Source organism: Melanostigma gelatinosum (genome assembly GCF_949748355.1).
Source record: "Melanostigma gelatinosum genome assembly, chromosome: 18".
NCBI lineage: Eukaryota > Metazoa > Chordata > Actinopteri > Perciformes > Zoarcidae > Melanostigma > Melanostigma gelatinosum.
The window spans coordinates 5,894,864-6,037,625 of record NC_136651.1 but is presented as its reverse complement, the minus strand read 5'-3'; the positions used below and the strand labels follow the sequence as shown (position 1 = coordinate 6,037,625).

Sequence of the window (142,762 nt, the reverse complement as noted above, 5' to 3'; positions counted from 1 at the left end):
TGTAGTGCGTTTTGAGGTCGCCCAAGCCGTTGAACCGCTTCCCGCACTGAGCGCAGCAGTACGGCTTCTCCCCGGTGTGGATCCTCTCGTGTATGCGCAGGTTGCCCGCGTTGCTGAAAGTTTTGCCGCACCCCTGGCAGCTGTAAGGCCTCTCCCCCGTGTGAGTCCGCAAGTGGACTTTCAGCTGGTTGTGCTCGTTGAAGCGCTTCCCACAGTGCGAGCAGGAGTACGGCTTCTCTCCGGTGTGGACGCGTTTGTGTATCCTGAGCTGACTGGGATGGGCGTACGTTTTGCTGCAGAGGTTGCAGCAGTAGGGTCGCTCTCCCGTGTGGGTGCGCTTGTGGGTTTTGAGGAGATCGGCCCGGCCGAAGCGTTTGCTGCAGTAGCTGCAGCCGTGGGCCTTTTCGCTGCTGTGCGTCTTGATGTGGATGTTGAGCGAGGCGGCTCGACTAAAGGTTTTGGGACAGGTGGGACAGCGCAAGAAGTTGCCGCGAATCTCCAAAAACGCTTGTGCGGGAACAGCAGCGTTTTCCTCACGCGCCACTACTTCTGCCACCACAACCTGTCTGCTTGCTGCCGTCTCCGGTTCTGAGTCAGGATAACAATTCAACGCATGAGTCAACTCTTGCTTAGAGTCGTCGTCGCCGCACTGCAACACCCCATTCTGCTCCTCTTCCTCCGTCTTAATGAACTGTCCATCCTGCATGTAAGTGTCAGAGACAACGGTGACTTTGACTTCATCGTCGCTGCCTCTGGATTCCTGCTCGAGGCCTTCGGATGGCAGCAGAGGTTCATATGCATCATGACTGACCTCCGTGCTCTCATTCTTCACCGGCCTCATTGTCAGATTGAGAAGGGATGAAGGCTGGGAGAGGTCAATAGCACCGCTTTCATCCAGGTCTGGCTCTGCTTTTACCGATATCAAGTTCTGGGTGGACGCACACACCTCGCCTGTGTTCACACATGGCCTTTCTACCATTTGATCAGTCTGCAGTAGAAACGAGGAAGAGGATATACTGTCCCTCGTCTTGTCTTTCTGCCTCCCCCTGAAGCTCTTCTTGTCACTGCTGCATATGGACATCTTGAACGTGCTCTGAGTGGAGCTGATGGGACAATTCTTCCATTCTGAAGTCGAAAGATTTTCAGTGGCATCTTGTTCACAAACATCTGTGAAAAGGAAAAGCCATATTAATGAACAAACTAGTACTTTAGCGGACAGTAGTACAATAAACTGGGGAAAGAACCGAATGACATTGTGGAAGCAACAAAACAACCTGAAATAACTCAACTGACTTACAATGTAAAGTGACATCAACTGATTTTTCCAGCTTTTGGTTAAATGACAAAATCACACTGTTTTTGTCTCGACTGAGGGAATTATTTGATTCTTTAGCTGCTAAATGCTCCACTATGTCCACATCGTAGTAATTAGGTACACAGATCGTATACAGCGGGTTGCAGTAGCTGTTATTTAAGCTCAGACTCTTAAGCTATTTGGTTCACACAGTTTCCTCTCAGCTATCTATGAATCTTAGTTCTAGATAACGCAGTCAATAAAAACGTGTAATTCCTATTTACATCTTCCGGTACACAAATATTCTGGTTGACTGTAGGATCGGCCTGTGTTGTGGTGCCATCATTAGTATAGGCAGGATGCTGTGACAGTAATGCACTACAGTGATGTACAGTGTAGTTAAATACTGCACTACACACGGATCCCCAGGCCTATGTACTACCTCATGCACGTTTGCACAGCCATTGTTCCTGCATTGTTTACGTCTGCTAGCCTTTTCTGATCTCATACTGTCGCACACATCTCTCTCTCTCACACACATACAGACACACACGCACAATTCGCTGACAATGCAGGGGATACTGGAACAACAGGCACGAAGCTACACTGTACCGAGTGTAGACGACCCCTACCTCGTGCAGCAGACTCGGTGGTCTTCTGTGCAAACAGCAGCCGCTTCAGGCCCTCGTTTTCAGACTCGACCCTCTGTATTGTGCCCTGGTACTCGGACAGGGTCCGGTCCACCGAGTCCAGGATGTCACTCACTGTGGCCTTAAAGATCTCATTCAGCGACGACTCCAGGAAGACTTTCAGATCACTAGACGTGGCCATGTTGGACCGAGCGGTTGCGGACAACTCGCCAGATGGTTTGTACACGGTTGAACGTATCTGCGAGGGAGGGAGGGGTGGGGGTAAGTGGGTGTGTGCGACTCTGCTGCCGTGTGCGGAACAAACAAAGCAGAGACAGTCGCACGAAAGTGACGATGAGGAGAAGCTAATTGTTGCTAACTAGCCTGTAGCGCCCCTGCTGGTGTGGAGGGGAACCATCGGCTTAGCCGGGGCCCTAGCTAACGTCATTGTGATACTGTGCACACAAATAACCACGGTGATAAATGGTGTTTCAATAACAAGAAGAAGAACTGAAAAACCATAGCAGCACTACTGGGTCATCACTAATACTACTAGTGCCACTACTACTCCTAAATCAGCTACTGCAACCACTAAGCTAGCCACTAACTCACTACAACTGCAAGGATGCTCACATAGATGCTAGGTAATGCTAATATTTTAATACCAACGGTCAACTGCATGCTAATGATGCTAACGACACTGCTTGCAATGTTTCCTTAGATTAGCTAGCGGCTACATCAAGAGTAAAGCTAAAAGTGACAATGCTAATCATGTAACTCTCACTCAAAACGAATATCAATTATGTGACGTAATCATATTAATAACTCGGGTTATCTGGGCTTCTCTTAGCTAATGTGTTTGTTAGTATGATAGACGTTTACTGCAACAAAGTTAGTAACAAGAGTGCGAACAAATAAATGCTTCTTTTAATCAAGCTGGTAATGATTTTTTGACTTATGACGTTAATCATGCGAGTGATGAGTGCTCATTATGCAAATAGCAACGCTTATGCAAACTAACTAAAACAATGTCTGCTATTATTGTGAAGTGGTTACATCAATCAAATGAAGGCAAATGTGTTTATCAGTTAAAGCTGCTAACATAAAAATAAAGAGTCCCTTAAAATATCTATTTAGTCTTGTTTTTGTTGGTAAGCCTAAAAACTATAACTCATGTCTGTGTTGAACAGGCTTGTCTGCTCACAGCCAGACACCAGAAACCAGAGGCACAGCTAATGACTTGAGTATATTGAATATGGATACCTTCTGGTTTTACCACATCATTCCTAGGGGTCATATGCAGGAATGAAGCTGAGCCACTCCACTCCACTCACCTGGCCTGTGTGTGTGTGTGTGTGCTTGCATGCCTCCAGGGTGGTGGGCGTGGAACAAGGCCTCTCAGGTGTCTCCGAGCTCTTGACTCATCTGCCAATCACAATGTGCCTTTTTTCTTCTTCCTCCTTTTCCTCTCCCTTTCTCTGCCACTCAAAATTCCCCCAATTTACCCCCACAGCCATACCTGCTGGGAGAGGAACAGGGCAGAGGGAGGCTGAAGTCTGATCTTGATCTATACCAAAATGGACAGGAAGAATGAAGAAGAAGAAGGGGGAGGACCTGGTTCAGACTAGGACTTGTGACTTGCATGCATCGTTATGCGACACCACAGACTGAAAGGCTGCTCGGCTTCAACAGAGCGGATGTGAGGCTTGTTTGTTGTGCGTAGCAGTTTCAGGCATAATCAACTGAGTGTTCGGTGTATGCTGGGTGAGCATGTCTGTGAAGGTGCAGCACTTTGACAGCGATATTATCCCAGTATAACACAGCAGCGTGCCTTTCCATCCCACAAGACTTCAAACCTCACAAAGCCGGCCGATCATATGATGTTGCTGTAAAGACCCTGGAGGGGGTAAGTCATGTTTCACAGTTGAAAAGATTCCTGCTAATGAGAGTTTCATTTGTAGCTCTTTACGGTCTGAACGTGTTCCTGTCTGTGCCATGTTTACACTGATGGTAGTGAGTGTTTCTCCTCTTGAGAGCGATTCTATTATTATACGTACATTTCTCAGCTTTCGCTTTACCCAGTGTGTCTGTGTTCCTCTTTTTATTTCATTCTCCCCCCGGGAAGTTTTTTTTAACACTTCTCCTTTAACATTTTGTCAATCACCCTCTCAAGCCTGTGACATGCTGTATAAACTTCCCCTGGCGCTCTCCACTCCGCATACTGCAATTTGTTTGCTTAAAGTAGCCTGATTTGTTTTCTTCTTCTTCTATTTAATGAAGGAATCCAGAAATCTCTGCAGCCATCTGAGCATTTCTTCAACCATTTGTTATCATCAACAGTGCTGCCAAAGATAACATCACACATGTAACTGTGTTATCATGTAATACACAAGACTCTCAGTATTGGTCCACATGTAGTGGTCCACATTATTTCAGATTCTCCCTATTAAAACTCACAGAGGATCATCTGTGTTAATCTTCATGTGCTGCAGCACTTGTTGCACCCTGACAGGAACTGAGAAGTGAGCACCCACACAGGAAATGTGGTCACGGTCTGTCCCGGATGTTGGTAGCGTGACGTGAATACAAGAATAATGAAGATAGGCAGAAAAGTAAAGACACGAAAATAAAACGGTTTGACAGAGAGGGGGAAAGATTCAATCATGCAGAAGAGAATAAGATATTAGGTGGGACATTTTAACTGTTCGTCACCGGAATAATCATTTTCTTCTGTAGGCCTTTGCTTGTGTTGACCCTTTCACGGTTTTATCCTCAGCTCAGACTCACCGTGCAGCGTGGCGATAAACTGATAAACACAGGACCGCAGGCAGTTAAACTGCTCACCCGAAATATCTCCTCATACCCCACCCTCTCCACTTGCTCGGCTGATTCACTGTGTCTGCGGTCAGGAAGTACAAACTTGCTTTTGTGACATTTCACTAAAAGTCTGTTGCACTGTACACACCTGCAGAGCCACGCCAAGAAGTTAAAAAGAGTTGACAAATGAGCAGACAAAAAAACCTTCTCCAGGCTGGGTTGTGTTGACGCACAAGTGGTGAGTGTTTGGAGTATGTTTGTGCTATCGGGGCCGTACATGATTTAATCTCACTTTTGTTTTTGCTAGGAGGGTCGTGTGCAATTTGAAATGCTGTCCTCGGTAGTTTTAAATGTACTATTTCTCACAGATGAATAGAAAAAAAAGAAAGTAGAGCCAAAAGTCAACCCATGAATCATCGCTATTACTCCACAACCAAATATAGAGTCTTATGAATGGACTTTTTGTCTCTCAGCAAATCAGATGTTCCTCGTAAAGGCAGCAAGTTTTTTCTGCTTCAGATGGGAGTGTAGTGAAATATCTTTGAACATTAACACGTTTTTTTTTTCTCTCTCTCTCTCGTTACAGATCTGTGAATGGCGCCGTTGGATTTCGTAACATGCTTCAGGATTTCACATTCGTGGGATCCGACAGAATGATCGTTCTTCGTACGGCAGAGCAGGACATTTTGTAGCGAGGCAACATTTGCAGCTGCAGCATCTCTCACCAAAACCCACAGGCACCCCCAACAACGGAACTGACTGAGACGCATGCTAATGGAGGAGGAAAACGTGTGCTCCCCTCTACCAGATGTCACAGATTCAGTCCTACAGCGGCCTCAACAGGACTCGTGGACGTCCATCGACCACCAGTACATGAACGGAGAGGAGGAGGCCGTTGCGTGGAGCGACACGGAGGTCCAGATAAACCAGGCGCATGGGACGGATCCACTCAGTGTCTCCCTAGAGGCGGGACGAGAGACCCCTGAGGAGGTAGAACAGTGGGAGCAGGTGGTATGGCCTGTGAACTGTACCAGTCCTCCGCTTTCCTTCGCCACAGTGCAGTGGGACATGCCCGATCCCTCTGCGGCGACACCTTCGCTCGTGACCGACGGCAGCTCGGCCAATGAGCCGAGCTCAGGCGGCGTGACGACTTTAGACTCCACTTCCCCGTCGCTTCACCCATCTCGAGGCGTTCATCTTTTCACACGGGAGGGCAGAGGGGAAGAAGACAAGTTTGAGCGTCTGCCTCTCAACTCAAATCTAGAGTGGACAGGAAATGGCTCGGAGGTACGTACTGTATGTGAGGTGATACAAAAACATGTTGTCATGCTGCCAGAGACAGAGTTTAGTCTATTTGTGTGCGGTCTCGGTGCATATAGGTCTTCAGATTTCCTGTGTCATGAACCCGTTCTTCACTTGACTCTGGCCTCACGCCTCAGTCTGTCTCTGTAGAGACACGTGTTTGGGTCACTGTAGTGGGTTGAGCAGCGGCGGGAGGAACAGGGTGGAGACAATGTTCGTCAGATTAGAATCAAGAGTGCAGCTTCTTACTCGTGAGCCCCGCTGGCAGTCACACGCTTTCTCGCACAACTCATGCTCATGATCAATGGCCTGTGTTGCAATTTCCAGCCATGTGATGCTGCAGATGTGCAAGAGCCGCCGACACAGGAAAGGGAAGACCCAACACATGAGCTGTTAGAAAGCAATAACGGTACGTATCACTCGGAGGGAGACGGATTGATGTTTTTCCATTCGTTGCTCAGTTTGAGTCTTGGTTTCTTGTGGGTTTCTTGTTTTTTTAAATTCGAAAATAGTTCTGGTTTGAAGCTGCACATCTGTGATGTGTACCTTCTTCTTCAAAAATCATCCAGATATCGCACTGAGGGCAGACTTAGAAGAAGAAGAAGAGGAAGAGGAGGGACACTCGGTAACCTCGTATCCTGTTGAAACTGTGGACTTAATCAACATCCTTGAAGGGATTGATGCCTCAGAAGATGAAGCGGACAGTTTTGTAGATTTAAAACTAGAAGAGGAACAAGAGGAGCCCGACGTTCTGCTGACTGGACAGGGAGACTCGGAGGAAGAGCAAACTTCAGCGAACGGTGTTGAGGACGAGGGAGAAGAGGAGGACGAGCAGATAAACGTGTCCTGTACTGATGAAAGTGAAGAGGCAAACGTTGTCAGTTGTCTGATTGATGTGTGAGTATCAAGGACTTAACTTAAGAAAGGGGAACAGGAAGCATGTAACAGTGAACGCGTTCGGTATGTTAATCATGTCACAGTATTATGTGCTAATAACATGAACTAAAATCCAAATGTCATCCGCACCTTGTAGGGAGTTTCCTGCAGAGCCACTCCAAACTGACGATGCCGGACCAACTGTGAACCCAGATGAGCTGATTGATCTGCAGCAGTCAGAGCTGTTGGAGGAAAGGCAACACTCAGGGACTGAAGAGGACATAGAGGTACTAGAACGGTCACATGAAGATCCCACTGGTCAACCTGCGGAGCCAGAAATATGCGAAGATGTAGATCAGTGCATTGACCCCGAACAGTCGGAGGACGACGTCGAAGAACTGTCGACCCGGGCGGCAGGTGACACAGAGAGGATAGAAAACTCACCGGAGATAATGGAGCTGACGGAAGAACCGGAGGAGACGAGTTGTTCGGAGGAACGAGGTTGCGAACAGCACGTAGAGCTTTCACCGCTGCTCGAACGAGCCGAGTCCGAGCAGCTCGAGACGACCGACGAGTTAAAGGAGATCCTAACAGAGGCGTCGCAAGACCAGTTAGGACAGTCGCAGCATCGGAAACAGCCACCAGAGATGGAGCCGACGGAGGAGTCGACCCGGCGTGAAACTGCGGACCCGCCACGGGACTCCACTCAATCACAGCAGACGGTTTCTGTCGTCGCGGCAGAGCGGCGAGAACAGACGGAGCCGTCAGAGCAGAATGAGCAGACGCCGCCAACGAGCGACTCGTCTCTCGCTGGGCAGCTTGTGCAGCCGGAGACAGATGAGTCGGAAATAACGGAGCATCTGTCTCCCGGGCCCGAGGTCACGCGGCAGACAGCGGAGGCCGAGTTCAACCGGGTGGACGAGCAGGCGGAGGCGTCACATCGCGGGGAGGAAGTGGGAGGCGTCGAGGACGGCTCCGTGCGAACAATCGCCGCAAATGACGAGCAACCCAAAGCCCCCGAGACAGCAGCGCCTCACATGAACGGAGACGTGGTGAACAGGGAGATGGCCCGCCGCCTCGCCGAGCGGCTGTATAAGTTGGATGGGATCCAACGTGTGGACGTGGTCAAGCACTTAGACAAAGAGTAAGCACATTATTTATGTTTTTATATCTTAAGGATGATGGTGTTATGAGCTCCGCAGCCAAAACCCACAAACTGGCCAGTGGAGCTGCAGCCGCTGAAGCTTTTCTACCTTTTTAAACAGTAACTCATCACCAAGTCTCTGGGTGCTCATGGCATCTGGTTGTTGCTGTCGTTGCGGTTTAGATAATCATCCCTGAAATATCGTATCGATGTGAAGTTAAAGATACTTTATTTGTTTTCTATTCTCACCCAGAAGAAAACGTCTTTGGACTAAAATAAATCAGGTTCATTTTTAAGAAGTAAAGTGGTCACAACACTGACACAGAATGTGTTTTGTTTCTGTTTAGCAATGACTTCAGTCGAGCTGTCGGGGAGGAATACCTGAAACTGTTTGACTTCACCGGGCAAACTCTGGATCACGCCCTGAGGTGAGAGTTACAGAGGTGGAGCTTGGATTCTCGTGCACTGACGTCTCTCACGAAACACGCTCACATATCGTCTTGTATATGTTGTTTTCTCTCTCTCTCCCTCTCCCTCTCTCTCTCCCAGGTCTTTTCTGAAGGTGGTGGTGCTGATAGGAGAGACCCAGGAGAGAGAGCGCGTGCTGCAGCATTTCGCCTGCCGCTTCCATCGGTGCAACCCCGACTCCTTCACCTCTTCAGGTGAGCTCCAGAAACGCTCGACTCTTTTGGTTTCTGCTCAAAGATACGGCAGCGAGCGCTCACGTGTGACAGATGAATGTGTAATTTTCCTTCGTATTTATTTTGACATCCTCAGAGTCTGTGTTGGCGCTCACATGTGCTCTGATGCTTCTCAACACTGACTTGCATGGACAGGTGGGAAACATTTATGAGTTGCACCTGAAGCTTTGTTGTGACGTGGCTCCGTGTAACCAGGCGATCTCTGTGAGGCATTCGGTCAGTCACACGTTTTGTGTGTTCTTAACAGAATGTGGGGAAATCAATGTCCTCGGCTAAGTTTGTGTCCAACCTCGATGGGATGAACGAAGGAGAAAACTTCAGCAAGGATCTCTTGAAGGTAATACTGTCACTGATTTTCTTTTTCAAAAAGCTAAGTCACATCCTTGTTGGGGAACAATATTTAACCTCTTCATCTCCATTTCAGAGTCTTTACAATTCCATAAAGAGCGAGCCGCTGCAGTGGGCCGTGTAAGTCATGAAACATCATCCGTTCTTTGCGTATTAATAATCTTACACATACATTAAGAGTCTGTCTTTGCATGTCACAGTGACGAGGAGGAGCTGAAGAGCTCCGTGTTGGTGGACGAGGACGCGAGGGAAGATGCGCCGCTGCGTTCGAAGGCGAACCCCTTCCAGGACGTCCCTCACGACAAAACGGCTTCCGTGGCCAAGCAGGGATTCCTCCAGAGAAAGCTGCACGCCGACATCGACGGCAAACGCAGTGAGTGAGACGCGGACTTAAAGGCGCAAAAGTCATTTAGCTCATGTATAATCTGTCTGACGGGGTTTGGTGTGGGGTGTTGAGGATTTCTGATGTTTGGCTCTGCTACGGTGAAATGTGCTACTTCTGGGACATGTTGGCGATGCAGTAGGCAGCTTCAGCTCTTCATTACTGATCATTTCTGGTCTCATTCGCATTAAGTGGCGCTCATCATTGAGGCCTTTTGATATCAATACTTCCCAAATCTTCACACACCTGCTGCGTGTTTCTGTGTGGCAGCTCCGTGGGGAAAGAGAGGCTGGAAGACGTTCTACGGAGTGGTGAGGGGAATGGTCCTTTACCTGCAGAAGGTCAGTAACTCATCCAACAGGATTCTCAGTAGCACTCCGTGTCGTTATTACCTCTCCCTACAGTGTCGATAATTGAGTGTATTCATGTGCGTCAGGATGATTATAGGCGGGATCAGCCGATTGACGAGGAGGTGGTGAGCTTGCACCACTCTCTGGCCGAGCAGGCGGCCGACTACACCAAGAAGCCACACGTCTTCCGTCTGCAGACGGCTGACTGGAGGGTTTTACTCTTTCAGGCCTCGTAAGTCACAGCGGTGTGTGTGTGTGTGTGTGTGTGTTTGTGTCAAAGAGTCGGACAGTCAGTGCCACACTGTTTGTCTTCCTCTCAGATCCAGAGTGGAGATGTATTCGTGGATCAGCCGCATCAACCTGGCCTCGGCTCTTCACTCGTCGCCCCCGTTTCCCGCCGCCGTCGGCTCTCAGAGGAGATTCTGCAGACCCATCCTCCCCTCATCGCAGTCTGCTCACACTCTGGTACTTTGTTTGTTCCTCAGCAGGATTTGCTTAAAAAGGATTTGCCTGCAGCCTCTTATCTGTCGTGCTGCTCTTCTCCCTGTGCAGGAACGTCAGCTGCAGTCGTATGCAGGAACGCTGGAGTCCTTCAAAGAGGACTTGTCGTACCTGCAGCAAAACCTGCCAGAGGGCAAAAGAGCCAAAGCCAAGGAGCTGGAGGAGCATCGCGTCAGAGCGGAGTACCTGCAGCACGAGGTAATGAATGCGCTGCGAGTGAACGTGTGTGTGCGTACAAGTGTAAAAATCCCCATAAGTGACCCCGTGCATGTTGAAACCTTTGCAGATGTGTCGCTACGAGATCTACATCCAGGGGTTGGAGGCGTGGAAGAGCGTGAAGAAGACAGGCGGCAGCGTGTCGAGCGTCGCGGACCTGAAACGGTTTGATAAAGCAGTGTGGGCAGACGCTTTGACGGAGGAAGACGAGGTTGAAGGCATGCTGAAAAAGTCCTACTCCAGCCCCTCTCTGGAACTGGAGCTGGCCCCTCCGACGGTGATCAAAGTCAGACGCAACATCTCAGAAAGACGGACTTATCGCAGGACCATCATTCCCCGGTGGAATAAGGAGGTCTGAGCGTTTAGTGGACGCACTGAGCAGAGAAGGAAAGAAGCACCAGAGTCGTATATTTGAGGCTTCAGCGAGTTCGTGTTTTGTTTCTGCATTTTTATCTTGTGCACTTTTACAAAATTACACCTCAGGGAATCCCAAACCCTCAATTTCTCTCAGGAAAGAAGGCGGGAACCTGATTAATTTCCTGAGTGACTCAAAGTGTCTGGAGTGGATTTATTTTTGTTTAGTTGTGTTGACTTTGGTCTGTAGTGCTCAACATTGTACAAATTTGCTTTCATTTGTTCTTTTTACTTTGGGCAAAACTGTCCCTTTTTAAAACGTCGACCACTAGAGGGTGCTGTAGCACAGCACATCTGTGAGTGAAGGGAGGGGAACAGGATGTGTGTTTAAAAGAAAAGAAGAAAAAAAATCCGAATTGCACTTTCATTGTTTTTAATATTGTCTATAATATGTTGATGACATCGTTACATATTGTTTCCAAATGAAGGATTTGTTTTTTAAAATGCCATGTATTATTTTCTCTTTGGGGAAAAATAAAATGTTACTTCTGTTCTTCATTGAGACTCTTCATGAGTGTCAACACTTCAGGTTTGAGGGCCTGGAATTCAGTTTGAATTTAGACACGACGAACATTCAAACATTCGCTCCACAGCGACAGGTGTTGTGAGATGTAAAGTCAGATGCAAACATTTTTCCTTTCACCACGAGGTGAGTTGTAAAACGAACAGATGAGCAACACTTTTTCACGAGTGTCACTTTTGTAACATTTTTAACGTTTCCGTAATCAGTTTCTGTTTGATCTTTCATAAAAGAAATCCGCTTTATTATTGACATTCAAACACAGTAAAATGCTTGTGTGTGTGTGTGTGTGTGTGTGTGTGTGAGAGAGAGTGTGTGTGTGTGTGTGTGTGTGTAATCGCTCTCAGTGGCACGGGCCCCATTTTGTTCTCTTTCAGCCTGACATGTTGAGCAGCAGTCGACCTGGGGCGGTCAACAATAAGAGCAGGATGTCTGGAATTAAGCCCCCCACCCACCCCACCTCCCCTCCCCTCCCGCTCCACACACACGCACACACACACACACACACACACTCACAGGAATGTGATGTGACAATAGGAAACGCAATGAAGAACACAGACAATACAGACGGGGACTGTTTGGGTGCCTGAATCGGATCAAGGCACCGGACAAGCGGACGTTTCATTGAAGCCGAAGCTCCTTGTTCAGATTTATTTAAGGCTTCTCCGCCCCGGACAGACAGGTGAAACTCTGACGGATCATCGGTGGTGCTTAGTTAACGTGATAAAGCTCAACCTCTTGTCCCATGAAAGGAAGCGGCCTCCATTCATTCGCAGGAACAACAACAGCTCATTAAGATAAAGTCAGATTCGGCAGATGAGGGTGACTGATGGCCCACGTGAGTGACGGGGGCTCGGGGCCATCATAGCACCTTGAGAAGGGCGGGGCGGCGACGCCATCTTGGCTAACCTAAATGCTCTCGGGCCCGTGACGAAATGTTACGACAAGAGGCGGCCATTAGCGCCCGCTGTTCTCCGGATCAAATTGAAATGTTTAATAATGTGTTATGTTCCGACTGGGGCACGAGTCTGCGCTGGGAGGTTTTCTCGTTGTGCGCTGGCGTCACACAGGAGCTCTCGAACCAAAAGCTTCTTCTCACATGGCCCGTGGACCATGACTTCAGCGGCGGTGGTGGCGGCCTTGTTTTGGAGTGCCATCTCTCTTCTCCTCTCCAACAACAATAATGACCTGCTGCAGCAGCAGGGGCTGCATTAGCCGCTGGGTTCAGAGGGCACCCTTCCCAAGGAATTGGCCTGTTTTTGTTCCATCTGCGCCACTCCATTCTCAAGCTTTGTGCGACTCAGTCAGGCCTGGGTGGGTAATTAAAAAGGCAAGAGCTCAAGTTGTGATCATTAGGGGCTTGTCCAGCATGGGCTCCAAAAAAAGACCCCGACACGTAAGGTCACCCTCTTTTTCTGCTTTTCCTCCCCCCCCCCCCCTCACACACACGTCGTTGCTTTGAACATTGCTCTACATCCTCAATGGCTCTGAGATGCTCTGTAAATATTAACACCTGCAAACACTGCCAGCGAACATAAACGGTGCCGTAAACACTCACATCCATCCCTGGGATTCTCTTTTTTCTGTCCCGCCCTCAATGCTCCTCCTGACGCACATTCTCCATCTGCTGCCGACGCGTCGCACGCTCCACTTGTTACTTTTGATCTCTTATCTGCACCAAACACTTGATTTCTCCCACTCTGGCTATTGAAACAAAACATGTTTTTGTCCTCTCCCCCCTTCATCCTTGGCTCTTCACTACTGTTTCCTCGTCTAGAGCCCTCGAAGCCTCTCTGCGGTCCTTTCAGGGGTTTTGTTTTTCCACTCGGAGTCTACTCGCCTCTTTCACTGAGACATTAACTCATAACGCTCTTCTTATTCTCTCCGAGCTTTCGCTTGTACCAGACATCTCCTGTACCTTTCTTGCAAACGCAGTCAATATATTTGGCTTGCGTGTGAGTGTGATTTCCAGCGGGAAGTGATGTTCTTTTATCGCTGTAACTTGATTTGAAAGAAATGGGAGGCACTGAAGAAAAACATCTCCCCTGCCTTCTTTCCCCCCCACAGACTGCACTCATTAGTATTGCTTCTCCCATGGCCAGACATTTTCATTTTATTTGCCTATCGGACCCAAACATGAATCACTCTTTAGATTTCATCAGAGTCGACCCTCCGTACCTCTCATACAAATGCCGGCTTTTTGTCGCAAAGGAGCCTCTCATTGAGAGAGTTAAGGCAAGTGCCTTGCTTAAGGGCATTGAAACGCATGACCTCTTTTTGCCCTCTCCTCTTCCACACACACACACACACACACACACACACACACGCACACGCACACTCGCCTGCCTCTGACAACACTCCTCGGGCACAGACTCTTTTAAGATGCAGGACAAACACACCGGTCGTCGCTCCATAGGTCAACGCAACGTACAGCAGAGCAAGAATGTTCGTGAAGTTATCTCCTCCATCTTATCTCATTTCGTCGTTCAACTGGAAGCAGGAATCAGTTTGAACTTTAATCCAAAGCCATGTGAATATTTGCATGAATTCATGATCTTCAACCTGCAGTTTAATTCAAGGATAAAGCAGCATTATCGGGACGTGTGCGTGACGTTGAGTGAGCTGTGTGTTTGACTCCCCCGGCCTCCACAGGTCAACCCTCTCCCTCAGGGCAGTACCTGATACCTGGCAGATTTTATCCACCTCCATGTGTGTGTGTATATTGTTGAATGTGTGTGTGTGTGTGTGCTTTGAAAGGTGCGTTTTTCTTGATGTCTTCCAGTCAATAGCAGCTTCCTGCCTTCAGGGCCTGTGTGTTGTTTAATAGGCTGGTCGGACACAGGGCACCTGTGTTTCCTCTCTCAGCCTGCTCCCAAACAGAAACACCCTCTGTTTCACCACTTTGCTCTGTTTGACTGGCACATTTGTTCCAGGTGCATTATGGTTAAAGGTGGAGGAGATTAGATAGCTTCTTGAAATCTGAGGAAGGTGTTGTCTTCTGAAGTCCGCTCAGGTGTTCGGAGGCCCTTTGGCTCTTGTGCCAACGTTCCGTCGGTCCCGAACCTTTGATGGATTGTCACGACATCTTGCACAGACATTCGTGGTCCCCAGAGGATGAATCTTAATGAATTTCTTGCATCTTTTTCTTTCCATCGAGCACCACCATGAAGTTAAATGTTTCAGTGAAATATCCCCACACTTACTGGATGGATTGGCAGAAACTGTTGACTTCAGTGATCTCACGTCTCCTTTATGAGGAAGACACTTTTGGTTGTAGTGACAGCGATTCATTGTTTAGTTTGGAGGTTCATTTTAGTCCTCGAAAACAGGAACAAGGATGAGTGTTAATGATGCTTTCAACCACAAGGATTTTCCGCTGAGGAAGGTCAATTTAGCAGGTGTTCATATCTGCCTGACCATGAATTGTAACATCTTTGGTGATCCTTAACCTTTCCTCTAGTGCCATTATCAGGTAAAATATTGGGTTCAATGCGTTGCTGTTTCTTTTATCACCAATACCTGCATCACGAAGACATTCCCTTCAGCCCCAACATTACTTTTACTTTACTTATTTTTGTACATGCATGTCTCTACGTAAGAATAGTAACAGAGAGTAGTTTCAAGTTTAAAAATGAACAAAGAGAGCCTGAGAGAGAAGTTAAAATTCTGCCTCCATTCCCCTGGCTGCACAGCGGCTCATCGTTGCGTAAAGTCGGCGAGATTGTCAGATGGTTGGTTTCAGACTGTTGAAAAAACTGCCGCACACAGCTCCCACAATTCCAGCAGTCAGAAAGGTGAAGTATTGATTGTTAGTCCTGTTAAGTAACCAAAGGAGAATCTCACACTCTGGAAGGGGCTGCTGAATATTCAAAGACAAAGAGATGACAAAGGGTTCAAAACAATCAGCCAGGCTTCGGCTAAACAATTAACAGACAAGGTGATGGGTTCACTCACACGATGTGGCTTTTCTGGAGGGCCACAAAGACGCCTGAACCGGGGCGGGGGCCCACAGTGCGGCGCTGCCATTCAAAGTTTGAAACAACAGCGTGTTCCGCAGCTCATTTGGACGGACAAATGATGTCAGCCTATAATGCTTATTTGCCAGGCGGAGTCGGTTGGCCCACTGTCTCGAGCCCAGAGATAAGTGGAGAACTTTCCAGATGACTGGCGCAGGACAACCCCGACCCGTCAGCCCACTGATTGCCACACACTCCTCTGCTGCCTTTTTGCCAGCAATTTCTCCAGGGGCCCCCATTCTGTCTTTGAGTTTGTCCCCATAATGGTGATGGGACACATGCCTTCTCCTCCATCCTACACTCACACACACAGACACAGTGTTAGTATGGCTCTGTGTTAAATGCAGTAAGTCCTCGTCCTGCCAGCTTTGTCTGCCCTCAGCTGTTCCGGCCCGGTGCCTGTATTGTGCTGCCGGGCTCATTACCAGAAGCACTGTGGCCCGAAACCTCCATCGCTAATAGGCCCAGAGAGAGACAGAGAAGAGTTATTTCTGCTGTGGCTCGTGCGTAGCAGTGTGATGTTTTTGTTTTTTTTACTCCTCTGGCAGTGAGACTGTTAATGTTTAACGTGAACTGCTGTTATTTCTCTGGCCGGCCATCAGCTGGATGAGGAATTTGAAATTGGGTTCGGTGAAAAGGTTTACCTTCGCCCCTGTGAGGCGCATCAACTTGAAAAGCTCCTCTGTACGAGTGTATATGGATTCGTGTGTGTGTTTCTGCATGCCTGAGCAGGGAACTGCAAAGAATGAAAGAGTGTCCAGTCAGTTGATGGGCTGGAGTGGAGTGGGGCAGGCCACTTGGACAACAATGGGATGAAGTGCAGCTGTTGTTTAAAGTTTACAGGGTGTGTACAGTAGTGCGGCTGCAGGAGAGGGATACAAAGAGAGCGGTGTGAAGAGGTGAGTCAGGAAAATGGTGAAATGTGAGGAGAGGGGAGGCTTGGAGGAGCAGAGAGAAAGAGAAGTACATACTAGAAGGACGTCAGGCCGATCTTCATCAGCAGACAGATAGCGCTCCGGCTGAACTGATATGAGGACTTTAAGTGATTGTTTCAGAAGTCAGACAAAAAGCGTCATTCAAGAGTTATGTAATTAGGCTTGAGGGTTTCTTTACTGATGAATTAGGCCATGAACCACACAGAAGTTCTTGAACTGAGAATTACGGTGGAGGTTGCAGTGGTCTAATGAGACCGAACAGAATAAAACCCAGCACTGAAACTGGAGCAAGTTCAAGCGCACGTTTCCCCACTGATGGGAATCTTAAAGTTACTGGATATGGTTTCATTTTTAAATATATTCAAAAAATAAACCCATAAAAACAAAAATGAGTTTTTTTAGCAGGTCATAAAAGGCTACTCGATAAGAAAACATAACTATAAACAAAGACATCGTAAAGTAAATAAATACTTGACTTTACATTGGTCAATATTATATTTGTTATATTGGTACACTTTTGGTCAACTGTGCTAAAACATCTGTATATTTTCTTGTATAAAAATATATTTTATAGAATTCAAACTTTGGCTACATTTAGTTTTACATTTACATCACATTTGTTATTCATGCATCATATGACATATTTACAATGCCATGAAAACTGTAGGAAGACTGCGTGCTGTGATGAAAGCTCCAGAATGGTCTTTGTGGAGAGATAGTTTGTCCACTATTCATATGAAACCAGCTGCTTACGAATAAACTAATTCATAGTCAAATATAGACTGGTCTGAATGATGTTGTATATTATTTAAGTGGAGTAAACAAACGGTTTTAGGTTTGTTTTATCGCACATTAATCATCGTTGTTTTCATAAAGGCTAACCCATTGGATTTTAACAATAAAAACAATATATCAACTCTAAACTCACACTCACTCACTGATACAATATCTGCAATGTATAAGGCTTACTGTCTGAGCGCGCGCCTAAAAAACAACCAGTTTCACCAGTTTCACGTGCTGCAGGTCTCAGAGATGGAGCGCGCGCACGGCCTCTCCATCATCCTAGCGCCGTCCCACGCGGCGGCACCAGGTGGGCCGCGGCACCGCCGAACCGTGGCGTCGTTAACGCGCCGCAATTATGAGGCCGCAAAGAGGGACGAAATAATTGCAAATAAAACTACATGATGCAGAAAATAAAAAAAGAAATTAAACAGATGCGCGTGTTTTCGGGATCGTTGCTTTCGTCCTTATAAAATGCTGAGAGGTGCAACAAAAAAAGAAGAAGAAATACAACATTTTTAGGCAGCTTTTAGCGTGTAAGTATAAGAGTCTATTGCTACAAATACACATAATATAATAACAATAATTATAATGATAATAATATAATAATAGTAAGACATTTAGAATCAAATGCTCTTAAAGTAAACTTCAGCACACTAAACAACCTCAGTTGACTAAAACTAACATATTAGACTGTCAGCACTGTTAGCTCTACACCAAAGTAATGATTTCAGAACATATAATCCGTTTATTATTATTGTATAGTTTGTCAAATCAAAGCCATTCTTTAAAAAAAGACCACAGCAAAAAACACAGTCAATTTGTCATGCTTTAATTAAAATAATTCTTTAGAAATTCATTATTTACATCTGCAATAATATTAATAACAGTATAAGAAAAAATAGTCACAGTTCTTACCAAACATCAGAACATCAGCATGACAACAAACTCAATTTATTCGAAGCAAAACAAATGTATTTCAAGCCTTGTTGGTTTTTGTAGCCAAATCACCATCATCCTCCCACCTCATCAGTCATTCTCTGAGTAAAATTGCATCACTTCCCCGTGAGTAATTCATCATTTACAATATGTACATATTGCTAGACAAATATATTAATTGTCTTGGAGGGGCATATGTGGGCATTCTGTTGTAATTGTGATTGAATGTGTCACCCTTTAGTCTATTTTCACGACAGGAAAAGCTCTTGAGATCTGAATTGATGGTGAAAACAAGTCATAAAAATTAATTTGCAAGCAGACGCAGATCAAGAAAAGGAATCAATTTGTGAAAATAGGACAGAAAGCATTGTAAACAAAAGCAGGCATAGTTCAGTATCAAGACGTTGCATATCCGTATTCACTGGATCAGTGGTGTCAGGTTGCAGATGTGCGAGGAAAGAAAGTCTTTGGCCAAAACAGCATTGAAGAGCTCTAAACTGAAAGTATGTGAGACGACAGGCTGAGTCTCTGGAAACAGGCCCCGGCATGGGAGGAGTTTGGGCAATGTGTAAACGTGCATGGGTCAGAGTCACCCTGGGCGACGGCATCAGTAGTGACAAATAAATAACATACGAGTAGGTGTGGTAAAATAACATGTGTTCCTGGTTCATCAGCAGAGTCTCAAGTTCACATCCTGCTGTGACTCTCATGCCTCGGTCCGTAATCAGAAGTGTCAGCTGATGTTGAGCTCTCCGGTCTTGGTCCTGGTGGAGTCGGGGTCCTGGTGGAGTCGGGGTCCTGGTGGAGTCGGGGTCCCCTGCAGGGAGGGACTAGAGGTGGTCGTAGGCGGCCGAAGACGGTGGAGCGGTGCGGGAGGCGGTGCTGTAGTAATAGGGTGAACCTGCGGGGGGGGGGGGGGGGCAGATGGAGGCCTTCAGAACTGGGAGGCGCTGGTGTTGGTCGATCAGACCTTCTTTATCCATCTTATCTGAGCTTTTACAGCAGATGGTTGAGCTGAAAGTCTGAGCTGCTTGGACTGTTTGTCCTGCAAGACTGGATTGAGTCTTAAACCCTCTCAAGACTCGAGAGGAATAATCAAAGAGATAAAAGAGAGGCAGGACTTTCCCTTTTACCAGGTTGATCGGTAACGCAGTGATGCAGTGGAGGAGATTTTCCCCCCAAAAACCCAGCTGACATATACTTCTGAAAAAGAGCTTCTGGCTCATTTACACCAGTCTGATGCCATGTCATCATATACATTATCAGAGCAAAAACAGGGTGATCTCTTTTTTTTAAACTTGCCTTGCTTTTTTGTTTGTATAATTTTGAAACTCAGCGTTTAATGTTATCATTACATCTCTGCTTATGACCTAAAATGGTGCAAGTTGATCTTGTAATCATTATCTTCGACCTACAAGACACAATATCCGCTGTGTGTCCCCAACGTCAGGTGGAAGAGCTGATCGTTGTGACACTTTTCCTTGTAGGAGTCTCATTTGGATTGCACCTCATTGGTATGTTGTTTTGGACAAAAGCGTCGAATGAATACACGTCAATGTAGTGACGTACGATGGTGTGAAATGGGAAACAACACCTTCATAATATCTGGAACATAAAAGGAATGTAAATGGGGAACCTGATTGTAAATTTGGTAAACGACTCCTGTGACTGTTTATTTGAGCCTTTTGTGTTTTGTTTTATCTTTTGCCTGATTTCTGCCTGCAGGCTGTAAATGAGCTTTCCAACCTTAAAGGAGCCGATTAAATATGGGTTGAATAAGTGAAAATAACACAAACATTGAAGTAATAAGTCTTTAGTGGCAGTTTGAACACCACTTCCTGTTGAGTCTCTCCTCTTTCCTGCAGCCGTTTTTTTTAAATTACAGTTATGAGGAAATGTTTGTGAATCACAGTAGAAGTGAGTTTTTTTATTCTTAATTCTGAGGGGATGTTAATTAATGAGCAGTTTGTCTTTTTATTGTGGAGGTCAACATGATTACTTTATCGTGACACTAAATACATTTAGAGGTGATGTGCCGGGTGCACGAGGTTGTCAGCAGTAGACATACCCAGTATGCTGGAGTTGGTGAACCTCCAGGCTTCACCGTAGGTGTAGGGCGAATGGCTGTAGGTCTGACCCGAATAGTCTGTGCCGGCTGCGAGACAAACAAAACTTCATCAAACACCAGATAAAACACATCAATACAACAAAGAGCGTTATGAAACGGGCAAAGCTAAGATGTCGCCGAGGGCTCATACAGGGTTGGGTTGTTTGTCTGTGTGTGCCAGAGTCTGCTCAGGCTTAGCTCATAATTCACCAACAGTTAGTGCAGCCTGTAAACCATTAATCTGTGGTGCAGGTGGATGGCTGAGGGTGAAATCCCTCGACCCAGTGGTGCATGCAGCCAGCCTCTACGCCCTCGCTGCTCACTCGGCCCCTCGCGTCGCTCCTCCTCCTCTCCTGCACTTCCTGCTTTAGCCTCTCTGGCACTCCTCTTTCTTTCTTTTCTCTTTTTTAATATCTAATTGGTAATTATGTTGGCTGGAATGAATCCCTGCACCCCCCCCCCTCTCTCTCCACCTCCTCCTGCCCTAACCCCCCCCCCCCCCCTCCTTTCACTCAGTAATTGTGTATCAACGCTTCCTCACAGCGAGCCCACCAGAAAAATAATAAATCAGACCCTCTCATTTCGCGCTTCGGAGGGCAGACTTCAAATAAAAAAGGCACATCACACACACACACACACACTCTCTGGTCGTATGCAGGCATCCTGACGTAGACACACACAAACGCACACACACACCCACACACCACAAAGACCTCCTCCTCTTCGCTCATGCCCAGACTTTACACCCCCTCCGCCCACCCTGCATCTCCCTCCTGGGCCTCCTGGTTCCCATGGCGATGTGTGGTCAGAGGTGTCTGGGTGGGGGGTGTGGGCAGCAGGGTGGAACCCCCAGCCTGTTCCTTGTATACCCCCTGGGCCCATGTGCACACACACACACACACACACACACACACACACACACACACACACACACACACACACACACACACACACACACACACACAACACAGTTCACCTCACTGGCAAGACTACTCATTGACTCAGCCTGTCTTCCTGTTAATCTGCAAGACTCCATTCACTCCTTCTTTTCCTGCCTTCATCACCTTTCATTTCCTTTCTTTCTACCTCTTTGACTCCTTTTATGCTTTTTATTTCTCCCCTTAATTCTCAATTTGACTTTCTAAATCTAGGAAAAGGGAAAAACAAGCTTCATTGTTGTTTTTTTTCCATTACCTGCTACCATGCCCGTGATGGCAGAGGATGAGTATCCTGACTGGGCAGGGGAGGGGATGTGTGGAGGGTAGCCCGGCAGGGTGGAGCTCACCATGTCACGCCCTAAAAACACACACCAAAACACACACCTTTAACATACAGTTCAGTTATTATTTTACTATTCGTTAGAGCTACAAGATGGTAAAAAAACGGTTGATCGTGTAAGTTATTTCTGTAAAAAATGCCCAAAATGAACTGGTTTCAGCGACTTTGACGTGAGTATTTGCTAAATTTCTTTGTCTTATGATAGTAAATTTAGTGTTTTAGAGTTCTAGGCAAAACTAGATACTTGAAGAGGAAGGGTTTAGCAAACTGTTCAGCGTTTTTCACTATTTTCTGCAGCTCATAGACCAAATTATTAATCGCATCCAATAATTGGCAGATGAATGAACAATGAAAATATACTAATTGCCCTTTTGTTGTGCAGCCCGGATGAGTGTGAACATGAACGAGATGGATGCTGTCATTACCTGAGATGATAGACTGACTGCTGAACTGCCCGTACACTGGTGCATGATGGGAGAATGAGTTGAAGGCGTTGGGGTAATGGTTGGAGTTGCTGCAGCTGCTGCTGACAGATACGGGTTTCTGCAGCGCCTGCAGCTCCACGAACGCCAGGTTGGACAATGCCATGTTTGGGGAGGGGCTCGTGCTCGTCACTTCTGGGGACATTTCCTGTTTTAGACAGAGCTGCAGGGGCTGTAGGGATTCTGAGGTGGTGACGGCCAGCGTGCAGGCGGGTGAGAAAATGACAACGAACGGTGAACATGAGTGGAACGAAAAACTTAAGAGTGGAATGTCAAAAACAAACAAAGAGTGAGCGGTTTCAGCCCGAACAGATGCCGATGGTAAGAGTCAGCGTGTTGAGGGCTTCAACTTGGTGCTTGACGCGGGTCAAGGGTCATCATCGAACGTTAAGAGTCTCACCGGTCACCATGGCGTAGCTCTGGTGTGCCGTCAGATTCCGTCCAATGGCAGAGCCGGATGTTGAGAGGCTGGTCTTGGCCTCGTCTAGGCTGCCATTGATGAGGGACAGCGGGTACAAAGTCTGAGGATGATGACCAGGGATTAGCTATTGGTGTAAAGTGTGCTTATGTATGAGTATAGGAGCAAAGATGCATGTGAGCAAGTCAAAAGAATTTCAAATTACAGTTCCAAATGACTCTGAATTGCTCTTCACCATGAATTCCTTATAAACATGTGTGCATAGCGGATGTAACACTTGCTTTTTTTACCTGCTCCGTCTTGCTGCTGGAGGCGGAGCCGAATGAGTCCGGGGGGTAGTGGTGACGATCGAACCCGCAGTCCAGATGTTGCGAGGCTGCAGAGAAGTGATCCACTCTCATTTGTTTCCTCGGGACGCCTCCGCTGCCCTGAGAGTCCACGCTGTGCCGACAACTCTCCTGATCACCTGAGAAGACGGAGGAGAAGAGGGCGGGAAAAAGATGTTTACGTGTGATGCGTGTGGTTTCCTTTAAAGGTTTTCAGTCACACATTTGTGAATGGCAAGATAAAAAAAAAATACAAAGAATTCTTTGTTGAAATTTAACAATTCTTTCATTTTTCAAAAATGACTCTGAACCATTTTACTGTAAGAAGACAATATAGAAGATGAGGTTCTTCTTTTAAATGTGTGAATACATTTTTTTTGAATGCTTGCAACACGAGCCCGCCTCAAATTGCCCTTTAAGGGACGAATGGAGTATTTTGAATGCAATCTAAAAGAATTTGTATGAAACACTTCATCGCTCTTTGTTCTGTGCCTCTTGGACCGTTCTCCCATGTGACAGAAAAACTTGTTCTTAATGAGTTTCAGGTAAACTAAAGGTCAAATGAGTTATTAAATAAAGCAATCTGAAGAGTGAAGGGTGTTTCTCAGCTTTTTGAGACATGATATTTCAGAGTGAATGACTTCCGGCTGAATGCTAATACACGGTATGCAACGAATCCAGTTGAGAAAGTTTGGTGAATCTAAGTGTATTTGGAAATGACTCCAAAACTATCTGTTCTTTTCATGAAAAAAAAGAAAAGAAGCAAAACCCCCTTCCGTCTTTCACACTGATACACATCTCATGATGCCAATGGTGTGGTGTCTCCTTCATTTGATCTCTTACTGTCATCGTGGCTTCTCTTGCCCTCGGCGCTGGGTTGGGGGATACCCAACAAGCCGCTGATGGAGTAAGTGGAGCCCAAAGAGTCCGAATGTGGAGACTCGGGAGGGGTGACTGCTGAACTCGGGACTGACGGAGAGAAAAACAAACACAGACAGATTTGAGACGGAGAGCGGGAATGATACTGTACGTCTCACTAGTAGCCACAAAGGTCACGCGCTTAATCCTACACAACAATAAGCGCTCTCTTTAACCTTAATCCTTCAACATCACATGCTGGGTGATATGGATGGTGACACCAGCTCCATTGTGCATCCCTGTGTGTGTTTGCAAATGATAAAGACTTACTTAAGGTGTGTGGACTCAGGCCTTTTCCATCCAGAGGAAGATTGAACGGCTGTTGGACCTTTGTGCGGATTATTCTGAAACAAAAAGAAGAAACGCAACTAAGTCAGTGATAATTTCACATTTAACTCTGTGTGCGAATGTTGTTTGGTGGGTGTAAGCATTGGCATAATGATAGCATATAAAGGTTGAAAGAAGATCTTCAGTAGATGTTGATTTCATAACTTTACTAATGCACTACAGTTCTTCTAGATATCTACAAGCCGCCCGAGATGCAGCGGCATATCTGTAAACCTCTAACACGATTTCATTCATAATTCAGTATGTCACCTGTTAATGGAGCTCACGCTGGGCACCGTGTCGCCGTCACACACTCCCTCCGCCAGCAGTCTGTCCCGGATTTCCCAGGCGAACATGGTGGGATTCTGCCTCTTGTAGTCTGCGATTTTATCCACAACCTTCGGGGTGGCCACCTTGGGCTTGGAGCCGCCGATCACACCGGGTTTGATGCTGCCTGTCTCGTAGTAACTGGAAGAAGGTTGAGGATTTCAGTCATTGCTTTATTGCTCCCGATCAGTAAACAGACTCCGACAGGTTCAAAGAACACGACCGGGCGGATCGACATGTAACAGGAGGTTGAGCAAGGCGCTCGCTTACCGTCCCAGGATCTTGCTGACGCAGCCGTGGCTGACTCGGAGCTGCCGGGAGATGTCACAGGGCCGGACCCCTTGGTGGGCCATGTCCACGATGCGTTGCCGGATCACCTCCGGAAGTGGACGTCCATTAACAAACATTCCACCTAGTTGGTTAAAACCCCCATGACCTGGGGGAGGAGGGGGGATGAACACTTATAAATGTCATGGAACCCGAGGTCTGGGACACGCCAATGTTACCGCACTACAAAGTCACACACAAACACACACACACACACTTGGACACGCACACAAACAGAGTGCTGACCAAAGACTAACCTAAGAAAATATTTTAGCAATTCATTTATTACAATTATACAACAGAGCACTGCTCAAACACACAAAAGCACAGCATTTCTGTCTATTTGAAATGCAAGTTTAATTCATCAAATAATTGAATGCTGCGAGTGATAATGTAAGAGAAGCTGTCAAACAAAAGCATAAAAACGAGAGAAAAAAGCTTCGGAAAACTTAGTGTTATAGCTTGAAGGGCTTGATCTAAAACAGCAAAGTAATTAAAATATACAGACATTTCTTTTTCGTTTTCTCAAACTGAATATGATGTTGTCCCTCGTTTGCAACGACCTGCAAAATTGATCAATCATTCTTGAACAAGCTGAAGATTAGACGTGTCGTAAATAACTGTATCAGTGCCGGCGTTGTCAGGTGTGAAGTTTTGCATTAAAGAAGTGGAGGACACAGGAGGAGCTGAAGGCAGTGAAGAGAAACAAACCTTCACTGCAGCGAGCAAACAAGGCGGCTCTGAGTGATGGTGCACGTTCATGGGTTGATTTATTCACTCTTATTTTAAAAGAAGAGATTTAAGGTGAATTATCAATGAAGTTGGATTAAGTTTTGAGATGTCTACTTTCAACGCATTGAGACTTTTTTATTTCGGTCTAAAAAACCTGTTGTGTCAAATATGAATTATGTGAATATTATTAGTGCTTCAGATTATTATATTATGCTCCTATTTCATTTCACCCAGCAGCAAAGCTCATACTTTTAAATGGACTATTGTTTGGTTAATTGCAGGCTAATCACCTCCTTATAAATAATAATACCTGCAGGCTTATTCTCCCAATTCTCATTTATATGGCCACTAATTTGTTTTGAGGGCGACAGTGAAGGTGACTGCATTGTGTGGCTGTAGATTAGTAGGAAACATGAGATTTAGTAAAGAATTCAGTCTATAATTATAAAGAATAATAATGATTATTATACATGATCATTCCTCAGGAATAAGACAATTGTGGTATATGACTTATTCTTTTTATTTCACATAAGCTTTTTCCAAAAATAAGATATTTTGTTTTTCATTTTCCATATCAATTACATGCATGTGAAGCTGGTACTTTCTTATTTTGCGTGTTGTTTTGATACCAGTGTATCAAATGCTTAATATGTTGTTAGATCAGTGAATTAACTGACACTGTGTTGAAGCCTATATTTGACTGTCATACATATCAAATATATAGCAGGTGCATTAGTCGAAATAAACCCAAAAGATCTGTCAAATGTGGCTCCTGCAAAAGAACGCGCAACACTAAACTGGTTCTCCCGGTAAACAGCAGCAGACAAAGCGCGCGCTGCGTTCAGCAGCAGCCTCCACTATCTTCTCTATAGACTGCACGGTGGTGACTCTGCAAGAACACCATTGCTTTTAATTTAACCCATTCAAACGCTCCTTTTTTTCTCTCTCAGCCTTTTCCCAGCTTGCATTTCCACATCAAACGGCGTCCGGACGAGGCCGAGGGAGGGGAGGGAGAGAGGGAGAGAGGGGAGGGAGGGAGGGAGAGAGGGGAGGGAGGGAGGGAAGGGAGGGGAGGGAGGGAGGGAAGGGAGGGGAGCCTCTATTAACGCTGCCAGCGGAGTGTGGAAAAAAATCTCCCCGCCAAGCTTCATCAACCTGCAGGATATTAAAGCCGAGCAGACCCGGGGGGGTGGGGTGGGGGGGGGGCGGCGAGCACGCACGCGTGCACGCGCACGGTGCACAGACACCGCGAGCACGCCAAAAAACAAAGCGTGTATTCATTACGAGAAAACTTAGATAGATAGATAGATAGATAGATAGATAGATAGATAGATGGATAGATGGATGGATGGATGGATGGATGGATATATAGATAAATAGATAAATAGATAGATGGATGGATATATAGATAAATAGATAGATGGATGGATATATAGATAAATAGATAGATGGATGGATAGATACAGTAGATGGAGGGGAGGCTTGTTCTAAATTGACATCTGCAGCTTTTAGTGCCAACCAAAAGGACCTCAATATCCTGCACAACAACCAGAGAAGAAGACAAGAATTACAGCGAGCAGACAGGACACCTATCTGAATCCCATTCTAGGCTTACATGCTCCAAAAGAAACGTTTCATATTGGTCTGAGTGTGACTGTTACAGTCATGCTACACAGCCAAACATGGCTCAAACCCATGTGACTCTATTTTAAACTCCAGTGGAGATCCCAAGGATACGAACTGTCAGGCCGGATATCGGATAATAAAATGGTGCACAACCTTCATGTTAACATCAGGTTCAGTAGAGGGCTGGAACAAGCTGATATGGTAACTTTAAATCACCCTATTCAGTATTGACGTAAACATTTAACAAATGGTTTATCTAACACACTGTAATGGTTGTAAGCAGATGTAAGGACGTTATGTGACAGTGCCTTTTAATGCTCAGTCAACATGAAGCCTTTTGACTGTTGTTCTGTATTATCTGTAGCAGCCTCAACTTATGGAAACTCACAGAGGGAGTTCTAGTTGTTGACAAATGCATGAATAAACACTTATATCTGCTTACAACTATGTGCGAGTGGGTGTGATATGAACCATTTACGATGTGTTTGTATGTGAAAAGGGGATTTAGGAGATTTGTATTTCTTTCCAAACTTCAAGTTACATAAGGGGAAATAAAAAGGGGAAAGTCATGCGAGCAAATGCCAAATGTGTTCAGCTAAACTGTTCACAGGAGTCCGAGAGGCCAACTTGTGTTGTGTATTTACCTCTTCCAGCGTTGTTGGACATATCCCTGAGTTTTTGGTCCTTGCTCCACCAGCTGAACGTGACGGTCGGCTCCACGCTGTCCCAGTTAAAGTGTTTTTACTCCCCGTCCTGCCTCGTCTGGCATGAGTGTGCTCCTGAGCGCACTGTCGACCACACGCTGCAGGAGGACAGTGGTTTATCAAACTGGCTGTTTGTCATGTGTGACGCCTCTGAGCTCAAATACTCAGCTGGTTGCACTCTGTGTGTCTCTAAAAAGATATACAGCTAAGATTCTTGTGTTCAAACCATCTGCATGTGTGTCTCACTGTATGTTTCACTTTAAGGCTACATATAGAACAGGCCTGTGTATCTGAATTTGTGTGAAAAATACTACAATTTAACAGTATTTGTCACCCTCTCCCCCTTTGGCCAACCCAGACGGCTGCCCCTGTCATACATAAAATGTCCCTTCATTAACAGCTTTGTAATCAGGAATGACTGGTTGCATTAATCGGCTTATTAACCAGAGTGTGTTCTATTTTGGGTAATATATTTATCATGATGTGGAGGGGTAAGTGAAAAAAACTGAAGTTTGAAGAGAAAGACTCGCTGCGGTACTGCGTTCAAATCGCTGATTATTTGACCTTTTGAAAAAGAAAAGACTATTAAAAGGAAATGAAGCTCGATCCAATCACTACGATGACGTGAACATGAGTAAAGGGCTTTTCTGAAAGATATCAAGTGGCCGCTTCGTCTCTGATTTGTTCATAAAAAACAACTAGGAAACAACACAGACGGACTTCAGAGATGTGACAAATGATCATAAACTCAACTCTTAACTAGAAGATGCTAAATCTGCTGTAAATGTGGTAGCTGGCAGTAGTTTCTGCCCATATGTGAGCCTCGCTTACAGGCTCCATCTGCTCAGCTGCTGCACACCTTTCCACTCTGCTGAAGGAACTTCCAGCTCCACAGTCAAAAAACAACAACAAAAGAAGGGTGATATATCACCCTTTCTTTAATACACAGACTCAGACTGCTGTTAATTTGCATCAACTGCAATTATTGGAATAACATGATTAAAAAAGTGGAAAATAATCATGTGAAAATGATTGTTAATGTTGCTGTGAGGAACTGTTTTAATGCCATTTAAGCGTGTCAGGTGTTGTCATGTCCTGCTGGGTGGACACTTTAAAATGAACCAAATAATTAGCAGCCTGTCACACACTGTTAGATTCGATGTGATGATTGACACCGTGAGTAAGTTAAGTCAAACTTATTTTGATTTACTGCCTGTGCATTGCCATGTTTAATTAGCTTCTGTCTTTTGTTAATAATGCATTTATTAGAACGTTTTTCAAAATTAATTTTAACTTTTTGTTTGGGTTTTTATATTCATCATGAGCATTTGCAGGTTGTGAGTTAATAAATCTCGTAAAATCGAAAAATTATTCCAAACTTAAAATACAAAAATTAAAGCAGCTGGTCGGTATATTTAAAAATTGCCCATTATTTAAAATGTGGGGTATGTAATGATTTTACTTCTTGATTGTCTGACATGAAAATGCAGCTAAATCATCTCAGTAATTAATCAATCACCAATTCATGAGATCAGTTTTTGGGATATGAAAAACAAGGAAAAATGAAAACAACTAAATGTAATTGTGGCTCTTGAAGTTATAACTCGCCTTTAAACTGTTAATACTACATAACAGCTGTTATTAATTGTTCCCTTTAATCGTCATAATTCATCATTTTTAGCCTGCAAGTTAACATGGAAATTTGAACAATGACGTCCTTTATTTCTCAACAGTTAAACATCTCATGTCATTTTATCTTATTACATGACTTTTTGCATTTTAACGTAGCTCGCTTTTTGTGTTTTCTATTCGAGAGTTTCTGTGAATTACCAACACTTGCATTCGTTCATTAATTGATAAATGAACAGTTTCTGTTGAGGAATCTTTTCTTATTTTCACTTTTTTAATTTAAAAAATGTTCACAGTGTTATTACAGAGTTTAACTTGCCTGCAACAGATGGCAGACATGAGATTAGTACTGTGGCCCGTAGCTTGTAACTTGGGGGCCCTGCGGTTATTTTGTGAGGATCATGCATGGAGCTAGCGGAGAAAATGCAAACACAAACTGCGATTCACTCCGGAAAATTCACCACAATTGTTCTGCTCTTTTGTGCAATAACGAAGCGTGCATGAGGTGAATCTGAATGTTTTTGCTCTTTAAAAACTTTCCGCTCATCAAATAAACTGGTCTTAATGCCTCGTTTTTTTTCCTACGAATCCCCAAAAGCAGCGCGACAGTAAGTCTACAGTGTTTTTTGGGGGGGGGGGGATAATTGAAGCATCCTCTGTTCCGTTTTACATCTCGCTGTGTTGCGGGGACTGCAGACGGATACAGCCGTTCACACATCACGCCACGCAACTAGATAGAGAAGCATTGAAGTGAGAGCTTACCTTTCAACGACGCCGCTCAAAGTAAAAATGTCCCCCTGCAGATATTCTGAAATTATCCAAAATGACGAGGACTCCGGTGGTGTAATAGAGATGACGGTGTGTGTCCGGGCTGTGCTGGAGGAGGCAGGGCTGCTGTGCTGTGTTGTGTGTGTGTGTGTGTGTGTGCGCGCAGCCAACACTCAGCCAGGTTTTATCCAACCGGGGCTGCGCACCGGATGGAGCCCTGCAGCCATTGGAGGAGGAGGAGGAGGGGAGAGGAAGAAGGAGGCGTGGCCTTATGGAAAAGTGAGGAGCTACCCACCCTAAAAAAAGAAGAAGAAAAAAAGACAGGATGACTGCCCCTGTGTTTTGATGGCATTACACCCAGTGAGTGACTGTACGGGAACGCTTGTCAGGGAGACGGCTTGTTTTCCATTCACCTCCAGCGACAGCCCCGCTTTAATTAGACTGTGTACGGCCCTCTTTCACGCACTGTTTAGTACCTGCTTTTCTGCAATCAGTCACAGATTGTCCCTGACAGGTAAACTGAGGATCAGACCGGCACTTTGACCCCGAATAGATTTCATAACGTCTACTCGAACAATATGGACGAGTTCGTATACAAGAAAGTGGAAGCAGAAATATTTTTGAAAAGATGTCGGTCCAAACCATTGACCTCCAGTTAATTATATCTGATTTTTATCGCAAGTTGCTCCTTTTCAAGCTCTGACAGTGAAGCAGGTCTTTTAAATAAATGACAAAATGTCCCTGATACATCTCTTTGTATCATATGTTATACCAGTATATTCACTTGTCCTGTAAAAACACCTGCGATTATGAAACAACTCACTCTCAAGTCAGGCGATTGTCCTTCCACAGAGGCGTCTTTTATATTCGTCCAATGTGTGTTTAATTATATCCTAATCAAAATCAGTTTGGAATCGAATGACACTGATAGTGAAGCGAAACACGAACTTTAAAGTCCGTGGATCACGTTTGATTGGGCATTCTCATCTTGCTCTTCTCCTGAAATGCATCTTGAAATAAACGAGATCAAAGCACAACAGAGAGCCAGCCTCTCTGCATCTATTGGCCAGATAACATTCGTAATAAAACACATATAACATCGTTGAGAGCGTGCATGCAACAGTGGTGCTGTGTAGATTTCGGTGCTATATGCAGAGTTCTCGCGTGCATGGAAACGACTCGGAGCTCCAGGGAAGTGGGTTGATTTTACTTTCTGCACGCCGCGTGAAACAGGGCTCGTATACACGCGTGATGTCACACCAGGGTGTCAGGGTCCCCCTGAGTTAAAACGCTGTTAATGTTGTCTCTCACCAGTCCGTAAAAACAAACACGACACCTCTAATGACAGCCGTGGATGGCACCGCGTCGTCTGACGGAAAAGCAGGTTTATTCAGCCATATGGAGCGATTATTAGGAGGAGTTGTCACGTGAGGAAAATGAGACACATTTAAGTAAATTATTTATATTGGAGTAAGTTGATCTGCGAGAGGTAAACACTAGTTTTAAACATATGTATTCAGTTTAACGACAGGTTTACAAGAAGAAAAGGGAACCAAAAAGCAACTTCAGTCCTTATCGCGTCAGCCATGTGATTGAAGTCCGTCATTGCTTGTCTTCAAAAAGCCCAGTGCCTCTGCAGGACAATGGGGCGAGTGTTTTTAAATGAATAAAACCGTCAGGAGACGAAAGGGAATCATAACCGGAGATGGAAACAGAGACTCTGTAAAGTGACCAGAGAGAAATGACAAGTGCCCGGAGGGGCAGAAGTGGCAGAAGAAAGAGACAGAGAGAGGTTAACGAGAGTTTAACAAGGGATTAAAACTCACAGATTGGTATCTAGCGTGATGATACTGTGAATTAAAATAGCGCTTAATTATATGGGTCCACTTGCCAACGGGCAGGAGTCACACACGCCCTAAATCCGGACTTTCATAACGCATATTTAGAAAAGCTCCAAATGAAGCATCTTCGTGTTTCCCTCAAGCTTCACGTGAATCCGTTTTCACATCATTTGGGCTTATTTAGGATAGCTGTCGTTAAGTGAGAGACATTCTGCATGTTAAATGCCACTGACAGCAGTGAAAGGAGAGGAATAAAGAGTTGATCACAATGTGAGAAATAGACTCAGAGAAATCCAAGAAGACAAATACATTTTCGTTACAATTATTGCAAATATTGTCGATGAATATTGAAATAGTTCATTTCGAACGAAACAAATGTGCAAACATATACCGTGTCTCAATTTAAAAGTAAAGCCATTGTACAGTTCATTAAAGAAACTGCATTTATTTGAGTGCAAATATCAACTTTCCCATATTTGTCCTAATAAACATATATTTAAAAAATAGTTTACCCACGTGAGAGATGTGAAGAGCTCAATAAATGCTGACAAGGTGCAACTTGGGAAAGCAATTCAGAATATAACTTTAAAAGGTACAACAGTGCTGTGCTAAAATATTTTAATTTGTTTAAATTGTATAATTCCCTGATACATTCATACCTCGTCAGACGTGATTGTGCAAGTTATTTGATGTTTTCCGCAACGCCCCATCGTGTCAGTGCAATCCCACTATTACAATTATGTGTCAGAAAGATTCAAGGCCAGACTTCATAAAACCTTGAACACACTCACCGATTCAAATCTGCAGTCAGTATCATTTCTCCTCTTGATATGCTGCTGATTTTCTGTCGAACTGTTATTAAAAGTGCCTGATCGTGGCATGGAACACATTCTCACTTTAAGGAGAACAACTGAGTTTGCGTCCTCGTGAGGATGTTCCTCCCGGAAGTTACAGGAAGAAGGCGACCTTATACACGCTGTCAGATGAAAAGAGGAAAATATGCAATGTTTGTTCCGTTGTTCGTGCTCGTCTCCGGGTGTGTCTTGTTGACGGGTGTATCTCCGGATTTACTTCCCCGAGCAAAGTTTGTGTGTCCGCTGAAGAAAAAAACAAAACAAAAAAAAAGCAGCGTGACCTGCGGCGACAGGTGGCAACAAGAGGTGAGGGTAAAAGGTCAGGGCGAACACTTCCGACTGCAGAGATGAGACATGCATAACTATGTTTTCTGTTTGTTGTACTTTGCTGAAGGTAACTGCTCGGATGCCACACAACACAAAATAAATTGGACACGATTAAAAAATGCCTTGAATTTTATTTGGACTTCCGCAAAAAAACAGCTTATAGATAATTCTACACGTCTATATTTTAGGACATGTATTTTATAGCAGAAACTATTTTCAACTTTACAGGCCAAAATAAATAAATAATATAATATAAGATGGAAAGTAATACTCCAAAGCCCTTATGAACAAGTTAAGGGCAGAGTGCACCTGGAGGATATTAAAGCGAAACCTGTTGAAGATAAACTATGATTGACACACACATAAAAACCCTCCGAGAGTTTTATAAAAGTCAAATTTGTCCTTCTCCGTTCACCAGCAGCGCCTCCTCTCTCATCCATCCCTCACTCAAACTAAGAGAGGTGTGACTGTCGGACTCGCGGTGCGCGCTCCCGCACTGATGCGTCGCCTCCTGCTCCCCTGCGCGCTCCCGTAAAGATGAATGCTTTTTCGGGGGGGGTGAAAAGCACCCACTTAATGACAACTTTAATAAATCTAGCCCAGCGAGCGCGCGTCTCCTCTGTGGCCAGCGAGTCGAGATGAGCCCGTAATTAGGTCATAATAGCTGCAGAAACACCTCACTATTGATGATCCCATTATAGGCGACGGTCTTGCAGCTCACAAGTGGTGAAATGTGTTCTGCTCTGTTCCTGGTTAATTTAGACATTCACAATAATAATATGTTTTTTTTTTGCAAATATAAGGGAGAATGCCAATCATACTTTGTATTTACTCAAATGTCTTTGGATTTCATTTGTGGGTTAAATTAAATATTCTTTTAAGGGCTTTTTGAGGACCTTAAGTGTCCGTATGTCACCATGAGAACAGGGACACAACACATAATCCTTAAGTTAAGTCCATACTACTATTAACTTAATAGTAAGGATAAGGATAAGATGATGATTCTTGTTTCTCTTCTGCATAGATGGTGGTCTATGTGTTGCCTATTTGTTACCATATGGTATTCAGTCATAGGTGTGTACTGTGATGCATGTGTTGCCAATAGCTTTTCAGCTTGTTCCACCTTCGTCCTTTCAGTGCCGCCCTCTTTCTCTGCGACCAGCCTTTACCATCTGTTTGGGCTCCTCTCCATTCTGAGCCCTCATCTTTTTCTCCTCATCTTCCTGTGTTTTGTGCATCCCTCCAGCTTTGTCTGTCTTAGTCCAGCCCCGTCCATTGTTCCCCCTGTGCCTCCCATTTCCGCTTTGGTGTTGCCCTCTGACCCCACAGCCTGCCCCCTCCACACTGTCCCTCCTGCTGACGTTCCCCCCCTGTGCAGGACCCCAAATCTTCTTGTTCTTCTCTTGACTGCTCCCCCTTTAACTTTTTTTTTTTTTTGGAGGGGTGTGGGGCTAATAACTGTTGCCAGCAAGCTCCACACAAAATCCCAGCGTGATTGCTATTGTGAGGCCTACAATGGCATACAAGCAGTAATGGCCATTAGCAACAGCGGGGCTCGGCCTGTGAGCTGTGTTTAGTTGTGTTTAGTCCACATGCAATGTGGACTGGTGGTCAGATGTGAACTCTTCAGTCGAAGTTTTAATCTGCTCAGTCTCCGTTCCTGACCCTCTCCCTTCCTTAACGTCTCCTAAAATAGTGTAACAGTAAAAGAGGTCACCAACCTTTGTGATTTATATGAATGAATTCAATGTGGGTGATAAAGGTCACAAACACTCACACACACACACACACACACACACACACACGCACACACACACACCCATCGACACACACTGGTGATTGCAGTAGACTTTGATGATCAGAGCGGTCCATCAGAGTGGACCTCGTCCTCATGCCTGTCAGTCAGAGTCGGTCTCCAGGGAGATGGGCATCACATACGTGCCAGTTGGCCGTGGTGTTATTGAGGCGTGTGGAGATGAAAGTCCTCATGAGAACTCAGGTGCCGTCTTACAAGTAGAGAGCACCGAGTTAATCAAGTGGATGGCAGAAGAGCCTCTTTATCCAAACAGCAGAATGCAGCTGGAGTGCAGAAAATATCAAAGCACATAAGCAGGCTGAGTGAATGTCAGCAAGGAAACCAAAACACATTGTGTCATCTTGTCAGCTTTCTAATTAACTTGCTGAAGAGACCCAGAATTGTAAGAACTTTGATTTTTCATCCAGCTCCATCATCATGTCAAAATTGTAATTTGTCCAATACCTTTAAGACCATATACCTTTGAAACATCTGGTGTCCCCATCTGCCTCAGATGCACTTTGTGCTTTAGTGCTAACTGGCACATGCGAACCAAGATAACACGATTAAAACTATATCAGCATGTTAGCATTGGCATTGCTAGTCTGCATTGCTCTCTGTCTAAATAAAGCACACATATAGCCGCTACGGGGTGAAACTTTTTTATTGTCACGCTAGGGAGGTGTGTAGAATAGAAGCGGGTAGTTATGCACCTATTGTCACATATTTCATTTCATATTTATTAGACTGATATAATGTAAGTGTGACATGGCTTCAGTATATTTGGCTGTCTCTGCTGTCAACAGACGATAAAGTGGAAAGAAATGTTAACACTGTATTTGGTAACAGGCATTAAGAGAGACAGACAGAGAGAGAGAGAGAGAGAGAGAGAGAGAGAGAGAGAGAGAGACAGAGAGAGAGACAGAGAGAGAGAGAGAGAGCGAGAGAGAGAGAGAGAAGAGAGAGAGAGAGAGAGACAGAGAGAGAGAGACAGAGAGAGACAGAGAGAGAGAGAGAGAGAGAGAGAGAGAGAGAGAGAGACAGAGAGAGAGAGAGAGAGAGAGAGAGAGAGACAGAGAGAGGGCGCCTGCAGATTTACTGCTGCGATGTCCCACTGATGCGCCGTGTTGACGATTATGGACAGCCCTGGGTAATAGCAATGTAATTAGGCCTTTACTGTCGTGTAATTCTCCGTCAAGCACATTGTCAATAGCTTGGTTGATGAGGTTGAAAGTGAGATTGGAATCCAGTGACCCGGGTCAGCCGCCGTAATACCGGCACACACACACACACACACACACACACACACACACACACACGCACACACACACACACGCACGCACGCACACACTCACAGGCAGAGTGCTTGTAATGCAGTGTTGATGCTGTGGTATTTGCTTTTGTCCCAGTGTTGATCTAAGCTGACATTATGCTGTATGGCCCTGATCGCTGTTTGTCTGAGTGTTACATTTGTCATCTGTGGGAGGGCAACAGAGGGATCAGGAGGACCGGGGAGCAAAGTGAGAGAGAGAGCGGGAGAGAGGGCTTGGCAGGTAAAGGAGGGAGGAATAGAGGGGGTGTGTGTGTGTGGGGGGGGGGTGTATGTGCTCATCTCTTGTGTGTCAGTTGCAGATCTGCTGGTGCGGAAGCAGATCCTTTCCCTCAGTAACTCTATTAATTTACCTCATTTATCTTAACCACCTCCCCCTCCCCCCAATAAATACTGGAGACCTCAATCCATGTGTGTGTGGGTGTGTTAGTGTGTGTGTGTGTGTGCGCCCGCGCACGAGTGCACGAGAACAACCATATATCTGTATGTGTGTGTGCGTGTGTGTGTGTGTGTGGGGGAATAAAAACACAGCAGCTCCCCTTTCTATTCCCAGAGGACAAATCCGTGGCGGAAAAACTCATTTTCCTGCAAATAGTTTGTCAGCCAAGCTAGGAGGAGTGATAAATTATCACAGACGTTAGGTGAAGGAGGGTGACTGGAGGAAGAGGGAAGCCCTATCTCTCTCTCTCTCTCTCTCTCTCTCTCTCACACACACACACACACACACACACACACACACACACACACACGCGCACACACTCCTTTCTCTCATCCTCACTCACTTTCCCAAACTACTGCTTCCTCCCATCACTTCTATTTACCTCTGATTTGTCTCATCCTGCATCTCACATGTAGAGAAAGCTGCCATCTCAACATGATACATGCATTTCGCACGCACAGAATAAACACACAAACACAGACACGTAACAACACACGCGCTCACACAAACACGCACACATAGTGCAAGTTAGAATTGGGAAAATGGGGTTGCCCCTACAACTCAAGTGTGACTCCCCATTCCAAATGATAAATTGATGGCCAGAAAAATGGATTTGTTTTCAACTAGTAGCACATCAAAGAAATAATAATTCTGTGCGAGGGAGAGTGGCGGGATGATGAATGGGGTGGACAGCTAGATCACAACGGAGCAATGGAGTGAGTGAGAGAGAGGGGGGGGGGGGAGAGAGAGAGAGAGAGAGAGAGAGAGAGAGAGAGAGAGAGAGAGAGATGAAGGAGTAGGATGTGAGAGAGAAACTGTAAAATCAACACGCAAACAAAACACTGTCAAGACAGCTTAAATGTTTTTGTATCTTTTGTAACAGGCCAACTCTGGGCGGACAAGTCTGATCCCATGCAATCTCACTTGAACAAATCAAAATGTTGACACCTGACTGTTAGGCCTCTACCTGTTTGGGTTTGTTGGACATCTCACTCAAAAACCACGGGCATTAATATGCTGACTGCTTTTTCTCGGATAAGGGTCGGGGCCAATCACGTTCATCCACACCAAACTGGAAAAAATATTTCTGGTGGACCTGGATTTGTTAAAACAGAAAACGGACTTCCCCAAAAGTGTTGCACAGAGTCGGAGGCCAACTTTTGTCCAAAATATCAACGTATGATGTAGCACTAATATCCCAAAAGAGGAACTAATGAGCCAAGCGAAGACCATGAAAAAGCCGAAATATAAAGTATACGGACACGGCTGTTCAAACAGGCGAGCCTGTATTCATTAAACAAATTGTATTCAATGTTTTTTTTATTCCTTCATAATTAAACCTTTAAATATGACAGAATACATGCATACTTTATTTCTCTCTTTTTATTTGTAAATGTTTAAATAGTGATTCAAGAACAAATGTGTGAAAATGATCCAGTTAAACTTAACGCATCATAATTATTAGCAATATAATGAACTATTCTTCACATGGAGGAAGAACTTCATGTTGTTATTCGTTTAGTTTGCAATAAGTTTGTAAAATGAGTGAGATGTTCAGGGGACTTCATTTACCCTTTGATTGGTTGAATTGTATTTGTACACAAACATATTATCCTTACAAATATGAAATCCTACTCCATATATTTGTATTCTGTTGGCTAAATTAAGGACAATGTGAAAATACACTCAGTGCTTCACGTTTAATATCACAGGTGAATTGTCGGACCACTATGGCCCTGTTATTTAAATACCTATATATGGACTGTACTAAAATACTTCCAATCCTGCTTTAACTCTCAGAGATGTCCGTTAAAAAAACCCTTTGGTTTGTTTTCTAATGCTTTAAACAGAAGAGTGAACACAGAATCAACCAAAGCTATTTCCTTTAATTAACATTTCAGTTTCAGCAGGCAATTGTAAGCATGTCGCCTAAACGGACGTTGATATCAGGACAACAAAAAGAATCAGGTGTATTTCAGTCACCATCACTTTTCCGATCTGAATTTAAGGAATACATTTAACCGAAAAAAACCATCTTTATTCTTTCTCTTGCAACTCAATCCTCCCACTCAACTCTCATCCCACTCAGATAGTCATCTCGCTCAGGTAATAACCGTTAGCATCAGTACTAAAATCACATCATCATGATCATCATCATTATCATCATCGTCCCTGGACCCAATACACTCACAATCATAGTTAGAGCCAGTAATAACACAATTGCATCCACATATTCACACAGTATTCAGGATATTATTTGGACTGCCATCGTGCACAGCAGATCATTAAATGGAAGAGGTGTTCTTCCCACTCGTTTGATTCCTTCCCTCCAGCTTTTTAAAACTGTGCGATGTCTATACCCAATGTGTGTTTTCATCCCGCTCATTTTTTTCCCAACCATATCTTATTTCTATTCTTTCTCTCTTTTTTTTTTATCCCACCCTCCCTCTACACACTCTTCTCTCCCCTTCGTAGTGATTGATGGAGTTAGGCAACGGAGCACAGAGCAACGTGTGGCCAACAGTCCAAGACAGCCTGCATCTGAGAGGGAAAGAGAGAGAGGTTGGTGTGGAGGAGGAGGAGGGTGGGGATTAAACGAAGAGAGAGGTAAAAGGGAGGGAAGAGAAGAGGAAGGGAATGGGGAGTCTGAGTGAGAATGAGAGAGAGAAGGGGAGGGAGGAAAAGGGAGAGTATGAGAGAGAGAGGGGAGCTCAGCTGAAAGCCACAGACTTAATTCTATGCATCATTAAGCAGTCTCACTCAATGCAACATCCCCTATACATCATCCACGCTCAGTAAACACAACGGTGACATTACATTAGCAACTGCAAATGAATTTTCTTTTTAGAAGGAAATTGAGAATACTCTCTTTCTCTCCCTCTCTTTTACCCTCTCTGGCACTCGCAGAGCTTCAGCGTAGGCCATAAAAGGCAGGGAGATATAAACAAAATAAAAACAAACAGTATTTCCCTTTTCTCTACTGCCTCTCTGATGGCACACACACACACACACACACACACACACACACACACACACACACACACACACACACACACACACACACACAAACACACTCACAGTTTGTCAGACACAACAGTGCAGAGATGTGTGCACAAATACACACCACTGTTCTGCTGTAATTTATTTAAGCAACATCATGAACATGAACGTTTTACTTATACTGCTGCAGGCAATACAGATTATTTTTATTTAAAGATAAGGTAACACTTAAGCTGTTTGTGTCTTGATATCTCTCAATTTGTTCTCAGTTTGTTAAACTGCATCTAGTCCGAGAAGTGGTCGCTGTAGCTGTTCATAAATTAGCCTAGTTTTAACATTAGTGTTGACTGAGTGGATATTTGCATTTACTTTATATCACTACATTTAAAAAGGGTTGCACCAAACAACTAGTTCTCACATAGAGATTAGTTGTTACTGCCAGATACTGTGTTACTGAACCAACTGTCAAAACTGACGTTAGCGTGCTAGTTTATCACGTGTTTAGACTGACGAGTGAAAGAAGTAAAATGGACGATATTACTGATCTGACACTTACTCAAAACGCTGTTTAATAAAGATGTAAACTTACAAATGCCTAGTGCATAAGTGGAAAATGTTATGGCATCGTTAGCTTTAATGGCCAAATACCACAGCTAGCTCAGCGTTAGCTTAATCAGATATTTCCCTATCGCTTTAAACTACATGAATGCTACTAGCTTGTTGTTCAGGGTAGTTCTCTTGATCTAAAAGCTGTTTAATATGGATGTAAACTGCCACTGTAAAAAAACCAAAATGAATTCATGTTTTACCAGCATTAGCCTAAACGTTGGTTATTGACGTTTGCTTCATAGTACGTTTCCCTATCATTCTAAACTATGAATACAACTAGCTAGTCCCTACTGGTTCAGCAGACCAGCATTAAACATTGGTGAGGTTAACGTTAGCTTAATCATATATTTTCCCGATCACTCTTATCTAAACCAACTACATGAATACAAGGGGGACTTCACTTGATCAAAATGCTGTTTAATGTGGATGTACATTTACAAACAGCTCAAATTAGAACATGTTTTGGCAGTATTAGACTAAATGTTGGTTAGGTTAACATTATCTGAAGCGGATATTTCCCTGTCACTCTGAATTACATGAATACTACCGACTCACACACACATTTGTGTGGATATATAAACAAAACAGGTTCAGACCTACGTTTAAGGATTGTCTGGTTAGTCATATACAGTGCTAAACCCACTATAACTGTTATTCTTGGCAGTAATGTAGCTTTCTATTAGATGAAGTAACAGCATTTCCAAGCAACTGAGTAAGTATTTACTATTGCTAATACTCACGTTTTAATGGTGGTTAACTCAATTTAGTAATCAGGTAGTAGTTATTAATTTAAAAACACACAAACTTATGAATGGATTCATAAATATGGTGCCGCCCAATCCTGAGCGCACACAACATGTGCACACACAGAATTCACACACACACATACATTTTAGCTGTAATGCCTAAGAACATAAATTATCAAGCAAGTCAAATGAATAATTATGTTTTTATTGCACAAATTATGCCCTGTCCCCTAAACTAGCCAGTCTCTGAAGCCTGGGAAATCTATTAAGGCTGTGCTATAGATCATCCCATCCACTGTGGCGTGTATATAGATCGGTCGGCTCATTTGAGGAATATTGAATCGGTTACAGTAAAGTAAGCCCCTGGATTGAGTCAAATGTAGAAATCCATGCATGTGTGAGGAGCTGTCAGTGTGTGCTGTAATGACGGATGGCTCTGGGTCTCTGTTTCAGCGAGAGGTGATAAAAAGTGTTATTATGAGTGCCGGGGAGGGACAAGGAGTGTGGGGGAGAAACAGAGAAGAGAGAATTGGACCAGATCCGTCAAATGATAAGAGCAATCAGTCAATCTGCGAACGTTTCGGACGATGGAAAGTGTTATTTCCTCCCAGCGCAGTTGGAGTCAAGGGTCGGTGAGGGGTCAAGAGTATGACCTCTGACCTTGTGCTAGAGTGAAGAGTGAGACACCAGTCAGTCAGCTGTTGATTCATGTTCCTTACAGTTAACCCATGTTATTATCTAGTGGACATGATTGGTTTCCAATTGCAGTGATTTGTAATGAAAGTACTTGAACACAAAAGGAGTGACAAGGACTTGATTAGTGAGTAAAAATCATCATGCAAACTATGTTCTCTCAGCATCTTGAATATCACACTGTACCCCTGTTTTAAAAATAAAAAAACAAAAAAGCATAATTTATGGACTCCCAGATTCGATCATATACGTTTTGTCATAAAACCCCAAAGTCCAGAAGCACAATCTGAAACAGGACGTTTCCCAGATCCTGACCCCAGTACTCTACCTGCTGAATTAGCGAAATGTGAAGTCAGTCAAAATGTGTGGTAGCATACCACTCACTGTACTACCACACAACCTCCTGCTCCACCCTGACGTCTCTCCCTTTCTGCTTCCTGTCTCATCAAACAGATCCCTGGACCCCCTACCAGGCCGACCCCCTCGCACTCTGAGACTGACCCGCTCCGAGGTGTGAACTTTCGTCCCCCAGCTGATAGAGCCTCCCGATCATTTTTATAGTCCCCATCCCTCGCTGTTTATGACTCTGCAGTTGAATTATAGCAAAGGGGGCTTGGAGAGGTAAGAGCCCCGGAGAGGCACACACACATCAAAGGAGCTCTGAGAGGAATGTGGACATTTGTTGTTTGTTTTATCATCCAGTACCAGCACTTATCTGCTTAATCATAAAGGATTGGCCTGGGAATGAGGCAGGAGGGGCGCTGTGCTGGCCGAACAAACTATCCCCAACACTGTAATTGTTACTGGAGGGATGAGCCAGATTCATTTTGGTTGTCGCAGCTTACAAGGTACACGGGAGTTTAATTTGAGGGGTGAGCAGAAGAACACTTTAACATTACCAGTCCAGGCAGAGGGCTGTTGCTGTTACGGTAAAGATGCATCTGAGTGATTCAGCTGCAGCAATTCCACTATTTATGCTCCTTTACATTACAGTTTAGAGAATGCGTTATCTTTTTTGGGGGGTTGAATAGGGGTGGAATAAAAATTCAGTCATGTATGTTCTCTTGCAAGATATTATTGCTACACAGTTAACAATAGTATCATGCGTGATTATGGAAGGAACTCATTATTTTCATTGTTGATTGATCTGCCAATTATCTTCTTAATTAATGGATAAATTGTATGGTTTTTGAAGCACTTCATGTTCAGGGTGTGTTTTCCTCCTCAGTAGTGCAGATGTATTAGTGTATTGTAGATGTCTTCCTTGTAATATATTGTATCACAGAATCACGTAATCACTGCTCAGCGTGGTTAACTATATATGAGAGGCCACACAAAGTGCATGTACATGTTTACCTTTGGCTCAACTACGGGTCTGAAAATATGTAGTTCTTTATGACATTACAACACACAACTTACACGCGCCGATGCAATTTTCTTCAGAAGTGGTTGAGGTCGGAAAACTGAATCTCAGCACTGATATATCTCACCTTGCTGCTGTAGCACCAAAGTGACTGAGCTGTAGTTACAGTGTGTGAGATACACAACACTTTAATTAAGTCACAGGACCTCGCCCCCCCCCCCCCCCGTTTTCTCTCTCTGGCCCTGAGAGTCAATCAGACTCTCTGCCCTTCGTTTCCCCTGTGTGGGAGGCCGGTGTGCGGGCCTGAGTAGCTGGGAAAGTCCCGTGATTTATGGCCCTTTGCAGGCCTGACTGCCCCTCACCTCGCTGATGATAGAGCCAGAGGTAACGAGGACTGGTTGCTCCAATCCACTCTTCTATTTGCTAAATCCAATTTTATTCATTTGGGATTTAAAGGCACTTCACACCGTTTGCCATGTGATGCACACACTATTGGTAGATAAAATTGGAAAGATTTATCAGAGTACTTCTATGTGTAATTGGGTATATTTCTTACAGGCTGAGCGATAATCACACGGATTAGATGTTAATGATTAAGCACTCCAAGGGAAGAGACGGAGCATTTTATCCTCAGTCTCACATGGTAGGGTTTCATTTCCTTATTCATTACTTTTTCTCTCTCTTTTGCTGTATGCTCCATAGAGCCTTGAAAAAGTGTTGGACGCATTTGCACGAGCAAATTGAAAGTAGCTTCAACTGGATAACGGTCGGTACGAAAATCTGCTGTGGCTTAATATTTACCTTGTGACTCTTGAGCCTGGTCAAGTGTTCGACGCCGCGGTATCAACAATATTCAAGTTTACCGTATTGCCGATAACACACTACCATACCACATGAGGCCGAAGCCCATATTGAATCGTCACGAGGCATTCCACACTTGTTTCCGTCTCCATCGGAGGATCAAGCAACTCTGACATATTAAAATCAACCAACCTTACATACATAGAGGGACACACGCGAACACACTCACCAGCAGCAGCAGGGCAGTAACTCAAGGCCAAAGGAGGAGGTTTATTTTTATCATGGGTAAAGGCGCCAAATCATGTTGGTATGAAGGGGGCTATATAAATGCAAATTGTATTGGAGAGCTATTAGTCCTGGAAAAGGTTTGTATGTAAATGCCCTATAGGACCACGGCGGCGCACTCGGCCAGTTCAGATGAGTTGGGTTTGTGGCAAAAGTGCTGCAAAAGACAAAACTGAAAGAATAGACAGAATATGCAATTGCCTTGTGGTAAATCACGGTGAACAAGGTGAGCAGCTGAGTAATTGAATGACCAAGGTGTTTCTGTATGGTTTATTGTGTATGCAAGGGAGAAGTATTGAGGTCCGTCACCTGTGTGCATTTGTAAGTGGCCATGCTTTATGGTCATTTTGTTCATGGTACAGATTTTTGTCTGTACCTAAGCAGAACGGAGTGAGGCCGTAAGCAGCTCTGTGAACGTGTGAATTGGCAAAATGTTGAAGCATCACTAAATTAATTATACTGCCTTGTTTATGGCCTTATACCTCAAGACTAGACTTTGTGGTTGGCAGCATAGAGCATACTGTGTTGACTGGAGAAAGGATTGGTGATTATGAAATGAACAAATCAAATATGACACGGGATGCCACAACATTCATGGCCAGTAGTAGATTTAATAATTAGACATTTGGTTTTTGAGAGACAACACAAGCGCAAGGCCGCCCTCTAGCTTCAAGTACAGAGACTCACAGTCATATATCGGTCATGAATCCAGCATGCAAAATACTGAATTTTATTCTACATACAAAGTACAACATTACAAAAATAACTGTATGCAGAACTAACTCAAAATAAATAGAAAATCACATGTTTGTTCAGTCCTGTGAGTTCTCAAACGGATTGCCAAAGCCACTCTGCAGCCCATGCTGTCTCAACCCTCGCAGTGTTTGCAAACTGTACTGTAGTTACCTGCACTCCCTCAGCAGTCACTGCTGAGCAGGCCTGGACCTGCCACATACGATCCCGGATCGTGTGCAGATGGAGACTCTCTGCCAGCTCAGACGCCGGGGTGGCTGTCATCAGGTCCTGCTTGTTGGCAAAGATTAGCAGTGGCACAGCAGCGAGGTTTTCCTCCTCCAGCAACTCAGACAGCTCCTGGAGGAAGAGACACACAAGGGTTGTCAGTGATATATGTGTGTATTGGAGTCAAAAAACTAAATTATTTTGACTTTTCGGCTTTAATTGCACCCAACACCATCAGAAAATATGATTAAAATTGAGTCTGAATGACTATTTGTATTATTATTCACACTAAAAATGTATCATCATTGCACTCCTTTAAAGAATCGGTAATGTGTAGCTCACCAGGCTTGTCTCTTCCAACCTTTTCTTGTCTGACCTGTCAATCACATAGATCTGCAAACAACACAGTCAACACATATTAGCAAAATGGTTCATAACATGGATGATATATGCTGAATTCGTTTAATTCTGGCTATTGTAACAACCAGTTTAAGTAAACCACAGACAGCCAACCAATACATCTGTGTCCTCAAAATAATTCCTCCAGTAGGGGCGGATCTTGCGCTGACCTCCAATGTCCCAAACATTCAACTTGAAGCCAGATGATTGAACACTCTTGATATTGAAGCCATGTTGAATAATGACATAGATCACAGATCGAATTAAACAGGCGAATTAAAACCTGATTACAAAATCTGGTGACTGGAAAAGGAAGAAATGTGTGTGTGTGTGTGTGTGTGTGTGTGTGTGTGTATATTTGTACTTGTGTGGGGGTGATGTGGCTGATATCTTCTCCTGCCAGCTGTTTCAGCAGAGTGGTCTTGCCAGCGTTGTCCAAGCCAAGCAACAGTAAGCGCACCTCCTGTTCTGGAGACTGCTTCAGCCTCCGAAGTATAGACAACAGGCCCTTCAGGCGGATCAGAGTGCATATTAGAGGTGATGGACTTCAATGGACCGGCAGGTTTAAAGATGACATGGAGAAACCTGCAAGCACTTTGTTGTTACATGACCTCAGCTGCATCGGGTAAAGCAACGATCTTCACATGCCAACATGGCGCCAGGGGTTGGCAGAGGAAACGCAGCGTGTACAGGAGGTTTAATGCTCACCGAGAACCATCTAGAGCGTGAGGACTTAGCTGTTAGCCGACCTACACATGTATCAGGCCAAAAGCCCTTGTTGGCCAAGATTAAGACATGTGCACGGTGAATGGGTTGTGTACACAGGGTGGTAAGAAAGGCTTTGGCTCAAGCCATTTACCTTGCGGTGTGCACTGTTAAGATGACAATGCTGTCACTGAACTCTGTGACATGGAACATGTGCACTGTGCCAAAGAAACAACTGATTTTAAACAGATTTTGTTTTCTTTGGCATTTTCTTGATTTTGTAGCTTTATAATCTGTGGTTTGTCTTCTTGTTTTTACATATTGTCTTATCTGTCTCCAGTTATCTATATATTGTATTTCTCCTGTAAAGCATTCTATAACTACTGTTAAGCCTGCATTGTTGAGAGTGAATAATCCCAAAATGAGAATAAAACATAGTTTAATTTAAAACTATTCGAATTTGAAATTGCTATTTTCAGTGATAACTCATATTATCATTGACAGCATCAGTACCTATTGTTGACATTTTCACCTTAATAACTAAACAGTGACACAAAACTAATGCAGTAGTTTTCTATTCAAACTATAGCTTAGTGCCTTTGTTGTCAAAGCATCAACATACTAAAGTACACAATAATATTAATATGAATTTTAACACAACATTCAGTCATGCAATGTTAGCTCAACTGTCATTCAATCAAAATACAAACTAAAATGTCCATGATATTTAATTGATTGATTCCAAAGCGGCCCCGGCTGTGAACCGCTATAACTCACCATGTTTTCTTCAGGTGTGGTGTTGGGTTTAGTGGCCGCCTGCTCAGACGAAAGTGGATTAGCATCTTCCAAACCATGCTTCTTGGTGAAACAACCGTGACGTCAGCGTAAACTACGTGACAGCATCTCTCGGGCACGAGACCGAAAAGAAAATGCGAGGACCAAATTCAGCCAATTTAAGATAAGATAAAATAAGACAAGATAAGACAACCCTTTATTCGTCCCGCAGTGGGGAAATGTATAGGATTACAGCAGCATAGTGGATAGTGCAAACAAGAGAGACATAGTAAAAAAACAACATAAAAAACAAGTATTATAAATAAGTAAATCAGTAATCTTCTGCATTGAACAGTAATGTCTTCACCTATCGACCCAGGACGAATCACAAGACTTTAACGCGCCTTCCGGTTGCAATTCGCCATTGAAAGAACAGGAAGAATTGAACTGTGAAAGTGAATTTATATGTTTTCCTGATACGTTCATGTGTTTCACAGACGCATACACAGCGCCCTCTAGTGTTCAATAGGCGACTTCGTTTCATGTTACTACGACTGATTCCGCGTCAAGGAACAAAAACATGTCCGAGTGCGGCTGAACGCTTAACCTGCAACAGTCACCTCAATAGTCAACGATTCGACCGACTGCTATATGATTCCCGTCGTGTTAACGGCCGACAACCCAGAAAGATGCCGCAGAAAGCACTGGGATCCATTGTAGGTCTTCTTTGTGCCGGGACCTGTCTGGTGCAGGTAAGCCCGTCGCTAGCGCTCCCGGGGTCGGCTGACGCTCTCAGCCGACGCCGCTGCTTCTAGGGTGGGTGAAGGCCTCCTTTCCGATCTCTTCTTTTTTGTCTCCTCCACAAAGGAAACTGGGCACTGGTTCGCGGATGACGTCATTAAGTCAAAGTTTTAATTTATATTTCGACAGTTCACTTCGTGGACTATTTTTAGGTTGTAGCTGTAAGATGCACGAGTGTGTTGAATTGCCTCGATTTTGACAAGTTTGAACCAAGTGTGTCAAGATTAACGTTAGCCGCTGCTAACTGGTACCCCGTTGAAATGGACGTGTTTTATTCATAGTTGTTGATGTTAGCCAGCGGGACAAGCCAGTTAGCCCCAGTTTGACCAGTTTTAGTCCCTGAAAGAACCACTATTTAAACTTAAGTCAAAAGTAAATTGATAACGAGATTAACTATCACAATTTAGCATTTTATCTGCAGATTTGTTGACCTTGTTTGGCAGTAACATTGACGTCATTGTTTTATTGCTACAGGTTACTCTTAAAACCACTTTTAATGTTATTGATAATTGCACACATTTAGCAGTGACTGCTGGCATTCCCTCTGTAATATATTAAAACATCTGAATGTAAATATTTTCCTTTTATACAGACAATTAGCACGGACGTGCAAACGTAGTAAATGACCACGGTTAAATAGATTCTAGAAATAGGTCAGCATATCAACAGCTTGCTAAGCAGTTTCTTGTTGACTTGTGTGATTGAATGTTGACTTTCACGTTGTGTACCTCTTGTGTGTATTTTAAGGGGAAGGAGTTCTGTTTCGGGGTAAACAATGAGCAGTACCGCTGTGAGATGGGGTACTGCTGTGGAGAGACAGAATGCTGCACCTACTACTACGAGCTCTGGTGTAAGTTACTTGTTCTTGTCTTTTCCCAATTCTTTATTCATATGAATCCCATGTGTTTTTGTTTGTATCCCATTCCTTTTGTCCATTGAATTCAGATGTTGGAGATTTAACTCTAAAGTTGCATGGAGTTATCGCCCTTTGCCTCAGGGAAAGCCTGGCTCGGTTCACAAGTTTACCTGTGCATGATGATAAGATTACATTGAGTCTGTTCCCCCCCCCCCACTCATAGGGTTCTGGTTGGTATGGACCCTTATCATCATGCTTAGCTGCTGCTGTGCCTACCGACACCGGAGGGTTAAGATGCGTCTTCAGCAGGAGCAACGTCAACGTGAGATCAGCCTCATGGCCTACCAAGGAGCCTCCAGCTCCTTCATTACCCCTCCACCGCTCAATCTAAGTGAGTAGTCTTTGAAGAGGGCCAGACTAGGAGTTACACACTAGGTTGTGGTGGTGTAAGAATAGACGCATACGCCTCTGCAAATGGCCTGAGTGTATATTAAAGATCATAGTCTCACATTGTCAGAAGGGCGTCAGAGAGCAGAGATGCCTCCCTAATGTCACTCCTGACGTTGGCTGAAAGTTGATATTGTGTTCCCTAATATCACAAACAGGAGAGGGACAAGGTGTTCGCTTGATAAGACTCACAGGCCCACAGTGAACATGTTTGACTTAAAGTCAAGAATGGGAACACAACTCCACCCTATCATATGCTCTTGGCGCTCTTCCAATAGGATGTCATGGGGAACATTGTTCTAGGCTTATTTTTCCAATACCTGACGTAATTTATAAACGACTTGTTGTTGCAGCTCTACATGGATGCACAACTGCCTTTTTATAGGGAGGATTGTTTGAAAGCTAAAGCTGTTTGTATTTGTGGACTTTCAGGGTTCTGGAACGACTGCAAGCTTCCGGACTATGAAGAGGTTGTAGGTCACCCCCCGACACCACCTCCTCCTTACTCTGAAAACCCCCACGAGACTACTCCAGCACTCCTTCCTCAGGTGGTTCAGCCGGGCGCCTCGGTGCCACAGCCCCCGCCCGAGGCAGACCTGAGGGTGCACAGTCAGGCCTCGGGCTCATCCTCAGAACAGGAAGCAGTGGCGATGTCGATCCAAGCACAATGTCTGGCAGAGGAGAACGTGGAGGCTTCACTGATGGAGGAGGAGGACGACGAGGAGGACGAGGAGCTCGTCACTCGACGTCGCCACGTAACCGGCGACTCTGGGATCGAGGTGTGCGTCTGCCAGCTGGAGGTGGACGAGGGCTCGGGGCTCGAGGAGGAGGAGAGCGACGAGGAGCACCGGATGTGCAAGGCCACCGGTCAGGACTGCTGCTCCGGGCGCCAGCAGCAGACCTTCAGGCAGAAGGAGCACACCTCTGAGCTGGCCAGCCAGACCGCCGGCACCAGCACGGGAGACCACATGGTGTGATCCACGGCGTGACTTAACCAGCCGACCGGCGTGGCTTCCTGCTTCACGCAGCGTGACGTCATCATCATCGACGAACTAACACGCAGGCGTCACGTGATGATAACTAATCCTTAACGGCTCCTGATGAGGAAACACGAATAACATTGTGTGGACAAACTCTTTTTTTTCTTCTTTCTTTTCTTTAAGTGGGGAAACCAGCAAACGCATTTGGTGTGTTTTTTTTTTTTTTTTTTGTGCTAAATGCGAGAGCGTCATGGGTAGCGAGACGACAACAATTGATTGTGACTGAAACCAGAATGGACTCTTGCTCCCACCCTCTCCCTGGGCACTGCTGTCATGTATCCGTCTCTATCCTCGGTCATAACATCTCCGGCCATCTGACATTTTACCTCCGGTGGGACGGTCGGCTGGGAGCATACCAACACGGTCAACGACATTTCTCCCCTGTGACTTCTGAAGGCAGAGGAGTCAAAACAAACAAGCCTCTTGAGAACTGAAATGACGACTGGAGCACACATTTCCCCTTTTTTACCCAAAGCTGTGTGCGCTGTGAAATCTAGGGCACAGCTGCATTATGATGTCAGCTCTGAGGTCACTGCACCGAGCGTCTGGTGTGACGTCTGTGGGATCAAGAGTGGGGGAGACTATTCACCCACAAACAGCAGAGGGAGATGAGTTCTGTTTTGTCTCCTCCCTCACCAGCCCTTTCTTTCTTTTTGATATCCATATTGTGGCCTCCACAGCTCTGTGGTCACCAATTAGCATGACTGTAGGTGAGGAAGGATTAGTGATTTATCGACTGTGCGCACCGCATCTCCCCACTTCGGGTTTCTGGCTGCATTAAATTCATCGCAGCAGCCAAGAGGGCCATGCCACCAATTTTTGTAACCAATAAAAAGCCTTGTGGCTCTGTGTGTGTTTTAGTTACTGTGTTATGTCAGAGTGTGTAGCGGCAGCAATTTTGCTCATTCTAAACATAAGTAGTAATATAGTTCATAACGCAGGATGTACTTGCTTTTTTTTTTTTTTCATTTCATAACCAGCTTTGCATCAATAAAGGCCGCAGGTGTCACCGTTAACAAAGCTCCTGGTGTGGGGGGGGGGGGGGGTTGAGTCTTGTGCGCTTTGTATATCTTTATAGTGCTGTAGCATCTGGTTGTTGTACTTGCTCAGCACTAGGGTGGATTAACGATTAAAAGCACCGGTATTTTGCATGAGGCATGAATTTTCTGTGTTCATTAGTATTTTTCTAGTAGTTGGGCTGCTTTGCTCATCTGCGGACTACGGTGGCTACACAGCTGTGCGCCCAGATGTTGGGGTGACGACATGGTTTGATCGTGTTGTGTGTGTGAGCCACGCATTGCTGTGCTGGTGGCTCATAAGCTGGTGCTGCTCTTCTCAGTGTGAGGGATCTGCGGTGGTATTTTCCATTGGCGGGGTAGGGTGCGTTAGCAAGTCGAGGTGAATGCAGGCTCTGCAATCCAGTTGGTGTTGGCACAGCTGCAGAATCTATTGTGATTAACTGCCTGCTTCTCTGTGTCGCACGGCATGATTCAAAAGGATGGCAGTCAAACTGGTGGTGAGACGAGATAAAAGTGCGCAAGAGACGACAAGTCTGCGAATATTTCATCGAGAATTTGGTTGCGTAACAATGTCCAACAACATTTTATTTGTTTGCTCTGATGCTGCGTGTCGAAATTGGCACAGTGTAAAACACTCTGGTCGGTCGTTCTGCTTCACAATTATCATACATTTCCAAGAAATTATTTCAGGTATTAAAATGAGACCGTTGACCTCGTGACAGGAGGTGACACTGGGTTCTGCACACGTTTATGGTTGTGACTCTTCCATTTAAGCTGCATGTGGCTCAAGTGTAGGAAAACAATACAAGAGGGGCCAGTGCACCCAAAATGTCAGTAGAGAGTGAAACAGAAATTAATACACTGGCGGCCTAAAGGCTTCAAATTGGAAGAAGATTTTGTTTCATGTTTATTAAATGGGCCTAATCAAACATGCCGTTAGCGGCCCTTTTGTGTTGTCGTAGTGGAGCAGGTGCTTAGATGTGAAGCCAAACCGACATGACAACGACCTTTTCAGAGGAGCTGTTACACTGTGAGCATGACTGCACACCCATTAGCAGAGGTAATACGAGACCAACACACCTCAAGCTGCCTCCCTGGAGCTAAAGTCCTGCTTATGGAGCTGCACATTAAACAGACGCGCTGCCGCCTTATTAGAGTAGATGTAGGTTCTCGTTAAATGGTAATAGTTGTGTTGTTTCTAGCATGGTTGTGCTTCTGTGGTAACAAAGTAGCATCTGAGCTCGTTCCGAGGAAGTGCGCTCGCTCTATGAGAAGAGGATGTGGTTTAAAGACGCTGAAAGCCACACGAGGTGAACGGTCCTCTGTTGTGTAGAGTTTTACATGCATTGGTTTTTGTATCTGAGGCTGTTTTGTTCTTTTGTTTGACTTTAAAATACTGTGTGCGTAGTTGGTTAGTTGTGGCACTGATGGAATGAGTCAAGGACAGATTTTGTGCTCTGGATCTGGTCCCAATTAGTTTGTGATGTTTACTGGCTTGAAAGAAAAAAAAAGTATTGTTTTTGTTTTCTATCGTTTTGTTGTGACTCATCCTGTTTTGTGTCTGGAGGACAAAAGTGAACTATACCGGTCATCACGCATCCATCCGTGATTCGTCTCCTCTGTGTTCTTCACTAAAAGCCACAAGTTGCCGAGATCCACGATGTGAACATGGTCAGGTTTTTTTGGGGGGGGGGGGGGGTTTCGATGATATTTCAATGTTGTGGTGGAGCTCATATATTTACCAATAGCTGATTGTATACGACTGTATGTTTGTGTAATAGGCTTTATCTTTGCCTTTTTTTTGTTTCGTCAACTGGACGAAACTCCTCCTCAATGCTAACGATCCTTCCTTATGTAACTGCATGTGTGGTTGTGATGGAGAGTTTTTACATTTGGACAGTGACTTCACCCTCCGCCGGGCTCCGTCTTGGTAACAGAAACACATTTGGGGCTCATCCACTCATGCAGAAGAAGCGTGGACAGAATAATCTGCCATCTCCGTGCTCCACAGATCGTCACGATTTGGTTTCCCACTCTCAGGGTTATCTTTTATTAACAAGCAGTGCTACAGTACAGAATGAACACCACCAGTCTCATAAAAACCAAAGCAGTTCTGTCATGTTAATCGTTTTCTGCTGTTATTTCTGCATCTCTGTAGTCTATTGTACTTTGCTCAACTAGGCTATGCAACAACATTAACCTACTGTTTATATGCTGCGACCCCGTTCTCTCTCTGTGTCTGTGGTCTCCAGTACAAGCAATATAACTGAGTACTTGTGGCACTGTACTGTAATCTACTTTGGTTGATGTGCGTACATGTATTTGTTTAAGAAAACTTGTAAAAAAAAACAACTTGTAATTCTACCTGCAATGATGCCAGGATGTAGGCTTCAGTGTCAGCTGAGGGGCTTGAGTTAAGAAGCCTTTCTAGTTTATATATATTATTCTCTTTTTGGCTTTTTCCTGCCTGCATCCTGGACCACTAACCCTTTCGACTCCTGACGTATGAATAAACCACATTAATGAGATAATTAAACCAGAGAGTGGGGGGGGGGGAGTTGAATAGATTGTTTTCCTTTTGGAATAATTCTTGTTAATCTTTAATCCGTTTGTCACTTTTCCATCCCTCATCTTTGTTGCACTAATTCAACGTGTCTGTTTTCTCAGTGAAAGCGACGGCTTTGTTCTTTTTCATTGGTGATGAATTTTCACTGACTGTTGCCTTTTTTTTTAATCCTCGGTTGGTCCAGCGGCATCAATGTCAAAACCTTTATACATTATACATATGAAAGACCTCAACATGGAACACAGTCGGCTTAAATTAGACACATTTGTCATTGTTTCTGTCAAACAACTTGTTTTTTTTCTTAAACATAGATTAATACCAACGGATGCGATGGTTGAGCGATTTTCTTTTGCCAAGATGAGAAACATCCTAGTTAATTGTTTTAATATCTTCTCAAACAAGCGTAAAGTGGTAAAAGAGAAAACTGTAAAACACGAACGCTTTAAAGTCCTTTGTTTTAGTAGGAAGTCTGCTGTGTACTCGTTGGGTCATCATATGTATTTTATTTTTTTAATAAAACAAAGCTTGGCACTCAACTGACGGACGCTTGTCATTTCTTGTCTCAAAACTTCATTTGTTTATCCTCAAGTTGCCTTTTGCTCCGCCTTGGTGTGCTGTTGTAAACATTTCCATAAATGAGGATGTTGTAGCTCAAACAAACTGAAAGCTTAAATGAGGTTTCAACAATGGGCTGAACTGTGTGTTGTTGCCAAACGTTACATATATAACCCACTTCCTGCAAGAGGTCATGAACGATATCCACGTCGGTCTTTAATGAGACGATAGAAATAATTCAGGACAAAGACACTGGATGGATACATGAGGCACACGGGTTTTCACACAAACATACAGAATATAAATAAAGTAGAGCGGTTGTTGAAGTGGCTACAGGGGGAAAAAAGGAAGTCCTCAGTCATTGCACAAATGTAAACAAAGCACCACCTAGAGACACATCTGATGTTGACATGAGGCCTGTGGCTAAGTGGATAGCAGGGCCGTCTTTCAACCAGAGGGTCGGCGGTTCAATCCCCGGCTCTGCTAGTCGCATGTTGATGTGTCCTTGAGCAAGACACTTAATCCCGTAGTTGTGCCTACGGTGTAGAAATGTGATAGACTCTGAATTGTAACTCGCTTTGGATAAAAGCTTCTGCTAAATGACTGTAATGTAGTAAAGAAGAAGAACTGGTCCGGGTCTTCAAAAAAGGGGAAATAGTCCCAATAAATGAGTCGTCATTCAAATTATCTTCAGTGCAAAGTTCGTTCCTGGCATTTAAATGTATATTTTAAAGAGTTTGCTCTAAACTGATTGTTTCTTCTCAAATACACACATTAACATCTGGGGGAAGGGAACCGAAATTAAATATTTTCCCGAAACGCACAAATCACCACATGCATCAATGAGACTGGTCAGTTTTCAATGTAAACCAAGCACGGCTCATAAAGAATAACCTCAACAAATGTCATGCATACTACAACTACAGGGTGAGAATATACAGCATACTATATAGTATATATACAGCATACAATATAGAATATACATATATATATATATATATATATATATAGTCAAAATGATGAGTAGGTAAAAAGCACAGGTATGCTTTTCCTGAAGCAAAGAGTAGAGATGCATCTTTAAGGAGCAACAATATTAGCTTTTACTGCTATTTGGTTAGTGCGTCAAGTCGTAATGTCGAGTAGGAAAACACTGGATACTTATATATATATATATATATATATATATATATATATATTTCTCAAAGCCATGAAATTTGTCAAATGCAGAAAACAGCAGCTGCTCATCAGGCGTCATACTGCACGTCTGCTGGGTAACGAGTACAGAAGTGGAGACAGTAAGGCTGAGTCGGTGTGTGTCAGGCAGGGGCTGTGGACAGAAATAAAGTCCTCCTACTGCTTCATCACTACCAATGGCAAAGTTGGACGCTGGCTCTTTGTAGCAGGTGATACATCTACTCTGTCTCCCGTCAGGATAGTGTCCTCAGGATAGAGCAACCTGCTGCGCTCTACTGACCCACAGCAGGGTCTCACTCTTTGTCTCAGTGCGGTTGGGTCCACGGACCACAGCAGTCCTCGTAATCTCCTCCTCCATCTTTTTTTCCTTCGTGCGTTTGTCCTCTCTCAGTAGAAGCGCTTGCGTCGGCTGTCGTTCCAGTGGCCGTAAACCACCAGGCCGATGACGATGAGGAAGATGAAACCCAGCATGGACAAGAGCGCGGTGAAGAAAATGGATATTCCACTCATCCCCTCTTCACTCTCACCCACTGGAAGAGAGGAACGACAGTCAGGGCGTTCGAAAGGGAGGGAAGGAAAGAAGGGTGAAAGGAAATGAGAAATAAAGCAGGTGGACGGAGAGATGACAGTGAAGGAAAGAGTGACAAGCAGCAGAAAGGAGAGGAGGAGAGAGGGGAAGGAAGCATCTTTCTTACGTTTGAGTAGCTCAAAGTTATCCACGCTGGGTATAGTTATCTCCTCTTCATCCTCCTCCTCCTCCTCCTCTTCCTTTGGACTCCGCAATACCGTCAGTTGGTAGAGTTTCAGGGAAATGATGTCATGGTTGTCTGAACATAGAGAATAACAAAATATGATTATAATTACACGACATCATTTAGAACTGATTATCTGTACTTGAGGAGCAGTTTTATTTTGGGACAGTGAACGCGCTTCACCTGAGAGGTCTCCCGTGACGGCTGTCGCTCCAAAATAATAGCCTTGTGGAAGCCGCACCCCGGGTATGTCAAGGCAGTCCCTCCACTCATGTTGTCCGTCGATGTCTATCATCACCTGAAGAACAGAAGCAATTCAGTGACTTTAAGACGACCACTGAATGTAAATACCCGGGCAGCAGGTTTACTGATTCATATGAAAACGTAGAAACGGTTGGAACGTGGCGGTGATGAGCAAGTCTCTGCGTGTGCTCGGCACTGTTATCACAGAGTCTCTCACCGTGAGCCTGCGGCGGACGTATCGGATGAAGAGGAAGGTGTCGTGTTTGAGGTTGCGCACCATGGCGCTGCAGCCGCCCACCTCCGTGGGCCGGCCGTCCCGCTCGTGGTCGTAGCTGATGCTGCCGTTCCCGACCATGGCCAGCACGAAGGGGAAGATCCTCTTGCGGGAGGAAGAGAGAGAGAGTGAGAGTGAGAGTGAGAGAGAGAGAGAGAGCTCATCATGTGCTGACACAGCGGTGCCGCTTTTACAATTAGGTCATGCAGGCCGAAGAAAGAAAAGATGCTCTACGTTATTTTTTTAAAAACTTGCATCGACTGTTTCGGTATTGTTTCAAAAATAAGGGTATGTTTGAAGTCAGAGAAGCATGCTTAAGGACCAACAGAGGCCGTACGAAGACGTAGGATTGGGATCATCTAAAAAGTGGTTACCTGTGTGCGAGGAGTATATCTTTTCTTCTGCGCCTGACTCAAATGGTTGCACAAAAGAAAACAAAGACAGCCCTTTTACACACATTTGCAAGAGACACTTGTCCACCTGAGGTGAAAGCAGTGCCCCTCCATCATACCTCCAGATGTTTCTCCTCATTGGGATACGTGTCCACAAACACACCCAAGCCAGTGAAGTTGTCTATATTTCCAAACACAGGACCTGTAAAATAACAAGAGGACAGAGTGTTGAGTGAGCTGTTGATTTTTTAATGGGTTGAGATGAAGTCAGACGTCCTACAGCGCTCACCTTTCTGCACACGTTCCTTAGTGTACCAGATGGCGAGTCCATCACCATTCAGGTTCTTCTTTCCTTGCCCGTGAATCTTAAAGTGCACCTGCATCTCCCAGTCCGTCAGATGGCAAGGCTGGAAACACACACGGGTTAAATAAAAACACATAGTGATGCTCCAACGACTTGGCAAGAAACATACGAGACCAAAAGAACCTGATGACCAAAGAGTAAATAGAAGCCTGGTTTCACTGTAATTCGTTTTTTTTAATTTGTAGCGCTGTGTCACGCAGACTAATGGTCGGGTTGGGGCCGAGGCAAGAGGAAACACAAATCATAGTGGCATATTAGAGACATGAGGTGTTTTTGCCCAACCACAGTCATGGGCAGCCGCTGATGAGGGTGTTTATTGTGGTTAGTGCGAGACAAGATCAGACAGGGTTAGATCATCAAAGAAGATGTCAGACTGTCTGAAAGCAAAAACCAGATGCTAAAACATCATCCCACACCTAACCCATACTTAATCTGTGTTTCACTGGCTAAACAAACTGTACAAATCGTGTTCATATTTACAACTTGCTTGGTATGCACTATGTTTATCTGCATTTATTATAATAAGGGTAGACTCAATTCTAGAAACACCTCAAATAAACTTGCATTTAAATGTACAAGCCTGTTTTTTTCTTCATCTAGTATTTGAGGGCTCTAACCCTCCCTCTCATCTGCATCCTGTGTCTCCTGGCTCTGAGTATAATAGCAAAACCTTGTTTCGTGAAATACAAATACAACACTGTCATAGCACACCACATTTACCAGTATTTGTATACTCACAAGGCGGCTCCATACTGCCCCCTGTCTGCTCTGCTTGTCAGGTGTGAGCCGCACCTGGTCGGTGGTCACCATGGCATCTCCCATCAGCTCCCAGTGCGAGGAGCCTAAGGAGCCCACACCTGAGCACACAAACCAGCATGAACAAAGATGACACCGCACAATAGAGAGCAGTGACCCTCTGCTACTAAACAAAACGTCTGTTTGAGGGAGGAAAGGTACAACTAAACGGTTTTTAATGAAGCACAATGTAAGGTATTGAATATGGTATATATACATATATAAATATATATATAAGGTTAACAGTATAACAGGCTGAATGTTACAGCAGCACGATAGAAATACACGTAGCTTGTTATGGAAACATCTGTCCCTCAGCCTGCCCCACTGTGACCGCTTATGGGGTGTATAACGGGTGAGATAGCGTTACCTTGGTACGGCTTGGAAAGCGAATACTCCCGCTTCAAAAACTCTTCCATTTCGTGATCATCGTCGGGAGAACACCGGCTCGAGGCAAAAATAAGGAAAGCGAAAGGCCAGTACGATTTAAAAGACATTGTTTTCCGTCGGAATGGTGATCTAGGCTCCAAGTAATTATCGCTACTACTGGTGGCGGCCATCGTTGGTATAAACTCCGCCCACTAAATCGTCAGCTTCCTTCCCATTGGTTGACTGTGTTGCATGGCTCGCCGCCATTGGTCCGCGTGAGTGTCAATCATAATGCACGCTTTTAATTGCATGTACTGTACGATCGTCGTTTTGGATAGTGTCAATAGTGAGAATGAATCAAGTGATTTATTAAATTGGAAGTATGCACCTGGTGTGATAAGGTAACATAGGAAGTTGTAATCTGTTTATTTTTTTGTAATTCTGAAACTAAAGATGGAGCTGCAGAATCCTTTTAAACAGTACATGTGCTGTGACACACACGCATATATATACAGTATATATATATATATATATATATATATATATATATATATATATATATATATATATATATATATATATACTGTATATATACTGTATGTATGTATATATATGTATATATATATATATTTGTCTACACAGTACTACACCATGGCTGCAGAACACTCATTTGCATGGCCCCAGGGCAAAATTGAACTGTGGGCCTATATTGACCCACATTGACCCTCCCATGCACTTTGCATTGTGCATATATTGTATTCTGTTTCATACCCATATATGCACACAGCAGTAGTCTACACATAGAAGCTTCATTAAATTATGCCCAGAGCCACAGAAACCAACCAGATACTTCCTATAGGTTTTCTGTGATTATGATTTTTTTTGCTGATTTAATTTAAAAAACAATATTATTTAGGAATATGCACCATGAAAGCACAATATCAAAACTAGGAAGGGCACAGGGGCAAAACACAGATTCAAGAAAGAGGCAAAAATGCAGTTTATAATGCTGAAATGCTAAATAAAGTGTAGTGGAGAAAGTAGGCCTAGAATATTTCCCTCTGAAATGTGATAGTGTAAAGTAGCGTAAAATTGAAATGCTCAAGTAAAGTAAAAGTGCCTGAAATTAGTAGAGTACTTTATATGTAGTTACGTTTGACTACTGTGTGTGTTTTGAGAGAGACTGAAAATAAATATATTTAAATTAAACTTTATTTCAGACACATGGGTCCATATCAAATAAAAAATACAATACAATACAATGTATTATGTATGTGCTGAGCAGCTGTGGAGAACGTTTAGACCACGCCCCCTTTTCGGTGGCTCCTGTGGAGTTAAGACCGCGCCCCCTTCATGGTCCCTGCCGTGTGTCGGGTTTCTCAGCCCTCACCGAGTTACAGCACCGAGTAACGTTACAGCACCGGGGGATGGATTGAAGGAAGGACGGCATGGATCCCATTGAAGAAAAAACGAGCAAACCGGTCGACATTTATCGTGATACATGGGTCCGCTTCCTAGGTATGTATTGGAATGTTTGTATAATTTGTCCACTGTAATGAACAGTGTAGGACAGACATGTTAACGTTACACTGGAGCCGTCATGACCCTGGAGCTGCATGTCAAATGCTATCCTGCTAAAAGTTAGCATAGCTGGCTAACCTCTGTTAAAAATCTATTTATAGCAAGGTCACTTTCATGACCACAGGACGCAATGGACGACGTCCAAAGACTGGACGTCAACACCGTTGTTCGTGCTTTGTTTCCATAACGTATTTAACTGTAATCTATAGCGATGGAGTTGTGCCTGTAACTCAGGTATGTAAACTCAGGTCTGTCTCAATAAAGGTTGCTGTTGAGCAAGGTGAGGCAGTTAGACTCACACAACCACAAAGAAACGCCCGTCGGCATGCCCAGACTGAAAGCTGATACTAATCCTGTGGAAAGTACAACTTCCTGTTTTCGTTGCTGTTCTCTAATTGAAACACTGGGGGTTACTTACATTGGTTACACTATTATTAGCTGAGAGTGGCAGGTACAGTACTGACGGTCATTCATTCATACTGCAGCAGCAGTTCTCCTGGTGAACATGCCCTAATCTCCTGCTCCTCCACAGCCTTCATTGGGCAGCAGTGACCTACTACTGTGGGCAATGGATTTAACCTGAATTGTGACTGTTCTATCAAACTGAGCAAGTGTTTTGGCACAGACCACATATTCACTGACACAGACATATAAAATAGTTAATCACAAAAATGTTTTTGCTTACAGATCATAATTTGAACCCCAGCCCATTATGCCAGGGCAGGGCATTTGTGTTATCATAACTGTGTGCCTTGCTGGAAGCTAATCTTATCTGGGCTGTTGTTATCATGTTTTATTATACAGGTCCTATCATCTTATGCTCACAGGGGCTTCTGGAGCTCCAGATTCAGTCGTTACTGTGTAGTATTAACGCTGGCAGCGTAGAGCTCCATAAAGTTTTCTTGTTGTCTTTTTTTAACAGCAGACATTTTTACTTGTCTTCCTCCAGTGCTTGCAGGAAAAGCACAGGCGTAACATTAAGGATAAGTGTCCCAGTAAGTCGTGACGGTGTGCCAGCATGCACAGTACCAGGACCCTGAAATGGAAATCAGCTTTTCCTGCTGTGACATGTCGAAACGTCCTTTTGTGTTAAAGTGCTGGACCAACATTTATGGATATGAGCAACAACTACTAGGCTCTCATCTTGTTTTTCCTGTCAATTGTTCCCAGTTTTCAGGTTCAAATATATCAAGAGCGCATCGTATGTAAATAACTTGAACACAATTTCTCGATTGTATTCTCTTGTTCTTTGAAGAATTGTAAAGCAAGAACACATTGCTCATAGTGCAGACAGCTGAGATATACAGATCTGGTTTGGGATGTTGGGTTCGATGCAAATATCGACTTCATGTTCTTCAAATTTAGAATAACAAACGCGTATCGCACCTGTGATTGACTTGTACTTCATCTCTCCCTCTTTAGTCATTCGGTGTCCTGAATATGTTCTTGTGGTTCTTAGCAGTGCTGAGTTTGGAGTTCATAATCATTGTTGGGAGTAAAGCTCACAATGACACAATGTCAGAGATAAAGTTGAAGTTTTTACGATCTTCTTGTATCTTGCAGGATATGTGCTGGAATTTGGAGCGCTCCCAAATGTGACATGACTGAAAAGCTGAGCTTCTGAGTGTTTAATGCGCCGCGTTGTTGTTTATGATGGCACAGTTAGCTTTTCATAAACGTATGGGACGAATGTGTTTTCATAGGCCTGAGGTTTAACACCTGTTAGCGGGGGGGTGGTGAACTGAAGTTACGATGAAAGAAGAGGAGACTAAAAAGGTTGACGTCTTATGTGTATCTTTGCACGTGTGCCCACGCAGGCTATGCCAACGAGGTCGGGGAGGCTTTCCGTGCTCTGGTACCGGTGAGCTTTGTTTGGGGCAGCTACGCTGTGGCCACCGTGTACGTTACTGCTGATGCTGTGGACAAAGGGAAGAAAGCAGCTGCGGTAAGATTTACCATTTGTGTGTGTTATCTTCATTGCTTTGTCACATTTAGATGATTGTGGAATGAGAAAGAAGTAAATATTAGGTCAACATTATGTTAGTTCAAGATGACATGAAGGTATACTTATTCTACGTTCTTCTTGTGTTGTTGGATATCCTTCTGCTGCTTCAAGATGTTCTTATGCTGCATCTCTTCCTCAAGGCCCACGGCGACAACCCGGGGAAGACGGCGCGGGTAGCGGCGGCAGTGGTGGACACGTTTGTGTGGCAGGCCCTCGCCTCTGTGATCATACCGGGCTTCACCATTAACCGAGTGTGCGCCGCGTCACTGCACCTGCTGGGCAAAACAACGAAGTGGCCCCTGCCCGTCCGCAAGTGGACCACGACAGCGATCGGCCTCTCTACGATCCCCTTCATCATTACTCCTATAGACAGGTGGGCACACGTTTATGTGGATCATGTATGTGGCTCATTGTGTTCGGTTTAATTTGAGCATTAGTTGACGATATTAGTGGGAAAGAAAGGAGGGAGAAACAGACATGGCTGGAGATGGGTTGATGCTACCTGTACTTTGCAGAGCTGAGCAGACGATATGAAAGAGATGTGTTCGTTTTGGCTACCAGATATCTGAGGCAGGAACTTAAATTCAAGTGCAAGGGGTGGGTACTGTCACATATGATGGATTCTGCCTTCTTTGACAGCTGTTTGTTGTACAGTTCAGATCGATTTTGCTGCCGACTCGTTAATGAGTCCTTTCTGTGTGAGGGTTGATGGAGGCAAACCAGAAAACATTGTTTGAGGGATGTTTGCTGAAAACTACAGTGCTCAGCTGTTTTTTTTTAGAAATGACTGACACTGCATATTTGGCAGACATTTTTATGTCTTAAGGAGGAAAAAGTGGGTTTGAACTGAGCGCAGTGTTTCGGTCCTTTCATGGAATCTGTTGACGATAAGAAAAATGTAGAATAAGAGCAGACTTATGACGATTTTCAACAATCTATAAAGTTTATTATACTCATTCTAATGCAGTGACTGAGTTATAGAGCCACTAACAAGGACAACAACATAGTCGTTACAACTTTAAAAATTGCTACAGTTGCTCTCGTTAGGCGAGAAGAGGTTTTCATAGATCACTTCTGCTTTCATGAAGTGGATTGAGAAATGCTCGCGTCTGACATCACAATGTTTCCCTTCTCGTACGCTGTAGGTCAGTGGATTACCTGCTCGATTCGAGCCTTCGGAAGATCTACCACGAGGACGAGAAGCACAAATGAGGACGGCTCATCCACCCCGCTGATAGAAACCACTCCGGCCCACGTAGACCTGTTCTGGTTGTCCACCAATGTGAAGCACTAAAGAATTTCATGGAGCAAGACTCCCCAGTTGGCCACAAATACATATAATAAAATAGATTTTAGTAAGAAATTACATCATTTACATTCATATAAGTCAGTTGAAAGGGAATTCCTGCTTCATGAAATATATTTTTGTGATCTTAAACTTGAACCTCAAAGGGCAATCTTGATAGCGACGCCAAACAAAAGCTTGACGGCATGAAACATTTTTAAATATTCGCAGTGAAATCCTGCTTCTTAAAGTATTCTTCGGCAGGGACACAGTGTGCTGTTATATTCCTGTGATCCTCTTTCCAGAGATCCAGGGTTGCCCTCATGGTTCAGAGTTATAAACTCACCTCATGTCCACGTGTCGCGGATTTAAATACAACTCCAAACCTGCTGTGTTTTATTAGCCATATTCAGTGGTGCTGTGATGCCAAAAAAGCCAGTTTGCTTTGATGTCCCTCTTATTCTCGACTTCCTTAAAGTTCGTCTTTGACTGTTTCTCTGAAAACAAAGGCGTCTGTTACTTTAAATACATGTTGCAAGTGTCTTGTGCACTTTTCACTGTTTCATTTCACCTGACTGATGGTCTTGGGAACCACTGTTTGCACTGGGAGCGTTGTTTTACACCATGGTTACAATCCATCGTATTCTGAATGGTATATGGTTATCTTAAACTAAGAATATTCAAGTTGAACCTCACAAGTATTTGAATTATTTCTCACCAACATCTAAACTGTTGATCAATAAGTCTGTAACAATGCTGTAACTTCTGTGGTGTGAAAGCGTTCGACATCTGTAACTAGTTTAAAGCAGCTTTGAAACACACTTGTATGTTGTACGTACGAGCATTGAACTTCTCAAATACTTGTGGTCAGTGCCGATGCAGAAACGGGTTTAAGGGATTCTTTTAGCAATATGCAGATTCTATAAGTCTTTATTATTTATTTTCTTCCAGGAGCCAAGTCATACACTGTATCTCATGCTGAACTATGCAAAGGGAAACCTGGGACGATGTTGTGTACACATGTGAGCTTTTCAAATTACAGGGATCATTCTCCCGCTTAAAAAATATATATATTTATATATATAATGTGGTTAAATGATATAAGAAGGGATACTAAATGTAACATGGACATTAGAGAAAGAGGAGCTTGCTGTATTGGGAATGGTTATCATTGTGGGTTTTTTTTCTGTCAGTGTAAACAAGTGTACAACTCGAGCAATAACTTCTTTTGTGTCGCACACTGTTCTCTTTGCTGTGAGGGATGCTGTTCAGTTTATCGTAGAGAGAGAAATGCTGAAATAAAAGAGTGTGATTTGTAACTCGGGGTGCACCAATAATGTTTTGACTTGCTGGAGTTCAGTAATATTTAATGACTGGATCAGGACACACAATGCACAATCTTTAGTTTTTTGAATTGCTGTTTAAGGCTCCAGTTCATTCACTCAGGTTTACTTTTCCCTTCTGTAAGTTTAAGGGTACAGACCTTTATTTATGTCGGGCAACTTGACTTGTCATCGCAGGGAAAGCACACGAGGGAAATCTATTTATTCATCTTCTATTGCAACCCTTCAGATTGTACACAGGACTTCATTGTATTTTCAATGATGCACGCGCAAAACGGTTCATTTTTTTCAATGTTTTTCTCATGTGGCGGTGTTTTTCGGAAGTGGGTTTTATGAGTCACATTTTCTGAACTGAAAAGAAAAGATCAAACCTCAAACTGTTTTTTTCCAAATGTGAAAGCAGCAGCTCCATTCATTACAATGGATGGCCAATAATCAGCAGTCCTCCTGCTCTGTAACAACTTCTGACACACTGGAGATGTACAAAATATAAATCAAAGTTTAAAATACCATGGTATCACTTTGTGTGGAGTTCTTCTAAAGTCTATTGGCTTGTCTATCATTCCTGCGATTATGTTCTACATTACGAATATTAACAACAACAAATGCAGAGCCACTTTGCAGCTTTCGGAAGTAATGATTGACAGCTCAGTTTAATGAAAGACACCGTGGCATCATCTACACGCAGTCTGCTTCAAGGCCTTCCTATGAGGACACCTTTCCACGGTGTGATTTCAAGTGGCAGCACAGCAACTTGCTCTTTGTGCAGGCACGGTTTCCACTTCCTGAGTAACCGCTGCATTATCCAAAGGGGCTGTTCAACCAATGCAATGGAAGCACTCACAGGCCCATCAAACCTGAAGTGAGCTGGGAGGTTGCAGTCATTTATCTTGATTGAGTCTGGAGGCCACAGCTGATGCCAATTCTGTAAATGAAGAGCCCACTTTAAAGGGCCAAGGCACCACGAACAGCTGTGTGCGCAGCCATGTCTCTGCTTATTCTTGTGTTCGTGGCTCTTTTGGCCTCAACAGCTGCTCAGTCAGGTAAGAAGACAATAATATTGCTCTTCGTTTGATCAATTTGCTTGATTTTCCGTGTGTGTGACGGCTCTTGCTGAAAGGTTTCCTTCCGTCTCCAGGCATTCCTCGATACATCCAGGGCAGGTGGGTTATCACGGAGGATAATCCACAGTATGAAGAAGACACTGATGAACAATTGCTAACGGTAGATGAGAGGCTCTGGCCCGAGAGCCTACCAGAAGGTATTGAAGTGGTGACTGAGGAGGACCAGAACTTGCTGACTACTCCAGAACCACATGATATGACTGAACAAGTTGACGGTAATTAATTAAGCGTCAGTCTCTCTTGAAACTGCTCATTACACACACGCTACATTCACCGATTTGTGTTCCCTGCTAGATCCAAAAGGAGGCTCGTCTGTGTGGAAAGTCGTCGTGGTAGTGGGCGTCATGCTGGTGTCTGTCGTGGGCTCTCTGAGCGTGGCCTACTACATGTGTTTCTGGAGAGGAGGCAGGATTCACTATCGGCCCCAGAAGGCGGATTATGCTTAAAAATAAAACTCTTCTGGAGAAACTAATGAGTCATTTTATGTTTTTGACCTATGTAAAGGTTTCTCAAACAACCTTTCAGACAAATCCTGTGTTCAGTTCTTGTAATGGCCACTAGAGGTCATCACTACCTTGTGTCTGTGCTCCACCTGTCCTCTTGAAGGCCTGAAGCTATGCTGCCTTAGAACAGTTTCACTATATGGAGTACATTTATGCTTCTGACCCCAGTGCATTGAACCCCTCACTTTGGCCTCCAGCACAAGCTTCATGACGCCAACCTCAGTTCGGCTTTAGTGCATGAGAGTAGATTTTAACATAAAAATGTCTAAGACATAAATTTGGATTAATTGACTCTGTGGATAGCTTGCCACATTCATATTTCTGATACATTTGAAAGCCAACATTCTTTTGTTGGCCAACGTAGTATAGATCACTCATTGTGTGAACTTGACAGTCTCATGAGGCCTGAAGCGGCTCACTGTCGTCTGTGCTTTGATAATATCTAAATAAAAGTTGAAGCCCTGCAGTGCTGTGGCTTTCTCATGAAAAGACTTCTCTGGGAAGCTGTTACAGGGCCTGTATTTTCTTTAACCACCAGCCAAAACTCTTCTCACTTTGCAAACTTCAGTTTACGTTATTGTTCGCCGCCTTTGGCAAACATTTTCTTCAGAATTCATCTTCATCAAGATTGGCTGGCAGGCTGTTGGCAAAACCAGCCTTTCCTGCTAAAAGTAAAGGTTTTAATTCAGTGTCGAGCAAGCCGGCTCAGATCAAACCCCACAAACATTTATAAGTCCCCCTTGAGCAATATCAGGTGGCATTAGGGGGCCCAAGGAGACAAAAAGCTGATGAATTGAATAAATCTCCCCTCCCGTGATGGATGGGCCTGTTCGCAGGGGGCTGGGAAATGGGGGCATTGTTCATCTGTCACTCAGATTGCCATGTCCCTCTATGATTTGTGCCTGGGTTGTGAAGGCCACAAGTGGCCAAAAGACCTCCCTCTCTCCTTCTCACTCGTCTCAACGCTTTTTTTATTTTTTCAGGAATTCCCAGCCTTTCAATTGCCTCCACCCCCACACTGATATCCATACAGCCATTGCAGGAAAAAAACAAGTCTTCTCTCAGGACAAACCAACACAAATATGTGTCACTCTTGCTTTATTTTATATCCAGTTTTGGGGGTGAATTGTAGTTTTCAATGTGTTCATTTCAGATACAAAATCCCCAAACTGTGCACACACTGGACCAACTCATCATTTTCAAAAGGTGTGCATTACAAAGCACAATATAACTTCAATAATTAAAAAAAGAGTTGTGTATTTGACACAGTATAATGAAATGGAAATTTATTTGAACACAAAACTGGATTATTTGTATTATAAACTGAGCATGAAGAGTCCAATAAAAGGTCTGCTTAATACATCATGTCAAATATAGAGAAGTTGCTCCAAAAAAAGTAATATTTCCCTTTGGGTTCACATGCCGTATTCTGTTGTGTTAAAATACGTCTTGCAGAGAAACTCATGTCATGCCTTAATTAATCGTCACAATGTCGGTTGTAATCCTCTTTTCTTGCTTTAACTGTAAGGTCCATATAAAGTGGAGGAGCTTGTACCTGGAACTCATTTGAGTTGCCTTGTTTGGCTTTTCCAGACTTCCTTGCTGTTATGTTTTTATTCAAGATTACACGATCAGCATGTAGAGCGTTCTATGCTGCTCAACGTTTTATACCAGCAAAACAAAATGTGATCCAGTTTTGGCAATGCACTTGTCTTTTTCCTCTCTCGCCTAAAACGCAGAACCTGTTGGTTCCTTGGGGGGTAACCTTCTTGGCTCTGAGTCTTTAGACTTCATTGTTTCTCTCAAGCACCTGCCCCTTCAAAGGCACCTGCCCCTCTATGGGAACAGGTGCTAAAAGGTGATTCAAAAGAGGAAACAGAGCTCTGATTTCTTCACTGCTTTTGTGCTATATGTGTGGATTACAAATTGAGATAAGATAAGATCTGCTGCCTGAGAGCAGAAGATACTGGAGAGGATTTAACGGGAGGCAAAGCACATAGCTGCCGCGAATGAATACTGTAAGTAAGCGACTAGATCGATGTGGCTCTGCACGGGTCCTTGGCCGAGAATCACCGAATAAACTTTACCAGAAAGTAAACAAGACAAGAGTCGACAGCCATGCTGCTTCTCTGTAGTTCGTACTTAGGCAAAGGGAAGCTTCGAGCTAAATGTTAAAAGCCAGCATGCTAACATGCTTCCAATGACAAGCCCAACATGCTGATGTTCAACAGGGATATATATAATATTTCATAAGCTACAATGGTGGTTGCACAATGCTCCTGTTTCTCTCTCTCTCTCTCTCTCTCACACACACACACACACACACACACACACACACACAGCTCTCAGTGCCTCCTTTAGTGAAGGATATGTTTGCGTAAAGGCCACTTTAAGGGCACTAACTGAAATGTTTAATGCTCACTTGTCGATTTATTGAGGTCAGCAGAAGGCTACGTTTTGAGAAACAGAAGCGCGGGCTGTGTTTGGATTGATTTTCATGAATGATTTTATGCTGTGAGCGAAAGAGAAACAAAAGACAACCACAAAAGGAATAAGGCAAAGCCACATGAAAAATGAAGGGCAAGGCCAGAGCCATGTCACTGAACATTAAACTAATAAATAGCAGTTTGTGTCTGTGAAACGTGAAGACAAAGAGCATGGCGAATTCTGCTGAATTCTGCTGTTATGTGGATTTGATCAAGTTCTTTACACTGGAGGGGGTTGAAATTAGCACGATAGGACATTAGTGGTGTTGTAGTCAGTGATTTATTTGTTTAGAAATTAAAGACACGCAACAATTAATTGAAACATGTTAAAAGATGATAAATACAATATTTAAGGTAAAAATACAGACATAGAAATAAGTTAAATCAAATTAAAGATATAACTAATATAATTTAAAACAAACCTGTATGGTACCTTTAAGATGATTTAGGCAACCGTAAAATACAGCATATATTGCAAAAGCAGGACCTTTATATCGACGGAGTTACTCCATGATTCATTTTTTATTCATGTGGATCAATATGCATTGTCTTGATAAAGATTCAATAAGGTAAACAAAGAGCAACCCGACAGCGCTTGTTTCGACAAAGAGGCTGTCAGTGATGAAGTGGTGATTCCTGATTTGACAGCGTACAGCGTGAGACCGGCTGTGTGCTCTGTATGCTGACAGAGAGCTCCCTCTCTCTCTCTCTCTCTCTCTCTTTGTGAAATGAATTAGGTGAACATGAAAACTGAGGAGACCTTCAGCGATACATTATGTATGAGGAGCTTGAAGGCTCCTCCTGGATTCTGTTCAGGTGGCATCAGAGGATGCAGCCAAGTGGAAATGCTGGCTGGTCACTTAAAGCACACTATCTGTGGTAATACTTTTACATGAAAGCGCAGCATGCAGGCAAGGGCTACATTCTTCCACTTGCAGGTTGAAATATGCAATACTACCATGTTTCTATCGTGGCCACTGAGGTTTACTGGGGCAGCGGGGGATTAAAGGCCTTGCTCTAACCTTCAGGCTATCTCCTACCTTGCATAACTGTAAACCTCCATTTGCAATTTAAATTAAAATCTATATATTTTTTTCTTGCACTTGATTTACTAGTTGCAGTATTTCTGCAGTTCTCATCCTCATCAGCAGCGTAAGAGGAGGCACACATATGCAGCACACATATCTGTGTATGTAGTTTGACAGCTTGACATAATTTCAAAATCAGATAACAAACCATATGACCCCCCCCCCCATCTTCTGTTGTTGTGAGATAACATCTAATTTCCCTTCTCTCGAGTAATCCTACAAAGACATCGTCTGCTCACCGTGAAATCAATATGCTGCGGAAACACCATTACAACAGTCCTCACAGTGCTTGAGTGAATCATTCGAGATCACAGACGAACATGCACACACACACACGCACGCACGCACACACACACACACACACACACACACACACACACACACACGCACACAGACAGGTGCGCATACGTCACCTCGCAGTGTGTCCTTTGATACAACCGGACTAATTCAAAAGTACAAGAGTGCTCAGTGTAATTCAATTGTGTCTCAGTGTTTATCACAAGTCTTTGGCATGTTGAGAAATATGCATAAATCACAGGAAACGGAACCAGTATGAGGATGAATTAAAATTGCTGCAGTGGGCTCACGGGGGAGAGGGGCTCATGGTCAACAGAGTGCATCCTTTGCTGACAGACGGACAGCAGCTATTGTCATTCGTAGCAAAGTATAGAGGGAGGACACATCTATCATCACAAGACAGGACAGGCAGAATAAATATATCAAAATATGTCATTGTGTTAGCATGCTAATTAGCTAATTAGCCCTGAACACAAAGTACAGCTGAGGCTGATGGAACATCACTGGTTTAGCAGGTATTTGGTCAGAAACCACAGTATTCGACAAAAAGGAAGTCATTAGGATTCATCCTCTGGGGAAAATGAATTATAATCGTCGACTAGATATTTTTCTGACAAAATGCCAAAGCAACACTGGTTCCAGCTTCTTCAATTGAAGGATTTGCTGTTTGGTTTTGGACTGTTGTCCTGCCATTTTGTAGACTAATTAATCATGAAAAAAATCGATAATGAAAAGAATCTGTAGCTGCAGACTCAGTTACAGGAATAGAAGGTAGACAGACACAGAACAAGCATTTGAGTAGTTGAAACAGACAGAGGTATATTTAAGGGAACAGGCGTTTGGACAGTTGCAGTGGGTGTACACAGTAAACTGACAGGCAGACAAACGGTCCGACAGTATCCTTCTGAGGGCAAAATCAGAAGTGGAGTGGACAGCTAGAAAACCACAACAATGAGCGTATGACATTAAGAAGAGTTAGACCTATAGACGTCCTGTGATTTACAGTCTCTCGCCCTCGCTCCTTCTCTCTCTCTCTCTCTGGCACTGCTATAATTTTCCTGGGTGGAATGATGGATGGGGCAGTGTCAGCCCATGTTCATTATAATGCACACCATCTATTCTTCTCAGCCAGACTCTCTGTGCTCCAGGAAATGCCAGAGAGGTATTGGAGCGGCGGAGAGAGGAGAAACTCTCATCTGATTTTATGGAGAGAATTTGCTGCTATAGGTGTGTGTTAACTTAGCACACGGTGATCCATCAATCACTAATGAAGATACTGCGAGGCTACTGCTTGTTCCCAAAAATAACACAATCCTCTCTGGGTATGAACGATACATACCCTTCCATGTCCATAGCGTATCCCTTGCAATTCGTTCGTTCTACATTAATAACGAGCCTCCAACAGTTAGCTGTATGCAAAACATGCAGAACAACATGTAGAAGGAGTGTTTGTCACCACGACCTGTTTGTAATGTATGAAAGGCCATGGACATTGCATTTTCTCAACCTCTGACTAGGAAAACAATGGGAACCTTCAAGGGCTCATTTTCTGACAGATTTGGGTTATTCCCCATTCAAGATTTATTTTCTTCTGTTCTCTTCACACCAGTTTCAAGTGGGCGGGGCTCTGTTACATACAGGATCAACATTTGAACCAAAATGTCAACAGTTGTGGTGTGCTGTCAATCAAATCTGGTCATAGACATGCAGATGGTCCTGATTGATTTCCACCAGCTATTCATGAATTCATGACTACGTTTGTGTGTAACTTCATAGCAGCTACTAGCTAGTTTTAGTGTTTTATTAATAAAGTAAGGACATCTGTAGCCTTGCCCCAAAAAAAGCAAACAACCGTGTAAACTGGAAGACACTGTATCATCACAGACTGTAACATAAATTCATTTATTTTTCAACTCAATCCTTTGTAAATGTAGGTATTACTTCATTTAAATGGAGAAACATGTGTGACAGAGTTAATAGCATTACATATCTAATTATGCTAACCTAACCGATGCTATTTTGTGGATTGCACAGTAATATCTTCCCAGTTGACATTTGCTGCATTTCAATTAAGAGACAGGTCTGATGTGTCTGTCACTCTTGACTCTACTCGCAATGTTGTGCAAATATCCACTTAGTAAACGTATGGCTCCTGATTAAGCAGATTACAATGTTTTCCAAACTTTAATCATGAGTATTATGAGATATAGGTACATATTTAAGATTTGTAATAAAGTTTTCAGAGCCTCTAATAAACTGGCATAAAATCTTTAGAGTTCATTTCTTTGTCACTTATATTGGAATCCAGTTTCAATTCTGATTTATAGGTTTATTCAACAATTGACACGAGGCAAAACGTTTAAAGGACAACTATTAAACCCGTAAATAACATTTTATGTGTTGCAAAAAGACATGAATATAGGTTTGCATACATTCATGTGCGTGTACGTTGACAGTTTACTGCACCTTGTCCGTTTACATGACGGGAGACTAAATGAAATAGCCACACATTCTTTAACAGAGTCACACACATTAAACACACACACAAATAATCATCCACTCCATCTCGAACAAGACTAAACACATTGTCTAGACAAACACATTATCTTCAATCAGAACCGTAATGCATCTTTTCTCCTCTCGCACAGATCAAGTCAGCGGGGGCCTGATGAGGGGAAATATGTGGCATATAATGAAATAGATTTTGTTTAAACCGATAGAATCGCATCCTATCAGCTCCACACCAAGTGTGCCAAACCGTGTCTTTTGAAAGCCTTTAAAGAATGTATTGAACAAAAGGGGGGGGGGGGGGGGGGGAGTCTCCGAATGAGTTCTGGATCATTCCTGGAGCAACGGGATCAATAACTGCCAGGCTAAGCCCTCGCTCATCCATCTGATTCATATCTTCCTCCCCTTTCAGATATAAGAGGAATCAGTGGACTAAAGGCTCCCTCTCTCTGGCAATACGCACCACATGCAAGCTGCTTCCTCCCATACGTAAAGCTGTATTAAGTGATTATTGACAGAATTGTGCTTGTATCATTATGGCTTTTATACATCAAGGCCTATGGTGATGTTTTCTAGAGATGCATGGCAGAAAAAAGAATCCACAGCTGTCTATAAATAGCTCTCTTAGATTTACACTTAGAGGTAACATCTCTGTAGAAATTCAGCCTGACTGGCTATAAATTATGAAGCAGAAATCAAAGTCGTGCCACTATGCAGCCATTTATACACATGATGGTGGGGTGATGTTCAAATGTCTCTCTGAGAAAATGTGAAACTCCCAATGCTGCAACATAGAAATAGAAATCCTGGGTTATGTATATTTACCTGATTAAAGTAGATCTTGTGGTTACATAATAGTGGTTCAGTCAAATGCCAAGGCTTAGTGGAAAACCTGGCAGGGAAACGAAACTTCTTAACTGTTTATAAGTTATTTAAACATGGTCTCAGCTGAGTCGTCATACAGCCACAGTGACATGCAAAATAAATCCGTGGGACAAGAGCCTGACAAAGGGATAAAGGGTTCGGTAATTTGGGCATTTAAAAAAGCATTGCACTTTTATGACTGCAACGGAAAAAAAGTCCATTCAATTCAATGTGAATGTTTTCTTTGAGGGACAATGTGATTTGGGAAAAAAAAGCTTCTTGACTGAATAAACTAACGATTTGATGTGTTAAAGACCTCATGTGCTGATGTTTTTAGCAATTCATCGTCTTGTTTATTCATTTGAGATAAAACTGTCTCTAGAGTTCAGGAAAACATTCACTTATTGGTCGAATAAAACCAGAAACCAGCAAATCCGTTTACATGTTTAGTCCAAACATAAAACAAATCCAAGCATATGTAGCACATATTTATGATAAAATACATGATTGATAACAACACAAATATTTGATGCACTGACTCCTGGATGGCCTCCTCTGTCTACCTCAGGAAACTGGGGCTGCATTCATAATACTCTTTTGTTCTTCAGCCTCAAAGGGCACCACCTGCAATCTTGGAGAACAGAAAGAGCCACTGAAGCTTTTATAGTGTAAACAAAACCTCCAACAACACGTAAATATAACAATGGATAGTAGGAAGTTCGGATATAATCAGCACCCATAGTTTCCATTGAGGACGCGATGGTCAAGTCTCCAGTGGGGCTAGCAGCCTTTGGGGTGGAGTATTTTTTTGTGTATTGTCAACTTTAATCCAACACAATTTGTAAATAAATAAGGTCTCTGTAATCGGGTGATATCGTTACAGGACCTCATCATGACCGCAATATTTCTAAAATCTATGGATATGAATACAACCTGGATTCATGGATAGTTTGGATAACTCGCAGGATAATCAATGCTTTATTTAAAATAGTATTGCTATGTATGGATTCATTATCTGTGATTTTTCTTCAAAAAGCTGAATAAATGAGAATTTGGTGAGACATAGAAGCCTCTTATGAAAGAACCATTGTGACCTCTATTCTGTCACATCCTCTGTGAACACAGTTACATTATGGAACCAATGCATCACAAAGAGACACCATACAGCGATGAAAAAAAAACCCATCACATACAATAATCTCCTTTAACAGACAGACGAACAGAAACAGCAAAGGTTCGCCGAACAACAAAGCGTGTCTCAATAAAAGAAAAGAAGGTGTTGACTGTCAGCGCGCGCGACAGGCAGATATCCAGTCTCATATCAAAGACACTAAACAGCACTGTAATCCCAGACTTTGATCACGTGAGCACAAACTTGGCCAAATGGGAAGGCGAGTCTCTGTAGTACGCTTCCGACCGCCATTACATTACAATGCTCGGTGGGCTGGACAATCGTGCGCGAAAAAAACTGCTACAGCGGAGCTCCGCGCAAAGCAAACAGACACCGAGAGTGAGGATGACACGCTCGGGTTACACGCACACTTATTTACCAATATAATAACAACACGCTCCGAGAGATAAACCACGGCGCAAAGGAGTCGCCGCTGAGGGAAACCGTGCACACGTCGGAGGATTTAATTCACTCTTCATCAAATCATTTTTCGAGCAAAGGAGGGAGGATTCGCTTTTAAACGTCGCGGTGGTTTATAAAGAGATCTGCAGCGCGCAACATATTCTTTATGTCAATGATCGGCGCCAGACAAGGACTGTCACTTTTGCTTGAACTGTGCATTTAAAAAAAAAAAAAAAAGATTTTTTTGTGTGTGTGTGTGTGTGCAAGATTGAGGATGTTGTGGCCGCGAGAGGACGTTTCGTAATGATATAAAACTGAAAGGAAGGAAGGATTTTTTTTCAAAGCTCGGGTCTACAGAAGCCTGCTTGTCGTTTTCCTGGCGGTGGAGTGTAAGAATAGTTTTTTTTCTTGTCTGAACGCTTTGACTCATGATTCGAGGTTACTGGGAGCCCGCTCGACTTCGTCCGCCCTGCCACGGAGGAGCACCGGGGGCTTTTTCTTTTTCTTTTCTCTTTTCCTCCCGCGACCACCTCGTCTGCGGTCCGTTTAATTGAAGAGCAACAGAGGGATTCAAACATTCCAGCTCGCGGCGCCTGTTTGCGCGAGGCGGACAGGGTTACATTGTGAGAGGAACGGTTGTGGTAAGAAAGAAGGCTATAAATAGCTCATGCAATTCTCGAAAACTATCACAAGTGGTGCATCAGCTTGCGGAGCAACACAGGAATCAGATATCCTGCATGTAACGTCTCGGCTTTTAAGTTCGCCGGATCGGTTTGTGCGCAGCTGCTGAACGTGTGATATTATTTCTAAAGAAGTTTTGACTCCTAATTTCGCATTTTTTCTTTGGGGTGGGGGGGGGCGCGGAGGAAAAGGACTCGTTTCCTCATGGATTATGCTCATTTAATGCTGAAACTATCAGCGGAAAGACTGACATGGAAACAGGCTGATCTTCCTCGGTGCGTGGATTGAGATGGATACGTTGCTGTGCTCCCCGCCTTTGACAATGATCACGTTTGGAATCGCCTGACCTGGTTTGTAACAATGTTTTGATCCCCGCACACGCTTTGGATTTACATTACAACATTATATCCGCTGGGGGCTTTGGTGGATGCGTTCTGCACTTCTCTTTTTTTGAATACGCCCATTCCTCTGCCCGAACATCCCGAGTCTATTATCTGGACCTCTTGTGAGGTTATACGCCTGCTTGTTTTTGGCGGACTCGCACGGAAACCGATTTGTCAGCCCTGCTCGGTGTTTATATACCGATGTTGGATTTCGACATGCCCAGCGCTGACGACCCCAACGGCGGACGATTATGACTACAACAGCGAATTGGGTGGCTAACGGGGCAAGCCTTGAGGACTGCCACTCCAACATCTTCTCTCTGGTACGGTACACCCACAAAGCATGCTTGTCACAGACACGCGAGCCAGTTGTGATTGACAAGTCGCAGGACCGCGGGAGGCACGTGCAAGTGTGTGTGTGTGTCTGCTGTGCAAAGGCGAGCCAATAGCTGGTGTTGTTATGAGGTAATCATTAGCACGGGTTAATGCACCGAGAAAATGCACCACGTCTTACCGCTGAAGCCTGTTTAGAATGAGACGCCTCGGGTTAAAAACAATAACACTGTTATCATGATTCAAAAGATATCTCATAGCGCCTGAAATGCAATGTTGAAATGCTACCAAAACAAACGGACCGCTTGTATTTGGCATGGGTTTAGCAGATAAACAATAGAGTTCACACTCATTTCTCCCCATCTATAGAGCACAGTGTGCTCTGGCCCTCATCCTCACTCCCTTTAAATGATCATTTCACTGTCAATGTAGCTGGAACTCTGTTGCATTGCCGAGCAACTTAGGCTACTTGGAAAGAATAGGGACTGGCACCTCTCTTAAATATGTCTAAAGCCAGAGAATAAAAAGAAGAAGAGGGTTTTCTGATCTTCAGCGAGTAATAGTTTAATGTGCTGATCGACACAATTATCTCACCATGGGAAGATTAGGGATCATTTTGTGTGAATGTGAACTGAGTAGCAACACAAAAGCAACATTTTCAGATCCAAACCGATGCAATAATAACGTCTCCCGGAGAAAAGGAAGGTGAATCTGATTTTGACAGACAGCGGCATGTATCAAGCACACAGCGGAAACAACACTTTCACACTCAGTTTATCTGAAAAAAAAGGTGTTTTTTTTTTTTTTTTACTCCACAGGCAGCATCATTTTCGCGGTAGTCACTGGTTTTGAGGGCGGAGGAGATTGAACAGTGTGTTTTCACAGTTTTCATCCTGCAATCAGCGAGTTAACTGTCCTACTACAACAGGCAGCCGAGTGGAAAGCCATGCGGTCGACAAGCACAGGCTGCTGAGAACCACAACAACATGGGGGTCCTGAGGGCTTCGTAGGTGATCGTGCAGGTTGTCCAGCAGCTCCAGCGGCCGAACACAGGAACACATGTCTCGTGGTGTGGATTCGGATGTTTTGGTGCATAAGGGAAGAGAAAGAAACTTTGTAGTTATCGCACCGCTTGCAGAAATCTCTTTCAAAACAACTCACTGGCACATCTTCCTTATCATGTATTTTAGCAGCTTGTCTGACTGAAAGCAGTGAGCGATGGATTGTAAATATTATCTTGAGCTATTCAAAAGCATCTTCTCTGAATTTCTGTTCACTGGTGTTTGAAATAAATGTAACGGCGCTCCAGTGTCAGACGTCCTAAATCCCCCCCCCCCCCCCCCAGTCTGACATGTTACATTTGAAAACGTCTCTGTCAACGTCTCAGTCGAGGTTATTCCCTCGCGGAACAAGCTTTCATTCACTCGCCGTGGCATTGTTGGCCGTCGTGCTGGCCCCCGTGAACATCCCTTTCAACCTGAGGGAGAAAGAGACCATCCATCAGCTGGCTCGTTGAGAATATTTATGACTGGCTAGTGCCACAGTGGTTGCTCACTGGCGGGGCACGTACAGGGAAGTCCAAGACAGAACAAAACACTAATGACACGCCGAGTGTCCTGGTTCGAGGATATGACTGAGACAAAGAGAGAGGGGAGACAGACAGAGGGATGCAGATTGCATCCTGATGTTGAAAATGAGACAGTTGTGCATGAAGAGGTTAAGAAGTGGAGGCTAAAGTGCTGTTTCTATCACTGGAATCGGGTGCGAGTATTGATCCAGCGAAAGACGACTTTGAAAAATATGTGTTTTTATGTGAACAATTGCTCAGTTAGGATTTTCTGCATGCATTGGTTCCTGCTTGGTTCCTGCTTGGTTCCTGCTTGGTTTAGTGCGCAAACAATTAGTTGATTGATTGATTAGTTGTTCAACAGAAAATTGTCCGACAGCAATTTTGATAATCTATTAATAATTGGAGCTTTTTAGTCAAGGAAAAATGCCAAACATTTCATGCTTTTCTCTGTAGTCATTGAAAATGGAAAATCTTTTGCGGTTTTGTTTCAGAGATTTGAGGATGTCATATTTGACATCTTTGACATTTGATTTAAAAAAAAAGGAATTAATAGGTAAAAAGATAACGGCACAGCAGATTACTGTCATGCGCTCTGTGAGACCGGTGTCATATACTTGAGATCGCTGCCATCACGCAACCCACAAAACAACTGTCTTGTGTTGCTGGTGATCATCCGTCTGTGACAGAAAGCAAACGGGACCCTTGTAAGTGGGAGAAAAGATCCTAGTGTGCTAAGTTGAAGTGGCGAACGGAGGAGGGAAGGGTGGAGGACGGGAGGAGAAACGGAGGAATGTTTTCAGGGAAAGGAGTGAGTGAGACTGCAGCCGAATCTGTTTTCATTTTAGGAAAGTATTATGACTGATGTGCATCTCCTGACTGCTAGCCTCAGCCTATTTGTGAGAGAAACGGTGAGAGTGAGACAGAGCGAGAGAGAAAATTAAAGAGGGGGGAACGTAATGAGAGAGAGAGGGAGAGAGAAAGAGAGAGAAAACGGTCATCTTGCTGTGGACTGGGCCAGTTCTTATGACGCCGACACCAGCCAGAGCCCCAGCCTGCATATGAAATGCAAGGAGACAGTCGAGAGCCTCACGACGCAGGAAGCCTCAGTGTGTGTGTGTGTGTGTGTGTGTGTAAACACTGTAAACCATCCAGACTCGGGAGACAAACTTCAAACACCCATCACATTATGCACACACAGACGAATACACACACACACACACGCGCGCACACACACGTAGATACATTCACCAACATGGAAAAAAAACAAACACCCACATGCGCACACAAACATATGTATCGCAAATGCAACACACCATGCACACACTAAATCTTCCACCCACACTTGGGCGTTTCATCTCCTTTTCTTTGGGAAGCATCCTATATCCCAAGGAGGCAGTCCTTGTACAAACATAGGTAGAATGCAGCACCCTCAATCAAAGGATATGCTCCGTCCCCTCAACGCTGGTAATTAAGTGTCCTCAAGTGGAGGTCTAATGTGATCAACTAAGAGGTGCTCATTAGCCAAACTGTATTCCAATAGAGATCTTGCATGTATAATAATGTCGCTACTGTCTGTTATGGAAATAGAGTGCTTAGAGATGAGGCAGGGAGAATAGCAATAACGGCAGTGTCTTGATTTATGGCAGGTGAGTGGCCGTGCCTTGTAAGAAGAGGCAGGTAATCAGGGATGGTGCCTTTGTAATATAGGCTGTTTGCATATCCTCGTTATTAATGGTGGTGGGCATTGCAGGGATGCTTAGCGATGAGAAAGAGGCGGTGGTCGGATGCAGTGTGGGTCATCATTTGCTCGGCCACAGAATCAAATCAAGTTGGAGATTATACAGGGCTGGGTATTGTTTTTGCTGATTCCTGAGTGTTGGTATGGATACCAAAACAATGTTATTTTGAACATCTTACTTTGATGAAATCACGACAAAAGAAGCCAAAGTTCTCAAATGAATTTTAAGAGAGACCCTGCCCGCTAAATCAATGGTAAGCTGTGTAACTCTGGCTGATATATTGGCTATATTGCAGATATATTGATATCAGGGCAAATGTTGATGCGTAACAAGACACTACAAAACAGAAATGTGACACACGGTAAGTTAGAAACCTTGTTGCCATGACATTTCGTTTTCCCAGTAGAGTTTATTCTTTAACTGTGAAATGTCAAGATACTATAATAGAACACTTTTAATAGACCGTTTTGAAATATTCTTATATGTTATTGTGTATTCGCTCCAAATATCACGATTAGATGTTTTTGTGTCCACTATCTGTCAGGCTACGAAACACAAGCAGTTGTATTGGGATTTTTTTTTTTCAATACAAATGGTCTGCAATTAGCATCATTTATATTGAAAAGATAAGGCCGACGATATTCTATATTTTTGTTATTGTCAACAAGTGTCATAAAAAAACTAAAAACCTTTTTTTGGGGGAATTTTCTATTATTAAAATAATAATAAAGGCTAAGATGCCACAAACGAGGTTTCAGTTCTTAAGTTTCGTTACAATCTGTTCCCACAATAAAAAGGTAAATGCATATTCTTACATGGAGTATTCTTAAAGAAGCAGCCGTCTGTCCAGTTCATATTGAGATATCGAAGCACATGTCCAGCGTCCTCTTACACAAGGAGAGGATCGCTCCAGGTTTCCAGAGCATCACCCCCCTATCTTCTGCTGCGTGCCCTATGGAGCGGCTCCATCTGGTTGCTTCTCACTCGGCGGTCCACCCCCTACGCCCAACCAGTGCTTTTGGCTGCGCTTGCTTGCAGTTTTGACAGCTTGCACTGGCTTCACCTTGAGACCGTTTGTGGCGCCGCCCACTGATCTTCCCCTGTCGCTGCTGTGGGAATCCCTTGTCATCGCAACAGGACTCAACCCGGCAGTGGCCCACCTGTGTGAACATGGCATTCTGTATTTCAGACACAGACACACGGGCTCCTCAAATAGTTTGCTGCCATAACAGAATGATTTGTGAACAAGTGTCTCTGTTTTTACTACCCATCTCTTTTCTTATTCAATTCTTCCAGAGTGTGTAGTCATGGGTCTTATCTGAGCAGTAGGTCTTGTCAGGGCTCTGCCGCAGAGGTGAAGAACGGTTCAAAGGCAGGACAGGGAGGCAGGGAACCACCGCTGGTCCCGGAGCTGGAAATGGGACGGGATGGGCAGGGCAGGAGTATTTTGGAGCACGGTGGCTTGAGTGTAAAATATGTAAGCCCTGCAGTGCCAGCTGTGATCTATTCTTAGCGCCTGCTGGTGCTCCTGCATGTGTGCAGGGCGACAGAAGGCTGAGTGGGAAAGGAGGATTGGTAGGAATGGACGGTAGCCGGTGCCACCAAGTGCTTGGGATTGCTGGAAAGTCAGCTATTTAGCCGGCATATGGGCCGAGAGGCTGCTAGAGACAGATTGTAAACACATCCTTGTCACAGTGTTGCTGCTATTGTGTTTGTAAATGCTGAATCTCTGTGGTGGAAGAAGTAGATCCTTAAAACAAGTAAAAGTAACAGCACCATGGTACAGATACTCCATCACAAGTTAAAGTCCTCCACCCAAAAAACGTGAATAAGTGTCATCACCAAAATGTACTTTGATATAAAAAAATAAAAGCACTCATTATTCAGAATCGTCCCTTCATATAATACCTGTGCATTAACTTGTGAGCTGCAGCCTATTGCTGGAGCAGGTCAAGGTAAAGGGTGACGATCATGTATATGTTTTGTGCTGCAAAGAAAAGCCATCTTAACAGGAAACATTTATTAGTTGTTGAGTCATTCAAACCAGTTTTCTGTAGAACCGGTTTCAAGAATTTCCGTGAAGTCAGAATAAGAGAGATCGCTGCTCTTTCAATAAAACAAATGACACTTGACTCAGGAGAATGAATGAACTCATTAAACCAGATTATCTGGACTGTATTACTACTACTCCTATATTAGTAGCAATATGTTCCTATTAAGGTATTCTAGCAGCATACCATTGAATAAATATTGTTTAGTACATCAGAATTGTTCTTAAATACTTTAGTATATATGTTTCACCACTGCTGAATATAGTTGTTCTGCAGCGAGAGACATTTCATCTCCTAATTGCTGGACTTTCCTCCCAATGGATGAGCAGCACCTTTCTTCAAACTGTTACATTCCGGATGCTGCTGCAGCGACGCTGCCTCTGATATGACCTTGATGCCTGCTGTCTGATTGCTAAATAAATTCCAGAAACGGATGAAGCTTGTGTTCGCTGCTGCTGCTGCTGCTCTCCGTACCATCACATGGTCTGTTTGCAATCTCTTCACCTGACTGCAGACACCGTGACAAAGAGAATTTCTTTAAAGGTAGATACTGACCTGCTTGTAGCCGGGCAAATATTTTCTGCAAGCCAGACAGCTTTGCCAATAACATGGTTGGCTGGGATTCCATTGCAGTTAAAGCACACTTTGGTTAAAGGGGGGCTGCAAAAAACAAGGGAGAGAGAAAACATTAATGTTGGCTGCTGGTGCTGTTGCAAATTCAAATTATCATGTGTTCGTGTTCCATTGAGAGATTATCTGCGACCAATCAGACCGGTACTTGATGAGAACAAACGCGTTATGTGTAGACTGTTGATTCACAGCCGTTTGTGGCGCATTGATTCTCCCTGTCCTGCCAAGCGGCGCTCTCTCTCTCATCTTGAATTAGGCAGACACCCATGATTTTTCAGATGCTAATGAAAATTTGCACAGCTCAATTTCGGTCCTGGCTCGCCTCGTAGAATAAATGGACTTTGCGGTATAGAAGTGTGACACAAAGCGTTTTGATGGAGAGTATTTAGCAGGCATGACTGAGTGAGCATGGAGCCGCATGGCTAAGTGTTTTAGGCAGTTTAAGGCATGTTCATGTCTCTGCCACCACCGAACATGCCATGGTAGCATCATTACATCTGTTGTAAAGAGTGAATATAGACTTGAGTTGCATTACATAATGTATGTGCTGAACACCTTCGCAGAAGGGGCAGTGGGCTTTTAGTGTTAAAGCTCTGATTGGCTTCCACTCCCACATAGTAAGCAAACCGATTACAGACAGCAGCTCGGTGAGTTGCAGGTTGGAACCTGTTCAGGTGTGACCTACGCTGAAGGTAATGGCTTGCCGACGTCCACACTCACACACACACACACACACACACACACAGACTGCTTTCCAGTTTGTCTCCTTTATATTTTGTTTATCTGGTGTGTAATGACACCTGAAGTCGTGCTGCTGTATGCAGGGGCTGTCATTTGATCTGAAACGGCATCCCTGTGGAAAAAAATCAATGCACAAAATTACAAGCCAAATTAGATATTTTTTCATACCGCTTATGCTCCATTTGCCCAATTTCAGGAACAATCAGACTATTAACTTGTAGGCATATCAGAAGCCTCCATGCAGTGCTAATTACTGCATTGAGTTCTCTCATTCTCCCACTAAAGGAACTCAGTGAGTAATCCGATACGGCAATGGTCATATCTTTGCTTCTGGTAATCCCAGGACTTTCCTGACGCATGTATGACGTGCTCGACGATATCTTCAGCCAAATTTGGGCTAATAAATTCCATCTGTCGGGGAACAAACGGAGGTGTAGTTGTGCTCGGGAGAGGCAACATCCTGAGTAGTTCAGTGCGTTCCCTTTGTGATTTTTAGAGTAACGTAAACCACAGAAGTGCTTGAAATATTAGATTTCCACTGTAACCCTGGAGACAGAAATCTCTCAACTTGAATAGCTTGCTGAATTCCTATAGATGTTTTATGTTGCCTAGCAACTGTTTTTACTTTTTTCTCTCTTGGTCTTGTGTTTTTTCCTTCTTCATGATTCTCGGTTTTTCCGTCTTTGCGTCTTTCACTCATTCCCAGCTCCTCGTGACTTGCCACGGTTGATTAAGTTACACCAGAGACACGAGTAAAGCAGAGGCTGGTTTATTTATCTGCATGTTAATAATTTAGGCTAAGCAGGGCCACTGCTTTAGCCCGTCCCAAAACGCTTTAAAAAGCAGCCTGACGCTGCAGCTTTGTGTTGTTTTATTTGGCTGGGGATCTTGTCAGCGCTTTCGGATGCTGCAGTGCACTGTACACGAAGTCTCGCTGTCCTTTTATTGGTCTTCCGTCGCTGTCGCCTCCCGCCTCTCTCTGCGTCAGGTGAGAAGTCGTGGCTTTGACGGAGGCTCTCTGCAGCGTGATTGGCAGGTCTATCCGTCACTCGGCCCTGGGGACTCGCGCTGCTCTAATTAGGTCGCTTGGCTTCGCTCCCCTCCCAGGGCTGGATGCTATACGGCAGAAGAACACGGATCAAATGACGGCCCCTTGTTTTGTAGGGACTTGAAAAGGTGGTCGCGCAGAAGGCAGAGGAAAAGCATCTGTTTAGTATCTGCAGCCCCAGAGGCCTTCTTCCCTACACCTGTTTGGTGCTTTTGTTTGCTCTCGCTCCCAGACAAGTGCAGTGATGTGCATCGCTCTTCATTTGTGGTGCAAAATGCCAGAGGGGAGCGCGACTCCTCGTGGGTTAATTTGATTTCAGCGGGTTAATTGATGAAGGGGGAGTCGTTGCCTGCTCTGATTTCCGCCACTGGCTCTTCTAACTGGTGACTTCTCGCTGCTGACTTCGCAGCACAGCCACCTTCATTGTCTTTGTTCAGAGGTGCTTTGCCCACTTTGATTTTTCATTAAAAGCTGCCAGCTCTGATGCGTTCAAGAAAAGTTGTTCAAATCCTTAATATTTCAGTCCTGGTTGGAGGAGTCTAGTGGGAACAACAGGTGTGGTTTAGTACGACAGAAAACTCTTTGAGCAGCTACTTTATCAGGAACACAACAGAGGAGCGATCTGTGGTATTCACAGTGCAGCCAAACGAACTCCTTTTGCTTTAAAGAAGTCAGTCAACATCTTGTCTTTCCCATCATGCCGTAAGCATTTTCTACACAACAGAAAATGATTCCAAAAATGACTGTCGTTTTTGTTTTTTAGATGTATGATGTAGGATTTTATGAATATTTTAAAGATTGTAACTATAAACAAAAGGGTTTCTGCTGAAACTTCAAAGAAGTTGTATTCGGCGGCCTCTCGCAGTCTCTGTCAGTGTCGGTTGGAAATACATCAATTACAGCCTGTTCTTTGACGTTGAAATGAAGAGAGATGGTGTTGCATGTGTCTGATAAAGACGACGAGTCTTATCGGAAGACTCTCTCAGCTCTCACAAAAACCCACCCCAAATATTGGCAGCTTGTCAAGCGTCTAAACTGATTCGACGTTGATGAGAAAGCTATGCCACTCTGACAGAATAAGTGTTTCACTTGTGACGGAGTGGGTAAAACTGCTGATACAAGCTGTCTCTCAATTGCCTAAAGTGCCTCCTTTGTCAGACTATCATAGAGCGAGGCTCTTACACCGGTGTGAGATTCCTAAAGAAGCGGAATCTCTCCTAGATGACGCTCTCATACGCTCTCTGTCAAGCTTTTGATATAGCACTAGACTCCACTTAGATGAAAATGTTCACATCAGCTGCAGTTCTGAAAGAAAATTGTCCTTAATAAAGCTCAAATATCTGCATAAACCAGGTTAACCAGTTTTTTTTCTTCTGCGTCTTCTGTAAACGTTATTTGTGATTTCTCTTTTAGTGGCCTTAACGTATTTATGGAGGTATTATCAAAAAAGTAATTTGTCGTGAAAGTGAAAGGAAGCGCTCTACAAGCACAGTCATGTTTAGATGTGCCGTCATTACACGCCTGTCTCTGTCACGGGCAGCTGCTGAGCCTTGTCTGTGTGGAAACAGTCCAACACAAACATACATTCGGCTGCATGTCGGGAAGTTTAAGAGGTCCGTTCAAAAGGTCCCGCAAATTTGTTTTTCTTGTTGAGAAAGAACAGGAGGAGAGAAAATATCTTCAGTCATGCAGGAGCATTCATGCAAAGTGCATGTCAGGTGTGTTTTCCTCTCGTTTCCTCGTTGCTATCCCGGGCTTTAAACAATATGCGGCGTACAGTCTGTTAGACCTGCAGTGTGTGTGACTAACCTTTTTGATTCTCTTTTCGGTTGAAGTCACATGGTTTATCCGGTGCAACGTATGCCAGAGATGAAAGCTTCTGACTTCCATATTTCCTCTTGATTACAAGCACATGTCTGGTGCACTGAGGTTGACCTCTGGTTGGGATACAGATTCAGTTTTTTTTTTCCACGCTGGGGCTATAAGTTCACCTGATATACAGGAAATTATTTTGAACTCTGGTTTTAAGCTTAGGTTGCCATTTGAAATCAATGTTCAAAGAGTAGAAAAGCTTCTAAAGTAATAGAGAATCCGCTCTACTGCCAGAAACTGAGGAAAAAAGGGTTTTAACAGAATACTACAAATGGAGCACACATGTCTACCTCCTCTGTGCTAACACAGAAATATTCAGGAAACATCAGGTCGGCTGCTTCTATTTTTCTCTGTTTACTGGACATAAAGAGAGGAATAACACAACGTACAGAGGGAGAGCGTGAGATACTCCTGGGTGTGTTCAATAGGCATCCGTGACAGCGAGAGAGTGCTGAGAGATGAGAGGGAGAGTGGAGACGAGAAAGATAATCGAGGTGAGAGCGAGGTCAAAGCTTTGGTCCGTCTTAGCAAAAGGGAGGAAAAGCTCTTGTTTTCGGTCCTGCACTCAATCAGAAATTGAACCAGCTAACCAACAGTACAAGGGGGCTCGGAGAAGCGCTGGCTTTATTGACAGTCAAACTAAATCCAGCTTCTTTTTCCTTGACCTCGTCCCCTTCTTTCTTTGCTTTCTCTCGCGTGTTGCAAGTGATAATTTATTCATACAAATGTAAGATTTAGCTGTTTTTTTGCTGTTCGTTACTGCGACGCCACAGTCTCCGTGTGTGTGTGTGTGTGTGTGTGTGTGTGTGTGTGTTGGTGTTTGTGTGCAGGCATGTGTTTGGCTCTGCATGGGAGCATGCGACTGTAGCCCTGCTCCTCTTCCTGCAATTGCGCCACCGTTAATCCTCCCCAGGAGTTCAGCAGGGTGTTAGGTTAGTGGTTTACACATGGCCAACAAATACAAAGCACCTGTGTTTGAAAGACACACTGCGGCCTGTGGCCATTTAGCACAACACGTCGCCTGGAAATACGACTTGTTATTGGAGGAATAACAGACCTGTAGGCCGTATTTCTGCACTGGAAAGTGAACAGGTTTTTGCCTTCAAGCCATCCTCCACTCAAAAATGTGTTTTGGTTGTTGTTGCTGCATATGAATGTTTGCCCTTCACTGTGAAGAATTATGTATGTGCAGCGTGACGCTAGAAGGCTGGTATCAGTTTCTCTGTGCTCGCCTTACATCTCTGACATTACAGTTAGTTTGATATTGATTTGGTATGTAACATACGTGTGATGCAGCAGGGCACGCACACAAACACGCGTACGGTATAGATTCTGGATTTTTCAATGAGGGAGAAAGAGGAGAAGTAATTGAACATGGCTACAGAAAGGAAGGTAGTGTCGGTAAGTTGGTCTTTGGTCCAAGACTGAAATAACTTTGATTGCTGTAAAATTGTGTACCGAGATTTCCGGTCCCCAGAAGATGCACCTTACGGACTTTGTTGATGCCCTGACTCTTTCTCTTCCACTTTGGTGGCATTATTGCACGGATGATCTCTTAATCGTCATCTGGTCAAAATTTCAATTTGTCCAAAACCCTGATGTTTATGACCTGCAAAATCAGTGACATTCCCGTCAGCCTCAGCTGTACTCTGTGCTAAGTCAGTGTTAATTGGCTAACGTGTTACACTCGGACGGTAAGCGTTGTAAACATCACACCTGCTATGCAGCAGCATTGTCATTCGTGTTAGCATTTAGCTGAAAGCATCAATGTGCCCGAGTGCAGCCTCCCCGAGCTGATGAAACCAAGCAGAGTGTTAAAAACATGTCTAGAGGGGATCTTTAACAACCAATTCAGCAGAGAGCATGTGTTGCCCTATAAAACCAACAACTGGTACGCCTTTATTGTGAATATATTTGTTTGACATTTCACTCCTCGCCTCCTTCGTCTCCGCTCCTGATTCAGTAGCAGCAGACGGCTGTGTCAAACAGCGGAGGAACTCTTGACATTGACTGGGAGTGACGAGGCAGCGCCAGCAGATGTCTTCCTCTTTTGCTTTGGGAGAAACGGCATCCTTGACCTTGTCATGGCTAATTTTAGGGCTTGGCTTATCACAGCCGCAATGTTTATATCTCCCGTTACACACACTGTCATTACGGGAGGGGGGGGGGGCATGCTTGTAATTATGGGTCCATTCTGCAGTCAGGAGGAGGGTGTTCCTGGGGGTCATGTGCATATCTCTCTCTCTCTCGCTCTCTCTCTCTCTCTCTCTCTCTCTCTCTCTCTCTCTCTCTCTCTCTCTCTGAGCATCAAAGCTGTGGAGCCTCCTTTTCTTCACCCACTCAAAGACACTGCAGGCTTTAAGTATCTTGCCCCCCCCGCCTGCCAAATCTCTGTCCTGTTCAACAATGCCTTTTGTGCTGTCCACTCATTCATGCAGAAATACAAACACAAGGACACAAACAAACATGAAAAAGAGTTTCCAAAGCACACACGAGCATCACAGGGTGCACTGACGGGTGTGTATGTGTGTGTTTGCTTGTTTGCATATGTATGCTCATTTACAAAATGTAAAATCATGGAAGTAGAATTTTGGCTCATCAGTAAATGTGTCACGGCAGAGCGTCTACATGCCCAAGTCTGCAATGGTCACCATGAACACCTTTCATCCCATGAGATTAAATGGAGAAGATGTGAGTTGTTGGGCCGGGCTCCAGTCATTGACCCCCAACATGTTCTCCTCTCCTCACGTCTCACTCTCTGTAGCGCCCGTCTATTACTATATTACAACGCTCGCCCGCCTGTAGCAGTTCGTTCCCTGCATTTCACTCAAGGCCACCTTTTTTACGTCTCGCCGGTGCTCTCCCCCTCTTCTCTGCTCACACTTTATCGTATCTTTACAGCATCAGCAGCAGCGAGTGAAGGTTTCAGTTAAATAGCAACACAACGGGGAGATGCTAAATATGTCGGGACATTTACACGGGGGTCATAGCCGTGTAAACGGGGAGCCCGGGAAAATATAACATAATTGGACCGAGTCAGTGCAGCTATTGATTGAATCAGCATTGTCTGCTGCTCTCTTTCATGTGGGAGAAATCTATGTTTGCTGAAGTGCAGCACTTCAAGGTTAACACGGCACTAATAAGGCTGCTTCACTTTATGGATTTATGCGTAGCGGTTGTTTTTCTTTTCTTTTCCATCTACTGGATGTGAAGTGAAACACGCTTCTTGAACTTCTTGATCAACAATAATTCATTACAATTATATATGACATTTATGGTTTCAGCTAAAGATTATTTTCAGTATGGAAATTTGCACTGATTATTTTCTTGGTTGATCAATCAATTGTTTGGTTAATTCTGCTTTATTAGTCGCCGCACATAAAAACAATGCTGTATTATATTTTACGGTTGTGAAATGGACCGTTTACCGCTTTAATCATGTCTCTCTCTCTCCTCTTCCTCCGGCCACAGGCGGAGTTGACGGGCATTAAATGGCGTTGCTACAGCTTCCGTGGCAGCGGGGAGTACGGGCCGGTGATCTCGGCCCCGGCCCAGGACGACCCGGTCCTGCGCAGCTTCATGCGCTGCGTGCAGGCCAACCTGCTGTGTGTGTGGCGACGCAAAATCAAGCCCGACGCCAAGGAGCTGTGGATCTTCTGGTGGGGCGAAGAGCCCAACCTCTCCGACGTCATTCATCATGAGCTGGAAGGTGAGGAAGAGAATGAAAGAGCTTTGCTATCCGTCCCAGTTGTTTCTCCTCCCGTCCGTCTTCTCTTCAGCTTCTGTTTGTCACCTGGAAGTTGAGGTTCGACGCTTCTACAGACTGTTTGATTTCATGGTTGCTTTTTACTATGTAGCGTTGGATTATATCGACTGAGTGATTACGCGGAATACAGTCGCCCTGCAGTTTTAGCAGAGTGACTGAAGTGGTGAAATATGTGTTTTGTGAAGATGTACAACATGAGTTTGAGTTGTGAGTCGGTGGCAAATATATTTAGTGTTTTATAGTATAACAAAGCGCCTGCATGTTATACAGGAGCTGTGTTCAGTGTTATGTAGATTCAAGCTGCGTGCAGTTTGTTTAAGATGTGTAGGACGCATGATCTAGTCCGATATTTGAGCCTCACGGCACATATCTAAATTGTGTTTGCTTTGCAACTCAAGTGTTTATACGCTGCTTCAGGACTATCACTATGATGAAGCACACAGCAATAGGAGATTTTCAGCACCAGTATTTACAGTGTGTGTGTGTGTGTGTTAGTGAAAATTACACTGAGATATCTCACTTGAGAGAGTGCTACTGTCAGCACCAGTATCCCTATTTATAGAAACATTTTCATTATCTCACTGCGCACGTGTGTAGAAGTCCAACATATCGACGACGGCTCTGGAAGACGGGGAGAGGAGGAAACGGAAGCGGGAATATATTGGGTTTGGTTTCGCAGAACAACAGTCAGGAGGGGGGGAAAAAAGCATGAATATTGGATTGAGAGGTTGAAGCAACAGTGAGAATTTCAGTCCTTACCTCTTAAAGCTGACTTGATGTGAAAAGGCCTCACAGGCACTGCAGCAGATATTTGACAGATGTTCGTACTGCTGTTGGGGAGAGCCCGTTACTCAGACTGCAGCAGGATGTCGAATGGAGAAAGATACGACGCACATTTCAATTGAGCTTTCTCTGCATCAATAACAGACGCTAGTCGAACTTAATTCTTTGCTTCACCCAAAACCCGCCAAACATCCAAACTATGTCTCTCATCACGTAAAAGCAAACGTCATCCGGCTCCTTTTTGATCATTTGATTCTGTCAATGCTCACTGATCTTAAAAGAACCACAGAGGATGATAGCGATCACAAAACACACACAGCGTCAGTGTGATGAGCACAGAGTGGCAGGAATTGGGCATCCAGAGCCAAACAATGTATCACAAGAAGCCACATAACAAGTAGCAGTATGAGATTTCAGCATTACCTCACCAATTCCTAAACTGTCACATCTGGCAGCCTAAACTGTCAAATATAACTCTCTTTGAGTGGCACACTGAGATCTAATAAAGTTAGTAATAATCTCTGCTTATCTCATTATATTTTACAGCTGTTTATCATTTAGGGTTGCAGATGTGTCAGTCTGAAGGATTTGTTTCTATGCAGGTCGTGGAGATGTACTCTGCTAATGCTCATGCTCATGTTTGGTATTTTTGGTTTGAAAAATGTCCGAATGTTTTGAGACCGATGAATCTCTTAATTATGACGAATGGGCATTCCGGTCTTTGAATTCAAAGGCTATTACCAGTAATTTAACATCATACTGGGCTGCTATGGAGAGCCTATGATCGTGAGGAGGGACCCTTCAGGAGGATTACTGTCAAATACACACACGCGCACACACACACACACACACACATACAATTATGATAATAAGACTTCTTTACTTCTAATGTAAAACCTCACAGGTCTCCCTGTACAGTCCCTATTCAGCAGTGAAAATAGCATTTGGGGTGTGAGAACAAGTTGACAATTGTTAATTAAAGCTGGATTTCCTCCGAATTAGAATCGGTTGTAACCTAGGAACTATCTGTGTTTTAACGAGTCTTAAGGAGCCACACACCTGAAGTTCTATTCGCTGTGGGAATGTTCTACGTGTTAGATTTCTCTCCCTCATGTCGCCTTGACTTCTTCCTCTTTTGCCTCTCTCCCCGTGTCAGTCTGTTCCTCCTGTGATTTTTCCCTTTGGTCGTTGCATGAAAACAATATGGTGACATGAGCGAAGTAATGCTGTGTGTGAAAGCAGACATGCGATATTAGAGCTTTGAATGCAGCGTTGGCATAATGTGAAAAAATAGTTTTTACATCACAAAATATTTTTCTACTATTTTGACAAAAGGTTGAGTTCAAGTGGTGTCACGGTATTCAGATTCACTCGGCTCCGGATCAGTCCTGACAGTCGTGTACTTCTCCTCTACTGGTGTACGTTTCTGAGGTGCTTGTTAAATATTACAGACATTTTATGCAACTTTTACTTCTACCTACAGAGAGAAATATGGTACTTTTTACTCCACTACAGTTATTTGACAACCACAGTTACTTTTCAGATTAAGAGTTTGCTTCAAGACGCATGGTAAATACAATATGTTATTAAAGATTAAACCAGTGGTTCTTTGACCAAAACGCAGTGTCTTACGGCTCCTTGTCACATTTTAGATGTCTGTGATTTGTTAACAGCTCCACCAAAGAGACATTTCCCCTCTACATTTCTCAAATGGTTTAATTCAAATAATGGTTTGAATTTAAATGCAGGACTTTCGCTGAAACATAATTGTGTTTTTTTTACACTGTTGTATTGACACTTTTATAGGGTCTGAGTGTTCTGAGTTTACATTGGGCTGTCACATTCTCATTCAAAATGCTTGTTAAATACAGTAGTCGACTCACCGTAATGTAAAATATTCCCTTTCTCCTCCTTCTCTTTAAAACAAAAAGCAGTCACAGTCACTGTCTTCCCCAATATTGTTCCCATTAAATAAATAGAATCTAACAATCAGAATCAGGTGATTTTCATTGTTGTGTGTTGATCAAATCAACAGGAGAAGCCAGTTGTAACAAAGGAACAACTGTTATTGCTAATATATGTCATATTCATATCAGAAATTGTCGTGTTTTTATTCTTCCTCATCCAATCAGAAATGCTGATTAACACACATTTGCCTGAGCAGCTGAAGCTGTCAGCTTGTCAGGCTCATTTAGTGTGAATGATCAGCAGGATAACCATGTTTTGAATCAAATAGAAAATATGAAAGCGGTGTAAATTGGCATGTTTTAAATTAGCTGGCTGAGTCTTGTCTGCCAGCCGAGCAGTGAATGGGGGGAATTGTCAGAGGTGTATTTGCCATGTAATTGTAAAGGCGAGGATGTTGCCGAATATCCCGACACAACAATCACAAAAAGACAGCCCATACAATTTTACAGTCAGCTGAAAAAACAAGCCGCTTAAGTTGCTATTTATCATAATCACAACACACATTAAAAGTGTCAAAATTGTTGAACTAAAGAAATACACCAACTCAGGAAAGTCTCCTGCTGTTTGTGTTTTTTTTAAGTAATTCAATGTCGAAAAACACAACCTCGTTATATTTAAAGTGCATTCATTAGTTTTCAGTATGCCCGCCAGCAGCTATTAGACAGATATGAATAATATAAACAGTGTTGTGACCTGTACAACCGAGAGGAGTCTCACATTCATGAACAGGCTGCACTCCAACAGGTGGGATTAGGGGTAAATGTAGTTCATGTGGGAGAGAGAGGGTGTGCAGAGAGATATTATTTAAATCAGCTCCAATTAGGTCCCTCAGTTAAGCACTTTTCGTCAAATTACTGGTCATATTGTGCACCTATTAAACATAAAATGCAAATTTACAAAAATACATTTCTTTGTGTTTTTATATCAAAATCCTGTCATCTTTTCTTCCTGTAAAATACGACGCTGGCTTACGTTAATTAGCACCGACCGATTTCAACCTGTAATATCATGACACGCAATCAATCGATCTGCAACCTTTCGTGACAAGGGAGTTGTGTGTGGAGCATGTTGCTGGCACAGCCAGACACAAAGTAACATATTTTGGACATAAGACATAAATATAAATGCACGCACGCACGCACGCACGCAGGCTGGCATGCACAGACACACATACATGTAGTACTCGTACACGCACACAATGGTTAATGTATGAAACTATATATAAAATCAATAACTTAAAAAACGATTTAGCGCTCATCACCTCCGCTGGAGTTCCCCAGGGTTCACTACTGGGCCCCCGCCGCTTCTCTTTCTAGTCTCTAGTCTTTGGCTCTTGCTTCATATCACATAGCTTTTCCTGCTGCTCTGAGACCAGCGACACTCTGCCTTTTACTTTCCCTCCTCTGACAGCTGGGAGTGTGACACACGGGGACTGGTAAAGTTTCATCTAAGCCGAGCAGTGTTCGTCTGTTCCTGACATCTCCAGTCGGGATGCTTGTCCACCACCTTTAGCTCAACCTCGACAAGACTGTGCTGCTGTTTTTCTTTGGAAAAACCTATGCAAGACTTCCCCGTCAATACTGACAACACTGCAGTGACTTCGATAACAACTGTCGAGTCCAACATTATAGCCATGATTGGAACCAAACATATCTCCCAAATGAGACTATCCACAACCACATTATAACATTTAAAGTCCCTGCATCTCATCCAGCTGCAGCCAGACTTGTCCTTAGTGTCCCTACATGTGTCTTGTCGCATTGCTCCTGCTGTACTGACTTTAAAAACAACATACTGTACTTTCAGGCCATGACCTCGACTTCTGTCCACGCTCTCTGTTCTGATACAATTGTCCAATTATTTATCCCTCTCCTTGCAGTGGCCTTGCTGCCTCCTTTCCTCCCTACGGAGGACTCACGTTCCCACCTGAGTTAGATGAGCATGAGTCATTACCTCGTCTCCACAGCAACTTCAAAACCTATTTCTGAGTCATACCTCAGTCTTTATTTGCTTACAAAATGGTCTAGTTTTGATAAACCTCTCACCATTGATTCGTGCTGTCCTTCTCCCAGGATTTTAGTGTCAAAGGAAGTAAATAGGCTGCTCAGTTTGATATGCAGTTTTTATTATTTTCCATTCCCAGTGTACAAAAATGTGTAAAAAAACAATCCTCAAACAGAGCTTTCATTACATTTGCAGATTCCCTTCATCAAAAATAAAGGCTCAGTCAGTGATAAGTGTTATATGTGCTGTGCAGGCATTAAACCCGACAGCAGCCCTTACAATAATTCTGCTGTTGCACTCATCTGAATGAAAAGCATCTGCTAGATCACTAAAATGGAAACGTCAGTTTTGTTTGTCAATCCACAAACTAATAACGAGACAAGAGTACAATAATTGAATTGATTATGGATTTGCAGAGGAGTGTGTGGGTGTAGCGTTATCTAGTTAGGAATATCTGCAGCGGATACAACTACGGGCTGATGACTTTCATAACACCATAGGCGGTGCTCCTGTGTGCCACAAAAACAGCGTGTGGTCAAGGTGAATGCAGGAGCAGGAGGCAGCGTTAGAGAGCCATTCACTTCACACTCCACTGTGTTTACCCATGCTGTATGATCAGAATCATTTCATTTGAGGATGCTGAAATGTATAAATCCTGTGCATCAGACCCGTATCACATTAAATGAGTGTTGTTATTCCTGGGATTTAAGATTCAGGATGTGTTTCCTGCATCCTCCCAGTAGAAATATCTATATGTTTTGTTTTAACCAAGAGTCAGTCTTCCGCCACCCTGAGTTTTCCTTTTTCTTTCTTGAAACTGTAGTGAAGCTGAGAGGAATACAAAGTAGGGGAAATCCAGCCGAGAAAAAGATTGTGACTGGAATCAATCCTAGCTGGGGGTGAATGTTGTTCCAGAGACGGGAGTCTTAACCACACTGTCTCAGAGAAATGATGTGCATACTTAATTCAAAAAGACTAACTAAGAAGCAAGGGGATGCAAGGGAGTGGAGAGATGATTTACAGTAGCACCACATCTTTAAATAAAGTAAGAAATCACTCACCTGCAACGCACTCTTTGACACTATCTTACTTTAAAATGGCTTTCGGCATCCTTCGGTGTGTCATCACAGTCACCAGTCAAAATGAGAACAAGCGAGACGGGACTGATTTAAAGGCCGATGTCATGCGTATCCATTATCAGCTCGGCGGTTGGCTGGTGCAACACAGATATGTGACCAACAAGTGGATTAGAGCAGCGATGCTTATGAGAATGAATAATCAGAGATAATGGAATTAACAGAACAGGGAGAGGGAGTGAATTGGACATGACTTCAGGCACTGGGTTTAAAGAAAACAAAACCGAAACAACTCTGCCAAATATGTACGGGAGCATCGCCGTCTGTCTGTCTTCTGTGTTAGAAAGCTGCAGCTGGGTGCTGTGCCCTTCATAAACAGCGCCGGTTGCCATATTTTGTGGAGCTGGAGGGGTTGTGGAGTGTGTATGCGCACACCATGACAGGTTTCTGTGTGTGTGTGGCTTGACTGTGACTGTTATCATTCCTTGCGTGTGTGTCCGTAATTGGCCAGGTGTGTGTGTGTGTGTGTGTGTGTGTGTGGGCTGGCAGAGGTCGCAAGGTAATTGTCCTGTGAAAAAAACGTTTGCCAAATGTGTGTATGTGAAGCAAAGCGCACGAAGGAGGGCTAACCTCTGCCTCCATCTGTCCACGTCTGACTGTGAACTCATAATCTGGCCTGTGGAGACAAACCCTCTTCACTACTTGCCACCTGCTTCAGAAATACAGGTTAGATTGAGGTTATTACCGTTATGGATCTGCTGACGAGGATGTGCCAGTAATAATAATGTGCCGTACATAATTGTTCCCGTCCATATCCTGTTTATTTTAGGGACTCTTTATTCTTCAAAACTGGATCAAAACCAATGCCATTTTACACTCGGAGCACGCCGCTTACAGCTTCATTCAGGGGCACCTTCTGCTGTGCGCAGGAGCAGACTGAATTCCTGACATGTGGAGCATTTCATGTATTTTACTGAGAAGGTGTTTGTTGTTTACACCAGAGAAGTGTTTGATTTGTTCTAAGTATGTGCACCTGACACTGCATACCTGTTTTTAAAGAGGTTGGACTGTCACAGTCACTTAGCGAGACATGTTCCGCATTACAAAAGAAAAGATGCGGCAGATGGAAACATCAAAGGACGATTCTTTTTCTTTTTCTTTCACCAGTTTACCATCAGAACTGCACCAGATATGATACAGTATTTAAACATGTGCATCCTCTTAAAGTAAAGCATTTAAAAGTCTCGTGAAAGGAATAGTATGACGGAGCCGGTCTCACTCTGTCTCTCGTCTTAAGCCAGGCTGACTCTCTGCTGGTTGTAGTTTTAAATGTGAGCGGTAATGATTTTCTCATTTAACTCTCATTAAGAAAGCAAATGAAAACGCGTTCCAAAATGTCAAAACTATTCCTTCAATGTGCTATTTTTATATTCTTCTTTTTCTCGTGCACATTTTTAAGAGCTGCAATTTACAGCAACCTCCTCATGCGGGGACAGATATTTGCACCCATCCACCCGATAGCACCATCATATCCAGTCACAATCTTCTACTCATGGCCCTCCTCGAGTCACTGACGGATTAAGTGTTTTTGCTGAAGTGCATCTCAGCAGCAGTTGTTAAGTGAATGGAGACCCGGTGTCTGTTTCACCTCCCTGATTATCTCAGCCAGGATTCAAACCGGCGATCCCAACGTGCCGGCTCTTCTACCGTGAGCTGTAACCAACTGATCATTTTGATGGTGACAGTGAGCAGCTGAACATACTGCACACTGTGAAATCCAACCTTTACGGTTATGCTGGGGCCGACACATTCTCAGGGCCGTCATAATATGTAAAACCTTTAAGATCTGGGAAGTAGTTGAGAGTTATGATGTGTTTTATGATCCCATATCTCGTCCTTTACTTCTCTTTGTTATTTTCCCCCTTCAGTCTACTTCCGTCTCCACCAACCAGTGTTACTGACATCGTCGTAACGGTACTATACAATGGCAAATTAGAAAGCGAAGAAGAACATCCAGTGAGATTGTCGCAGGCGATGCTCCAAAAGCTCTGCAGCATTTGCTCTCCCTGCTTAGCATTGTGCCAATGTGATCCCTGCATGCACAGCAGAAACGATGAGGTGTGCAAACACGTTGATCCTTTCCTCCCAGGATGCATGTTGAATGGTGTCAGACGGAACAGGTGCCAGTGAGTAGACAGAGAAGTGTGTTTCCGACCCGATAATGTGGGTGAAAGGGGTCATTTCGTTGCACACAGGTTTAGTTAGGAAGCATTTTAAGGTTATGGCTTGTAGTCATAAAGCGGTGAATCGGAAATGAATGAAAGGCGTTTAACAAGAGAAGGGCAAACTAACTATTATTAAAAACTAAGTCCGTCCTTGATTTAAAATGATTCTCGAGCCCCTTTTCTGTGTCAACAAGTTTTACTTGGCATTCATTCTTCCCTCTCACACCCGCCTCTTCCAGCCCTCTCTCCATCCTCCCCCTCCTCCTGCTACTCCGCCTCTTTTCAGGCTTTGTTGTGCTTTATTTTTTTTTCTCTCCTCCCTTGTTGTTGGGGTTGCTTTCTGTGATGTTAGGGTGGCGAATGTCTGCGAGCACGCTCAGTTCCTTGGCAAATAAAAGGTGGGGGTGTACGGTTGCCAATCAAGGCCTACTGCTTCTTTTTATTCCTTCAGGGTTTGTTCTTAGGAACAGCTCTCAGAAGCAAAACTCACACAGCGGGAATGAATAATTAGCCTCCCAATTTTTCCTTGAATCGGGAACGAGGTCGCCCGGCTGACACATGTCTCAATAGCGAACAACCCCACTGAAAGAGGGAGACCTATGGAGGTTATAAGAGCCCCATAACGGAATGCTGCTTCACCGACTGAGCGGGACACAGAGTCAGAGAGGCAGAGAGAAGACACAAGCGTTTCTCTTTTCTGTTTTCCTGTCTGGCTTTGGCTGGTGAAAAAGTGAGTCACATGTGGAAAGCGGCGATTCCATGACAGCAAAAAAAGAAAAGAAAACACGAGCAAGAAAAAAGAGGGGAGGAGGGGCGGGAAGAAGAGGGAGGGGGGGAGGACAAGGGAGAGACGCATGTAGTGAGAGGGAGAAAGGGAGGGGAGCGTGCGTATGACGGGAATTCATGCTTCAAAAAGAAGAGAAAAAAGTGGTTTGTTTGGAGGGAGAGAAGAACATCTGCCATTTCTCTCTGGGCAGTTAGATATGCAGTTTGTTGTTCTGCATGCCTCTTTTTGAGGCTCCTTGTTTGCCAATCCTGTCAGCAAAATACATCACACACTTGTTTAGAAAATTGGTCACTTCCAGTTCACATCCTTCTCATCTCAAATCTGTTCGAAAGGATCAGTGTGTTCTTCGGCTGTGCCTACTTTCTGGCCCGATGAACAAATGTCCAGTTCGCGGTCGCAGATGTTCTTCCAAATACGAAGAAATTTGCTTGTGGGGGGAAAAAAGCCTTTCTCCGACTTTTCCTGGATGCACGGAGAGAGGCGGGAAAGTGAGCTAGGAAACAAGGACTCTGAAGGAAGCAGAGTGAGGGCCGAGGAAAAAATTGCCTCAGTCATGTTTACTTGTCTGTAAATTTGTGGGGCAAGGACTGAGAATCTCTGATTTCCTTCCCGCCTCTTTTTCTCTCCACCCCTTGTGGGGTTGTCAGGGCGTGGTGGGCTGTGACCCCCTGACCCTGCACCGTGTGTGTGTGTGTGTGTGTGTTTGTGTGTGTCTTAGAGAGAGAGAGAGAGAGAGATGAGACGGTAGGGGTGAAGTTTCCCAGCTGCAACGAGAAGGGGTGGGGGTGTACGATTTTTTTTCCTTCGCAAGCTTTCGGTTTTGAAAGAAAAGCTGCAAACTGAAAGAATGAGAGCTTTGTGTGTGTGTGTGTGTGTGTGTGTGTGTGTGTGTCTTAGAGAGAGTGAGAGCGTGTGTGACACAGAAAGAGATTGAGGGACTAAAAGAGCAACGGCGAGAGAGTGTAGCAGAAGTAGACGGAGGAGAAGGAGAGAGGCTGTGAGGGAATTAGGAAGTGAAGGGAATCGGTGTAAGTGTGGTGAAAATAGTGAAAGAAGTTGAAGGGTGGGGCAAACTGAGACAGAGGGTGGAGGGAAGTACAAGGGAGGGAGAGTATGACATTTCTGTTTGGCATTCAAGACGATCAACAACCTAGCGCTGGTATAGAATACAGGTTTATAGGAAGGCCTTACAACAAACCAACTCTGTTTATGTACTTTTCTTCCGTTTGCTTTTGCGGCTTCATGTTCATGAAGTTTTATGGGGTGAATTGGAACCAAAAGAAAGGCACATGTGCGGCACACAGAAGTCGCTCACCTCAGACTTTGATATGTCTCCATGCATGGAAGATTCATGTTTGAGATACTGTATAGATGGTGGGGCCAATATTAATTTTGCCTGAGGTTATACTTTTCGATTTCACATTTAAATTCCAAGTCGTTTTCATTTATTCATGAGCTAACTCTCACCCATAATGATCTATGTGCAAAAACTTAAAAGCACACTGACAGTACAGATAGTTCAGAGTGGGTCAGACCAATGCAACCTTCTGTGCCTACAATAAGATAAAATACTGTATATATGGGCAAAAATACATTATATTTGGTTTGAAACATCTCCGCTATATCACTTTAATGATTTTTTGTGGTGTTTTTTTTTTTTTTAATCAGAATTAAGGGACAGCAGGTGTCATACTGTGTGTTGCAGAGATTGTAAAGCACTTTGATGCAAATTAGTTATTTCTTGTTCTGGGCTGCATGAATATAGTTGACATTGATGCTATGCAGCTTTCGGTAAAGGGAGGGAGAGTGACTTCATGGTAAACATTACTCTACTGTATCCTTACAGAGACAATGGTAGCAGATAGTTGTTAAAACAAAATGTACTTTGAGCTCAAAAACAAGAACAAACAATAGCCAGACACAATCAATGTCTCCACAATAGCCAGATATAGGGACTTCAGCTGTTTGTTAAAACACTTAGCAATCAAGAAGATGCATTTGTTTTGATACTGAAAGTCTCTGAAACAAATATCTGCTAGCAAAAGCTACATAACAGAGTCTAAATGTAGTCACGCTCTTCAATCTGTACCGTAGTTAAACAAAGGCCATGATGGTGAATAAACCGAGCTACAAACTCCGGTGCTAAGAACTGAAGCCAACGCACTCGTGCCTAAAACTGCAGTTCTTCAAATGGCCACTTGAGGCCGGCTCCAAAAGTAAGTCAATCCCCGTAGTCGTCCAGCTTCAGAAAACAGGAAGCTGTTTACAGGCCGGTACAAAGAACGTTTTTGTCTTAAAGTTAGCTATAATTGGGGGCGTGGCCTCTTTGCGTGACAGGTGGGTGCCGTCTCAGGTCTCTCGCCACTAGCTGTCTTCACCCGGGCCGCCTCAGCCCCACCACCGTCCACCTCTTTGCCCATTTTTTGATGAGCACTGATTTAGGCTGTGTCGTCGTTGCCACTGAAATGAATTCCCACACTCTTTTTAAGATGCGCTGTTCTTTCATCATCACTATGTGTTTATTCTTCATCCTCCATAACCACATTTTCTGCACAGATGCCAGAGAAGTCTGAGGAATTGTGTCATAAAAACCCAGATAATGAGATCTTGTGAGGCCAAAAGCAGAATGATCATCCCTGAGTGTGAAGCCGGATTCCCTCACATCGCTGTGGAAACTACTTTTAGTTTGTTTGTCTTTTTCCTTTTTTGGATAAGACACATATATATATATACCAACTCAAGTGTTGTAAGAAAGACACCATGGATACAACTGAATCAACAATCAAAGTTCAAGCGTCTGATGTGCTCATTCCATTAGATTGTGTTGAACATTTTGTTCGTACAACAGCACGCAATTGATCCGTAATGCCTGACTCCACTCACATGTGGCTTGTTTTAATTATGGCTGCATGCAGCATTTTTAAAATCATTGTCTTTTAATTTCTACATATTTCTCATCAATTAGGCCATATCTGACGACTAGATATTAAGGACTTGTTTGGTGATTTGCTGTTGTATAATTTACGTCTGCAGTGCTTTGCAAGACTCTAATGAAAAATGCATGCTGCTCAGACTGTAAGTGCTCCAAGGACCAGACTCAGGGACTGACACAGACACAGCCATGAATGAACTGCAGCCTGGAAAGAGAGGAGAGGAGAGAGATGGAGACAGCCTTGCTTGCTGTCAGTCTCTCGCTCTCTTTCGCTCTCTCTTTTCTCCCCTCTCCCCTCTCGTGGCAGTTAGGAAGCCCAGTGGAGTCCCGCTAAGCCTCTCAATAGCTGCCCTGCCTCCCACCTCGAGGCCCATTCACTTCTAATGAGGTGCTCAAGTATCTGTGGCTCAACATGAGGGTCAACATCACAGAAATGTGCCCTTTTACACCGCTCCGGCAAAAGTGATTCATGATATTGCGCTCTTATATTTTAATCTGCTTGTGTTTCTCTTTAATGTGCATTGTTACACTTCTAAATGTAATGTTAAAATGTTATGTTTTTGTGCACCTGACAATCAGACAAAAATATTATGTTTCTCTTTTGCGTAACACAATGTTATAGCTACAATATTCAGAAAATGTACACACATTTGTGTTTTTCTTCCACCGCAGCGCTGTTATTTGCTCGATATTTGGCATTGTGCACGGCGCTACTCGGTGCTTGACACATTATTTAGCTGAATGAATGGGAATTCATGGGAAGCGTCACTTCTGAACAGCACTCAAAATATCATGCACTTGAGATGGTGTTGCAGACTGCAAACACAAAGCCACGTTGAGTCGCAGTCACTCTTAAGTCTCCAGCTTCACTCGCGCTTCCTCTGGAACGACGAGTCAAACGCATCGTTTCTGATCACTCGCCTCTAACCTCCCCTGATGCGGCGCTTTGGTGTGAGCTGAGGCTGTGTGGCCACACTGCCAGAGAGAAAATGATGCGAGTCCACCTTCCTTTAAGGACATGGAGAGCTTTCCCAGTATGAGCAGACACGGGAAGAGTTCAGTCTCAGGTCGATGTCATGGTTGTTTAGAAGGAGATAAAACTACTTGTACAAAGGAAAAGAGGAGGAGCTGGCAGTGTTTCAGGTCTATTCCTTTTCGATGGTTTTTAATCTTATCTGCCAGCATATTTCTGTGAAATAGTGTCACTGGCTTTCCTCTGAACAGCCTGTGTGTTTATTCATCCCTGTATTTAACACTTAGTTTATCTTCAGCCAGCATCTAAAGGAAGAAGGATGCTCTGCAGTTCAGAGTGCTGCGTATATGACTCAGCGTTGTGGTTGATCAGTTGTCTGGCTGTAGTTCTCTGATGAGCCAAGTCTTCATTCAAATTTACAGCAAATTTCAAACAAATTATTCAGTAAGAGCAAATGTGAATGAATGCATGTTTCCAGTCGCTACAGTCATGTAAGCGTTAGGAGTTGGGTGCATCGAGATAAGCAGTTGCTGTCTTTAATTCTCCAGTCGTGTGCCATTAAGCCGCTGCAGAAGAAGAGGGCACAGTGAGGTGACCCCAGCGCTGGTCAAATCTACCAAACCATGGAAATCATGACGTAAATATGGCACGCATTTGAGAAATGTCATTTCTATGGTCCACACAGATGTTCTCATCTGCCACCATTTTCATCAATCGAAAAATGCGATATTTTTGACTGAATGCACTTATTGCAGTTCCTACGAAAACACGAAGAGGTGGGTGGGAAATACATGTTCCCAGTGGAAAGCACAACGTCCAGGTGTCGCTGGACTTTCAGACCACCGCTGTTCAGAAACATCTGCTGACTGTAAACACAAGCCATCCTCACCACATTCAGCTACGTGAACCGAAACAAACGGTTGCTGTTACTTCCTGTCTATTCTTACAAACAGGATTCATTATGAGAGGAAACGGTAGACAAGATAATTAATTCATGGTGCCGTTTGAGAGCCATAAAACTCAACATGTGAAAGGAATATAAGAACAACACATTTGACTCATAATTATCTTATTTGTTGATGACATGGTCAACAAATGCACTCATTTATAGGGTCCAGGCACTTGTCAAACACCTGCACATCAACTTAAAGGAATAAAGTCTTTGTAAATAAGTGTATTTTTTGCCGTCTTGATCAATATTTATTCAATCTTGTTCAGCAGAGAAATGAACGCTTACAGCGTTTAGTTTCTTTCACACTGCCGACTTCATTTTACTTTGAATTCTGTGCAGAAATCCACAAGGCATTATGATTATGTGAGACCACAGAGACTAAATGTGTTTTCATGACAATGTGTACTGAACAGTCCGGACACCTCGTCCGATTCATTTATTTATTTCCCAGTGACTTGTGGGAAAACAGTTGGCACTCAGCATCCATCCATCAGCAGCATCCCAAACATCACAAACGTGTGTGTTTAGTGTGTGTGTGTGTGTGTGTATGAGCTGAGTGTCACATTATGTAAGGTTGTGGGATAATTCTGTTGGCTTTTCTCTGCACAGTTGTCTCTTTTGTGATTGTCGGGGTTAGTTAGAGGCCAATGCATATGCACCAACACACTGCCAGCATCATACAGAGCCCATTTTTATATCCATACCTTTGCTGTCATGACTTTTCAGACCTCTTATCGTCTTTGTTGTTTCTATTTTTGTTATACTTTGTTTCTATTTCAGTTTGTCCCTCTCTTTCACACCACCTCTCCCCTTGTATCCCTCTCCTCATGTAGCGAAACCTCTAAGCACACAATCACACATGCATGTGTTTTTGTAGCAGGTTATATTACAGCGTACTCTCCCTTTGCACTTGATGTTGGTATTAAAGCCCCAGCTAGATCCTCTCTAGTCACCCTAATTACACCATCGCCTCTGCATTTTTTACAGTAAATTCCCCGTGAATTATTAATGGCACTGTCAACATGCTCTTATTAATGAATCACACACAGTATCACTCCAATTCACCACTGGACTGACTGGTGAGATGCTCAATGAATTCAAGCGCCTGACGTGTCATTTCTGTTTAGCAACTAAAAAAATAAATGAGAAGCTGACAAATCTGGGAAATATACAGAAGAAAGTTTTTTAATCTCTATAAAAAAATGGAACAGCTCATATTGAATTTGGCCTACAGTGATATCTGCTGCCTGTCTTGTTGGCTTGAGGAGAAAATGTGAGCCGTGGGCAGCTGGTGTTTTCTTGTGTTAACATGATGCATTCAGTGATTCTTCTTTGTTGCTTCAATTATTTATTTCCCTCTTTATTTCCTGCATGCCCGTGATGATTGCGTCCCTTTTTGAATGTGTGTAAAATGTGCATCTTTGTCTGTGAAACAGCCTCTCCTGTTTGCACACGGAGAGGCTGACTCCTCAGAGAATTACACCTCGTCACTTTACACGTCATCTTTTTGCCTCTTTGTGTTTACGTTCTTTTCAATCCCCTGTTAATCTTGCTGTTTGACACAAGCAACACGTACAGTAAAACTCAGATTACGTTCTCTCTCTCTCTCTCTCTCTCTCTCTCTCTCTCTCTCTCTCTCTCTCTCTCTCTGTCTGTCCTCTTCTCATCAGTATGCCTCATGCATGCCAGCAGCAGAGATGCTTAACCTCCTAATATTCACACCGGGTCATCGCTGGCAGCAGCGTGACGCACTGTGTAGCAGAAGCCATGTGAATAAACCACAATGCGTGTCACTTCAATTTGTGACGTGATATATATATATTCTGTGCATATTGTTACGTCCGCAAAATTCAGATTTGTTGATACAAACTTCAGCGTGGTGTAAGCTTTCTACAACATGTGCTCGCAAAGTTCCTGTTTGTGCTTTCTCCTTTTTTTCTTTTCTCATTCAAGTCAAATTCCCCCATCGTCAGAGCCAGCCACATAAAACTAAGTGCTGTGAATTCAGCATGCAAAGAAGTAACGAGGGGGAAGTTGTGTAAGGGAATATTGGGCGCTGCTGCGTTGACATGGCCTGGGTCGGTGCCAGCCGCCCGTTCTTACCCTCCACTTTGACCTCAGCTCGGGGGAGGTGGGGCTTTTTCTGGCTGCAACTTGACTCCGTCGGTGCTGTCGGAGAGAAGAGGAAGAGAAGATCAAAAACATGTCGATTGATTCAGTGCTCACACGTCAAATGACGTCACATACTCGATGAGTGGGCATATCCTGTTGCATTCGTGTGCTTGTGTTTGTATGAACACGTATGCTCATGGCACAACATTCACACCCTGGTCCCTTCTCTTGCCTCTCCGTCTGACTCACTCCCACAACTATGCAAGCAACTACAGCTCAGTCACCTAATTGATTCCAGACTTTCCCCTCATCCCTTCACTCTCTGTGAGCCTCCTCCTCCTCCTCCTCCTCCTCCTCCTCCTCCTCCTCGCTGTCACTGCTCCTCGTTCTGTCCATCTTTCTGGGCTTTCTGGGTCTTAGTGTCTGCCATGTGTGCGTTCAACTTATTTGCTATTACATACATTTAGTCATGACGGAATGTATGAGTTTTAAAGTACGATTGTGCATGGCCTCCTCTCAATGTCTTTTCTTCCCTTAACATAATGCTTTTACCTAACAAGTCGAGACTTTCCATCTTTATTGGAAAACGATTACCATCATTCGGTGAGATGACTTGATAAGAGAGCCAGTTAAAGTTCACGTTTGAATGCCTGCACCTGAGGGGTCTAAGTAGATTCAATTAAATTCAAAACACTGCCAACATCCCAGACTTCAAACTAAATGTGTAAAACTAATCTGTGTCCGGGTTGAAATGAAGGCAACGTGAGTCATTTTGCTTCCAGTACTAAAGATTGAAAAGATTTAAAATCGGTTCAACTCCAAAGTCTGCAGAGTTTCCACTTTACTGCCATCTGGATCATGTGGTGGGTGATGTGTTCGGAGGCATAGCAGAGACAGGTGTCGCGGAAAAGTTTCGGAAACGGTGTCACTAGAGCAAGAGGATGTGTAAGTGACATGTACTGGGCTGTTTGCTGTTTCATGATCTGAAGAGCAGTTTGAAATGAGGCGAGACAGTAAGAAAGACAATATGTCCCATTGTTAACCTTCCATCTCAGTCGGTTACATATCTCAACAAGCATATTACACACCTTATGTCTTGAGAACATATTCATTACCTCTGTATGTGTAAAGAATACAGCCGCTGATGAACTTAAAAGTATGGGATCTACAGGAAAGATTCAAAAATGTTTGCCTGCCATATTTCAAGCTACAACTTCAGCCAAAGAACCCAAACTGGTAGCAGAGTTGTCAAGTGGAAATGTAAAGTCCCTGAATAATGGAGGTTCTCCGAGTAACATTCTGGTTTCTTGCCAAACTTCCTGCAGTGGAAAACGGGCCGCACTGTCAACATGTTTTTATTCGCCGTCTCTACATGAGTGAGTTTAGAATTTATATACGTTTTCTGTTTGGTGTTGAGGGCTTTGTGGCTCAGCTGGCCTAGCTGCATTACTCTGGCTCAGTGCCAGAGTAATGCAGCATACTATTGCCGTATTAACAGCCTGAACAAAGACGGTGAACTGCTATAAGTAATATCCTGGGCTTCTTGGGTCCCTCTGCACACGTCTCTTTTTGTTATTCTGATGTCCATGTGAGTGTTGCGTGTGAAATTGGCCCTGTTAGAAGTCTGTTTTGCGCATATTACACACATACCTGTCCTTGGTGGGAATTTCCCCTTTATGTGGAGAAAGCAACTGTGTCTAAAGATACAAAACAATCTGAATCGCCGTGGAAGGTAAAGATTGAACTGATCTGTAATTAAATCCTAAAAATCTGCAGTTTGACAGCGTTATTAATCAATGGCGATACAACTTTTCGGAAGATATGATGCCGAGATAATGTTTTCATAATTATCAGAAAATATATTTTGCTCTCATCGCCCACTTCCACAGTCTCTCTCTCTCTCTCTCTCTCTCTCTCTCTCTCTCTCTCTCTCTCTCTCTCTCTCTCTCTCTCTCTCTCTCGCTCTGTCTCTGTCTCGCCCCCCCCCCCGTCTGTCTGTCTCAAGCATAAGGCACGTTGTTATGCACCAACACCACATATATATACACACACACATACAGCTAAGACAGACCAACCTCTCCTCAGACATGCAGCAGAGTAGCTAATTAGTAAAGTGGCAGTGGGGTTTTGTGTGAAATCACACACACACACACACACACACACACACGAATTGCCCACTGATAGTGCATAGCCTGCACACTGCAGAGACGCCACTGGACGCCAATACTGCTGGTGCTATTGATCCAAGATATATGAATGAATATGAGACAGAGAGAGAGAGGGGGGGGGGGAAGGGAATTTGTGAAGCGGGGCCATCGTGTTCAAGACAGAGTGTTGTTACACCTCAACTCCCGCCTTCTCTCCCACTCAGATCAATACCATCTTTGTGTTTGTTAGCACAATATTGTAGTGGTGTAGAGCGGAGAAGAGTTGTCAAAGTGAGAGAGACGGGGTTGGACACACTAGGAAGAGAGAGAAGGACAAAACAGAGAAAGATGGAAAGGTGAGACAGAGAGAAAGAGAGGTGGAAATACAGAAAGTGGTCGTGGCGACCCAGTTCCATCACTGCTTGTTTGTGTTTGGGGTGGCGCAGCAGTTAAAAGCATCGAGGCACGGGGTTTGGTGAAATAAACATGCATTTGTCAGGAGGTTACCTCACTGTACACTCGCATACATAAATATACATACAGCACTTGCACACGCAAAGTCAGGCCCAGAGCTTGCATGTGCACTAAGGCACTTTGGGAACCAGTTGTCACACACACTGCATGCAGTGAGATGCACATAATGGTACAATGTTGATATGTACCGTTGGATGTTCAGAGATCTGAGGCAAACGTTCACACACGCTGCAAAAGCACAAACGCACTGTGACCGTACTCACCTGCACATGCTCTGTTTGTTGGACTGTTTGGGATGAACACGGCACATCAGCCCCCGACATCTTTATCTGTGGAGCTTCATTTTCAGTGGGCACAATAAAGATATCACGTCGGTGCAGATTTGACATTTTGCAGTTTAATTAGGGCTCATCATTTTAAAGAATTTACATTTTACATTTTTTTTTTATTAGTCTATTTTGGTGAAAGTCAATAAAAGAAATGAATCTAAAAAGGAGGGGGGAAATTGTATTTTAAAAATATTTGCAACACACGTTGTTGCTTAACTGCTGTTATTATTATTGATATCATTTTTCATAAAATATGTATTTTTACTGACTGAACGGGAGTCTGATGCATAATCAGTGAGTCCATTTATGTTTTCTTCACTTTCTATCATTACTTTTAAAATCAGGAAGAACGCATTTTTCTTTTTAACGAAAAGAAGAAGAAGAAGAAGCTGTTTTTTAATCAGTGAAAATCAGTAAAAAAACTAAAATGATGAGCTTTCAGTTTAATTGAGGCTGATTACATCCAGTCGCCTTTAAGATCTTTCAAGCATGATGCGGTTCCCTGTAGCTCAGACTGTGATGAATGATGGATCGTGATGCTTTAAAGCCCTATTGCTCTTAGCTGTGCATTTAGTGTCCACAGTGCACTTTTCCCATGGGCCATCTGTGTTCCTCCTCCTGATTAACAGGCAGTAAAAACTCCAAACATGATGGTCACTGACTGACTGCTGATGAAACCACAGGTTACGCATCCCTACAGAATATCACTCTTTAATGTGTCAGATCATTGTTTAATTTCACACTCTATTTTCTATATTCATAATGTTTGTGTGACTGTGAGGTTGTGTGTGCATGCTAGAGTGATTCGTCACACCGTGTGTTGATATGGTGCAGTGAGCTGGCTCTTTGACAGCTAAACTATAAACAGGAGCGTCTAATGTGGATTGCATGTTGTCTTAGGCACCTAAGCATGTGCTGCTCCAGTACCACTGGTGGGAAACACGTTGCACCTGCTCTGTTAGGAGCCACAAAACCACATGCAGGAACTAAGGGAGCAAATGTGGAAAAGTTACTTTAAGTCCATTTCTCTGCGGTGTGCGTGTGGTTCAGCTTTGTTGACTTATAGGTGGGAGTGTTGGGAGGATGCGAGGTTTGAGGTGTCAGTTTTGGAGTCACATGGGGTCAAGAGCCCGCCGTGAGTCGGCCATGACGAGGGTTGTGGAGGATTGGCAGAGTGGGGGAAGAAGACGAAAAGTTGTGGGATTTTGAAGCGAGGGAGAGATACAGAGACAGTTCGAGCTAATGAGCTGGATTTGCCGGAGACTTGGCATTCTGCTCGTGGTGCTCGCTCTATCTTTCTCTTCTGTAGAGGAGCTGGCTAGAGCGAGCTTCCTGTCTGAGCCCTGAAGCAGGAGTAGATGAGGGGTGGGTGGAGGGAGGGGGGGGGGGGAGGTAGCGGTGCTGGTGGAGGGGTGTTGGAAGCAATAGAACAGAGGAGGGAGGAGAAGGAGGAGGGTGAGGGGCGGGAGGGACCAGTGTTGAAATTGAATGCCAGGGCGCCATGTTCTCACCGCCAGCGTTTCCATGGTTACTGGGTAATTCTGGCGACTAAGGAAATTTCATTCACTCCGGTATGAAGAAGAAGAAGAAAAAAAACGGGGGCAAAATATCAACAAAGCAACAGAGAAAGAAAAAGGAAGACACACACACACACACACACACACACACACACACACACACACACACACACACACACACACACACACACCAAATGAGGGAAGAGAAAGAGAAAACCTCTACTGGGGTTTATGCCACCCATCCCCCAGGCGATCTGCCTCTGCCTCTGTCTCTCTTTGCTTTTTTCTTGTGTATTTCTGTGATGCTTGGTTTGTTTGCCACCACCCTATAAGCAAACACAACACTCACCCACAATCCCCCAGTTCTTCCAGGAGCCCTGCAGGTATATGGCAAAGAACAAAGAGAAACACTCTTAACCGGCCGCTCTCTGTGTGTGTGTGTGTGTGTGTGTGTGTGTGTGTGTGTGTTCTTTTTGGGACAAGGGTATTGGGGGTTGGTGTCGAGGGGGTTAAAGAAATCAAGAGGGCGCTCAATTGTTCACAACACATCTGACACGTGTGAACTGGCTGCGGAGATGTCAAAAGCTTGGGCAAAGTGCAGCTGACCACGTTTTGTCTCCAGCTGTCCGTATATTCCACCGAAAATAAAGGGGGTTGAGTTCAAACTCTGTGTGCGTGTACAAACCTGAGCACGCAAGCGTGTGTGTCGGCCTGCACAGATACGGCCACACTCGCTCTCCAGCTAACTGCTGCTGACAACTGCACGGGGTTTGACTGGGCTGTCGCTGCAGCCAACCTGACAGCTGTACAGCCAAGCACCCTCTGCCAACACACACACACACACACACACACACACACACACACACACACACACACACACACACACACACACACACACACACAGAGACAACTTCATCTCCAGTGTAATTTCTGATATAATGTGCAGGTTTTCTCATCAGCACATGCAGCATGTTTTGACAGAGTGGGCTATAAACACATGCAGTTAAACGCTGAATCATGTGTTGTTTATTATCCTCAAGCTGGTGCTTGCAGATGTTTCGCTGTCACAGAAAAATACCATTACTGTCTTTGCTGTCGAGATAATGAAATAGTGAGATGTATAATTTCATGATTGTGTTCTCCTGTTCTTCCAGTGGCTGAGGAGGGACTCTGGGAGTGCGGGCTGTCCTACGAGTGCAGGACCCTCCTGTTCAAGGCCATACACAACCTGCTGGAAAGGTAAAGAACGACCTCCATAAAATATGAATACAAGTTGCATAACTGGCATTGTTATATCGAATATAAAATATTTTATGGAGTATATAACTTGCAGTGTTGTGATGTTTTTGCAGCTCCATTTAGCATTTATAAACATCACATAATAAATTGTATGTATGTATGTGTATACAACACACTATGATGTAGTTGTAAGCCAATATCATTTTTATTAATGTATTAATAAAAGCTACAAGGCCTCGTGTGGGCACCAACAAGTGGAGGCTGCTGTATAAACAGATATCGAGGCACAATATAAGGAAACACATTTGTAATGATATGAAACATGACAAATGCTGTACATTAATAAACACGTTAAATGTCTTTAGCGCTGCGTACATTTATCAAAGGTTTATTTTGTGCTGTAGTGTTAATAAAGAGTTTATACATGCTAAATAAGGAAGTTAAAGTAAGTAAACAAATATCTGTTTGCACTAATTTAATAACGTTACAATAGCTGAAGGTAGGATGTGGTTTTTGGTGCCGGAGAGGTTTGATTCAGAGAGACAATGATAATGTTTAGGAAGTGAGTTTTCCTTCTGGATGACTGAAGCACCCATATGCACAATATTATCAATACGAATAATGAGTCAAATCTATTCAGCACTCTTTCGCTCACTCAAAAAGGCTTTCGGAACCAGCTAATTATTTGCTTTTTATACAGCATAATAAACATTAACATCATCGGTAATTCAATATGTACTCTGAAAGTAACTTTCGTCTCTGAAATGAACAAGAATGTCCTTTTGAATTAAATACAAAGATCACCAAACAAAGGAACTTTGTGTCGTATTGACAGGCAGTTTGAGTTTTCTCCCAGCAGCTTCACCTGAATGAAATTATAATCTGAGCGCTGAATCACTTGCTCAAGTACCCAAAGCTCTCCTTTCTGAGTCAGAGCCATCTGTTCAATGAAGCAGCACATATTTGCTCTCTATTAAGTTAAGCATCAGTGATCATCATAGGGGGCAGCTTGAATTAACCTTCCTATTACCTTGAAGCTAACTCCTTTTATAGCTCACTATTTCAACACAGGATGGATCATTTCCACTTTCTCTTTCATATCGTTCAGACAAAATTGACCTCAAATTATTACCAATATTTAATTATTTACAGAAATGAAGAACAATTTTTTTTTTTTTAGTTTTAAGCAAACAATCACAAATGAAGAAAACATGAACAATTCATTAAATCAAGCAGCGAAAAAATAAAACCTACTGAAGACGAATGTTAGGAACTAAAGTACAAAGTACATTGAGTATGAGTAAAACTTTAACTGGGAAGATTTTGTACGACGGCCGAATTCGTCAGTCGATGCTCCGAGGACGAGACTTCCTTTTGACATTTATTATTTTTGACATTTTCAGTAAAAGATTGGAAATATCACAATATATCTCCAACGATTTAGTGAACTCAGAGGTCAGCAAATTGTTGTCAATGTGACGTTTGGAGCGGGACAGAAATAAAAGATATATCGATCAGTCAAATTACCCTGAACTACATACATTGTCAATACATTTGAAAGTGCTATACCACAGGAAATAATTCAATGAGAGAAAAACAAGGGCATGGCTTTGCTAATAGGTTTCTAAAAGTGTGCTCTGAAGCAGGAGTTTGACTGTGGACAGAACATGAACAGCTCAATCAAGCGTGGTAGCTTGAGACGCCTGTCAATCAAGCACACATGCTGAACTTCACAGAGAATTATCTCCCAATTGTGCAGTTCCTCAGTGTTGTTTCGCTTCTTGTTTTTGCTTTTATGGCACACAACTCTACCGCTCTTTTGGTTCAGTGTTACTGTTCTCATCAGCTTCATCTCCACACTGCATATAGCTGAAAAACACACCGACTTGCTGACTTTGTGAAGAGAGGAAACTCCGAATGGATGCAAATGTAGCTTTTTTGTCAGCCGGATAAGTAAAGTAAAGTATTTGTCCTCCGTATCAACTTCATATGGTGCTAATATGTCAATGTTTTGGTGAGGCCTCAATGTGGCCTAAAAAAGGCAGGTTTAAGATAGATGAGTCTACAACGAGCTATGCAATAGAATAAGCAACATTTTCCTTTAAGAGCCTAATATCATAATCCGAACATATCTTCAAGATCATTTTATAGAGCCCGTATTTGAAGCAGCTGTATCTTGAGGCTATTCAGCATTGCTCCGTGGAAATAATGCACTGTTGACCCTCACAGTATATTCTCTGTAAGGGCTCCAGTGACGTGACCATGCACATTGATCCGATACACCAAATTGGTATCAGACACACTGACCTTTTATTAGGCGGTTTGGGTATCTGCCATGATGTAACCAATCCAATTTAAGTACAGTTCCTTTGTTAGTGTTCTTCTAAAATGAATTGTTTGGGGTCGATAAGACTGTACCAAAGATGGTAGAGCTGCCGGCTAAAAGCTTTGGACAGCTCAGCGCAGCTCAGTGCAGAGGAGTCCATGAAATCATTTTTGTAATTCAGCAGGGAATTCACTGGCACCTGCACACGGAGACGAGTCGAAGTTGTTAGAGCGCTGAGTTTTGTCTCTGAAAGGAGGCCGACACGAGGTGAAGAAGGGCAGAGATGGTGGGATAGCCAAATAGGGAGCATGACTGAACTGTTTGATGTGATCAAACCTTTGATGGGACGAGAGGAAAGGGTTTTGGAAAGCTATGTGTTAACGTGCACACCACTTTTGGGCAAAGCAGATTAGCAGAAGATGACCTTTCCTTTTCCTTCGCACCAGTATTACAGCACTGAAGATCCGTCTGGGTCCTGAGAACACTTGTTGAAGGTCTCTGTCTCAGTCTCGTTTTGGAAACATCCGCATTTGAACTCGGTCTTGTCTCAGAGAAAGAGGACTCAGGATTTTGTTTTCAGACTGCGGGGGCGCCACTAAACTGCCGGTGCATTGCCTGATTTATTTATTAACATCATTACTGTTATTGCTCATACGACACAAAGGGAAATTCCCACACATACAAGTCACCTCTGCATTGCCTTTTGATTATTTTATCAGGACATTTCATCACTTATACCTACATGCATACGTACATACAGCACTGGTCTGGTCTTGACTCATTTGTGCCTTCCTCAAAAAAGATGTAAATAATGTTGCTTGAGGCTGCAGGGGTCATACGATAGCTTCGTGGTACGATGCGAGGGGTCGTGCAATATGTTGCTTGTTCTTATCATTCTTTGTGTAATATGTGGTTGTTATGTGCTTTGGTACATGTTGCTTCGTTTGTTTTGTTTTTACTGCTATGGAGGCAGCTCTAATGATAAGACGACATGTTGTGTCTCATATCGTGTGCGCAGCATTGAGTCCAAGACAAATGTCCCGATGGGGACAATAAAGTTGATGAAATAGTGTTTGTATATCGACTCGGTCGCAACCCGTCAAAGGGTTGTCTCTGTCTTATGCACTCGGGTCCTGATCGTCACGTGCTCTGGTTTAGGTGGTCTTGACTACAACACTGCTATGCACTGAGCTGTAGAGGGACGGGCTGCTGCAGTTTGTGAATAACAAGTGAAATCATAAAACCATTCTAACCATAACCGGCAAAAGAGCCAGAGTGAAAGTCAAAATGTTTTGTGGCTTATTTTTTCGCGGTAGATAAAAAGATTTTGAAAAGTGATTTCACTTATCTTAGGGCAACGAGATATAAAACAACGTGAAACAGTTTCTACTGGCATAAGCTGAGGCTGTAAGGCCTGATATCGTGGAAGCCGTCATTGATAAATAGTTTGTATTGTAATGAAATCCTATACAACAGCACCAGAACAGAAGCATACAAAATCAGCATTGAGTTGAATCAAAACCTCTCGAAGCCTCTCAAGAATACTACTTGTTGCATGATTCATATGTGGAGGTGCATTATACACGATGTTAAACCATTTCCCGGCTCTGTTTTTCCTTGTTTGATGAATAACTTTCTTCCTCTCCTCTGTTTTCTTCTTCTTCTTCTTCTTCTTCTTCTTCTTCTTCTTCTTCTTCTTCTTCTTCTTCTTCTTCTTCTTCTTCTTCTTCTTCTTCTTCTTCTTCTTCTTCTTCTTCTTCTTCTTCTTCTTCTTCTTCTTCTTCTTCTTCTTCTTCTTCTTCTTCTTCTTCTTCTTCACTGCTGCAGATGTTTGATGGATAAGGGGTTCGTGAGGATCGGGAAGTGGTTCTTCAAGCCACATGAACTGGAAGAAAAGTTGTTGGGCAACAGGTAAGAACTTTCACTGCACACACACACACCTCACTGAGGTTTTGTCACTGGACTTCTCCGGCATGTTCTGTGTGCCACAAGGTCTCTGTGAGAAATATACACTGCCAGAGGTCCATGCGTGTGGCCGGGTGTGACGCAGCGAGGCAGCATGAATGGCTGAATGATTCAGTATTTGTCGAGTCCCCTCTCCTTGATGTTCCAACGGCTGGCTCATGGTGTGAGGCTGTTAAAAAAAAAAAAAAAGGGGACAGTGTGAGGTGGTGAGAGGTGAGTCGAGCTCTCACAGCTCTCTCTCTCACTCTCTGGGTGAAGAGAGGGTGTGTGTGTGTGTGTGTGTGTGTGTCACACTGTGTAAATGTGTAGGCAATGTGGGAGACAGTCAGTCAGACTGAAACAGAGTAAAAAAGAGGGGGTGGGTGTGATGACAGTTGCTCAGCTTGTTGCTTCAGCCATTATAGTCTGCCCACTTCGACGTCTTCTGCTGGTGAGGACGCAACATTCCTGTCATCTCTAACTGCGCGGTGCTTAAATGCATTCAAGCAGGAAACCACTAAGCTGTCAAATTGCTTATTTTTAGAAATCTGTTAGTATACCGCTTAGAGGGAGCAAACGCAATAAAAACGTGCTTTTATTCGTGGTTGTAGGTTTTTTAACTAGATAGCCGTGAATTGCAATTGTCATTCAGATGTGGTGCAAATTAAGAGATGCACAGAAAACTCTTGCTTGACACGAGTGCAGTCTGCTGTGATTGCGCTGTAGCAAACGCAGGTTTAGTTGCTCGGAGCAGCTGGAAGTCCCTCAGTGAGGCGCACCGTGTGTCATCTCAAGAGAGCGTGTGTCACTTGTGTTGCACACGTATAGAAAGCCTGACGTGACTGCAATTTGTTGTACCTAAAAGCACTCTTGTAAATTAAAGGAGAAAAAAAGGTGCTTCCGTGCAGGGCCCGAGGGCTCGCTGAATGGTTTGTTGACAGTGGAAAGGATGTGAATCAAATGGACATTTTACCCTAAAAACACTCTACATGGACACCAAACTTCTCACGTTGTATCTCTCACCCGCTGGGCTCACATTGTGATGATCAAATAGAATTATCAGACTGAAAAGGCTTCGACTTTGCTTCGAAGAGAAAAGAGGAAAAACACTTTACGAGCAGACATAACTAACATTATAAGCTACCGAATGGTAGTGAAGCATATAGAGTCACTGATCAGTAGATGCAAACATATGTCTTTTACTGAAATTACACTCAGTGTTTCAGTGCAGAGATTTACATGTAAGCGTGTCTCTTTTGTGCATCATGTAAATCCTCATTTGACAGCTCTATATGATTATGTTGTCAGCTGCTACGCCCCCTGCTGAGCCAATCCTGACTTGTTCTGTCCGTAAATTATTGAGCATCCTGGAAGGAGAGGGAGAGGGAGAAAGGGAGCATCTTTCTCAAGCACATAGAGCACAAACAAATACAAATCGTATGCAGATGTCTGCAGCGCTAGCCATGCTGCTGCATGCTTGCACTCTGCAGGTGTTGCATGTGTCACATTGTCTAAGGGATCCGTGGCATTTTTCCTCCCCACTGCTTGCTTCCAACACATTGCAAACACACATGCTGTCCTACATGGCCACACACACACACACACACCATCCCTCGTTCCCAGAATAGCAGTGTTGCCCCACAATTGACAGTGTGAGCCTTAAGGACCCCTTGCAGATCCCTGGCCGTCAGTATCTTCATGCCATGAGGGAACATTGCTCAGTTAGGCATACACTGACCTCCTGCCTCAGCTGTAGCCATGCTCCTTTGTCTCTTCTTCACTCCCACACTGTGCCTTTTATCCCCAATAGGGGGCGCTTCAGTGCTAATATCCATGCCCCCTTACCCGTGCCAACTCCTGTGCCTTAGCGCCACCACCTTTGTCAGGCTTATCCGGTGTTTATCTCGTATGTGTCCCAGGGGCACGGTGAGGATTGGCACATCCAGGACACCACCCTCCTCCTCCCAGTCCCCCTCCTCCTCTCGCAGCACAACGCTCGTGCTCTCTTTGTGTCTGAATGAGAGGAAGGCACTCTGGGTTGGTAACGGATTGCATCAGACGCTGAGGGGAGCACGAGAGAGAGAGTTACAGGGATACAGAGAGTGAGAGAGGAAGAGCAGGGAGGAGGCTCGGTGTGTGTGGTGGGGAGGTGGGGGGTCGTAAATGAATCATTACTATAGACGGATGAATGGACCGTCTCTCTCTCCTTAGTTCAGTCAATTCTATGCATGCCAAATACACCACACAGTATATTTGTTAATATAGGTGCTTTCATTGGCATTGATGACCATATACTCATGCATAAATAATATATGAATATATTTTACTGTGTAATAGAGCTGTCCTCTGGTGCTAGACCATGAAACAGAAGCAAGTTGCTCTATACCTATTTAAACTACTTAAAAAAAAAGCTCTGAAATCCTCACTTGACCTGAGAGGATATGCCTCTCCTCTCTCCTCCCCTCTCCTCGTCTCCCCTCCTCTCCTCTCTTCTCCTCCCCTCTCCTCTCCTCTCTTCTCCTCCTCTCTCCTCCCCTCTCCTCTCCTCTCCTCTCTCCTCCCCTCTCCTCTCCTCTCCTCTCTCCCCTCTCCTCGCCTCCCCTCCTCTCCTCTCTTCTCCTCCTCTCTCCTCCCCTCTCCTCTCCTCTCCTCCCCTCTCCTCTCCTCTCCTCTCTCCTCCCCTCTCCTCTCCTCTCCTCTCTCCCCTCTCCTCGCCTCCCCTCCTCTCCTCTCTTCTCCTCCTCTCTCCTCCCCTCTCCTCTCCTCTCCTCTCCTCTCCTCTCCTCTCTTCTCCTCCTCTCTCCTCCCCTCTCCTCTCCTCTCCTCTCTCCTCCCCTCTCCTCTCCTCTCCTCTCTCCCCTCTCCTCGCCTCCCCTCCTCTCCTCTCTTCTCCTCCTCTCTCCTCCCCTCTCCTCTCCTCTCCTCCCCAGGGACTGACATTGAAAAATTAGCCATCTCCTAGGCAACAAAGATTTGCTGTGAGGCCATATCACAAGGTCACATAATCTCCAGAAATATAAACAACAACAAAAATATATATATTATATATTTTAAAAACATTCTTTTCTCATACCACTTTCACATTTTACCAACACTCTGTGCATCTCTGATTAGAATGTGCGAAACTTTAACTGATGCCAAGATAGTTTACTTTTATTCATTTGTACAAAATAGTGTGAATATATATATATATATATATATATATATATATATATATATATATATATATATATATATATATATATATATATGCTGTTAATTTAATCAAGTTTAATTATAAACAGACAGGCGAGAACAAACAACAAGAATAATAAAACAAGTAAAAACTAAACAACATATAATTGGTATGTTTGGTTAAATTTTTCCCCCGGTGCTTTCAGGGGCTTAAAAAGAAATTTAACTCCCAGTTGCAATAAGTGACAGAAAGAAAGTCACATGCTTCTGTCAAAACATGCTGAAATGATGTTAATGCATTAGAAATAGTTTGATAGATTATTTAAAAAAAATGTAATGCTTTTTAGGGGCTGGGTGATAATTCAATATGGTAATTCATCCTCTTTCAATTGAATCATATTGTGATGAAATCATATATCGAGATGTCGTGATACACAATATTTTGTCTCAATTAATAAGCGCTACTAATTCAAATTAACAGTCGGTACTTTTCATTTGTCAAGTATTTAGTTCACAGAGGAGCAAACAAAAATCGACTTTACCACGTGGTTATTTCAAAAAGACAATTTATTCATTGAATTACCTGAAAAAAAATGCTTAATTTTGATTTATCGGTATCGTTTATTTTCTTCTTATTTTTTAAACAAATTTTCACTTTCATTCCAGAAAAAGATGATCAGTGTATAATGTGAAATATATCCTAGGTGTGTTTTCTTACTGGTGACTGACTGAATGAATGGTGGACTGACTAAAATACTCTTCTTGAGTATTGACTGGCTTATAAAGACCAGGTGTGACAAAAGGCTCAGGGTTTGGATTTAGAGCATAAGGATTTAGAGAGTGTTGAGTGAGTCATTTTTAATTCGTTTTTCAACACTTCAGTCAGTAAATACTTATTTAGCAGCACCCTTAAGGAGAAGACATCCCGTTCATTCTCCCTCTTGCTCTTCATTATTCCGCCGTCCAGACCTACTTCTGCAAACTTTAGAGCTAGAAACTTCAAGATGTGATCATGTTTTTAATGGAAGTCGATGGAACTCTTCCTAGTTCATTGGTTTCTGCAGAGCAATAGGAGGCTAACATGTGTTCAGGTGGAGGTTCTCTTCAGAAGAAAATCTCTCTGTCTTGGCATTTTTTTCAAAGGAACCAGCTCAAAGCCACTACTTCTGTAAATGACACTGAAATATGTGTGTTTCTGTATTTGTGTGTATGGAAAAATAGTACCGGTAATAAAAACGATACCACCACTTTTGCAGTCACTATAATATGTGCTTCAGTCAGCAAACAGCTTTTAGAGCGAGAGAGATGAGATCTAGGCAGACTCATTGATTGACTACTTTGCACTGGAGCCACTGAGACAGTATCTGATGTCATGTTTAGTTCAGTGTTATTTGAGTCATTTATTTGTGCTTTTATGGTGAAAGTTCAGGGGTGGCATCCCTTCGTTCACCCTTGATAAATATTTGGATTGCTGAATAGTTAGCATTTTCTCCTTTGAAACATGTTGTTCTCCATGTTGTCTGGAGTCTCTCTAGAGACGGAAAGCAGAGGACACGTGAGGCGTGTAACGGTAAAACCACTGGGAGGGGGCGAGAGAGAAAAGGAAGAGAAAGAGAGAAAAAACACACAGATCGATAGAGAGGATGGTGATACATCACAGCAACAGCCTTCCAACTGATCCTTTTCCTCTTTTTTTAAATTAGGACCACAGACATGAAGGTAAAAGCCAGTATTCCGTTATGTTTTGCTGTTTTTCAGGACTAAAAAAAAAATCTAATTTTGACTGCGATCGACTGATTTCCTTTTTTTCATTGCTTCTTGCGCCCATGGAGAAGGCGATGTGTGTGTGTGTGTGTGTGCACAGTGTGTGTCCTTGAGCACCTTTTCATTGTGAATCCATATACATAGTTGGAGCAGTATTTGAGCTCAATCATTGTGACAGCAACACTGGCTAAAAGCACCCACTGGGAGCCACTGGATAATACATCAAGCTAACTGCATCCCCCTTATGCTGGCGTTAATACCAGGGTGTAATGGGTGCGTGCAGGAACATACGCACACACCTGCGTGTCTGACAGTACAGGTGTTTAGGTTGGATTGGTTTGTATGGAATAAAGACATTGTGCCGGTGCAGTGGAAGGACGTTTAGAGCATGTGGACAGACACGCTGCTCACAAGAGCTCATAAGAGGGTAAACATCCTCTACGTCGGTCCAGTGTTGACGTTCTTGTGTTCCTAAGAGATCTGTTCAGAATATGGAGGAAGAGTTAGGCGGCTAGAAAGATGAAGATAACTCATAATAGTGCTGCTGTGGTGGCATTTAAGAGCATTTAAGGGACAGATTAAGGAGATTAATCCCCCAGATTTGAGAGTCTAAGAAATGCTATCATGCCTGCTTAGTGCACATGACTGTTAATGATATCTAAACAAAGGTATCGCATCATAGGCTTTAGATGCCTCTAACAGTGGGGGGGAAAAAAGCTTTGTGTGCACATTTCTTTTGAACTGTTTATTGCTTTCCAACTCTAATCTAATCTTGTTTTATGTTTTACTCTCACGGGGTTAGACATGAGAGCGTCCCCACAGCCGAGATAACCATTCCTATGTCGTGTGCATGTGATTGTACACACAGACGCATGTGTGTCGAGTCCATGATGCATGTCGGACATTAAGCAGCTCCCCTGCCGGCTGCCTGGCTGGCTGGTGGTGCTGTGATGAGGAGCAAAGACACATGTTGTCTCATGAAACCAACACAGTCCCTTTACCTTTTTGTTTTTCAGTGGCATTGATACGATGCACATATGTCTGTTGTCACATGTTGTCTTCCCTCTACATGCATACCATATATACACATTTGCACACATATGACAGCATATATTTTACTGTTTTTTTTGTTGCTGTTAACGCTGTCACACTTGACTTACCGTAGATATGGAGCCAAGTGAAATCGACACACAGACGTCGACACTGTGTGCGTGTGTTCTCCGGATCTACATTCCCTGATTGATTTCACCATAAAATTGTGCTCAGTAGCCATCCATTAAAACTCTGATCTCATCGATATGTGTGCAGCAATTGTAGTGCGTGGCACTGAATTATTCACCTCCTCCTCTTTCTCTCACACTCGTTTTGCTCTCACTCCTCATTTCACACTGTATCTTCCCTTCCTCGTCTTCCTAATTTCCGCTCTATCCTTCTATTTTCCCCCTTTTCCCCTCCTGTTCATGCATTTCCTTAATTGCTCTATACCTCTAGTGCTCACTCTGTCTCCATCTTTTTATATTGCCATCTTTCTTTCTGCCCTGCTCTTCCTCCTCGCACTCTCACTTCTTTTTCTCAATCCCCCACCACACACCCCCTCTTCTCTCTCTCTCTCTCTCTCTCTCTCTCTCTCTCTCTCTCTCTCTCTCTCTCTCTCTCTCTCTCTCTCTCTCCTCTCTCCTCTCTCTATATCTCTCCAGTACTGTCAGCCCTGAGGCGAGTCTCAGCCATCACTCCTCTTCATTTATTAATACCTGTACTCATGCAGCCCAGCACACACAGCTGCCTCACATCTCTGTCCACTGTACTCACACACACATATATACAAAACACACTTGCACGCATGCTTGCCGAGTGCACAAATGTCCCCCGAGGATGCAAGAAGCCCTGAGTGTCCACACACTCACACCCGCTTACTGTGCAGAAAAATGCCCTTTGTGAAAGGACAGGGAGCATCAATCCACAGCTGCGTCAGCCTACAGTTTGATGCTCTTTTTGTAGTTATGCTTTTCCCCTGAATCACATTTAATTGCACTTTATTGCAGCTGTAATAGGTCTCCGGTCATAATAGTTGCACATTAGTTAATGAAGACTGATTGCCTCTCTGTACACAATATTTAATTAAAAATGATATCATATTCATCAGTGGCCTTCTTTGGCCTCTGCTTTACAATGTATGCGGTAGATTTAATTGAGAGCACCAAGGTGAACAATTCTTTATCGGCACACAATACTTCCTGAAATATCAAAAAGTGTTGAGCCACTAATTCTTCTGCTTCGCTGTCTGATTCTATGACGGAGAAAGAGACAACGATACAAAGAGACAACAGATGATTTTCGACAGCGATTCCCCGGTATTTGGCAAGAGCTGCCGTTTTTTTACGAGGGGTCTTGAGGGAGTCATGTTTTTGTACTCTCATCAGTCCCGATCAGTCCTCACACATCTCGTAAAAATATATAAACAGAATTATCATCACAAGAGGGAAATAAATTCTAATGGATGCTTCATTTCACAGCCTTATTTAATCTGTACAGGCCAGAGCAGAGAGTGTAACACGGGGAAATACATACAATTTATGAATCGCCAATCACCCTATGAAAAAAAACATGAAAAGACCTCCGAGCTTATTTGTCTGAAGTGCCATTAGCCGTGTCTATCAACATAAGTAGATGACTTCATGAAGAGTCACTGCAAACACAGAAGACAATAGGAGCATTTACCGTCATGCTTTTCAATGGACTCATTGACTGTTGCATCAGGGCATGTCAGTCAGCTGGACTGGTGGTACTCTTGACTTGCAGCTGTCCCCCTGAGCTTCCCCATGCAGCTATATATAGCTCTTCATATGTGTCATGATGCACTGAGGACAAGGTTGGAGAGCAGCGCCATTGAAAGCATTTTGCCTCGTACAGATGTGAATTGTGGAAATGATAGACAAGCGCTGCTGTGTGTGTGTGTGTGTGTGTGTGTGAGAGAGAGCGCGTGCCTGGCGACTTGTGCTCGTGTGTGCTATGTATGCACTTTAGCGCCGCTCCTCCTCCTGTGATTGTGCACGATTGTGTTTCAACCATCAGATATGAGGGTGTGTTTATTCACCGGGAGCATCAGGAATCTTTATGAAGCAGAGAAATTGGCCTCTTCTTCTCTCTTTGGGTACACTCGGCGCCATCTGGAGGCTGCCACGGCCAACATCAAAAGATATTTGGCTCCCTCAAGACTGTGTTTAGTTCTGCCCATGAGTGACTGTGTGGAACTGGCCATTTTATTGAATTTGATGATCCATTCCAGCTCAAATGGAGGTCCAGCTCCCACAGGGCACAGGAGATATTGCATGGGCAGCAGGGTAATCACAAGGAGATTACAGTACCTGCTGACTTTATTCTCAGTCTTGATATATATATACAAACCAAGGTGGTAAGGAGCTTTATAGATTAAAAATATACATCAGTGAAGCCGTCTTGGTTGTTAATGATGTCCAGCCCGCCCACTGGTATGTAGATTGCAATAAGGCCCCAACAATTCCTCCTCTGAGATTAAAAAAAAAGGAGCAATGCCTGATGAACTACGCCTGGGCTGTGTAATAAAGAGAGCGCTGCATATGTAAACATGTAGTCGCCACAATCAGTCATAAGCAAATGAGGATTTATACCTGCAATAAGGAGCCCGTGTGGGAAATGATGAAGATGATCAATGTAGGTAGAGCTTAGCGAGGCTCTGGCAAAGTCACATTGCGAGTGTTGTTCTCTAAATTGCTGTTTGGAGAAAAGCGTTCATCGTCTGTCATGCCGCTGCCCGGAAGATCAGCACATCCGCGTTTGTGTTGCAATAGATGTGGTTTATGGGTTCATCTCACATTTAACATGATTAAATGTGATTTTGATTACATTTAAATCTCGATTCAATTATGTTAACAGTTGTGAGGGGAAATGTTCGTGTAATTGCACAACGAGATTCTGTTTTACAGTGCAAACTCATAACGCCAATTAATATGTTGTTCACATCTTCCTGTGATCCGCTCACTGATACACACAGAGAAGATCTACACCACTACATTCCTGTCCTGTTTCTGCCTGTCTGTGGTCTCACGGTCTAAAGCGTTTTCTGTCTCCAGCGAACACCTATCGTGCTCCTTCTCCTTCTTCCTCCACGGGGAGAGCAACGTGTGCACGAGTGTGGAGATCGCCCAGCACCAGCCTGCATACCACGTCACCGAGCACCACATCCACCTCGCACAGACCTCCAGCACGCCAATACAAGGTAATGGCATCAGGCTGTTGTTTTCATATTCTGTACACGGAACAAAAACTAAAAGTACGATGAGTAAGCATGCGCTTCAATGAAGTACAACCAGACATGTGTTATCATAATACAACATGCCGTAACTTACAAAAGCTGATGTTGTAATCTCTGGTAAACACAGGAATTAAAGAGGTGCTTTTGTGTGATTCTTTGTGGAGAAACTCGGTTTTACAGAATTGTTGATTAAATCAACTAATTGTGTGTTAATCGACTTAGAATTTCTTCGGTAGAGTTCAGCCCGACACCCTGCTTTCCCTTCTTATGATCTGTTTCATCCACCTGCAGTTATCCTGAGTCCGTACGGTCTGAGCGGCACTCTAACAGGTCAGGCCTTCAAGATGAGTGACCCAGCGACACGGAAGCTGATGGAGGAGTGGAGCTACTTCTACCCCGTGGTACTTCCGCAGAAAGAGGGAAGTGGAGAAAAGGCAAAAGAAGAAGCAAGCCAGGCCTATGATCGCAACTGTCACGCGGCAGTGGAGGTCATCGTAGGTATGGGGAAAAAAATCAACACGTTTGCTGGATTTAAAAGAGTGCAGAGCCTCCGTCTCCACGCTGTCTCCCGGGGAGTTACTCTAACAGCTTTGTCTAATCAGTCTGATCCCACCGTGTTGGTTTGACCTGATTATAATCAAACCTCGTATGGATACCAACAGCTTTTACATCTAAGACGGAAAGTCTGTCTCGTCTTTGCTGCCTGAAACGACAGTGACAAAGCCAAAGCGAGTGTGAAGGGATTCAGGATGATGTGTTTTATACGAGCAGTGACAGTGTGTGAATACATTAATGGATAAGGAGCAAGTATTGCATGAAGTATATCGATTCTTATATCCTTTTCTTCAGCACAATATGAATGAATGATTGGTTGCTCAATATATTTCATGCATAATCGTTATTTAAGGGGTATAGCTTAGTAAAAATGCTTAAAAACTAGCTGTTGTTTTTAACTGACTCCAACAAATGGTGCTCAATAAACCTTGCCGGTAGAAATGAGTAGCTGCCACCCTTTTGTTTCACAGCAGTGACTCATCCCCTTCTCCTTTTCGTCATCTTAGGAGGAGTGAGGATGACCTACCCAGCTGCTTTAGTGCTGATAGCCCAGGGGGACCTCCCACTGGAGCAGTCTCCACCTGTTGCTGCAGCTCAGGGCCTCAGCAGGGAGCCGAACCACTGCAGCGTGCCGCTCACACCGCCCACGTCACCGCAGCAGCCCTGCTCAGGTAAAACACGCACAGAAGCACCTTCGTACAGGAAATGACATACACAATGATCCCATGCTTAGTCCTGCATTTCAACATCTGTTCCTCCCTAATCGTTTCAGCGGACAGCGGCTTTGTGACCTCCATCTCCAGTGTCCCCACGCCAGACAACAGCATGGGTGTCGCCAGCATCAGCCCAAAGCATTCTGGGAAGAAGCTAACCTGTCAGGTCGTCCATCAGGCCTGGAGGGAGTGCTATCTCAACCAGCCTCAGCATGTGTAAGTTCAGCCATCGCTGAGTTTTGTTTCCAATGTTTGGTGTGATCACTGTGGAGGTGCAGCAATGCAGTTGATCTGGCGCCCTCATGGATCTTTTGGTTCCCCGCAGACTGAATCCGCCAACTGACATATCGCTTAAGAAAGAAGTGCCTAATGGAGTAACCACGTGGGACTTTAACGATCTGGGAGCGAGAGCGTCCTGCAGCTGCTCCAGGTACCACAGAGCAACATCCAAGCTGTTCAATACCAGCGTTATATGTATACCGTACTATACCGTGTGACCAAAAACTACAACTAAAATACTGTGATTAATTTGAGTCCAAGTGTGAGATCACAGTATAAACTTTAATAAAACCAAAGACTAATACTGCTCAGCAGTAAAGAGACAATGAATGAGGGACCTGTTAGGTGATGAAAGACATTTTGGAAACTCCAAGTCATTCATTGTTGTGAAATTAAAGCTACATCTCTGTAACAATTAACTTAAAGCAGGTTTTCACTCGTTTTTTTACTCATTTTTCTTCAACCTTGACTTTGTTGCAGGTTGAAGCAGCAGAAGTTGAATCTGACCACCACATCCACTGCCAACCCCCAGAATAGTGCCAACCCCACTCAGTCCTCCGGCCCGTCATTATACCCTCCCTCCCTGCCCAAACACAAGACCAGTGACAAGACAGAAAAGGCTGACAAACAGTCCAAGAGGCCAGCCATGATCCCCTTCCACCATCGTCTATCCGTCACTCAGGAGACCCCTCTGGAACAAGACTCACCAGGAGGGCCTCAGCTTGGGGGTCTTGTGGCTCTGGAGCCTTCCATGGAGCCTCTGGCTGCTCTGCCAAGCTGCAAGTATCCCAAACCTCTCTCCAATGGCAGAAAAGCCCCTGATTCCCTTCTCCATTCGCCAATGTCTCCACTTCCGCCCACACTCAGCCCACACCCCCGAGTGCAGGACCCAGACGTCCTGGACGGGCCTGTGGATATTCCCGTCTGTCACGACGGGGCTTTGGGGCTGGGGTTGATTACCAGCGAGACAGCAGTGTACACAGCTCTGCTGAGGCAGAGGGAGAACGGCGCCGGCTGGTGGAGAGGCTTCAGGACTCCGAGGACTGATAAGACTGACTGCAGACCCTGTGAAATCCCCACTGATAAATTAGAGGAAGTGAAGACAGAGACAGCCACTGAAGGAGCTCTGCTGAAGAGGTAGGAGAGAGAAACCACAGCAGTGTTTGCGAAACAAAAAGTTGGGAGAGGAAAAGCAAAGATGAACTTAGAATACAGATAAAGAGATTCTAGGCTTCTGGACAGTGCTGCCTGAGCCAGAATCATACTAGACACAAAACATCACCCGTAAAAACTGGGGGATTGACATACCCAATGAAAGCATTGATTCGATATGAGAAGAGATCTACGAGATAAGATACGAGAGCAGAAAAGAAACCAAGTAAGACAGAAAGAAAGAACTATCACTACGCATTGCTTGATTGCATTTGTCTCTTTTTCTCCTCCAGACTATATACACAGACTCACAAGAGGTTTAAGATCTCTGATGAGAGGGTGAGGGACCACATCCACACTTTGGGGCTGTTCCAGCATTCAGGTGTGGAGGCACTGCGGGAGCCTGGGGACGATCCTTACGATTTTAAGGAAGGAGACATTGAGTACACTTTCTCCTCTTCCAAGAGGTTAAAGGGTCAAGGACGAGAACCCAGCAAGAAGGCCAAGGTAGGACACGGGTTCAAAGAGTTTCAAAAACACAATGCAGCTGGACTTCATCTGAGAATATTCAGATTTTGTTTTTTATTCACAAGGGAGAAGAAATCACCAGCAATGGAGCACTGCCGGATGGGAATGATGCTATGTCCATTTTTAACTCGGCTCCAAAGTCAGGTGGGACATGGCCGCCGCCGCCGCCATCAACATCACATACATATTCTACGCTACACTGATATTTCACAGTGCAATTAGTGATGGGCAATTTGAAAGCATTGTCCTAAAGTTGTTGGTGTGTTGTTGCAGATGAATCAGGTCAGGACGATGCAGCTGCCAAAGGCAACCCTTCTCTGACCAGAGAGAAAGATCTGGTGGTCAACATCTCTGATCTCGACAACATATTTGATGAAGATGAGGAAGAGTTGGGGGTGAGGCATCATGGTTTATGTACCATAGTCTGACACATGTGTACTTTTTCTTTGGACGAACAGCATGTAAGATATTCTGTCTGACTCAAATGTTTTTCAGTTCAATGATTTATTGGAAACACAGGCTGAGGCTGACAAAATGTTATCAATTAAAGCTGATCCTCCATTATTATGTGTAATAATTTGTTTTTACACATAACTGCTTACCCCAACCAGCACTCAACCAAGCTACCAGTATCAACAGAAGACCGTCCTCTGGGGAAAGAAGGGAGAGTTGCTGTACCTTATCCATCAAGTGAGTCACTTCGACGAGTATTTAGTGAAATACATTTCTATCTAACGACAGTTTTTCATGTTTTTTTATGTATTACACCTATATAAACTACTTTCCTCCCTCTCCTCCTCCTCCTCCTCCTCCTCCCCTCTCCATCTCTTTTCCACATCTGTCTCCTTTCAGCAGTAGCAGACCTCCAGAGAATGTTTCCCACCCCACCTTCCTTAGAGCAGCACCCAGCCTTCTCTCCCATCACGATGTATCGTGACACGCCGAGCCAAGAGCCCCCTGCGCCCAGCGGAGCGGCTGACCACCTGCTGCCTTTAGCCTCCGCCCACTTTACTGAATATAGGATGGAGATTGAGGAGGGCATGGTCAGTCCCAGGCAGGAGGATCTCAAGGTGAGGAGAGGCGGATCGATCCCCAATTAACAGCCCATAGAGCAGCATCGTCAAGTGTGAACAGAGGAAATTACACTTTTCTATGATAATAAGGACTTTGACTGGTTCATTACTTCCATGCATTACTTCCATCTATTTAAAACTCTCATCAAGGGGAAGTCAATACAAGGACTTGTAGCTGATCATGCTCGCACATCATGTTGGAATTGTTTCACTGACGCCTGTAGCTTGTGTTGTGAGACCCCTTTATGCTCTTTTACTTTTGTGTCTATGTTGCGCATTGATTCAATTATATTTTCCACTCGTATCGTCTCTGTCCAGCCACAGATAGGCTCCTCCATGTTCGCTCCACTCGCCTGCTTACCCAGCCAGACTCTACCACAACTCAAGATTACCGAGCAGTGCTACTATCGTCCGTCGTGGGCCCTCTTGCCCAAAATGGAGCATTTCCCGGTCATGCATTCCCAGAATACCACTTTCATCAGAGATGGATACACGTGAGTAGTCAGCTGTGACAAGCTTTTATGACTACCCGATCTTCAATGTCCATAAAGGTAATTGTGCTATTGTTGTATGAACAGCAGTGTTGTGCAGGGGTTTATGGTTTCTGAAGGAGTACTATGTGAGGTTAGCTTTTTATCGTCACTGGAAAGAGTGCTGTTCTCTAAGGATGCTCTGTTTGGATGGAGCAGCCTCTTTGAGCTGCTGCCCAGACATCTGAAGTAATCATGTTTGTCTTTCCTTCAATGTGTGTGTTTTCCAGAAACATGCCAAGTGTCAACGCCCTCACAGACCAAGAGTACGGCCAGATGAGTGCCACCACTGCCTCTGTGAGCACCACCGCCGGCATCCTCCCATCTCCTGCCACTCCCCGCTTCTCGGTGCCCACTCCGCGAACCCCTCGTACGCCAAGGGGTATTAACGCTGCGAGCTCTGGGCAGGGTTCAGTGAAGCAGGATGGTACTGAGCTCAGCTCGCCGGTCTCCACGCCCTCCACCAGCCTGCCTCTTAGCTCTGTAGATCCCCTAGCTCGGCCAGGACCCTCCCTGCCTGAGGCCCACAGCCTGTATGCTATCCTCCTGCTCTCAGACTCCGTACTCAACGTCTTCAAGGATCGCAACTTTGACAGCTGCTGTATCTGTGCCTGCAATATGAATGTCAAAGGAGCAGATGTGGGGGTGTATATCCCTGATTCCACTTGTGAAGACCAGTACCGCTGTATGTGTGGCTTCAGTGCCATTGTGAACAGGCGGCTGGCCCACGGCACAGGCCTCTTCCTGGAGGATGAGCTGGATATTTACGGCCGGACTTCGGAGGTCGGCCGGGCGGCCGAGAGAAAGCTGGCTCTTTGCCGGCGGGATCCAACTATGGGTGACCCCAGGGCCAAGCGTGCACAGGACGCAGCCCCCGCCTCTCCGTTAGTCATGGTCCTTCTGCAGGAGCACTGTTCCCAGCCTATTTCCTCCCTGGCATCACTGCATCTCCCCCTCAGCTGTTCCTGCCATGGCCGCAAGGGGGCACTGCTCCAAAGCTGGATGTCTGAAAAGCAGTGGGCGGATGGGAGCGATGCCTGTGTGGACTGTTACAATGCCTTGGAGCAGGGGTTGCAGTATGTGGATAACCCCACAGGAGGGAAAGTAGATGCAGCTGTTGTCAGAAGTACAGCTCTTCACTCCTGGCCTCATACAAATGGTGAGAAGGGGTTTGAAAAATATACAACATACAAATAATTGAATGCATCCTTGGGATAACATTGTGTGATCAACTCCCTTAAATACAGCCCTACTTCACAGATCTTTCGTGAGAATAGTATTGCATGTATGTCCAGCTGCCTTTGTGTTATCTAATCTATGTATAGATGTGTTTTGTGTGTGTTCCTTTGTTTTTCTTGTGTATGGAATCATGTTAACTTAACATGTGTGTGCATCTGTTTATCCTTTTTTGTTTGTGTGTCTGCCCATCTCCACAGTGGTGGACATGAACATGTTGTCGTCCCAGGACATGGTCCGTATGCTGCTATCTCTGCAGCCTTTCTTGCAGGATGCGATCCAGAAGAAGAGAACAGGACGGACCTGGGAAAACATCCAGCATGTTCAGGGTCCACTCACCTGGCAGCAGTTCCATAAAATGGCCGGGAGAGGCTCCTACGGTGAGTCAACACATTCTTTGTTGTTTACTGGATGTTACCTGTAATGCTATAAACCTCTAAAGTGGTCGTCTGGAATGCACAGAAAAGTCATAATTTGACTGTAACTAACTTAAAAATGTTACTTTTTCTATTTGTCCAAGGTTCGGAGGAGTCTCCAGAGCCCTTGCCCATCCCTACAGTGTTACTGGGCTATGACAAGGACAGGGACTTCTTGGCATTGTCCCCTTTGGCGTTACCTTTCTGGGAGAAGTTGCTGCTGGAGCCGTATGGGGGGCAGCGGGATGTGGCGTATGTGGTGCTGTGTCCCAGTAGCCCTTCTCTGCTGGCTGCTGCCCGCGCCTTCTTCCAGGAGCTTAGCTCTGTTTATGAGGTAAGAGATTGAATTCTGAATCGGAAGTATTGCAGAATTTCAACACATATTGTAATATGGTGTCATAAGTGTTTCTAATGAGGGAATTAACAGAAGCTTTGACTCCGTTTCCAGACGTGCCGCCTAGGGAAGCACCGTCCTCTTGCCAAGGTGTCCAGGGACGGCCTTGTGCATGTGGGAGAAGAAGTAGAACCAGAAAAGCTGGAGGAGCTGGACGTGGACCAGTGGGTGACCGGACCCTGGGCTGGACAGCAGCACGCCGACAACCTCAGCAAACTTAAACTCTACGCTTATGCCTGCAAGCAGCAGCTTGGTAAGAATATTCAAACGGACTAATCTAATATAATTAATAAAATATCATTCCGGCACTTCTATTGCACTCTACCCTATTTTTGAAATCAGTTTTTTGAAATGATTATTTTCCTTCTTGCAGGTCCCCAGCTGTCGGCCCTCGCTTTGGACAGCAGTCTTCTGTTGCCTCCCACAGTTCAGCCTCCTTTAAACCCCACTTCTTCAACCCAGCCTGCCTCTTCTGGGCAGCCTCAAGCTTGGGGCCCTGAAGGCGAACAAGCTCCATCGGCTGTCGGTACAGGAAATGCTTCGACCCCGACTGCAGCAACCTCAAACCAGACAGGGGAGACAACCCAAGGTGCACCCAGCGACGCTAAAGGGCCTCCCAGTGCCGCTACACCAGCCAACACACCAGCAGAAAACCCCGAACTGTAAGACCCAAATGAATGAGGAAATGACTCGATTTCTGCCCCACACATTTCAACTGTTTGAATAAAAGCACAACTTCTTTCTTCTCTTGCTTTCTCAGCACGGCTGAGCAGGCGAGGATCGGCATCCCCACTGTGGCCGACACAATGGACAGCCTCGCAAACCCACCAGCTATTGTTATTTACATCGTGGATGCTTTTCTTAGCTCGAACGGCGCGAGAAACGAAGGGGGAGAGGAAGAAGAGGGTGACGAAGTGGAAGCCAGTAGCATTTGGCTACTAGGGCTACTTCGCTGCTACACAGAGATGCTACAGACTTTGCCCGAGACAATGAGACCTGCACTGGTGCTACAGGTAAGAAGTCTGAGATTTATGCTGAACAGAATCAAATAGAATTCTCTCTTGCGCTTGTGATCATCACCTTTTCTTTCCATCTTGCTTAGGTGGTGCCGTGCCAGTACCTTCTCCAGCCGGCCAGTGGGGAGAGCCATTTCTACCTGCAACATCTGCGCTCCCTGTCCTTCTCCTGCTATTCCCAATGCAGACGTCTGCTGCCCCAACTAACGCACATCAAGTCCCTGACTGGCTTTGGTCCAGTGTCAACTGTTAACTCTGTGCTTAAAGGTCCAGAGGTAGGCATGAGATTTGAGCAACGTGTGTCATATTATACACTGAAAATGAGTGTAATATACTTGCGTATATATGAATCCTCTTTTCTTTCTTGAAATCTGAATTTCCTCCTCCAGCATCCCAGCCCACTGCAGCTGTACACTCCCCCCTTCATCCTTGGTCCGACCCGTTCCAAGCAGCCAGAATCGGGGGAGATATGGGCAGAGCTCCCTCCCAAATACAATGTGCTCTTTGTCGGATACTGCCTATCACATGACCAGCGCTGGATCCTTGTGTCCTGCACTGACCAGCAGGGGGAGCTCCTGGAGACCAGTATTATCAACATTGATGTACCCAACAGGTGTGGGAAAGCGGTTTATGGGCCTGATTCTATGCACAGTTGTCCTTTTTTAATGGTTCTTCTTTTGCTACTGTTAGATAGTGCTCTGATCTCTCAACGTATTTCATTGTTTGGTTTTTTTTTCCACTTCAGAGCGCGACGTCCCAAGGTTTCAGCCAGAAAGATGGGACTGCAGAAGCTGTGGGAATGGTGCATTGGCATCATCCAGATGACCTCACTGCCATGGAGGATTGTGATCGGTCGGTTAGGCAGACTGGGCCACGGAGAGCTGAAAGGTGAGTGACGTCCGTGCAGAAGAAACCGGGCTCTGATGAACATACAACTTACTGAAGAGACTGATGAAGATGTATACCTGTTTGTTATTTGGAGAATATATCCCTGCTTTTATTCATTTTTTCTCATTTTGCACATGTTTCTCCCACCCTCTCTCTCTCTCTCTCTCTCAACCAGACTGGAGCTCACTCCTCGGGGAGCATTCCCTCCATTCAATAGGGCGCCAGCTGAAGGAGGCTTGTCGAATGTGTGGGATCTCAGCTGCCGACTCCCCCAGCATCCTCAGTGCCTGCCTGGTAGCCATGGAGCCACAGGGTTCCTTTGTGATCATGCCTGGTTAGTACTGTCCACTCTGTGAAACTGTGACTTAATGATGAGGATCTTTGAGGATCTGTAAATGAGCTACAGCATGAAATAAAAAATAGGAGTATATTCATGTGATATTAGGCCGTTACATTTGTATTTTTTTTTTTTTACAACTGATTTAAAAACATACTGTATTTTTAAGACCTTGTAGAAATAGAGACCTCTCCTTTGCTGTGTTTCTCTCTGCCTTCAGACGCAGTCACCATGGGCTCAGTGTTTGGACGCAGCACCGCTCTGAACTTGCAGACGTCGCAGCTGAACACACCTCAGGATGCTTCCTGTACACACATCCTAGTCTTCCCAACTTCTGCCACCACCCAGCTGGCACCCAGCTCCTACCCTACTGAGGACAATAATGGTAATAACGAGCAAAATAACAGTCATACCGGGTTATTATCGCAACATTTCCGATTTTGTCTTGAGACAAATGCAAATAAGCCGTTGTTTAAAATGAATTCGATATTATTTTGTACCAACAGGTGGCATCTTTGTGCTAAAACATCTCTCCCCCACAGTCACAAATGGCTTGTGCAAAACATGACGAAGTTCCATTTAGCCTGAAGACATGCCCCTTTGTGGGAATATTAACTGTGTTGGTGTGGAGTGACAACAAACTGGAGATGTGTTGATGTGAATTACCAAAGCTAAAGCTGATTGGGGCGGTGCTGACATTGCTTTTATCTCTTGTTTTCTCCCCTCAGACGACATGTTCGATCTGCCCTTTCCTGATGAACTGGAGAACGACATTGGCCATGACATGATGCTGATCACAGGCAACCTCCACCCGTCCCCCAACACCTCTCCTGTGCCCTCGCCAGGCTCTCCGTCCGGGATGGGAATGGGATCACACTTCCAGCACACCAAGGTGAGTCATGAGCCGGTGGAGAGAAATCATCCTGAAGGGACTGGAGCTGTTGCAAATGATCCGTCTTACAAAGGAAAATAATGACATGCTCTGCATGTGCAAACGAACATGCTGCTGTATTTACACCCGACAACTTAGACATTGATTTTGAAGAGGGAAGGAAGGCCGTGTGCTGCTTTGACTTTGCACAGGAAGCACACAGGGTGTAATCAGACGTAATAAATCTCGCTAGGCAACCTCGAAATACCTATAAAATGAAAAAACAAATATCACCTGTACAGTATAATAAGTATTTTGATTGCTATGTACAACTGTTAATCACATAAATGTTTTATGGGAACGATGATGCATACCTCAGGTTCAGATTTTGTACTTTGTGGTATGGGAGCTTCTTGACTGCAGTCCTTGCTGAGTGACACTTTACTATTTATCGAGCAAGAACCAGAATTATATGTTGGCCAAGTATAATAGATGCAGAGGAATTTGTCTTGGAGGCACAGGAGAAGAGACATGTTGACAACCTGTACGACGCAACATTTCATTCCGCGCCGACTAACTGTGGGAACAGTGTTCGGCTGTACAATAACATGTTGTAGGTCAAAGCATCTGGTACGCATACTCATGTTAGCTGTGTATCTCATCACCGCATTGACCTGCAGGCTAAAAATGCAAACATGTAGGGAGTTATTTAGCAAAAAACTTTGACTCAAAGAGAAACAAATATCAGCTCATGTGATATTTGTTGGTTGAAATCAGTGTTTTTACTCTTTAAATGGTGCTTTAGGAGCTTTATGTACAACTTAAACTACACTACAGTATACTATATATCTTCTGATCTACAAGGATTGCATGCAATTCTGCGTTTAAGCACAGCCAGAACATTGGAAACCAAATAATTAGCAGATGGCAATTGCTGAACGACAGATGTCTCTTTTAATAAAACATCAAAAAGGGTATTGTCAGTACTCTTTTCATGACAATTACATGTTTTTGTTGAAGGAGTTGAAGGAATACAACCCACTCATGCCGGTGCAAAGCCTTAGAATTGTACGACGTAGATGGAAGAATAAAATGTCCCAGGATTTGAAAGGATCACAATAAAGGGTTGATATTAATAACTGGCCTTCACCTGTGTGTGTGTGTGTGTGTGTGTGTATAGAACCAGGGAGAGCGCTTGCTGTCCAGGGACAGTCCACCAGAAGAGCTGAAGCAGCAGCCGCTGGCTCTGGGCTACTACGTCTCCACTGCACAAGCAAATGGACTTCCTCATTGGTTCTGGGCCTCCTGTCCGCATGCTGAGAGCCAGTGTCCACTCTTCCTCAAGGTACTCAAAACACGGCGTGTGTGTGTGTGGGTGTGTGTGTGTGTGTGGGTGTGTGTGTGTGTGTGTGTGTGTGTGTGTGGGGGGGGGTTAAAGAGACAAAGACTATTTCATTTGAGAGAAAGACAGAGAGAGAAAGAATAATTTGTCCAGAAATACTTTTAATTGTGTGATTAAACTTTGAAGATGCACACAGCTGCTCAATGGAGTATAGCCAGGAATGCTTCAACATTTGACATGGTGCCCTTTGTTTCTTTACTTCAGGCCTCCCTCCACCACCACATCTCCATTGCTCAAACGGATGAGTTGGTGTCCGACAAGGCAAAGAGGTCCCCTCACCCCTTAGACTCAAAGACCACCTCGGATGTGCTCAGGTAAATACACAACACATGTTGGCCCTTTAGATGTCTTTATCACCTGCTGTATAGAAAGCAGACACTGGAGGGTGAGTACAAAGCCTTCAAAGGCATTCGCCCATGGTCTTATTCAACTATGTGTTCAAAAATTCTGTTCTTTATGAGTAAGTGTTACATTTTCATTCAGTAACGTGTATTACCTCAGTAACATTGCAATGTGTGCTAAGAACAGATTCACGTGTTACAGTTGTTTGTTAATCAGTAAAAACATCTTATAATTTGCGTATCTATCATAACTGAAAAAATATGTCAATCATGGTTTCACATAACATGACAAAAACCTGTATTTATTGTTTTAATGGCTTGACTGAAATTTGAATTTCTCATTAATAATTGATTAATAATAAAGATATTATCAAAATAGAATGTCCAATACTTGGAAAGGTGCTAAATGTGAAATTGAGAGTATTTTACTTGCCTCTCGACGGCTCTCAATATTGCGAGAGTTAAGCTGGGCAACTCACAGCTAACGATGCTAACAGCGCTAACTGTGAACAAAGCACACACACACAGAGGGTGAGCGACTTCATTCTTTGCTGAGATAGACATTATATTTACACTGCAAATACTTGTTTGCAGCCGAATTAATGTTCAGAATGTTGAATAGTGAACCTTTAATAAATGTTCAACATCAATATTAGGAGTGAAAAACTTATTTTTTATGAATACTATTATGATGAAGGAAATCAACGTAAATTGACGGGTAAACCGTTGCAATATTTATCGTTTAAATATCTCTAAAAAGTCAGAAATTGTTGCTGAAATAGTTTCTTTTTCAAACACAGGTTTGTATTGGAGCAGTACAACGCCCTCTCCTGGCTGACGTGTACCCCTGCCACCCATGACCGCCAGTCCTGCCTGCCTGTCCACTTGGCTGTACTGATCCAAATGTACAACGCCATCCTGAACATGCTTTAACTGTGTGAGACTTCAAGGACGACTCTAGGGGGGGCTGATGGGTACCTTCATTTCCTCTGTGCCTACGCTTCCTCCTTCTGGGCACCAGAGAGCACCAGAGCTCTTTTGTTGCTCCGGCTGGACATGGATTAATGGCTGAATAAAAGACAGGGCAAGTCAGACTCTCCCATGCCTGGAATGTAATTAATAAGAAGAGAGAAATGCTCTGAACAATAACGTAACGTGTTAAACCACGACACCCTGCAAACCCAGTACGGTTTGTACCTTCACAACTGCTCCTGTGTCAGTTATGGTACTTCCTGAGAGGGAGAACAGATGGATCTATGCCCATTTTATTGACATATCACAGTTACTTTTTCCTGATCAAAATAGCATTATGTCCCAAATCGGGATACACCCTCTCAGTGGCATTTGACGCAGCATCGGATAATTACAGAGAGGCTGTTTACGGTTCTCTTTACACCTTCACCTGTGAAAAGTGACGTCTGTGCAGGGCCACATAACTCCATCTTGTACAACCAGCAAAGTGGCATGACTACACGAACACATGGCTTTGTTACATCAATGACGCTTTTACATTTTTGTATAGAACTGCACTGTTGAGCTTCTTGGGACTTGCAGTCGGTTGATGAAAACTTCTACTTTTACTCTGAAAGGGGCACTTTTTCCTCACCTTCCAAAGTGTTGTGGATATGAACACAATGGAGAATATTTGACCAGTTAGGACAGAAGTGTTTATAATGTAAGACAAACATTTGCAAAGAATTGAGACTTATTTTTAATATTTTAAACAAGAAAAGGAGAAACTTAAACAAGGCCTTTTCCCCAATTGACTGTTAATTGTCTTGGGATCTGAAAAAAAACAAAATGTAATTTTAATGCAATTGTAAAGATGCCATATTTATACAAATTATATCATGTCATAGAATTTGATATAAATATATAAATATATATATATGAATATACATATATATATATATATTACCTCTTCCAAGCAGGCACTTAATGATGAGGACGATGGAAACAACCATCTCTTTAAAAGTGGACACAGTATGAACATTTATCTTTTTTTTGTTTACTTTCTACAGATACTGAACATTTTACCTTTTTATTTAATGAGTTTAAATTAAACTAATTGATGCAGGAGATACAGTATACTCTATATTTATAAAGTGTTCCTCCTCTGCTAAAAAAAAAAACTTGAAATAGGCAGTAGAAGACCATGGTATTTGAACATTGCAAGGTTATTAAATATTTAAGAACGATGCTTTATTTCATTGGCGCGCCGAAATGATGTCAAGCCAGCCAATAGAAAGGCCCGTCTCTTCAGCTTCACCCCGTCTGCTCTTTGTTAGATTTCTAGCATGTTTGTATATACACTTTTCAGCTGTGTTTTGGGGAATTTTCTTAAAGCTGTACATTTCATGCTGGTTGGTTTACTTTCATGTGATTCATATCAAAGTATTTTTTTTTTTTTGCTGAGCTTTTGTTTTGATATACAGTATACAGTACAAAAGTCATTTAATTACAGCCAAGAGGTTGAATTGCCAAGTAAGTGTACACAAATGTACAGACGAGGGCAAGTTTGCAAAACAATGTTACATCTGTCATCACTTTGAATATCAAACAGATCCACTTTAGTGGGAGAGATCTGTTACTTTTACACTCTTTTTTAGTAAATTATTAAAACTCCTGAAAATGATGTTGTGTTTTGATCCAAAATACTTTAAACCACAGAAAGCTCTGTTCTTATTTCATTTTGTTTATTTGGGTCATCAAATACTGATAATCAGTATTCAGTATATACTCAAGCAATGCATTTCAGTACAAATGTACTTTTTACTGCACCACACGTATCGACTGTTCAGGTTAAAATGTCATCCAAAACATATGACACAGATAATGAAACATAAATTGTCTTATAAAATATGATATAAAGTAAACTAAATATTAAAAATAAAAATATTCAGTTAAAATTGGTTTGACTGCTGACAATACTTATGTACTCTTACATTTATAATTCCGGGCCTTAAAAGAGTATTTGTGAAGCGAGGTATACTTTTACTTAAGTATAGCCTCTGAATACTTTGACTGCTGATAATCAACTTGCAAAGTACATACAGTATATTAAAAGGCTAATAAAAAGTATTAGAAACACACACAAATCAGATGAGTTCAATATTTATTTTGAATTCCCTCAAAATTCCCTCTTGATATTTTTCGGTGATGAGATAAGTGATGATGTATGTCACTTCAGCTGGCGCTCGACAGCTCAAAGACAAAATGCTGTGAATGCAGTTTGCCTCAGGAATAATCATAATCTATCGAGCTGCGTGAAGATGAGCCTTTTATTACTCTGTGCTGTGAATAGGTGTACATCTCAGGCTGTGCCACAACCAGCATTTCTTCTGTCATTGTGAGTACGCCTGAATGATAACCTGACCTTTACTGGTTCTTTGAAGCAAATCAAAACTATGAACGATACTTCTGAGTGACAACTGTATCACCCGGCTGTTGTCCTTCCTGCTCAACAAGATAGTCTAGTTTCATCAGATATGTTGGGCTCACTCATGCAAACAGGTGTGCCACATTACCGTCCCACCGTAATCGCAATGAGGAGAACTGAAGCCTGCTGCAAGCTGCACGCCACAGCAGCATGTTTCAAGTTTGATTTCATAAACTTGTAGGACGTACTGACTCATGTCTCTTTTGCACGATTTTGATATTAGTCCAATTAAGGACAGCCTCAAATTTAGGAGAGTCAACTGCCCGTTAAGTGTGTGTGTGTGTGTGTGTGTGTGTGTGTGTGTGTGTGTGTGTGTGTGTGTGTGTGTGTGTGTGTGTGTGTGTGTGTGTGTGTGTGTGTGTGTGTGTGTGTGTGTGTGTGTGTGTGTGTGTGTGTGTGTGTGTCTGTGTTTACGGGTCGGGCATTATGAAGGACTAGACATGAAATATAGTAAATGCATTTGCCAAAGAAATGTTATGCACTAAATGAGTTTATTGTGTGTATAATCATTCTAAAGGTTGTCCTCTTGAGGGGCAGTGAGAGCTATGCTGCTGTTGTGTGGTGAAGTGGGCGAGTTAGAATATGTGAGGACAACAGAGATAAAGAGGTCGTGAAGGAGGTTATATTTGACCATCAGGGTCACATAGAATCCTTGAGTGGAAAACTGCATTTTAATAGAACCTAGAAAAGCCTGGTGGACAAGAAAACGACACAAAGGTCAGTCTGTGAGGGACCGGGCATGTTCGAGGACACCGTGAATTAAAAGGACTGCTGAAGAGTCACTTGTTGTGGTGGGGCTGTCTAATGGCCATCACAACTGGAGGCAGTGGACCCATAATTGACTGCAATGTGTTTTCCACAGATGGCCTATTAGACCATGGCCATTCACCTGTTGCCTTGGCTTGCCAAGTGCATTGCTGCAGCCAAATGGACTGCCGACTGGACGAAGGAGGCCAGGGTCTGGCCTGACGTCACATTAGCGCAAACGCAATTAGAAGTCAATGACGTTTTATGTCGCTTTTCTGCCAACAGTGCACCCTGCAAGACGACAAGGTTGTTGAAAAAAAAACCCGTAAGAGAGTGAGATGGTCGACTGAACACTACATTTCCGGCTTATTGTCATGAAACAGAATGTCGAAAAAAATGGCCTCTTTTAACTGAATAGCGACATGTAATGGAAATGTTTTTAGAGTCATATTTAGACAATACCAGATCATCAGATTCTAAAGCATTATGCCAACAACTTTAATTTACAAAGTCTCAATTATATTAGTAGATCTACAATAAGAGCGAATGTAATTGATACACAAAAAGAGCAGAATTCAAAGCAACACAAAGGCCAGAGCTCACTCACAGTCGCACTCGTTGGAAATACTGCAAAAATGATGATATTTGACGAGTGGAACACCTCAAATCTCACCAAAAAGGGCTGATCATCAGGTGTACTTCAGGAAACACAATCACATGTTTGGTGTAATTCAAATGCTGCTGTGAGTGCAGATCTTCACAGAATCAACCATCCTGTGTCCCCCCTCGGCCCAAACCAGAGCAGAGGTTTGTGAAGGATCAGGGCCCTTCTGTCACTCCAGATGACCCATGAGAGTGCTCCACTTGCAGGCGTGACTTTGGCAGGGCAGATCCGTGGGCTGTTTTGACATGCCCTCTCCCTCTGAAGTAGAGGCAGCTGGGGGCTGTAGCTTCACACCGCTTTGTGGATGGTGGTGAACGCTGCTGGTTTTTTTCTGAACTTCAAAGAGAGAGGGAAAGGGGACATACAGCACACACACACACACTGTCTGGTGTCTGTCATGGCGGCGGTCATATGGGGGGGGATGGACAACGTGGTAGGTCCTATATCTCTGCCTCAGCCCTGATATGCCAGCCAGGTCAGCGAGGGTTCAGGCGCTCTGCGAGAGCTGTGGGTGGTACAGGTCAGGGTCATCGCCATCTGAGGTGAGAGCCGTGAGTTTGGGAGGTGAAAGGACCGACAGCTCCTGCTTTAATTTGACGTGACAAGTTCATAAATTGCTTTCTCGCCAGGTTTGCCGTGCTTAATATGTCAATGGGACAGATGCAAACAGTAAACACACTGAGAACTGTGTGTTAACTGGTTTACTCCAATCAGATGTGATATGATAAACACATCACAAGCCGATATTTCTTTTGGCACTAATGCACATATTTTTTTGAAGGATTCATTATTTATGTTCATTTGATGTGCTCTTATCGTGATTACATTTTGATATGACGTTCAATTTTGCAAGTTTGCATTGGCAGAGCCTCTTGGCTCTTCCACTCAACGCAGAGAGCCATCGACAGCTTTTGCTTAAAGGGTCCCTGCTGAAGGGACAGAACATCTGCCAACTCAGCACGGCAGCCTGGT

At 43.9% G+C, this 142,762-nt stretch overlaps 8 protein-coding genes across 13 annotated transcripts in view; 4 read left to right on the top strand and 4 right to left on the bottom strand.

The window, feature by feature from the left end:
• Nucleotides 1-2,125, bottom strand: part of LOC306792293 (uncharacterized protein) — a gene marked incomplete at its 5' end in the record, with an annotated part of 3,440 nt that extends 1,315 nt beyond the window's left edge. Inside the window, 2 exons of the mRNA XM_079289366.1 lie at nt 1-1,167; nt 1,927-2,125. The exon at nt 1-1,167 is cut by the window's left edge and continues 1,315 nt beyond it. Of these exons, the coding sequence (XP_079145492.1) occupies nt 1-1,167; nt 1,927-2,125 (1,366 nt within the window). The remainder of the gene's footprint in view (nt 1,168-1,926) is intronic.
• Nucleotides 2,126-3,537: 1,412 nt separating this feature from the next.
• LOC306792792 (uncharacterized protein) lies at nt 3,538-11,472 on the top strand. 3 transcript variants are annotated; one of them, XM_079290101.1, is made up of 17 exons: nt 3,538-3,622; nt 3,771-3,829; nt 5,327-6,027; nt 6,370-6,451; nt 6,612-6,939; nt 7,076-8,062; nt 8,410-8,490; nt 8,612-8,724; nt 8,840-8,898; nt 9,011-9,100; nt 9,188-9,231; nt 9,312-9,484; nt 9,764-9,834; nt 9,930-10,075; nt 10,164-10,308; nt 10,396-10,542; nt 10,631-11,472. In XM_079290101.1, exons 3-17 carry the CDS (start codon nt 5,509-5,511, stop codon nt 10,916-10,918), a joined length of 3,273 nt encoding a protein of 1,090 aa, XP_079146227.1. In that variant the 5' UTR covers nt 3,538-3,622; nt 3,771-3,829; nt 5,327-5,508; the 3' UTR covers nt 10,919-11,472. The 3 variants fall into 3 exon arrangements, with proteins under 3 accessions (XP_079146227.1, XP_079146226.1, XP_079146225.1); XM_079290100.1 differs by lacking the exon at nt 3,538-3,622 and adding an exon at nt 4,895-4,978 and having other exon boundaries at nt 3,634-3,829; XM_079290099.1 differs by lacking the exon at nt 3,538-3,622 and having other exon boundaries at nt 3,634-3,829.
• A 7,470-nt stretch (nt 11,473-18,942) lies between these two features.
• Nucleotides 18,943-24,754, bottom strand: pax8 (paired box 8; the record flags this gene model as incomplete). The annotated part of the gene is made up of 10 exons (XM_079289117.1): nt 18,943-19,065; nt 20,233-20,319; nt 21,466-21,567; nt 21,975-22,214; nt 22,432-22,552; nt 22,740-22,915; nt 23,619-23,744; nt 23,964-24,037; nt 24,291-24,488; nt 24,618-24,754. The coding sequence occupies 10 exons, from the start codon at nt 24,752-24,754 to the stop codon at nt 18,995-18,997; spliced, it is 1,332 nt and encodes a 443-aa protein (XP_079145243.1). The 3' UTR covers nt 18,943-18,994.
• A 19,559-nt stretch (nt 24,755-44,313) lies between these two features.
• LOC306792292 (ADP-ribosylation factor-like protein 3) lies at nt 44,314-46,493 on the bottom strand (the record flags this gene model as incomplete). The annotated part of the gene is made up of 6 exons (XM_079289365.1): nt 44,314-44,373; nt 45,123-45,308; nt 45,519-45,569; nt 45,690-45,806; nt 45,940-46,120; nt 46,435-46,493. The coding sequence occupies 6 exons, from the start codon at nt 46,491-46,493 to the stop codon at nt 44,314-44,316; spliced, it is 654 nt and encodes a 217-aa protein (XP_079145491.1).
• Nucleotides 46,494-47,629: 1,136 nt separating this feature from the next.
• wbp1 (WW domain binding protein 1) lies at nt 47,630-54,319 on the top strand. Its single transcript, XM_079289939.1, has 4 exons — nt 47,630-47,806; nt 48,603-48,705; nt 48,935-49,102; nt 49,591-54,319. Exons 1-4 carry the CDS (start codon nt 47,744-47,746, stop codon nt 50,133-50,135), a joined length of 879 nt encoding a protein of 292 aa, XP_079146065.1. The 5' UTR covers nt 47,630-47,743; the 3' UTR covers nt 50,136-54,319.
• A 232-nt stretch (nt 54,320-54,551) lies between these two features.
• Nucleotides 54,552-58,912, bottom strand: lman2la (lectin, mannose-binding 2-like a; the record flags this gene model as incomplete). Of its 3 annotated transcripts, none has more annotated exons than XM_079290180.1 (9): nt 54,552-56,062; nt 56,228-56,359; nt 56,468-56,582; nt 56,745-56,906; nt 57,176-57,208; nt 57,313-57,395; nt 57,483-57,600; nt 58,296-58,414; nt 58,723-58,912. In XM_079290180.1, 9 exons carry the CDS (start codon nt 58,910-58,912, stop codon nt 55,920-55,922), a joined length of 1,095 nt encoding a protein of 364 aa, XP_079146306.1. In that variant the 3' UTR covers nt 54,552-55,919. The 3 variants fall into 3 exon arrangements, with proteins under 3 accessions (XP_079146306.1, XP_079146307.1, XP_079146308.1); XM_079290181.1 differs by having other exon boundaries at nt 57,176-57,202; nt 58,723-58,902; XM_079290182.1 differs by lacking the exon at nt 57,176-57,208 and having other exon boundaries at nt 58,723-58,902.
• A 1,186-nt stretch (nt 58,913-60,098) lies between these two features.
• mtfp1 (mitochondrial fission process 1) lies at nt 60,099-65,435 on the top strand. The gene is made up of 4 exons (XM_079290038.1): nt 60,099-60,239; nt 62,120-62,247; nt 62,448-62,680; nt 63,453-65,435. Exons 1-4 carry the CDS (start codon nt 60,170-60,172, stop codon nt 63,517-63,519), a joined length of 498 nt encoding a protein of 165 aa, XP_079146164.1. The 5' UTR covers nt 60,099-60,169; the 3' UTR covers nt 63,520-65,435.
• A 10,857-nt stretch (nt 65,436-76,292) lies between these two features.
• On the top strand, nt 76,293-139,575 carry LOC306792726 (mediator of RNA polymerase II transcription subunit 13-like). 2 transcript variants are annotated; one of them, XM_079290015.1, is made up of 31 exons: nt 76,293-76,765; nt 89,898-90,135; nt 111,626-111,710; nt 115,864-115,947; nt 125,028-125,173; nt 125,501-125,707; nt 126,271-126,435; nt 126,537-126,693; nt 126,803-126,907; nt 127,237-127,893; nt 128,202-128,415; nt 128,502-128,580; nt 128,710-128,831; nt 129,048-129,126; nt 129,292-129,506; nt 129,828-130,003; nt 130,270-131,198; nt 131,476-131,655; nt 131,796-132,025; nt 132,140-132,338; nt 132,459-132,747; nt 132,846-133,098; nt 133,188-133,376; nt 133,491-133,714; nt 133,847-133,989; nt 134,165-134,323; nt 134,547-134,711; nt 135,055-135,218; nt 136,378-136,542; nt 136,804-136,913; nt 137,741-139,575. In XM_079290015.1, the coding sequence occupies exons 1-31, from the start codon at nt 76,694-76,696 to the stop codon at nt 137,871-137,873; spliced, it is 6,333 nt and encodes a 2,110-aa protein (XP_079146141.1). In that variant the 5' UTR covers nt 76,293-76,693; the 3' UTR covers nt 137,874-139,575. The 2 variants fall into 2 exon arrangements, with proteins under 2 accessions (XP_079146141.1, XP_079146140.1); XM_079290014.1 differs by having other exon boundaries at nt 129,289-129,506.
• The last annotated feature ends 3,187 nt before the right edge of the window (nt 139,576-142,762 follow it).

Coding starts and splice junctions, on each gene's coding strand:
- LOC306792792 (XM_079290101.1), top strand. CDS start 5,509: ATGCTAATGGAGGAGGAAAACGTGTGCTCCCCTCTACCAGATGTCACA. Junction 6,028..6,369: donor GGACAGGAAATGGCTCGGAG/GTACGTACTGTA, acceptor TGCAATTTCCAG/CCATGTGATGCTGCAGATGT. Junction 9,101..9,187: donor TCAGCAAGGATCTCTTGAAG/GTAATACTGTCA, acceptor TCTCCATTTCAG/AGTCTTTACAATTCCATAAA.
- wbp1 (XM_079289939.1), top strand. CDS start 47,744: ATGCCGCAGAAAGCACTGGGATCCATTGTAGGTCTTCTTTGTGCCGGG. Junction 47,807..48,602: donor CCGGGACCTGTCTGGTGCAG/GTAAGCCCGTCG, acceptor GTGTATTTTAAG/GGGAAGGAGTTCTGTTTCGG. Junction 49,103..49,590: donor CCCTCCACCGCTCAATCTAA/GTGAGTAGTCTT, acceptor GTGGACTTTCAG/GGTTCTGGAACGACTGCAAG.
- mtfp1 (XM_079290038.1), top strand. CDS start 60,170: ATGGATCCCATTGAAGAAAAAACGAGCAAACCGGTCGACATTTATCGT. Junction 60,240..62,119: donor TACATGGGTCCGCTTCCTAG/GTATGTATTGGA, acceptor GTGCCCACGCAG/GCTATGCCAACGAGGTCGGG. Junction 62,248..62,447: donor AAGGGAAGAAAGCAGCTGCG/GTAAGATTTACC, acceptor CTCTTCCTCAAG/GCCCACGGCGACAACCCGGG.
- LOC306792726 (XM_079290014.1), top strand. CDS start 76,694: ATGACTACAACAGCGAATTGGGTGGCTAACGGGGCAAGCCTTGAGGAC. Junction 132,339..132,458: donor TGCCTGCAAGCAGCAGCTTG/GTAAGAATATTC, acceptor TCCTTCTTGCAG/GTCCCCAGCTGTCGGCCCTC. Junction 136,543..136,803: donor AGTGTCCACTCTTCCTCAAG/GTACTCAAAACA, acceptor TCTTTACTTCAG/GCCTCCCTCCACCACCACAT.